The sequence below is a fragment of the Tripterygium wilfordii genome, chromosome 12 (genome assembly GCF_013401445.1).
Source record: "Tripterygium wilfordii isolate XIE 37 chromosome 12, ASM1340144v1, whole genome shotgun sequence".
Classification (NCBI taxonomy): Eukaryota; Viridiplantae; Streptophyta; class Magnoliopsida; order Celastrales; family Celastraceae; genus Tripterygium; species Tripterygium wilfordii.
In genome coordinates this window covers 11,186,822-11,305,280 of record NC_052243.1, presented here as the reverse complement: position 1 = coordinate 11,305,280, position 118,459 = coordinate 11,186,822, and the positions used below count along the sequence as shown (strand labels likewise).

At 36.8% G+C, this 118,459-nt stretch overlaps 16 protein-coding genes, 1 long non-coding RNA gene and 1 pseudogene across 22 annotated transcripts; 9 read left to right on the top strand and 9 right to left on the bottom strand.

Annotated features, from left to right (window-relative positions):
- Nucleotides 1-705: 705 nt before the first annotated feature.
- LOC120010773 lies at nt 706-2,531 on the bottom strand. The gene has a single exon (XM_038861627.1). It carries the CDS (start codon nt 2,210-2,212, stop codon nt 1,196-1,198), a length of 1,017 nt encoding a protein of 338 aa, XP_038717555.1. The 5' UTR covers nt 2,213-2,531; the 3' UTR covers nt 706-1,195.
- Nucleotides 2,532-12,158: 9,627 nt separating this feature from the next.
- LOC120010771 (inactive TPR repeat-containing thioredoxin TTL3-like) lies at nt 12,159-14,959 on the top strand. Its single transcript, XM_038861625.1, has 4 exons — nt 12,159-13,342; nt 13,437-13,632; nt 14,051-14,226; nt 14,309-14,959. Exons 1-4 carry the CDS (start codon nt 12,420-12,422, stop codon nt 14,772-14,774), a joined length of 1,761 nt encoding a protein of 586 aa, XP_038717553.1. The 5' UTR covers nt 12,159-12,419; the 3' UTR covers nt 14,775-14,959.
- Nucleotides 14,960-15,075: 116 nt separating this feature from the next.
- LOC120010772 lies at nt 15,076-16,459 on the bottom strand. Its single transcript, XM_038861626.1, has one exon. It carries the CDS (start codon nt 16,364-16,366, stop codon nt 15,305-15,307), a length of 1,062 nt encoding a protein of 353 aa, XP_038717554.1. The 5' UTR covers nt 16,367-16,459; the 3' UTR covers nt 15,076-15,304.
- Nucleotides 16,460-20,726: 4,267 nt separating this feature from the next.
- Nucleotides 20,727-22,074, bottom strand: LOC120010116 (F-box protein At1g22220-like). Its single transcript, XM_038860820.1, has one exon. The coding sequence runs from the start codon at nt 21,961-21,963 to the stop codon at nt 20,791-20,793; it is 1,173 nt and encodes a 390-aa protein (XP_038716748.1). The 5' UTR covers nt 21,964-22,074; the 3' UTR covers nt 20,727-20,790.
- Nucleotides 22,075-23,911: 1,837 nt separating this feature from the next.
- Nucleotides 23,912-33,027, top strand: LOC120011319 (endoplasmic reticulum-Golgi intermediate compartment protein 3-like). The gene is made up of 13 exons (XM_038862405.1): nt 23,912-24,331; nt 25,922-25,995; nt 26,332-26,415; nt 26,607-26,687; nt 29,310-29,390; nt 29,879-29,971; nt 30,577-30,756; nt 30,893-30,960; nt 31,263-31,314; nt 31,654-31,707; nt 31,785-31,883; nt 32,057-32,123; nt 32,659-33,027. The coding sequence occupies exons 1-13, from the start codon at nt 24,190-24,192 to the stop codon at nt 32,748-32,750; spliced, it is 1,167 nt and encodes a 388-aa protein (XP_038718333.1). The 5' UTR covers nt 23,912-24,189; the 3' UTR covers nt 32,751-33,027.
- A 2,434-nt stretch (nt 33,028-35,461) lies between these two features.
- Nucleotides 35,462-37,331, bottom strand: LOC120010980 (ethylene-responsive transcription factor RAP2-4-like). The gene has a single exon (XM_038861965.1). The coding sequence runs from the start codon at nt 36,815-36,817 to the stop codon at nt 35,750-35,752; it is 1,068 nt and encodes a 355-aa protein (XP_038717893.1). The 5' UTR covers nt 36,818-37,331; the 3' UTR covers nt 35,462-35,749.
- A 7,951-nt stretch (nt 37,332-45,282) lies between these two features.
- Nucleotides 45,283-50,214, bottom strand: LOC120010755 (uncharacterized WD repeat-containing protein C2A9.03-like). Of its 2 annotated transcripts, XM_038861592.1 has the most exons (6): nt 49,947-50,214; nt 49,391-49,538; nt 49,091-49,258; nt 48,410-48,496; nt 46,515-46,649; nt 45,283-46,426 (listed from the first exon to the last, which is right to left on the bottom strand). In XM_038861592.1, exons 2-6 carry the CDS (start codon nt 49,532-49,534, stop codon nt 45,611-45,613), a joined length of 1,350 nt encoding a protein of 449 aa, XP_038717520.1. In that variant the 5' UTR covers nt 49,535-49,538; nt 49,947-50,214; the 3' UTR covers nt 45,283-45,610. The 2 variants fall into 2 exon arrangements, with proteins under 2 accessions (XP_038717520.1, XP_038717521.1); XM_038861593.1 differs by lacking the exons at nt 49,391-49,538; nt 49,947-50,214 and having other exon boundaries at nt 45,354-46,426; nt 47,706-48,496; nt 49,091-49,152.
- Nucleotides 50,215-59,176: 8,962 nt separating this feature from the next.
- Nucleotides 59,177-59,736, bottom strand: LOC120010568 (E3 ubiquitin-protein ligase RZF1-like). The gene has a single exon (XM_038861350.1). It carries the CDS (start codon nt 59,734-59,736, stop codon nt 59,185-59,187), a length of 552 nt encoding a protein of 183 aa, XP_038717278.1. The 3' UTR covers nt 59,177-59,184.
- Nucleotides 59,737-60,489: 753 nt separating this feature from the next.
- Nucleotides 60,490-61,721, bottom strand: LOC120011401 (2,3-bisphosphoglycerate-dependent phosphoglycerate mutase 2-like). Its single transcript, XM_038862508.1, has 5 exons — nt 61,673-61,721; nt 61,403-61,504; nt 61,180-61,299; nt 60,871-60,924; nt 60,490-60,755 (listed from the first exon to the last, which is right to left on the bottom strand). The coding sequence occupies exons 1-4, from the start codon at nt 61,709-61,711 to the stop codon at nt 60,880-60,882; spliced, it is 306 nt and encodes a 101-aa protein (XP_038718436.1). The 5' UTR covers nt 61,712-61,721; the 3' UTR covers nt 60,490-60,755; nt 60,871-60,879.
- Nucleotides 61,722-65,177: 3,456 nt separating this feature from the next.
- On the bottom strand, nt 65,178-67,096 carry LOC120011539 (protein DOWNSTREAM OF FLC-like). The gene is made up of 2 exons (XM_038862674.1): nt 66,872-67,096; nt 65,178-65,698 (listed from the first exon to the last, which is right to left on the bottom strand). The coding sequence occupies exons 1-2, from the start codon at nt 67,023-67,025 to the stop codon at nt 65,373-65,375; spliced, it is 480 nt and encodes a 159-aa protein (XP_038718602.1). The 5' UTR covers nt 67,026-67,096; the 3' UTR covers nt 65,178-65,372.
- A 3,596-nt stretch (nt 67,097-70,692) lies between these two features.
- Nucleotides 70,693-71,867, top strand: LOC120011433 (FCS-Like Zinc finger 5-like). Of its 2 annotated transcripts, none has more exons than XM_038862542.1 (2): nt 70,693-71,119; nt 71,470-71,867. In XM_038862542.1, exons 1-2 carry the CDS (start codon nt 70,851-70,853, stop codon nt 71,597-71,599), a joined length of 399 nt encoding a protein of 132 aa, XP_038718470.1. In that variant the 5' UTR covers nt 70,693-70,850; the 3' UTR covers nt 71,600-71,867. The 2 variants fall into 2 exon arrangements, with proteins under 2 accessions (XP_038718470.1, XP_038718469.1); XM_038862541.1 differs by having other exon boundaries at nt 71,449-71,867.
- A 4,644-nt stretch (nt 71,868-76,511) lies between these two features.
- LOC120011579 lies at nt 76,512-79,163 on the top strand (annotated as a pseudogene).
- Nucleotides 78,928-80,544, top strand: LOC120010567 (non-specific lipid transfer protein GPI-anchored 31-like). The gene is made up of 2 exons (XM_038861348.1): nt 78,928-78,951; nt 79,945-80,544. The coding sequence occupies exons 1-2, from the start codon at nt 78,928-78,930 to the stop codon at nt 80,491-80,493; spliced, it is 573 nt and encodes a 190-aa protein (XP_038717276.1). The 3' UTR covers nt 80,494-80,544.
- LOC120010566 (vegetative cell wall protein gp1-like) lies at nt 80,518-81,317 on the top strand. Its single transcript, XM_038861347.1, has 2 exons — nt 80,518-80,629; nt 80,702-81,317. Exons 1-2 carry the CDS (start codon nt 80,518-80,520, stop codon nt 81,202-81,204), a joined length of 615 nt encoding a protein of 204 aa, XP_038717275.1. The 3' UTR covers nt 81,205-81,317.
- A 4,089-nt stretch (nt 81,318-85,406) lies between these two features.
- Nucleotides 85,407-99,833, top strand: LOC120011583 (acetyl-CoA carboxylase 1-like). Its single transcript, XM_038862735.1, has 32 exons — nt 85,407-85,987; nt 86,613-86,988; nt 87,375-87,581; nt 87,663-87,824; nt 88,044-88,136; nt 88,245-88,340; nt 88,467-88,640; nt 89,036-89,129; nt 89,220-89,407; nt 89,491-89,541; nt 89,624-89,663; nt 89,938-90,062; nt 90,142-90,258; nt 90,335-90,409; nt 90,507-90,563; nt 90,680-90,784; nt 91,439-91,525; nt 91,607-91,798; nt 91,872-92,060; nt 92,197-92,307; nt 92,411-92,497; nt 92,610-92,786; nt 93,380-93,457; nt 93,564-93,686; nt 93,914-94,183; nt 94,270-94,610; nt 94,934-95,171; nt 95,266-95,618; nt 95,747-95,960; nt 96,925-97,101; nt 97,185-99,338; nt 99,424-99,833. The coding sequence occupies exons 2-32, from the start codon at nt 86,614-86,616 to the stop codon at nt 99,478-99,480; spliced, it is 6,807 nt and encodes a 2,268-aa protein (XP_038718663.1). The 5' UTR covers nt 85,407-85,987; nt 86,613; the 3' UTR covers nt 99,481-99,833.
- A 654-nt stretch (nt 99,834-100,487) lies between these two features.
- Nucleotides 100,488-101,238, top strand: LOC120010626. The gene is made up of 3 exons (XR_005470888.1): nt 100,488-100,620; nt 100,832-100,977; nt 101,091-101,238. It is a non-coding gene; the product is annotated as an uncharacterized LOC120010626 (long non-coding RNA).
- LOC120010625 (sulfate transporter 1.3-like) lies at nt 100,519-106,831 on the bottom strand. 4 transcript variants are annotated; one of them, XM_038861407.1, is made up of 15 exons: nt 106,459-106,831; nt 106,288-106,344; nt 104,378-104,739; nt 104,229-104,277; nt 103,896-104,103; nt 103,562-103,736; nt 103,352-103,417; nt 103,152-103,265; nt 102,930-103,046; nt 102,710-102,836; nt 102,026-102,312; nt 101,637-101,827; nt 101,245-101,330; nt 101,070-101,146; nt 100,520-100,952 (listed from the first exon to the last, which is right to left on the bottom strand). In XM_038861407.1, exons 3-15 carry the CDS (start codon nt 104,726-104,728, stop codon nt 100,809-100,811), a joined length of 1,992 nt encoding a protein of 663 aa, XP_038717335.1. In that variant the 5' UTR covers nt 104,729-104,739; nt 106,288-106,344; nt 106,459-106,831; the 3' UTR covers nt 100,520-100,808. The 4 variants fall into 4 exon arrangements, with proteins under 4 accessions (XP_038717338.1, XP_038717337.1, XP_038717336.1 ...); XM_038861410.1 differs by lacking the exons at nt 106,288-106,344; nt 106,459-106,831 and adding an exon at nt 105,520-105,538 and having other exon boundaries at nt 100,519-100,952; XM_038861409.1 differs by lacking the exons at nt 106,288-106,344; nt 106,459-106,831 and adding an exon at nt 105,106-105,195 and having other exon boundaries at nt 100,519-100,952.
- A 3,552-nt stretch (nt 106,832-110,383) lies between these two features.
- Nucleotides 110,384-114,083, top strand: LOC120010400 (low affinity sulfate transporter 3-like). Its single transcript, XM_038861188.1, has 12 exons — nt 110,384-110,831; nt 110,934-110,982; nt 111,074-111,281; nt 111,370-111,547; nt 111,648-111,713; nt 111,815-112,045; nt 112,134-112,260; nt 112,352-112,638; nt 112,725-112,918; nt 112,994-113,079; nt 113,507-113,583; nt 113,680-114,083. The coding sequence occupies exons 1-12, from the start codon at nt 110,499-110,501 to the stop codon at nt 113,833-113,835; spliced, it is 1,992 nt and encodes a 663-aa protein (XP_038717116.1). The 5' UTR covers nt 110,384-110,498; the 3' UTR covers nt 113,836-114,083.
- Nucleotides 114,084-118,459: the final 4,376 nt, after the last annotated feature.

Here is a 118,459-nt window from a genome sequence, read left to right as displayed (position 1 = left end):
TAGTCATTCTCACTATTTTGTCGAGTTTGACTATTCTTTCATAAGGGAGAATAGAGGGTGGAATGAGTTTGAGATTCCACCCTCCAAAATTCAATCAAACAAGAGATTAATATACTAATCTTACCCTCATTCCCCTCAAAACACTAACCAAATGCCCCGTAAGAGTATTGATAACGTGTGCCCTAAAAACACTTTTTAAAGATTCACTACAGCATACCACATTATGTCATGAACACTCTCTCACTTATTTTTTTTAAACTTAAAATACATTTTTTTCATATTCTAATATACCTTTTTCATCTTTTAACTAGTGTCCTAACGGCATAAATTATCATTTTCCAAACCGTAAATAATTATTTTGCATGTTTTATACAATACTCAATACAAAATTCAGGAATCTCAACTTGAAGAGTTATAAATGAACCGCATGGGCATCAAATCAAAGTACCAAGAGGACCACCGTAGAAAATCTCTCCCAAGAGAGACAAGGTCTTTTAATGAGTTGGCACCGACCTGTTTATATATATATATATATATATATATATGTTCTCTCTCCAGATAAGGTACGAGGAAGAAAATGTTGCTTATTATAATAGGGTTCTATGTTGCATATTTGGTTTGTAGCAGAAGCTGGACCTTCTAAGTTCTAACGCCATTCACAAATAAGATTGACAAAAAACAAACAAACAAATAAACAAGCAAATTAAAGGAGAGAACAGTACATATAGTAATTATAAAAATGAAGAACTTATATATACATGGAAATTAAACATAGTGTATGAAGCCTCATATCATTAATTTACTAAACTATATAAATAATCTCTTATTTTCCAGCAAATTAAAATTAAAACTACAAATAGAAAGAAAGGGAAGATAACGTTCCTGCAATAACTTATAGTGAACGCAAATGGAGATGAAAGATGTTATCATGAGACAATCTCTACCTCATCATCACCACTATCATCATCATCATGTCCACATAAAACTCTCCGTCTTAATTAATTGGGCCTCTCATTAACAGTAATGGTAGGGATCTCGATAGTTAATATCCCAATTATCCTAACTGCTCAGTTGTATATATGGATTTCATGTGCATCATATGGGATATGTGAATCCCACGGATTCACTTGAATTATGCAACTCAACCGTTGAGATAATTGGGATATCAACTCCTGATGTTTATCATTTAGTCTCCCTAATCTGAAGAACAAAACCATGAATCAACTGTACCTTCATGAGCAGCACCCCTTGTAGTAACAACATTGTCTACCAAACCCTTCTCATTAAGAAAATCAGATGTCGAAGAAGCTGAGAAGTTTAACTTGCACCCGTTAAGACTACCATAATTCCCATCAAAATTAGCACTACTCCTTACCTGATCTTGATTTGTTAGTCCTCCACTGAAGCTTCCATTACCCATTCCATCTAGAGAAGCTAAACCAGACTCATGAATGGGAGAAGGATTCTGATGAAGAAGTGATTGGAAGGAGAGAATGTTCTGGTTTTGCATGTTTGACATATTACTATTCAACATAAGCGATGATGGAGAAGATAAGAGTGGAGATTGTTGAACCTTATGAGCAGACGGACGGAGAGGGTATAGAGGTGCATCCAAATGACCGGACCGCAAGGCCGAACCAACTGAGCCAAACAGATCGAGCCGGCGTGAATAGGACGTGCCGGTAAACGGCGGCGCAGGAATACCAGTGAACTCTTGCACCATTGCTCTAAAATTGGAGGTGTCCGTCGTCAAAACAGTCGTAGGCGCTCTCCTTGACGCTCTTGCTCTCTTCTTGGGGTTTCTTGGAACTGGGTTGTGGTTGCTTTGATCGGACGGTGCGGATGACCTTACATTACTATCATGGACTGACCTTAACTGCATCGATGATAACGGATCTTCACAGTGGGATAATCCGTCAGATCTTAGGGGTTGAGAGTGAATCACATCAAGATGTAATAACGGGTTCGGATTTGGTTGTAGAGATTGAGAGAAAGCGTGGAAGGAAGAGGGGTCAATGAAATTGGGTTGTTGTTGGTGTTGGTGGTGGTGGTGCAGTAAAAAAGACGGTGGTTGTTGGTGTTGTACGGTTGATGATGTGGAGCCTAAATGAGTCAGCGGGTTGAAGAAAGGCCGTGAATCGTCCTCTTGATCACTACCACCACCGCCGCCGCCGCTTGAGGATTGCAAACTACCACTATTACCAGAATCCATGGCTTGATCTGCAAAGGGAGCCAAAAAGTAGTTTCTCGGAAAAGAAACAGAAACAGAGATCTTCAATGATTATACAAATCAGGGGTTCATCTTTTGAGGTATTCTTTCTTCTCTGTATGTGGGGAATTAGGGTTTTGGGGAGAAAAGAGAAGATAAAGAAGGGGAAAGGCTATTTTAAGCTTTTTGAGAGAGTTCTAAAAGATAGGGAAAGTGAAAAAAAAAATGTGTCTCCACTAAAGAAGATCAGTGCAGGGTGGTGTGTTTGTGGGGTAGAGAAGCAAGTGCCGGTGGCTGGCAACGGGTCAAACTCCAACTGAGTGTTGAAAGAGAGGGAGCTGGTTAAATAGATACCATGAATGTGAAAGGAAGAAAATGATGGATGTGGAGCTAGCTAATAAAGTTTAAATCTTTTGAAATACGTACAATGTAAAAAAAGGAATATTATTATTATCTTTAGTATATATAAAGGTGGACAAATTGGCTAACAAATACATTGGGAGTGAACAAATTCAATGCCACTGCCCGCCATACAAATATCACTGTTAAAAATTCCCTATCACGTTCACATTAATAACGAGTAAAACTCGTATTTGTACATATAAACATGTGGTATAGGATGCGTGGCAAGACTCTGTCTAATTCGAATAACCAAATTTGTTCGACTCATATTAAATCAAATTTAAACATAAGTTATATATTTAAAATTTATATTCAAACACAAAAATTTTATTCGGTTTAAAACCAGTCTGAGTCCAAACATATAAATCTTGTCTGATTTGCTTCTTTGGATCCTAACCCGAATTAGATTATTATCCGATTTACTTATCTAAATTTAAATTAATCTGTATTTAATCAATTAAGTACGTCCGAAATCCAATCCAGATTAGGATCCTGATATGTAAATATCTTGTAAACACGTGTTATTCGAAGTTTATCATACATGGAAGAATGGAGTCTTGGCTAAAACATATTAGACGTATGTGATGGCCACTGTAGTTAATTTGGTAAAACATAATGTGACATGTATTGAAACATACTAATGTCTTCGGAGTTTATCATACATAGACGAATGGAGTTATGGATGTGTTCTACATCACCAAAAATAAATAAATAAATAAAAATAAAAATCAATAGGTACTATAGCAAAAACTTCTGCCTTTGACCTGGTCAAAACTCAGGAAAAAAAATCTAAATAATAATAGCTGGCAGCAGAGAATCTTTTCCCCATCGTCGTCCTTTCGAAATTAGGCCTAAGAGCATTATTTGATCTGCTTCAATCAGTCTTTCACCTTGATCTGTTGATCCCTTTTTCAAATATAAAATATAAAACAACAAATTATATTCATAAATGTAAATAATTTTTTATAATTTGATGGTTCGGCTACCACAGCAATCTTTAGAAAGTATGTGATCCCTTTAATATTCTCTTTTTCTTGCGGCTTTTGCTCTAGTGGAAGCACTGGTTGATATTCATATTCTTGAAAGAAAACTAATGAAAACATACAGTAGCTCTAGCTAGAGAGATAGATCGGTTCAACCACAATGGAAAAAGCGAAGAAGAATGTACTACAACTTACTAATTTAACACAAATCCTTCCATCCACGACAACGTTTTATATGTAGATCTTTATCTCTTAAGTACGTGTAATGTTTTTCTTTATGTGGATTACTGGCCTTCCCGACATAATTAATTAACCAAATCCTACCAAACCCTAATACCATTTCTATGCGGTTGGCCTCGTGATTTGCACCAATATTGGATTGTGTTTGCTCGCTCTGGTTCAGCTAATTAGGTGTGCACGATCTTGTTCCTAAATTGCACGTCTTTGAAGGATTATGTTATCTTCTCTTGCGTTTTGAATTTTCTATTAATTTCTCTTTTGACCAAATGGACCTAATCAATGGGATTTGTTTTCGTAATGCTTTCAAGAGACTAGACCATGGCCTTTGGTTGCAGTCTAACCGATCCGTTTGGGTGTCTTGTATTTTGATATATTGAGGTGAGGCGAGACACGGTGTAAAATTACAAATGAGGTGAGGTAATTATTAATTAGAATTATATATGAATCAATTTATAAAACAATTATAATTTTTTCTCTGCTCCACGCTACTTCATCGCGGATCCACCCTATTGAGACACGATATAACAAACAAAATGCTAGACATCCCAACAACTAGGATCTTAGTTGCTGAGGTGTATGGATGAAAATTAAAATACATGTGATGAGCTTCATATGTATTTTAAATATTATCCATACACCTGAGATGTTAAATCTTTTTTGAAACAAAAATCCATAGCTTATGGGGTGAGGACCACCGCGGGACTGTGGAAGCCAGCAGGTGTCCAATTGGGTTGCCAAACGGGCCCGTGGCGGAACCTCAAACCCTGTTGCCGCTATTGGTAATGCCGTAATGGTACCGTTTTGCAAAATGGGCCTGAAATATGTCGCAAAAAGTTGAAAAGCCCAGAAACAGGTTATTTATTAAGTCGAAAAGCATTGTCGAGTTTCCCTCCATTCCAAGAATAATCCACTACATCTCACTTACCAAGCACAGTCGCTCTGCGATCTCTTCCTGACTCCAACTTTCGACACCGACGAGCATCAACTCTGGCGGCTGGACCTCCCTGACCCGCGCGGTGGTCGTCGGTGGAGCTCTCCGTTTGAGGTTGTGAAGCGGGAAGGCCTGGTTCGTTCTTCTCTTTCTTACTTCTAAAACCTATATTTTCGGATGCAGATGTGTGTATCACTGGACTATTGAGACAAATCAGGTGTATTAACCTTTGTTAGTATAAATATTTCGCCGGAACGATTTATTTACTTAATTAGACCTGATTGGGAGGTTTAAAGACCTAATGAAAGTTTCAATTGATATGAAGTTAAGTTTATGAGAAATTTTGAACAAGCGTGCAAGGTAGATAGGCTTTGATGTTAAAAGTAGTTATAAAGCTATATATAATGTACTTATGTTTCAATCATGCTCTCTCCAAGATGAAAAGCAAGCTATAAGTATGAGTGTGGTCTGCAGTGAGAGATTGGAAAATATGTACTGAATGTGGATGGAGGAACGGAATCAAGATTGTGAGCATTCTGAAACTAGAGAAATTTGAGATCGCACGCTGAAAATGACTAGAGTTCATGCCCTGGCAATTGTGTTGGCAGGTAATTGGAGGATTCACTGCGGCACATGATTGAATGAGTAGGGAAACAACTGGTGAGTATGTTATGGAAGATTATAAAACTCACCTATCATCAAGAAGAGAAAAATACATGGTTTGTAGTGAGCGCAGAAGTACTTTCAGGTACTTTGATCGATGCAAATTCAAGAATCCATTATCTTATCATTATGTGAACAGTTTGATAATGAGTGGGCTATTCACTAACATATTTCAGGTTGATGTTTGAGTTGTTGTTGATTGCATAGATTTTGTAGAAGTACTAAGCTTTATCCATGTGTAGCACTGATGAGGAGTTGAGGCCCTATGCATATTGTCAAGATCTGGTCAGTTAGATGGCTTTGAGGCTGAATTGATATGAGAAGGAATGTGAAGTTATTTAATTATGTGGTTTTTTGAAGCTTTTTTTATAGGCATACTGGAACGCAAAGCCTCAATGTAATGGCTGTGCATTGTGTTTGGTAAGTTCTAGCAAAGCACATGAAAGGTTTGAACTGTAGGTCTAGTAATCCTCCATAGGAATTTGTTATGATCTAGGCAAAATAAGAGACATGGATTCTGTGCTGTTCAAATTGTGGAGTTTAGGCACACTGGGACGTAAAGCCTCAAAGAAATGGTCGTGCACTGTGTTTGGCAAGTTCTAGCAGAGCACATGCAAGGTTTGAACTGTAGGTCCAGTGATCATCCATAGGAATTTGTTATAATCTAGGCAAAATAAGAGGCATGGAGTCTATGCTGTTCAAACTGGAGCAATTGTTCATCAGATATCTGTTTGAAGGCCTATACTTAGCATGGCACATTGCTTTTGAGAAGTCTCTGCCACAAAAAAACTTATATGTTTATAAAAATGCTACTTATTCTTTTAGCAAAGTAGTAGTATTGGATTTGATCTTTCCTTCTAGTTATACTCTTCGAGTCTTATTAAGGTTAAATATATGTTCTTACTGCTCTCTTATCGTGTAATAGTTTTGGGGTTGATTGTCAGGATTTAATTAATGATGCTGTTTCTGATTGGTTAAGTTGTGATAATCTCAGTAAAGTTGCCAGTCAGAAAGAAAAACAAAGAAAAAGTAATTAATTGTGCTTGTGAGTAGTTGTGATGTTATTCCCTTGACTTAATCCTCTTTGTCTGGGAGCTTGTGATGACTGCTCAAGTGCTTCTTTTTTTTCATAAAAGGAACTTATGCAAACTCCGAGTCTGCTCAATTTCATCTTAGAGACAAGCTTGATTCTACTGGGAGCAAGTAGAATAAAGCTGAATTTATAGGAACTCTGAGATTTGATTTAACTCTGGGAGAAAGGTGTGATGATTTTGAGTTACTTGCACTGGTATTTTTTCCCTGTGAAAGTGGAATGGTTGAACATTTCCTCTAGGATTATTTTTTTGAAATGAAGATGAAGAAAAATGAAGAAATTACTCATGTCAACTTCTTTCTCCTCTCTCTACACGATATTCGTATATGCTAATTATTTATTTGATTTGGACAAAAGTGTTTGGATGATGAGTGACTTGTTGTAATTGTTTTGTAATTTGGGCACTTGTACTGGCTCTCTAATTATCAAACGAGGTTGGAAATTAATAAGCGTACAATACTGGCTACTATTATCCATGTTGCCCCTGCCAAGTGCTTAGGCTTTATGACATGAGTCTAGCGCAAGCAGAGTGCAATACAAGTGATTCCAAGTCAGAGTTTGAGATGTCTCCTTGCCTTTCTTGACTCAAAATAAAATCTATTGAGCACTGACTTGGCAAACTTGTAATGTTATGGAAGCTAGGAATAGCACTGCCAACGTGCATCTGTTGGAAAAACCCATGAAAGGGTAAGAAATCCATGCTTATAGCCTTATTCTAAATCTTCAAATTTGGATTGGTTTCAAGTTCTCAGGTAGTTGGTTAGTATTCAGAAGAAGGAACCGTGAATGAGTATATACACCCATTTTTTTGAAATTCTGGTAAAGTTTTATGACTTTGGCATGCCTTCTCGTATTGGCATGACTGAATTTAAGCAATTTTCTAGTTGACTGCAGTTTTTTCTGGTCGCTTTCTTGGAAGTTGGAATGGTTGGTAAGGGAGTTACTTTTTACTGGGGATTTTTCAAACACCCATATAATCTGTGAACTGCTTGTTCCTTGAAGTGGCTGTGAAGTCCAGGTTTGGTAGTTTACATGGGGACCTAGCTAAAGACTGCTGCTTGCATGTATGTGAGTCGTACGTCAGTTACTTTTGTGTGACAAAAAAGTTACAAATTTCATTTAGAATGGAATATTCTCTTTTTAATTAGATTTCTGTGGTCATAATATATGTCACAACAAAGAGCATCACGATTTTTCATTGGGTTAGTGGAGGTCCTTGGTTCAGATTTTATTTAATATTATTACTTTAGGTTTTGTTTTCTTATTTTTTAAGTAATTTTAAGTTGATGTGATGGGACGATTTTAGTTGCTATTTTCTTTTGAATTCAGAACTTATAGACTGGTTTAAACTTTGGAACACTATTTATTCTTTTATGTGCTTCTGTTCCCCACGCCTCTCTCCTGATCAATTTCAAGTTTCAAGAGTAATTGTGAAGAGAAGTTTAATGGTTCTGGAGCCGGGAGGTGAAAATTTGGATAGTGTTCTTTGCTATCGAACTTTTTCATTTTACTGAAATTTTGCAGGAAATAATTTCTGTAAAGCGAAAACATTGTATGTCTTGTGATTATCTTCAATCATGTCCTTGTATATGTTTTCTCTCACTTGATTCCGAAATGAATGTCTTATTCTCCACGTTAAACTTGCACCTCATTAGCTTTGACCTGAAAACTTGGAAACTTGTTATTGAGAATGTTAGCATGTTGTAGAGAAGAAACTTTTTCCATCATAGATTATTCTTCTGTTTTTGATTGATTTGTGGCCAACGCCGCACGCCTCTGCTAAATTGTTGAGTGTTTCCAGTTTCCCTTGTTGACTAATGAAATGACTTATTGATATGTAACTTGATATCCTAGTTACAACCAGGGACTGGAAGCAGCTGAACCATGTGATGATCTCTTCATTATTTAAACAAATTATTGAAGATCCATGCAGATTTTCCGGTATACTGGGAGTCAAGGTAAGGCTTATCTGTAAAACTTTGTTTGTCTAGATTAATTGTATATTGTTTTTTTTTTTTTGACTGCTTTAGTTTGTGCATAGAAGCCGAGGCCCTGGAATGTCTTGTTGAGGTTGATCCCAATGTAGAGCAAACCCAATGATGCCCCCCTTTATCCTTGTAACTAAAGTTTTGTTGATTGGTAGCGTTCCGAGTGCTTTTGATCACGTGACTGTCTATTCTCCTTTGCGTAAGATGCACGTGCGGACCCTTTCTGCTACGTTAGATGCATCTCTCTTTTGTTATATAGCCTCAAATCATCCCAAGCCTTGGCCTACCCAGTAGCCTGTGCCCCTTTGTCCACACCCTCGACCTTTGGTGCTAAGCCTGCCAAGTAGAGAATAAGTTCCTTGAGATAATTCTTGGTATTTCAGTGAAGAAATTAAAGATTTTCCTTTTGATTTCTCTTGCAGACTAGGAGTACGTTGGGTCGTTGTGATCATTTTTTGTCTAATAAAATATTATAAACCACTTGGCAATAACTGGTTACCTCTACGGACTTGGAGTGTAAAGAATTTCACTCAAGGTCGATAGTTTGATTCTGAGCTAACGCCACTATTTCTAAGTCGTTTGTGATGCGCTTCGACCTAACTAATCTGTCGGACTGTTTTGTGCATGCCTAGCTCAACCCAAGCTTGGACATAATGGGCCGTTCAAATGACAAATAGTTGTTTTCGATTGAAAAAAATAATATTCAATTACATAGTTTATTGGCTAAGTTTCACGTGTCAATGGGGAGTTGTATATATTAGATTGTACCTTGCACTATTGGGAAGTTGAGTGTCAAGGAAGCTAATTTGTAGTTTAATTATAAAGCTCTCTCAGGGTGCGCTTGCTTTTATATATTTTTAAATACTCAAATGATCATATTGTCTTCTTTAAGTTTCCAGGGACATTGACTTTGTCGTTATAAAATAATATTGACCATCTTACTCATTTTATTTTATTTTTTTTAAAACCATCTTAGTCAGTTGGTTTTGAGGAAATTAGTAATTGAAGTGACCTGGCTTATCTGAATTTTGACAAGGCTAGAGCTTAGCTGGTTTAAACAATTGTTGAAGCAGGAGTAACAATTAAGACACGCAGATTGGAATTGACATTAGCTGAAACAATCCCAGCTCATCTTTACTAGGGTAATCATTGGTGAGTCCGGATTTCTGAATCAGCAAACAGTGAGAATTCTTGGACAAAAAGGCATACATTTAAGTTCCAGTTGACCTAAAATTGTTTTGGTTCCGCTGCAGAGAGGACAGAGAAATCATTGTATGATTACACTAGCTTAAAGATGGGATGGGGGCTGTCATTACTCTACCTGTAATTACCCTCAAATCAACCTTAAATCATTTATTATTATTTTTTTTTTTGGTGTTATTGAGTATTTTGATCATTCTAATGTTGAATATATATGGTTTTCAAAAAAAAATCTTAACCCCTAAATCCTAAATACTAAACCTTAAACCTCAAATCCTAAACTCTAAATCCTAAATATTACACTAAACCCTAACTCTAAATTCTAAACATTAGCACGGTTATGTGTCTCATTTTTTTTTTTTTACAGTTGTGTCCTTTTTTTTTCAAATATAAGTTCTGTCAACTTTAAAAGTCTGTTTTCTTATTTTTGACAGCGTATAAACTAATTTAATTTGATAATTTAAAAACTAGTTTATTTTTTCGAAATATAAGTTTTACTAAATGGAGCTAGGGAGATTGGAAGTATGATGGAATCTGTACTTTTCTTTTCCCCTCTCCCCTTGTGGAGAAGTTGCAAATTTTGACTACTTTTTAAGCTTTTAGCTTGAACAGAAATGATTCTCTGGGGATTTTATTTGCCTCTTTCACTTGGTACCTTTTGTTGGTTTAAATTCTAAAAGCAAAGAGGGAACGAGAGAAATTGGTCTTGTCGGCATATGAAAGGGAATGAGAAATGCATGATATGAGCAGGAATTTCTAAGAGTTGATAATTATGGCCAGAAATTGTTAAATTTGTTGTTTCCCAAGTGAAACTCTGATAGGCATATGGCAAACCCATTGCAAGATTTGGAAGCTGTGTGTTTGCTGCATGAACTTGTTGGTCAAAGTGGAAATAGTAACATGTTTTTTATGGGCATCAAGATGTTAAATGGTGCCTTGCCGTCCAGGGCTATGGCCTTTTGGGGTACTTGTGAAAAGCAATAAGCCGGCACCGACTGGTACAAAGTAGCTAGATATGATTGTATGTCAATCCACAGACAAATAGTCCTACTTCTTGTGTCCTCTTCGCACGATACAAAAGAAAGACATGAAATAACAACTGCTACCAACCCTGGACGAGCTGCCCTGCAGTTTTAATCATAGACATTCAATCTGTTTACCAGTGTGGGTCCTGTGGGATTAGTACACTTTTTTTTGAATTTAATAGACAAACTAGACGTATACGATTTAAAACTGTATGGCAATGCTGGGAATTCTACCGCAGATCCTTAATGCTAGCAACCCTTGTCACCAAAATATGAAAGAAAATAAAATGAAAAAGAGGAAGAGAAGGTCAGAGTGAAGAAGCTGGCCCAATAAAGACACACAGCTGAGGGCTGGTCATTCCATTCTTGGGGGGTCCATGCAAAAGCCATCTAAATTAATTCTCAAGTCTTGATGGGTATGTGTAGTGAGATTTATGCAAAGTAGACCATCACCTAATCGCCAAAACTAGACAAATGCCCTTCTTTTTGGGGCTCAAGCAATCCCCAAGAAGGCAATTGTTACCAGCTCATACAAGACGTGCTTATCAATATTTTTCCCTAATTGAGCACTTGGTGGGATGTATTATGAATTTGGTTTCGGCCAAGTAGGCTTAATAAAGAAATGACAAGTACCAAAATACTCAATTACATGAATATGATTATGCCTAACCCCTCTATGAAAATATGTATTAGCTATGCAAAATCTTACCTCAAATGGTGAAACGGCTACATCTTCTTCTTTTTTCCGTTACTCTAATGTTTATTCTTCTTTAAGATGCTTCATCTCTTGCCAAAATATCCAAACCTATGAGTGAATTAGTTTGGGTAATCGTACTCGGGATCTTCCAAGCGCATATGGTTTGAATTCATCACTAAACTATCACCCAAGTGATTCATTATCTCACCGTAAAGCATAGTTGAGCTTCCCTCACTTTCTCTTACGTTATCTTATACAATACGGATAGTTATCCATGTAATTTTTATGCTCATTGAGAACAAAATTAATAAGAACACAGAAGAAGATGGATTAGATTTTTGAATATGAAAATTGTTCTTTGAATGCCACATGCGAAACATGGTAATCCTGTATAGTCAACAATATCAGACGCTAAATAATATGAGAGATGGAATAGGTAGCTAATACCACATGATGCACAAATAGAACAGAACCAAAAGAAATCATTGCGATTTTTCTAACATATACAAACATGTTTGTTGGTCTCCAAATGGGGTCGAGAGGTTTCCTGTTCCCAAATACTAACTATAAGCTGCAAATTTTGAATCTACTCTACCCTTCTGTACTTAGGTTCTGTTCCATACATACATATATATATATATATATATAGGTGTAGCTTCCTTATGAGTATAGTCCTCCCCCACCTCCACTGCCTAAAAAGAGATGAACTTGTTTCTTGTAAGCCACTCTAGGAGCTCCTGGGTTGAAATAAATACGCATTAGAGGGACTTTCTGTTACATCATTTTCTTCTCAGCCAAGCCATCTCTTGACCTTTCTATTCTTTTCTTGCTTTTTTTTTTATTTATTTATGATAAATCATGATTTTGAACCAATTATTTGATTAAAATTTTCCTCCTTATACATACACCCTGTTTACAATTAACTGCATTACTCTGCAAATAGTATCCGCTTCAAGAATCCACAGAAAGCTAGAGAGAGTGATCACTCATGGCGGAAACTAAACAGTATTCGATGGAGCATGAACAGGGTTGTGGCTTTTTTGGTGGAATTTTTCAGCGGCGGATCATTGGGTGGCCGAAAAAGAAAGCATCAATATATTCATTGCCGTCCTCAGATAGTTCTGAAAAGCCAGAGAGAAATAGTTTCAAGAAACAGAGAAGCCACCCTCATACTTCAATTCTGTATTGCTCCAGTCCACAAAAACCACACCAAAAGCACACCAGGAAGCGCAGTGAGTTTCCTCCAAAACCCTCAATTCCATATCAGAAAACTCAATCTATAAGAAACTCTGATGCTGCCAGAATCTCATCATCATCCTCTTCCAGTTCTGGTCGATTAAAAGTGTCCAGAAGCATCGAAACAAAGCCGAGGAAAGACCCTTCTCGTAATTCCAAGGAGCTTAACAAGATTGTGTCAAAACAAACAAATAGTGAAGGCAAAGCTCTCATTCGAGCTGCGTCGAGTAATGTCATGCTTTTAGGCCAATTGGGTAACTTAAGGCAGGCCGGGAACGGGAACTCTTCGCTAGGGAACAACAGTCTTAATGCCACCATCAAGACTGTGGATTACCTTTACAGGGATCTTCAGGAAGTGAAATCTCAAAAAGGGTGTAGTAGACTTGGTGGAAATGGCGTTATGGGAAACATTGTGAGGCAATCTAGATTGGATCCTGAGGTGTTGAAATTGTTGGGAAATGAGAAGTACAAGCAGGGTAGATTTGAAGAGGCTTTGGATTTGTATGATAAGGCAATTTCTCTTGATCCAAGCAAGGCAACGTATAGAAGTAATAGAAGTGCTGCTTTGATTGGTTTAGGCCGTCTTTTGGAGGCTGCCATGGAATGTAAAGAAGCCATTCTGCTTCAGCCTTCCTATCAGAGAGCGCATCGCCGGTTGGCAGCTCTTTATCTCAGGTTAGACCATTGTAGAATAAGTGCAATAAAGTTTTGGACTTCTTTCTTCTATGATTTCTTGTGTTGATCATATGTGCTATTTGTGCCAATTAAGACTGGGAGAAGCAGAGAAATCATTGCATCATTTCGAACTGTCGGGCAGCGATCGTGACTCTGAAGTTATTGTTCAAGCTCGGATTCTTCAAAAGCACCTAACTAATTCTATCCAAGCTCGGAAACTAAAAGATTGGACTACTTTGCTTAAGGAGACACAGTGTGCAATTTCCTCTGGTGCAGACTCAGCTCCAAATGTTAGCTATCCAGCTCTTTTTTGTTATGTATTTTTGACTTGAATTTCTAACATGGTATCGGAGCAAAGATCGTCCATTTGGGCAATACTTCTATCCGTATTCACCTGTTGGGCATCGCATAACCGAACCATAATTGCGGGGAGTGTTAGGACTTGTTATCCCACATCGGATTGACATAACCCAACCGAGTGATATATATAAACAAAGGCCAAGCACCTCTCACAGTCTCACACAACAAATGCGTTTTCTAAGTCTAAGTCTAAGTCCTACGGAGAAGACCCATGAAAACAAATCCTTGTTGATGTGTTTGAGCATGGATTTCTAACAGCTCTAACATTTCCTTTTTTGTATATTCATGAAAAAAAAACCAGTAACTTTTTAATCATATATATTTGCTAATTCTACTTAATTTTGCTAGATATATGCTTTGCAAGCAGAGGCCTTATTGAGGCTCCAGAGACATGAAGAGGCCTATTCTACTACCCAAGAGAAGGGACCAAAATTCTCAATTGATTCTTGTACAAAATTCTTTGGTCCTCTTACCAGTGGACTTCTCTTAACAATTAAGGCACTGGTTTATATGGCAGCCGGCAGGTTAGCACTCATGTTCTTTTAATCCTGCATAAAAATGTAGTAATGAAGATCAAGTAAATCCAGATGGGTTAATGTCAAACAGGTTTGAAGACTCAGTGAGAGCAGCTGAAGAAGCCGCTCGCCTCGATCCAACGGAGGTGGTTGGTGTCCTAAAGAGGGCTAAATCCGTGGCATCAGCAAGATTGAGTGGTAACTTGCTTTTCAAGGCATCTAAATTTTCTGAGGCTTGTCTTGTGTATAGTCAAGGACTAGAACATGATCAACAGAACTCGGTTCTTTTATGTAACCGAGCGGCTTGTCGATCCAAGCTCGGAAAATTTGAAAAAGCTGTGGAGGATTGCACTGCAGCTCTTAATGTCTGGCCTTCGTATATCAAGGCCAGGCTGCGAAGGGCTGATTGCAATGTCAAGTTAGAAAGATTTGAAGCTGCAATTCAAGACTATGAGGTGGTGTTGAGTGCAACTCCGGCAAATGAATATGTGGGGCGAGCTTTGGTTGAGGCCCAAGTTCAGCTGAAGAAACAACACGAAAGCCCATTAAGGATATGACTTTGGGTTCAAATTTTGGTATTCATGTCTGACAGTCAGCGTTTTGGATCCTCAAAGCAAGAAGTGAGCCCAATACTTGTATGGGCCTGGTCCTCTAGTCAATACAAGTTTTTCCTTTAAACATTTTGTACGAGTCTAAAGTCAGACCGTCAAAGTATTATTGAAAATAAAATTCGAATTTAGGACTTTCGAGTTTATACGGTTTGGCTAGAATGAAAGATTCAAACTATCATCAAAAACACAACAGACATCACTGATCTCACCCTATTGTGTATCTGCATTTATATAAAATCAACATAACATTTATACAAATGGAATGGTACACTGTAAAATGTAAAATGGCAGGAAAATCTTTTCCAAGAAAAACAGTTATACATGTACCTCAAATCGTATCAAAAAAAGGTAAAAATGTAAGCTAGTGTTTAATGTTTATTGGGATCCTATCCGATTTCCTCACAAGAACGACATTTTAAAAAAAATCTGACAAACAGGAAAAATATACAAGTAATGAAAAACAGAGATTTAAATCATCATCTCTTCCAACTTCGACTTCGTGACAATAGATCTCTCATTCCACCAACAACCCATGTTTCCTTTGCAATATCAGATGAAAGTTTGTAGAAATCAGTGTTGTATCTCATCACTGCCAAGTTCTGTTTGTTGTTTATCTTCTCTTCTTCCATTAATGACCTTAAATTCCTGCTTTTCTTCTCCTCTTTCACTTTTTCTTTTTCTTCTTCTTGTTTTTCATTTTCTTTATCTTCAGTTTCCTCGTCTACTCCTTGTTCTTGCTCTTCTTTCTCTTCTAGCCAACTCTTAGCAGGAGCAGACCTACACCTCATAAGCAACAGAGCATTTGGAGGAGGAACAGAACTTGCACCTTCGACAGACTCCGCAGATTCATCAAAACAGGAATTCCTCTGTTTTCTCTCTTCTCTGCAAAACCCATTTCCCTGATTTTCTTGTAGAACCATGTACCATTTAGAAAATACTGTTCCTGAATTCTCATCAGTTCCCACAACATTTTCGTTGCTTTCATGATGTACTTCATCTACTTCTTCTTCTTCATCATCATCACTTGTGATTTCTGCTCGAGGAAAATTACCGAAACAGCTAAGGTCGAATCGAATGCTTCTCAAGCAAGTCAAGAATTGCATAATCTCCTTCTTGAATCCAAGTGACTCAACCCAATTTGATCTCTTCTTGCGATTCCTGTTGCTGTGAATTCTCTCAATTTCTTCCATTACAGATTGCCAGCTCTTGCATGCACTGGACTTGGGCCTCACTTTGATCTGCCCTGCACATGTGACTTTGGGAGATGTGGGCTCGGAGATCTCCGACCCAATTTGCTTGTTCTTGGACCATAACAGAGGACTCGCTTGACCGGCACCGCCTCCTCTGGTTCCTGATTTCCTCAATTGGTGATTGTGGTGGCGGTGGTGGTGGTTGTGCTGGCGCTTGTTGGGCTCTGACGGCCTTGCTGGACTGCAAACGCGCTTCGGCGTCATCAATGATAAATGGGATCGTGAAGGAAAACATACCAGTAGATCAGCTGGTGGAGCAGCTCCTTTGGCTTGATCTCTTCCTTTCATATCTCCTCTGTTTCTCTTCTTCACTTTATGTCAACTTGTTTTGCTTCTTCAATACCTTTCAAGTTTGATGAAGTGCAATGTGTCGGGTATTTTTAAATAGCTTGTGGCCACGTATTGAATTATTGCTACTCTGTCGTTATATGAGAAATTTGTATACACATGGATTTGACAATTTGAATTTAAACCCATATCGGATATGAAAAGAATTTTATAGTGCTGTTTCGGTTATTTTAAAAAATGGTATTTTTAAAGTACATGACAACTTTGAGATAGTATTAATTTTGGGTTAATCTTAATCTTTTTTTAATTATTAAAAGCTTTAAAAAATACAACAAAAAAAATTAATTCTATCCCAAAAATCTCTCTATCTCACCTTGGCAAGAAGAAATATTAGTGTTGGAATTGGAAATGATTTTCTGAATTGACAGGAGCTTCAGTGATCCCATAGAAAAATTGGGGAAGAATGGCTGGTGTCATAGAAGAGAGGCCGATTGAGGAAGTAGTAAAGAAACAAGAAAGATTAGGGGATCGTCAGATCTTGAGAGATCTGACGGTTCACAAGTGAACAGCGCTCTCCTCTATCTCCATTTTCAATGGTGTCACACACCTCTCAAGTGACTTTATTCAAAAGAAAGAAAGTATGGGAAAGTTCAAAAGAAAAGCCCACGAGCCTTGCTTTATGATCCAATCATGTCATCAACTTGTGAGGCCCATGCCAGATAGTAGTACAGTTTACACTCATTGCTAGTCACACCAACACAAATATTCTAAAAAAACCACCGAAGTCTACTCATGAGTCATGACAAGCTTATGTTAAAACTAAATTAAAGTGACACCGAAAGTTCTGATGAGGGAAAAAAAATTGGGATTAATTTGTAAAATGAGGTTGCTACAATGAGAGGATAAGCGGTTGGGGGCTACAATTCTTTTTAATTGGAATTGATTACAATTCTCCCCTAAAATCATGTTAAATCGTTGGTTTAAAATGCATTATTGAGTGTTTTGATATTTATAATGTTAAAAATATAATTTCAATTAAAATCCAACGGTTTAACACCCTAAACCCTAAATCATTAAAAAATTTTGGAAAAATAATTAGTGTATATATAAGAAGACATGTATGTCCCATTAAATTTCAATTTTAACCCCATTGAATTTTTTAAAATTACAACTAAGGTTAAAACTCACTTACCTCTCTCATGTGATTGGTGTCTTTCTATTTTATACCCAAATTTTATATTTAATTGTTTACTCTTTCACTCACACTGGAATTTGTAAACCAATGTGAGTATGTAGCCATACAATTCTTATAAATAAGTTATTGCAGTGGAATCTCTAATAAATCTATATATTGGACCTAATTTCTTTTGTAATAGAGTTTATAGTTTTAGTTACAAAGGCCCTCAACCAAAACATTTCAGGCCGTGTAGCTTGTAGAGAATAATTGTAATAAATAAAAAATGTAATATTTTATTGCTTGAAACTATTATTAATGGTTATATTCGTGTCATATAAACAGTCCAAAAAAAAATTCGGAGGCATTGCCACTTACTCTGATACTTAGTTGTACCCCTAGTGAGTTCGAATCCTCAATCCACCGCAGACTTGAGAATATGGAGGGAATATAAACCATCCTCCATCGTCGTAACTGGTGTGAGGATTAAATCTCCTTTGTCTTTATTTAGGGACCTTCTATAGTCTACCATCTTGATTGATCATCTTGATTGATTTATAGTAATTATTGTAGTGATGTGAAAGAGCATTTAAAAATTGTCCCAATTTGAAGTTTGTGCCAAACTAATTAGCTAGGGTACTTCTTAATTGTATTGTTAATTAATTTCATCATGCCTTTTTCAGGTACTTGCTTAGGGCAAATGCAATGGTGAAATGGTATTGGGCCAACAAAGATGTTGTCTTTTGCTGATGTGGCTGTATTGTAAAATGTGTTTTGCTTATGTGGCTGTATTGGGATAAGTGTTTTGCTGATGTGGATGTATTGATATTTGATATTTTGGTGTAGTTTTGTTGTGGATAATATGGAGGAATGGAATGTTGTTGGGTTGGATGGAAAGATAAAGTGTGTGGGAAGAAAAAGTGTATAGAAATTTGTGTTTTGCTAATGTGGCTGTATTAGAATACGTGTTTGACTTGACTTTTTGTGTAATAGAGGTGAGACCGGGCCAACAAAAATGTTGGCCCAACAACCTAAATCCCATTGCATTTGCCCTAGAATACACTATTCTTCCGTTAGTGCCAATCAGGATGGAGACCTTATTCATGCCATCGTATACATTGTGGTTCAAGGAGGATGGTTTGCATTGTTTAATTAGGAGGGTATTTGTTTTCACTGATGTATCTTTTATGGGGGTAAATCGTATGAACTCTATGAGAGTCTGAATTCGAATCTCACTAAGAGAAATACTCTTGTGACCATACACTGGGCTTTGCCCCAACTTACCTTGTCATCGAGTGAGAAATTTATATGCGTGCGGACCTAATGGTATGAATTTAGGCTCAGAGTGATTGTCCAAATGATAAATTTGTATGATATTGTTCTCAATTAATAAAATTTTGCTTATCTTTCATCTTTCATCTTTTTCTTTTTTCCTTTTTATGATCATATAATTTCCGAAAAGATGCACAAAAAAGAAAAAAAAGAAAGGTAGGGCGATGGACATGATAAAGTATGACATTTCAAATGAAGAAAAATGGTGTTGCATGTCCTATTCTTAAAACTCTGTTCATTATTGGGACATGTAGGGTTGGGAGAAGATGGCAAGAAAGCTTGAGCTTGAAATACAATTTCTTGAGCTATTATAGTTGAGCATGTGATATGTAGACACAAGTGGAGTGAGTGGAAGCATCCCTATCTTCAAATAGTATTCTCTTTTCTTTGATTATCAATAGAAGCTTTGGTATAACTATTATATATTCAAACGAGAAGCGATAGTTAAAAAAGACACAGAGATGGGGAAGGAGAGGAGATTGCACCTTAAATCTATGAAACGACTTAGAGACATGAATCTAAGATGAGGATAGATCTTTGTCCAAAGAAGCTTCGCGATAAGCTTTGCAAAAAGGCATATGCATGAATTTAAGATGGAGGATAGATTTTTGTCTTATTCATTCGCTAGCACACCTGTACGAACCAAGGGAGATCGACGCGATAATCCAACGGCCAGGATGAAATGAGAGTGATAGTACTCCAACGGTTCGTATGAAGATAGATACATCCACACGCGAGAGTACAGAATTGCAACGCCTACTGGCCACGAAATCACGCCTAGGCTTACAATTTTAGAGATAGTAATAGATGGCCTTCACAAGTTGTAACAATATGGCCTAATTTGAATTGTTTAAAAACTTCAATACGTCATGAGTTATTACTTATGTGAGAGCATTGCTTGATATCGCAGAACCAACTATTGTAGAGGGCATTTCTAAGTACAAAACTGAGTGGGTCTAAAGCGGATAAGATCTCTATAAGTTGTTTGGGTTGAATTTTGTTATAGTTTCATCAATAAAATGGAATGAACCAAATTAACTTTATTCCATACAAATAAAATGATTATGAAATATAAGTATTTTATGCTAGAAATGACAAAAAAGAAAAAAAGACAATGGATGGCCCAGGCTTCATAATGAGCTTCCATTGTTAAGTCAAACTTGATTCAAAGAGTGATTAAGATTGCGAAACTCGGATCTTGAATGATTTCTTTGACGGTGCGACCAAATTTTATGAATCATATAAATCTTGTGCATTTAACTCAATAATTGTCAGTTTGGATAACAGTGATACTAAATGTTAGGATCTTTACCATTTTGGGTTTATCCAATTATGTTACTATGGGCTGGGCCTTTGTATATGGTGTTCTAATGGGTTGGGCTTGCATTAAACTGTTTGAGTTGCCCAACAGGAAAGTTTTCTAGCCGAGTCTATATATATATTCAGTGGTGGTCCTGTGATTAAAGACCTACTCTGCTACTCAAAAGGAATCACCTGTTTTATCATTGGTGATTGGTGGCTCCTGCCCTTGGTACTTCTCCATTATGGTAAGCAAAACGTGATTGGCCTGACACACAGACCGCAATGGCAATATGCTGCTCTCCCTTTCCATTCCTGATCACTCGAGAATTTATCTGGGTTGGTTGCCTTGTCATCATAACCATTTATAGTACCAAAAAGAAGTATTATGAATACAACATAATAATGAGTGAAATGTATATACAATATTACAATCCAATCTCAGATTAACTAGAAACAGATAGAACCACGAGTAACTCAAATTACACTTATGTGTGTGATATAAAGGTCTCGAGTTCTAACATCTCATCCCATTCTCATGTAATTAATTTAAAAAAAAAAAAAAAAAAAAAAAAACCCTAGAGGCTAGAAACAGAGGGCAAAACCACACAATTAATTATCAAAACGAGTTCATTTCCAGCAGATAACTCCGACTCTTCAGCAACGCCTGCACAGTTTCCGAATGTACCCCACCAAAGGCTCCAAATGCCAACTCAGCATCGTCCACCTCAGCACCATCCTTAACGTTGACTGAAGCCCTTATCACAACCAGGGTCGCACCCTCCACCACGACCCCGCCACTCAGCTCGAGCCTGGGTTCGTGTCTCATTCGCATACTCACGCTTGGCACCACTGTCCGGCTCATCTCCCACGCTCGATCATCAGTCACGTGCTCCGCCTCCTCCCGGCATTCCCTCAGCCCCTCCTTATCCATCACCACCGTCCCTTCCCCTTCTCTGTCCCTCAACACCACCTCTTCCATCTCTCCATGCTCCTTCACCACTTCTTTCAACAGAAAATGCCTCGCCGAGGCTGCAATCAACGCGCTTATCGACCACACCACCCTCACCTTCAAACCTCCGGCCACGTCCTCTTCACCTCCACCTCCTCTTCTCGCCGCTGCATTTTCAGGCGAACGAAATCCAAGGATCACGCAGCTCTTCAAGGTCTTCCCGAAGTCGGCTCTCCACTTCACGGTCACGCCTTTCTCCAATTTCAGGTCACCGGAGGGTAATTCGATGGCAAGCGATCGGATCCGGTGGAATTGAGTCAAGATTTGGGTGGGGGAGTTGTTTGGCCGGGTTTTGGCCAGGAACTGGTGTGAAGGCTTCGGGTGGAAGATCTCGTGCAGGGATTTGAGGAGGGACTTGAGGATGGTGAGGAAGATCGAGCCAGATTCGGATTCGCTGGAGATGACACAGTCGACCTTTAAGACGAGTGACTCAGTCTCCGGCACAAGCGAGTTGAACCGTTTCGAAACTGATCGACACCGTATCAGAGTCTTGATGTCGGTGACGGAATTGAAGATGAGAAGGATCAAGGAGTCGGGGAGCCGATCAAAGCCGTCCATTTCCATCTGATCATCAAACTGATACATTGTGATTGGTACTGAAAGTCTTCGTCGACTGTTTTTTTGCTCTGATGGAAAGTATAAGAAAAAAAAGAAAGGGTGGGTTTTTGAGGATGATGAAGAGTCGGGATAAGCGAAGGGAAAGGTCTGACCGTTGACGAAGGATGTCGGTGGACCCTCACTTGGCTCCTCCTTTGTTGTTGTTGACGCCGGCAACGGCATCTATTGGACGGTTTTTGAAACACTAATTTCCGGATTCCATATTTTTTTGTTGGAGCTTATTCTAATGTTACAGTTGGTGTATGTTATAGTGTCACAAACATTTCAGGGTCACGCTCAGGTTTTTAACATTATTATATTATTCTGGTTATGATAATTTTTTTTTATGTAAATGATAATAATAGTATACAAATTTGTCGTGTGAATATTCGATATGAGATTAAATTCAGGTTATCAAATCCGTATGCACTAAATTTTTCACTTAACGACAAATTAAATTGGGTCAAACCCGTACGTACTAAGTATACACCACTTCGATTTCTGTAAATTGAAAAACAAGTTTTGGTTTTGTGGTATAAACATTAGAGTAGGAGGTTTCACAATGATTAATGGGAATTAAAATGTTGTAATTGGCGGAACATGATAGAGGAAGGTATGCAGGATTAAAAATTTGTAATTAGGTCTCAAGATATTCTCAATAATACAGATTAGTGTAGACCTAATGGATACACCATCTCTGGCATTTCAATAACTATAAGGTTATACTGTGTGTTTTATATTTTGGCCAACGGCTTGGACTTGGGGTTGCAAATATTGACTCTTTCAAAAATTAGAGCATCCACAGTGATGCTTGAAATATCAAGCACTTCAAAATTATTCTCTCTCTCCTCCTTTATCCTACGTGGCACAATTTAATTGGATGATTAAATCTCACAATATACACTATTCATCAACACTTCATACATTCCAACACTTCATACTCACTTTCTCTATTTTCTCTCTCTTCCTTTTTATCATCTCTTTCTTCCTTTTCATATCTCTCTCTTCCTTTTCATCTTCTCTTTCTTCCTTTTTATCATCTCTCTCTTCCTTTTCATCACCTCTTTCTTCCTTTTTATCATCTCTCTTCACTATTCATCAACTATATACATACTCCAACTCTCAAGTATCATTTTTCCACAACTAAATTTTCAAGCGTCATTTTTCACCCATTGTGTGCATGTAGCGCTATACTTATCAAAAAAGTAACATTTCAAGTACTTAAAATACACTCCATTATATCCATTGTGAACATCTAGCACTTAACTTATCAAGAAAGTATCATATCAAGTACTTCAAAATCATCCCATTGTGGATGCTCTTATGCACACAACCTTCTGGTGAGACCGAGGCGAATCACATCACATCACATGTCCGAGATGAGAAGAAGGATCTTTGCATTGATTAGAGCCCAAACTAGCATTAATAATTGTGGGCCCACTGGTCCAGGCCCAAAACTTTGAATGAAATTATGACTGGGCGGTTTGGACGGCGTTGAAGAAAAAGCAAGCCTTTTCTTCAACAAAAAAGTTTTTGACTTTTGACTTTTTTGCGCATTAAATGAAAAGAGAGAATTTCACATATTGCACACATTTTCGTTTTAATTTGGCACCCAAAAGTCATGTATGTGTGCTTCAGCCATGGTTGACCAGGCAAAAGGAGCTCTAATAATAGTCAGTCATTGTGAACCGATCCCATCTTCCAATGGTGGAGCTCTTAAAAACAATTAGTCCAAGCATAACAAATTATTGGGTTCATTTTGAGTCAAAAACTCATACAATTTTGTTCTTCTTAGATCGTCGTCATTCTCTAGCGTCTTGAACTGGACTGATCGCATGATTGAAATTGGCTCAGAGCCTGTATCTAGAATGGAAATTGGGCCTCTCCGATCCAATAGACGGATTTGGTGGTCTATTTGTTATTTTGTTACGTAACGTTATCTCTAGTCTTAAGACACCAGTCACACCACTCAAAGCCTGGCCATATTGGGCTTGGGCTTATGCTTGCGTTTGGACTTGGGCTTGGGCTTGGGATTAGGCTAGGAGATCTTTTCTTCCTAAATGTGTAAATGACTCAATGGGCCGCTTTACCGTCGTAGGTTGTAACACCGAGTAGCGGGATGAAGGCGTAGGACTGCAGAAGACGCCTTTTCTTTCCCAGTTGGGAAATAAGAAAAGAGAAGAAAAAAAAACAAAAACAAAAACTCTCCCAAACCTGAACGCCTCGTCGAAAGACTGGATTGTTATCATCAATTTCACGGCGGGGTGTTTGAATCTATCCGTTATCTATGTTCGTCAAATCTGATAAGTTTTAAAAATATTTTTGATTAGATTGGGGAATTACTTGTTAACGTCAATCGTTGGTCCATCATCCGTCAGATCGGAGAATTTTCATTTTTCAGACGCGGCCATGGACGGACTTGTGAACAGGCTACGAAGCTTGGACGCCTACCCTAAAATCAACGAGGATTTCTACAGCCGTACTCTATCCGGTGGCGTTATCACCATCGCCTCCTCCATTGTTATGCTCTTGCTCTTCGTCTCCGAGCTAAGTACGTGTTAGCTTTTCCCTAATTCCTTTTTTTTTTTACAGTTTTATGTTTTGGCGATTCTTCTTCAAATGCAAAATTCGGCGTGTGTGTAGCATTGATCTAGTCTTGGTGAGCTAGTCTATCATAGTCTGAAGGTAAAACGGACAACGCCTGCATGGTGAAATGGATATAACGGGATGTCTATCATTTGAAGGGAAAAAAAAGAACAAGAAAAAAGAAGAGAGAGCATTCCGAATTAAAATTCGTGTGTTATTTTCTGTTGAAAGTTGAGTTAGAATTAGAGTATTAGGACTTTAATTATATCATGACTGTGTTTGGCATATTGAAAGAGGGAATTGAGATGCATTGAAATCTTCTTGATATTATGCTCAAGACAATTATATGACTAATGTACGGGAGATGGTTCTGATGAGCAGTAGCACGACAAGTTCGAGAATGAATGTGTGACAGATGGTTTGCAAATGCGGTTACCCTGTTTTACTCTGGTAATGTCTGGGGTTGATCTAAATTAGTGACAAGAGAAGGGGAAAGAGAAAGAAGTGTCGTTTCCATTGACTTGCTAGTTGCAGGTTCAAATCCTCCTTCCCATTCAAAAATAAAATCCCATTCACTTTGTGTTATTTTTAGTTTCGTGAAGGCCTTGTAAATCACAGTTTCTAGTGAGGGAATGCTGTGGGTATATGAGTTTGCTGACTTGTAAATGCTTTAGTAAACCAGTTAGGATTTATGGCAGACATGGGCCTCGAAAGTTGTTCTATTAGCTGGATTGGCAAATATGCTTTCAAGTATCTAATCAAAATTCATATTTTTGTTCCTTAGGCAGCACCCTTTATTGGGATAAAGCCTTTGATGATGATGAGTGTACCCAAACCTAAACTTATTTAACGTTGCTTGTGTTATATGATTATAATTTACAAGTTGTTTAACACCACTAGGAAAATAAATGTTTTATATTTCGTGGTAGAGTTTGAAACAAGAGTTTTTAAGTCCACTTTAGATTGTAAATGCTTTATTAAACCAGTTAGGATTTATGGCAGACATAGAAGGCCTCAAAAGTAGTTTTATTTGCTGGATTGGCAAATATGCTTTTTAGTATCTAATCAAAATTCATATTTTTCTGCCTTAGCCGGCACCCTTTATTTGGGATAAAGCCTATGTGATTATTACTGTACCCCACTTTAGATTGTGGATGTTTGATTCGGGTGGAAAATTTGATATATTTGTGGGCAGACATAAATTTGTTCTTCTCATTTTTGGTACTTTGTAGGTAGATTTATGAATATGTGAAATGACACACCTATTGGATCATTTCTATTGGTAAGTTGATTGATTCTTTCCGTTGTTGTAAAAGTCAACTAACCTGTACAAGCCCAGTCTCATGATCCACGGTTATCTCATTGAAAGGTATTCAATGCACATTTTACAGGCACAATTAGATAGCATGTGCATATTAAAAGATGACGTAATATACTTAGTGATTGTAATTCGTGACATTGTTAATAAATGTTATTTGGTGATTTTGCTTGTTAAATGATTTTCATTCTTTTGTTTTTATTTTATTAATTTTTTTTCTTTAAACAATTATCTCAGGATTATATCTTCATGCTGTTACTGAAACGAAGCTCGTGGTTGATACTTCAAGAGGGGAAACTCTACACATCAATGTATTGTCTTTATTGAGAAAGAATTGATATAGCTTCTCAATTGTTGGATATTGCTCTGCTGTTTCAAGATTCCCTTTTCTCTCTGGCGCCTTAATTCTTGTTTTTGAAAATTTTGAATAATCTATTGCTGTACTTGAAAAGATAGAGACTTTTTTTCCCTTTAAAATGCCTGATTTTATATATATTGACTTCTGTGTTTTTTTTTCATACATAATTTATAAGCCTCTTGAAATATGATATATTTTAAACTGCTGTTAAGCATGGCTTTGTTTTCATGAAGCCTCAACAACTGCGTCATGAACTTCAATTGACCATTTAAGATGCTTGAAACTGCAGTTTGATGTCACTTTTCCTGCCCTTCCATGTTCTATCCTTAGTCTTGACGCCATGGACATAAGTGGAGAGCAACACCTTGATGTGGTATGTTGCAAAACTACTTGCAAGTTTCCACTTAATTTGTAAACGATTTATTTCAGTATTCTTTAGCTTTTACTACTTCAGGTTCTACCTGCGCTGTCGTCACTGCATTTAAGTGTATAAAAAATTTTATATGCCTGTCAATTATCAAATCATTGGTCAACGTTAAATTGTTGCTCTTTTATTACATGCAGAAACATGACATAATCAAGAAAAGGTTAGATGTTCATGGCAATGTAATAGAATCAAGGCAAGAAGGAATTGGCGCCCCCAAGGTTAGGAACATTATGTTGTTTGAAGCTTCTAAGGATGATTAATTGATTATGAACATTGTTTTGCATAATTGTGTATTCAATCGAGTTCTTCTTCCATGTCAAATAGAAGGTTTTTAAACACTGATGATGTATTAGCAAGCTCTGCTTTCTTGTCAAGTTTGGCCTTTATCATAGTGAGATAATATTTCATGAATCTTAGTGTTTTCTTTCAATAACGAGTTGAAATACAAAATTTGCTTAAGGGGTTCCTGATTGTAGCTGCAGTATGGGATTTTTTTATTAGGAAAAAGACTTTATTGAAAGATGACACTTCTTGGGGTGCCCCCAGTCCATAAGTTGCGCAATGAAATTTAGATCAATGGTTTATCTGCCACTCTATATTTCATGAAGTCTGGTTTGTTGATGCCAGTGTTGTCACGAGGTGGCCGGGCGCGCGCCTGGGCGCTCCAGGCGAGGTGCACCCTGGGCTTCAGCCAGGCATGGCCTAGGCGCACGCCTTGGAGAAATAGGGTTAAGTGTGTTGTTTTTTCGGTTGTCGATGGTGAAGGGAAGGCTTGTAAGTAACGTTTGGTTTGTTCTCGAGGTTGAAGATTAAGTGAAGAAGACATACTCTTTTTTTTCCTTCTAAAATTTGTATTTTTTTTTTTATGTGGATGTTGACTTTTCGTACAAAAGTAGACATGACACATATCAGAGCATAATTACTCTATTAATCTATTTATATTATAATTTACACTTACTAGTATATGTATGGTAATCCATTTATAATATAAATAAAGTTTTTTATATTACAATGAGCTGGATACCTTGTGCAGTCCAGGAATTTTAAGCTTTATCATATATTAATCATTTTTTTTTAAAAATTGCGCCTTGCGCCTCGGGTGTTTGATAGGTGGTGCACCTTTGTGCATCAACTTGATGCTCCAGGTTCCTGGTAGTCACTACAAACAATCTTCCGGGCACCTCTTCTCAATTATTGCCATCTATGTTGCACTACGGTTTTCAGCTAGTAGTTGGCCAAGAATTGCCAATTGGATGACTGGATACCACAGCTACAAACCAACTTCACCAAAATGGGAATTATTGCTTGGCTAGTAACTTTGTTTTAAAAATATATACAGTTAGAGGAAAACAGAAAACTGACAAATGAAGCCAAAGATAGAACTAGGAAAAACAAAGATCTTTTTTTTTTCTTTTTTCTTTTTTTGAATGGGAAGAAAGATGAATTTTCATCACGATATACTCACATAAAACTTTTGGAATATGTGTTTCAATATGTATTGTGATATGTTTCATGTAGTCATTCTTGCTCCTCTAGATTGATAGACTGATGCTCCCTCTTCTACTCCCATTTGAAGAATCGGTCTAGTTTAGGAGATGGGTGTAGGGATAATCCACCTGATGGTGAAGGTTCATGAATCACAATGAATTATTAAATATAACTGGAATAATATCTATCTACTGGGACAAGAAACTTTAAAGTTGCTTTGATCTATCTTCAACTAACTAATAGAATTTCCTTTTCCTTGAAAGGCTCTGAGATTAGTTTCTTTCAAGCAGCCTGTATGATGACTGAAGGGATTGTTAAGAGTAGAATCTTGTCTTGTGTAGAGATTCTGAACTCACTCCAGGCTAGAATTTATTCTTTGAAAAGCTTGCAGTGCAACCATCAAGAGTAGACCCTTGTCATCAATTAATCATCTATCTTTAGCTGCATGGCTTGCCTTACGTTTCGGAAGACAATCACCATTCAATAGGAGTTGATAAAAGTATGATTTAGATAGAAATGAATGGCGGAAATGAATACATGTAGTGGATTCCTGTTAATTTTCTGATAAACTCATGTAGCCGATCCCAAACTTTTGGGATAAAGGCTCGGATGATGTTGATGTGACAATCACCATATTCATCATTGGAGCCCTTATACTTCAAACAATTTAGACCAGTCGCATGAATCTACGAGAGAAATTAGTTAGAATTCATCATGCGGATTCTACTATGCTGTTCATTTGGATCTATAAGAAAAGCAGTTAGCATATCAAACATGGTGAACCTGGGGATGTTGTAAAGACTTAAATGCATTTAAGAAAAGAATACTTGGTGTAGTGATAAAACTAAGATTACTGAACAACTTGAGTAGAGGTGTACAGATTCTGTCCTGTTTACTTTCAAACTGATTTATAATGTCTTGCTAAGTTTTGCTGATTATGAAGATGGGCTCAAATAAAAAGGGATTTGCATAAGGTAATTCCTGAGATGACTCTATTGCCGGAGGTGGGAAACATGCATGCAAGTAATATATCCATGTAGCACCTTTGATTCCAATTTGAATTTGAAGAGCAGAAAATCAGATATGTTAAGATTCAGTTGTTTGGGTGGTCTGATACTTTTCATTCATCATTTTCCATGGTATACTGACATTTTTTTTAATATATCAGTTTAACACATGCAGGGTTTTTTTTCTTGCCATGCTCGTGTGCTTGGACATCTCTTTGCCTTCTTTCTGCTGTTGGTCAAATGACAAGATTTTTGTTTAAATTTGCATTGAAGTAAACTTATATTTTTTTATTGCCTTTAACTTCCTATATTTTTTTGCACTCATTCATTCTTCTTGTGATACAGATTGAAAAGCCTTTACAGAGACATGGCGGCCGGCTTGAGCACAATGAAACATACTGTGGTTCTTGCTATGGTGCAGAATCGGTAAGCTTGTAGCTCTGGTATCTTCACCACATTGAAGACCTATTCAATGCTCAACAGGAAAAATAAAATGGAAAAGAACAGGAGAAAAGGAGTGTGTATAAAGTATCACACCATGTCAAGTATGAAGTATTTCACTGGATATGTCTGCAAATTCATACATGGTTTAAGTGTGTTCATCCTTTTTTGTTATGTTTTATCGTCAATACTGCTTCAGAACAGTATATTTGTAATGGTATATCGAATTTGTGGTCAATATTTTGGGATGAGTGCATTTCATTTTTTATTATGGGTGACCTGTTTCTTTTTCTGCATGAACTTTCCTCTAAATTTAATTGATGTTTGTCTATGTTATTAGACTAGATTTCAATAGCCCTGAATTTGTTTGGTCATAAATGCTAGTATTTATACAGCAAAGATGATTTCTCATTTGAGCTACCCTCTCACTGTTTTTTATTTTTATTTTTTATTCATTTCAATTTTACTCGCAGGCAGATGATGATTGTTGTAATTCCTGTGAAGACGTTCGGGAAGCATATACGAAAAAAGGTTGGGGACTTTCAAATCCAGATTTGATTGATCAGGTATGTCTGCGCAAGAGCTTTCTTTGAGCTTCATCATTGGATTTAATTTTTAGAATAAGATTTGAAGATGAATGTAGAGAACTTCTGTTTTTCTTGTACTAGAAGTGAAATCGCATCATCAATTTTGTTAATTTGGAAGGTAATTATGTTGGCTGCATATTTCTTTTGTCCTAAATCTTTATTGTTGAATCCATCCTATGCATACTGACATTTTTTATGATATTAGTCTTGACCGCCTTTCTCTTAATTCCGAAGAAGGTGAAATTTGGTACATTGTCCTTTACTACTTTGCTGGGAATTGGAGGGATGAAAATAGACAATTTGAAGTGGCCAATAATTTAGAAAGTTTTGTTTCCATCAAAGAATGATGATAAGTAGGTGAAAATGAATTGCATATATAATCATACACTGACCTACTGGTTTATTGGGCATTTATTATTATTGTTTTCTTTCTGAGAAACTATTGTTGTTGTTCCTTTTACATTTGTTAGAATTGAAAATTCTTTTAGTATGTCTTTCAGAACTCATAATTTAAACACAGGTGCAACTTCCATTTTTTTCGTGCTTCAAACCTTTTTTTTTATGTTTTGTTTTTTGGCACTCAGTGTAAAAGAGAAGGTTTTGTACAAAGGATCAAGGATGAAGAAGGAGAAGGATGTAACATTTACGGATTCCTGGAAGTTAATAAGGTGGCTGGAAATTTTCATTTTGCACCTGGGAAAAGTTTCCATCAAGCAGGTTTTCATGTACATGATCTGTTGGCATTTCAGAAGGATAGTTATAATGTAAGACATGAATCTACTCTTTATTGTCATCAATTACATAGAACATTGTTATTTTCAATAACTTACAATTTCTAATAGTTTATTTGTTATGATTTATTAAACTAATTTCCGGAATAATTACAAATGTATGATGCAGATAAGTCACAAAATCAATAGATTAGCTTTTGGAGAATATTTCCCGGGTGTTGTGAATCCTCTTGATGGGTAACTTCTTTGTCATTCATGCACTGCTTGATTTTGCAAAAAATTTAAAAAGATTAAACGATTCTTGCACAAGGCTCCCACGGTGGAGGCCAATTGGGAAAGGGCAGATGTGTGCAGCTTTATGCCAGTATGGTAAAGTGGCTGTTTCTATTATTTGAACATGTGACCCAAAGTAGTTGTGATTACTTGTGAAACAACATTATCACTAGGCCACAGGTTTTGCCTTAGTTGTAAAGTTGTCATTGTTTAAATGTTGTCCTTTATATATATATTATATATCTCATTTTTCTGTTAAATTTCAGGGTGCATTGGACACTTGAAATGCCAAACGGGATGTATCAATATTTTATCAAGGTTCATGTGTCTTGATTCCTCCTTTTAGTTTCCCTCGTCTTTTCAATGAACAATCGTCAATGGCATTGTAGTATCTTTAGATTGGATTCTTTTTTTTAAAAAAAGAGACACAAAAAGAGTTGCGTTGAAGACACCAAGGAAGTGCACCCCAAATGCGAGCATTATATGCTGTACATAAGTCTATTACATCAAGAATAGTATTTTTTAACATTATTTGCTTTTATAAATTTATGGTGGTTTGATCTCCTAAAAGGATCTTGATAACCGTCGTGCGTGTTGAACTGATAGAACTGCCAGTCATCATGATCATTTTACTCAAAGTTTCTTCTCTCTTTGCAGGTCGTACCTACAGTGTACACAGACGTCAGTGGGCATACCATCCAGTCAAATCAGGTGGAATTAAATTCAAGAAGTTTCAGTTCTACTTATTTGTCTATAAGAGAAATTATATTGATGTTTTGTTATTGCAGTTTTCAGTAACTGAACATTTTAGGAGCGCAGAAGTGGGTGGTCGCATTCAGTCCCTACCACCAGGTGTTTTCTTCTTTTATGACCTTTCTCCAATCAAGGTGAGTTATCTGCTTGGCAAACTGGTTTCAATTTTGAGTAATTGTTTTCCCTTCAGGGTGGAAAATGGAGTCAGTGTTATGTTTAGTAGTAGTCTAACTTTTGGAATTTTAACATATGAGGCGTGTTTTTCTATTATTTGGCTGATTTATTGCATCCTGTTTGCTTGTTGCAGGTGACTTTCGCAGAGGAGCATGTATCATTCCTGCACTTCCTGACTAATGTTTGTGCTATTGTTGGAGGTAAACCACTAACATTTTGGCCCATCGTGACTCAAAACTAAATTACGGATCATTTGGGGGTTGACACCCTAGTTGAGTGGTAGCCACCCAACCCAATGCACAAGGTCAAGGGTTCAAACTTCAAACCCCAAATAAATGCGGATTTTGTGTACTTCCCTTTCTTCTCATTTTAGTTCTTTTGATATATTAGGGATGGCCACATTAATTATTCTTTTTTTTCTCTCTTTCTTTCATGTCCTTGAGAACCTTTTTAGTTACTGCAATTCGGTCATTTGTTCTTGTTGGTAGATGATTAATGATTGTCACTCGTTTCATCTATTGTTATCGTAATCTTTTTCTATGTTGTTTTCAGTGATTTATTTTTTTCATATATGTTCTTCTATTTCATATTGTACGCTAGGATGAAACTGGTAGACCCTGCACGAGCATTAAAAAAGAAACTATGGCTTGTGTCATTGTGTCTTGCTCCGTAATCTTCTTCATAAATGTTTTTGATTGGTTTCCCCTATGAACTCTGTATGGTTTTTGTGATCAGGTCTTTTCACTGTTTCGGGGATACTAGATTCATTCGTATACCATGGTCAAAGGGCAATCAAGAAGAAGATGGAACTAGGTAAATTCAGTTGATCTCTCTGTCCAGTTGGCTTGGTCAAACTTACTTTGCGGGTTGTTCCCAGTTTATAGCTTCTGGAAGAGTCATATTGATAAAGGAATCATCAGATGGGCTCGTCCGATTAGGTTGGCTAGTTTCATTTGGGTCAAACGCCAGGGTTTTATCTGGATCATTAGATTTATCTGATCATGTTCAATTGTATTCAATGATAACCCTTTTATGCCTGTTTTCATTGGGGTTTTCTCGCTTAACAGATTACACCAATGCCAATCAGAAAGATAGATTGGGTCACTTTAAAATATTACTAACTCCTGACAATTGCTTAAAATGAGTATTAACAAATTGCTTTGATGCTTAAGTGATAAACTTGGGTTACTAATGACTAGAGGAGAAATATAGATAGAAGGAAAAGAAAAGATAATAGGTGAATAAATTATACTGCTATTCCATTCACGAAATTTTTTATTTTGGAAGGATTCTTTTGGTAGAGCATTAGATATAGGGAACCTAGTATATTTAGTTATTCATAAGGAAATAGGGTGTCAAATGGTTATTTCGATTATTGATGGTTTGATTGATTTTTTTGTGTTTTTGATTAGTCGTCACTAACATATATTTTATAATAACTAATCAATCTGGTTGATTCGGTTTACACGATTTTTTTTGACAGTCCTGCAAAGGATGATTTCTAGAAGGAAACTAAGTTCTCCCACAGCTTTGAAAAAATTGGTTTACCTAATCATCTACCCTAAGGCTCTTGACCACAAGGCACTTTTTAGATTAGATGCCTATTTCTTCTTGGTACTGCCAGTGTGAACACGTCTCTGCGTTGTAGGAAGAAAGAACAAGAATCAACGACCAAATAGTGGCGCCCACATGTTTGCCATTTACTTAACGGATACGTCTTTCAATGCCCAATGATCAATTGGGAAATATCAACAGAAATTCAATTTTTTAAAAAAAAAGGTTATAGATCTCATTATATTCATTTATCTAATAAATTTGATAAGAGAAATTGAGATCAATAAGTACTCGAGTCACCATAAAAATAGATTATAATAAAAGATAATGTTAAAAACCCTTAAAATTCGACCTCTAAAAGTTCTTCAAATAATCATTGATTAAAAATATAAATGTAGGACTCACTTCACATCCAACACTCCACATTAAATGGAGGTCTTTTGGGGATCATTTTTTGTAGGTCTCAAGAATTATCCTATAAAAAAAATCTAAAACAGAAAAACACAAATATAAAATTGATTATAACTGGATACTCTTGGACGACGTCACGGTAGCATATATTGTGATAGTATATATGGTGTCTAAAATGTTGATAGTGTTTGGTTACAATTATGGTGGTAGCATAAAACTGTAGAAAATGTAGTGTCAAATTACTTGTAATAGTATTATGCATTTAAGTTATAACATATGTAAATAAATATTGAAATAAATAAAAAATAATTTAAAACATATAGATAAATAATTTAAAATTATAATTAAAAGAATTATTTAAATAATCATTAAATTATTAAATTATTATCTAATAATTTTATAATAAATAATTAAATTCATTGTAAATAATTTAATAATGAATAATTAAGAGAGATGTGAAGAGAGGAGAGGAAAAAAAAAAGTGTAATTTAGGTAGTTCAATAAATAATGGAAGGTAGTTTAGGGAAGAAAACTCATATTGTTTCAAAATGGTCCTCCAAGAGACAATTTCATAATTGTCTCGAAATGCTATATTTATTGTACTTGAAATTATGGGTGCAAAATAATTGTTTAGTAAGGTAGAGTAGCATATAAGCTACTAAGGACAATATATGCTACTATAAATTGCTTGCCAAACATACCCATTGTCTTACACCTAACTTTACCGGATTTCCAGAATTCACCTTCGTAATTGTGTTTTTACCTCAAACTTAAAAACGAGCAATTTCAGTGATTGCCAATAAAATTCCTAGGTTGTGGTTGGTCTCCATTCGCTTTATCTACAATTGATAATACAAATAAATCTCATCCAGTATGAAAGAAATCTAAAAAGTTTGTCGCTTTTGATATATCTGAACAGCTTTCCGCGTGCCTACAGTAACCCACTTTTATAAGTATTAGTCATATGGCATTGTTTGAATATGCATCTTTCGAGAAAGTGATGCTGTGAACAAGACAAATTGCTAAACACAATTTGTGTTCCTGCTCCTGGACATATTCATTGAACAAACTTCTCTGTACTACGTTCTAATCATTCATTCATACTTTTACCCAATTCTGGATCGCTCTAAAATCCCTCCTTCTCCCCTAGATTATAAATCAACTGTTCGAGTAAAAAAATATTAGCACAGAAAATCCAATCTGTCATTGATACTGTTTTGTCAACAAATACCAAGCTACATTCTGCCATGGAAACCACCTATTATTCCTGAGAGCAACTCTAATAGGCTCATGGATAACAGTTTTTGAAGTACCATATATATGAGCTTGTTATGATCAGAGAAACTCTTGAAACTCTTTTGAGACTTTGTATATTGAGTTTCATACTTCGACCTATATAACCAATAAAACACAAAATATATAACAAACTCTCCCCTTTCACTCGAAGCACAAACAGCATTGATAATGCTGTGATAATTTATAATATCTTCAGCTTGATGATAATTTTAAGCCTTCCCATATATTTGATTTTTACTTTCAAAGGCTAAATAAACAATATAACTAATCTCAACAATAAATCAGAAGAAAAACATAGGATTTTTACAAACAATAAACATGGAATTAAACTACATCATGATTACACTAACACATTAGGTATAATCAACATACATAAGCATCCCTTCACGGTCCAGCAAGAGAAAAAGGCCTTTAACCGACCATGGTTGAGATTTACATTAAAAAAAACCACAGATCTCAAGCCCTGCAACTGCCAAAAACTCCGTTGCAGTGGGCTCCTAAAATCCCTACTATGCATAATCGACACTAACAAAGAAGACGAATTACAGTAACTATTACAACAACTTCAATTCAAGATGGAGGACCAATCGATCTCGTATGAAGGGTACTTCTCCAGATTGAAATTCTCCGGAGAAATACCCCATGGCGCCTCCTCCACATCCGGAAAGGTCAGATCTGACAGGGGCGATGATGACCCGCCGGACCCATCACTCTCCGTCAATACCAGAGACCCGGAGCTCTCAACCTTGTTCATATCCGACACGTCCGAAACAAGAACTGTGGACTGCGACTCAGCCTCCGGCTTCGCCACTTTGGAACCCACCAGCCCTCGCTTCTTGGCGGAGCCAACTCGCTTCCCTCCTTTCCCCTGTTTCTGCGTCTCAGCCAGAGTTTTACAAATGGCTTGTAGTTTCGCATCAACAGAGGAATGGAGAGGCTTGTACTCGCCGAATTCGCCGCCGATGTGGGATCCGTTGTGGCGGAGGTTAGGGAAGTTGAGTCTCGCAAAGTCACCGCGGAGCTTGTAGGCTGCCTTGTCGTAGGCTAAAGCTGCCTCCTCTGCTGTGTCGAAGGTACCAAGCCAGAGCCGGGTTCGGTTCTTAGGGAGCCGGATCTCAGCGACCCATTTTCCCCAATGCCTCTGCCTGACTCCACGGTAGAGCTTGGTGGGTTTTGGCGGAGTACCAACTTGCTTCATCGGGATCGGCTTCGGACGGAGAAAGCTGAGACTGTTATGACAAGTCTGGTGGTTCTGGAAGGTCAAGCTTTGGTTTTGGAGGTCAATTTGAATCTGGATCTGGTGGATCTGGGAGGGGGTTAGGTGGTTGAGACCAATAGAGAAAGGTTGCTGTAGATCCGATTGGTCAAAGATCGAGAACCCATTCGAAAACGGGTTGGTCATCGAAGTTGAGCAACCATCAGGATACAGAGAAGATGATTCTGAAGAAGATAAAGGAGAGAAATTGAAGGAAGAAGGAGAAGAAGGAAAAGGAGAAGCATATTGGGTTGTTGAATCGGTGGTTGAAGAAGCACTTTTGTGCATAAAAGGTTCAAGTGCTTCCATTAACTCACCACCAAATGGACCTGCTCGAAGAGGATGTCTGCTACTGTAAAACTCCATTGCAGCTGCCATACCTTAAAACACTATATATAAACACAAAATATTTCACAAGAAGAAAATCAAAACTAAGAAAACCAACCTGCTTCTTGTCAAAAGTAAAGAACAGGGTTTCGTTACAAAGAAAAATTAAGGCAAAAGAGGTTTAAAATAGCCAACCCCTTCCACTGAAATAGACTAAAAAAACCGAACTTTCAGGGACTAAAAATCACCCTCCAAGCTGCAAGAAAATCGAAAAGAAAAAAACTTCCTGGATCTCGATTCTGAAAACACCTGGCTTTCAAAAAATACCTTCCTAAGTTTAGTTTTGATTCAATGTTTTTTGTTTTCAAAACAAACCCAAAAATTGTTGCTTGAAAGACAGATGATTAACAGAAAGGGATTCAAGAGAAGCGGGGTGCATCAGAGGGGGGAGAACAAATCAAGACGAAGAAGAGAATCAACAGTACCACACACACACAGAAACTTTACTTTTTTTCTCTCAATTTTTGGTGAATCTCTCTCTCACAGCCACTCACTATGCCCTTCAGCCCCTTGTGTGCCCTGCATTATATAATCTCCAAGGTCCCTAATTAAGTAATTATCTCTTCTAATCACTTTTTTAATTTAAATTATCACACTCTCTGTGGGTCCCTCTCATAAACCAAAGCCAGCTGTACTGATGACCTAAGTACCCAATAGGACCACGACAAGTGTCCAGTGTACCTGTAGTTTTCATGTTTGTTTGTTGACTTTATATTAACGCGTTCACATTCATATCTTTTTTTTGGAGGGTTTAATGTGATGATGTCCCTTTTGGCCAACTGGCCTGCCTTTAATTCTCTTTTTTGACAAATGCAACATTTTTTACACCATATAAATTGGTCTAAACTCGAGTTATCAGGTGCGTTACACAAAAATTTCTTAATTGACGATAATATAAGTTGAATCAAAATATGTCATTTGATCAAAAGATATTGTCTGACAATAATATAAATTGAGTCAAAATACGTCATTTGATCACAAAGATATTATTCTCAATGACAATCGAATTCAAATTCTCTCAAGTTCATACAATTTAATTCTAGAAGGATTGGGCAAGTAAACTATCATGGGAGTGATTTCCAAACGTCCGGTCCTACATCAAAATAAATATAATTTTAATCTTTTTATTGACCCAGTTGTTAACAGTTGTGATCCATTAATGGGTTCACTTCACCCAACTTGTGTTGCTTTTGTTGTTTGAATAAATTAAAAATATTTAAAAAATATGGGATAGCGTGTGATAACAGGGTTATCCATATTAGATTACACTAATTATTGTGATTAGGGTTTGGTAACTTTGGTTATGGATTGATTTTGATTGCCACTAAACGTAGTTTTAGTCAACCTTACCTAAATGGTTTTTACAGTCAGTAATCCAAACTGAAACACGTGAAATCCGACTAATAAAAAACGTATCTTTAGTCAAATTTACCTAAACTCGTTACGTGTCTTAACACCTGACATAAACGGTGAACATCAAAAGACGAACACCCTAGAGTGAGCATCCAAGAAGGCGAGGAGGAAAGCTCCTCGGCAAGATTTAAGAGTCACCCTTGGTGTGTCATCCGATCACACATGCTCAATATACCAAAAATCAAGAGTCTCCAAGAGCATTGAAGTAGGATGAGTAGGATGAGGAGGAGAGCTCTTAAGCATGACTAAAGAGCCACCCTCGATACCCCGCAGAGCATACATGCTCGGTTTAATGAAGATGCCATGCCCCGGTGTGAAGGGCCCCACAAGAATATCAGTCACAAATGAATCAATAAATCATGGATCCACTCACCCACAATCTTAGTATTAATGATGAGAGACTCACGATCTTCCGTAACTCACTCTCTTTTAACCCCTATAAAAGGGGACTCTCACCTTAGGTAAACATTATATTCTAAGATCCCAACTCATGCACTCTAACATACTTAATAGCAAATTAAGATAAGAGAGCATCAACATCAAATACCGAGCACTCACCATTTTTTGACTATTTATTGACTTGAACGTCAGAGAGATCTCCCCGAGCATACCCTCGAGGCCCCCATAACTCACGTGCTTCCTTGTGCAAATCATCTTTTAGAGAGACCAGTACGATCTTGACTTTGACCCTACCATTGATGCCCTTAGAAGCTGAAGACAAGTTCAAACGTCATTATACTCTAAATAGATTCACCAATTAGACTATCACTCAGATAATTGACAATGTACGCTTCCACGTCAAAATAAATCTAATTTTAATTTTTTTTAGGAATGTCACGAGAGTGATAAGGTTTGTGAAACAATTGTTAAAGGTTGTGATCCATTAATGGGTTCACTTCACCCCACTTGTGTTGCTTTTATTGTTTGACTAAATTAAAAATATTTTAAAAATATGGGATAGCGTGTGATTACGGGGATATCATATTATATTACATTAATTATTATGATTAGGGTTTGGTTATAGATTGATTTTGATGGCCACTAAAGGTAACTTTAGTCAACTTTACCTAAATGGGTTTACAGTCAATAATCCAAACAGAAATCACGTTAAATCCAACTAATAAAGTGTAAAATAAATTTTGTATTTATGGAAGTGAGTCATTGGTTAAATGATAATCACATTATATGTAAAGAATCATTCATTCATTAAGACGTGGGTTCGAATCCTACCCCCTCTCCAAACCCTTGTTATTACACAAATTATTGTGATTAGGGTTTGGTTATGGATTGAATTTTATGGCCACTAAATGTATCTTGTCAACTTTACCTAAATGAGTTTACAGTCCAAACTGAATCACCTTAAATCCGACTAATAAAGTGTAAAATAAGTTTTATATTTATGCAATAGAAAATAACTTATAATATTATTTGAATTAAAAAATTATAATGTCCGATAAGTTATTCCCAACAATTTTTGTGGATGAATTATTTTTTTGGTGTTTGGTTGGGAATCTACGTTTTTGTAAACAATGCTATAGAAAACGTTGATACAAGACGCACTTAGAAATAATAAAATTTATTGACAAACATTAATGGTTTATATTATCCACAGGTTATGATAAGGTTAATTAAAAATGGGTCACTATAGTTGGTGATCATTAAATAGCGATTAGGGCACACAAATTAGCATCTTTAAGATTAGATTTTGCGACTCTAATGTGACTGCCTTGTAAATACTTAATAGATCACTGATCCTCCAACCGGTGCACCATTTGGTGCAACAAAAAAATTTAATATTTCTTGGAAAAAATCATAATTGTGTAATATTTTATATGACAAATTTAAAAATATATTTTTTTATTGAAAGCATATTCGTCATACTAAATATTACACATTTATGATTTTTTCCAATAAATATTTTCCATTAAAATGGTGCACTAGGCCTCCCTCAATCCAAGACTTAATATAGGAAGCTTATATCATTTAAAAAAACAGATGTGGCAAGTGAATTTGGAGGAAGCTACAGGGAAGAGTTGTGACGTCATTTATATATTATCCATCGGTTGTGGTTGCCACATCTCAGATCAGTGATGTCAGTTGAATGCCGCAATATAGAATTTGGGACGTGGCACGACGTGAGGCTATTTAACAAAAGTAAAACCATAGTTTGGTTATGTGGACCGTGGTCAAGTTAGGACTCGGCGTGGAAAGTGGGGGAAGAAGCGTGGGATACATGTGACGTTCACGATCTACAATTGCGGCGCCAGAGAAATTGTTTGGTAATGACCCACGCGCACCTGACGATTCTCTGTAATCCCGTTCGCAATTCACAATAGTGGGATAGCATGTGTTGAGAACGTTTCACTGTGGCGCGTCAGTGGCTGAATATCTTTTGAGGGAAATAGGAGTTACTGAAGAAGCGTCGGTTACGTTAGTTGACCAGAATCAGGCACTGAATCTTGGGCCATGTCGGAAGGAACCCATATCCAAGCCCAGCTACTTTTGAGGCTAATAATAATATGCAAACCATTGATTATTGGTAGTATAGGCGCTAACATTATTTAACAATGCATAATCAACAAGTCAACCAAAATTTTAATATTTACTCTCCCTCTGTTCCATTTTGTTCGTTTATCTTTTCTATTTTGAGTTATTTAAAATTAATATCATTTTTCTTCATTAATTAACAATTTTATTTTTTAGTTTAAATAATCCTCTGTGAAGGGGTACGTGTCTATTAGTTATTGGAAGCTTTTGGTTCAAGTTACCGTTAGGCTTAGCTTAGAGATGTGGACAATGTGAGAGTAAGTTTCGTATGTTAGAAGTAAGAACTCTGACGCAACGAATTTTACAAAGAAATGTTTGGGGTAAAAGCTTCTTCGTACGTTCTGGAAGACGATGAGTTCGAGTATCAAGATTGCTTTTAAGGAAATACGGATGATATGAGTATCGGGTTTAATCTGAGAATACCGATGATGAGACCTATGGTTGAAGTAGTGCAGGAGCTATAGGTTTGGCGTCGACTCTTCGAGGATGTCGACGTTGGCGTTATGAGAATGTCGACATTCATACGATTGTATAAGTTGCGGTCGAAAAGGGTAGGGCAGAAGAATTCTGGCCATTACAGTATGAATAAAATATAGTAACTTAAGAGTTAAGTGTTAAGAGTCGCATTATAGATACACCTAATTTCGAGCCTAGGTCATTCATTGTGACATGTTATTGAAATAGAATTTTTCAAAATATTGACTGAAGAAAAAATGTTTTCTTTGTATGATTTAAAAGCCAGGTGTGGTGCCCAGTTGAGCTGCCACTACTGACTTTAAACATTTGAGGGCAAGAACTGTTGGTAGAAGAGCAGCTACATGCATGGGGAGAGAGAGACACTGAGAGACTCGGTCAGTTATGTGGGACTCCACCCAAAATATGAGACTACAAATATAGTCACGCGGCCGTCTTTTTATTTTTGTTACCGACCCATCAGATGGTGCCACGCGTCAATATATTCCCATGATCACCCCCACCACCACGACCTTTCTTATATGTTCTGAAAAAGAAGATACATTATTCTAATGTACTTGATACCCGGTGTATCACTAATTGTGGTATCTTTGTAATCATATAAATTACCTTTAGAGAGAGAGTATATAACATAAGTCTTCTGTCCAAACTTTTAACAGATTGAAGTCATTGGGATAGAGTCCCAAATGAAGAAATATGATTTTAAGACAGGTAGGTGTGGTGCCAGCTGAGCTGCCACTGCTGACTTTGAACATTATAGTGAGGATGGCAGGCTCATCAGGACAGGAGAAAACGGTTGGTCTTGAACATTTATAATCGTCTGCTTGCGACCCATAATCATCATCGCGACATCATGAGGGTAGCTTTAGCTTTACGTTTTACGAGGGAAGCATGCGGAGAGAGACCGAGACTCGGTCGTTTATGTGGGACCCTAAATATGAGGGGTGGTTGGGTTTTGTTGTAAGTTTTTTTACAAGAAGTCTCGTTGTAATGGCTCTAAAAGCCATCATAAATTTATTTTTTAAAAACTTATAAATATATTTTGATCGGGATTATGAGTCCAACTGTATATTTCTTATCCCAAACAAAAATCGAATTGAACATGAAAAATATATAAAAATTATAAACCGTTGAATAGAAACCCGAAACATCCTATGTCTATCTTGTGATGAATTTGATTTTTGTTGGAGACCAAAAAATACTGTTAGACTAATAAACACGATCAAAACTCATCTATAATTTTATTTTATTTTTTAAAATTTTTTAAATGGTTTATATTTATTAAAGTGGGGTCTCCTATGAAACAAATTACAGCAGATTCTCGGCACCCAATACGAGACTACAGAATATTTACGCGGCCGTATTTTTTCTTTTTGTCACGGAACCTCCAGAAGGTGCCAGGAGTCACATATATTTCCATGATCATTGTCCACTCCCTATTTTTTTAATTTTTAAAAAGAGCATACATTCTTGTGGTTTATAGTTATTTAGAATCAAAGATGATGGCCTAATCGTGGATTATAGTGCGATATTAGAATCTCTAATTTATCTTATCTTGATCCAACAACATCCTAGAAGAACCATTACCTCATTTGATCAACAAACTCCATACATACATATATAATACTATATATTCCCATGATCACTATTTTTATTTTTAAAAAAATAACATACATTCTAGTGGTTTATAGTTAATTTATAGAAAAGATGATGGCCTAATTGTGGATTATAGTACCATTGGGCATTTGGGTTTCTGATTTTTTCTTCTGTAGGAGACATTTGTTCAAGAAAAGAAACACAGAGAAGCATATCATTTTATTTTTTTTTATCAGGCGAGAAGCATATCATTTGTTTTCCAAATGCATATGATATAACCACAGCATATGGCAAGCCATATACTGTGGTGTGGAAATTTTGAAGAATGGCGCAGTTTCACTTATGAGCATATCATTTGTTTTCCAAGACTTGATTGAGCTTGAACTTTCAAAGGTCAATGGTTGTAGTGGCAAAAAAAATAAATCGTATAGGCCTTTTTGGCGAAGCTTACAATGGCCCAATTCAATTAGTAACAACATTGGGGCTCAAAGGCCCACTATCTATATATTATACTAGGTGCACAAATCAACGCAGAAATGTCTACTCAAGATCTTATCCAAATCTCCTCTATCATTATAGCATATATGTGTAATCCCTCTGCCCAACGCAATGAATCCCTCATAACACTTACCTGTTTATGGAGTCATGTCAAGTATCTTCCGCTCGACCACATCCTCTCTACAAGAGAATACGACTAATCTTCCTCAAGGAAGGCGTCCGTCCGACCGATCGCCTTATACCAAATAGTCTCTAGGAATGTCATTAAGACATGTCTTCGCAAAAGCTTCGAGACCCACACCAGTCTCATCGTTGAAATCTGACACACGTTTTGTCACTGTATCTCTAATTGAGATTTACTCTTGAAGAACACGCTATTGACTTTGATGAGCAAGATCAACAGAAAAGGAAGATCCACGTCACGACCTTCCTTGCACAAGTGAGACTATAAATAAGAAGCCTCCTCCTTCAATGGTTGAAGTGGACAAAAAAATAAAATAAAAGGAAGATCCACGTCATGACCTTCCTTGCACAAGTGAGACTATAAATAAAAAGCCTCCTCCTTCAATGGTTGAAGTGGACAAAAAAATAGAGCCCTATACTCATAAACTGGTAACCCTTTTTGAATGTCTTTTACCTTAAAAAATATTCATAAAATTCATCAAACTTGATTGTCGGAGACCTTTCGGTCGACACCCCAACCGACCTTAAAGTTCTCTTATTTTACTCCGTCAAACTTTGTAGAACTCTTGATGGCCCATCAACAAATTCTTGATTGTAATTTGTAATTCATTCCCCCTACAATGGTCAAGTAGAAATATGCCCTAAAAGAAGGTATATTTCTATGATAAACCTCACCAAGGCCCACCAAATCTTTGATTGAGCTTCTCAACAAAATGCTAGGAAGCTTGGGCTTTATCAGAGCGGTCGTTGGGCTGATGAGTGGGCTTGATAAAGGTTGATTTGACAAAGGTTTTGTTCTTCTTTTATATAAGGATGAAGATCTATAAAAGGTGGAAGAATGAAGATCTATAAAATGATGGATGATAAACTTTCTGACCAAAAAAAAAATACTAAAATAGTTAAATGAACGTCGGCACGGCTTTCCTAAACTAGATAGATACATGCATCTACCGTCCTTAAATAGAGTCAAAAACATTAAAGAACGCCAGATCCACCGCCACGTATCAGCTACAGATGTTGTCGTGGGCCCTATCAACGACCTTTTTATTATCTGTTAATTTGGTGTAGTCCAGAAGAAATCGCGACTCAACCACCCTCTCTCGACTCGACCCACTTATATGGAGACAAATGTGGTTTGATTTCCTTTATCCAGATCCAGTGGCACGTTATTGTGGAGAAACTTGTGGTAATGGCAAAGCAAAGGAAGAAGGAACATAACATAAAGGGCATTGGAAAACAACGTTATTTTTTGCGCGAAAGGACATTTCTCCGTGAAGTGTAACGTTTCATCGCCGACAGGTGATTGCGTATGTGGACAGGACTGAAATTGGAACACCTGCCGCCACCATATTGAATTTTTGTCCGATAATGTTCAAAAGCAGTTAGAAACAACAACTAACTACCCACCGTGTATGCCAGCAAAAGCAGTGCTCGTCTTTTTCATGTTAATTTAATAAGACCACCCAATCTATAAACGACGATGATAATAGCTTTTGAACGACATGCCAAAACATACATATAGATATGCTTTGAAGAGCCGTGTTTCACTACTGGATGGAATTCCTCGGAAAACGACTCAATGGTCTGCGCATAATGAAAGAAATGAATATCTGGTAAGCAATCGAAATGTTGCATGGTGTGACCTTCCCAAGCTCAAGCTTCATTTTGTTCGAGAATCCATCTACAAAGGCCGTTACCAATGGTAACTTACCATTGCACAAGCTCTGAATTAATGAAAAATTAAATTCAAAAAAGTAACTTCAGCAATGTATGAATAATTACATTCAAAAAACAAACCAAATATATTTACAAGGAATTTTTTTTTTTTATCTATTTCAGCTTTGCCAAAACCAAAACCAGAAAAAAGAAAAGAAGGAAAATAGTTCATTTCTCTACACATCTAAAAACCCAGACGCATCAATTAGGCTTGCCTCTAAAATTTCCGCAACCTAACAACCGGGGTATCAACTTTGAGTTTAAAACTTAGGCGAATTCATGCGAACTAAAAAACCAACCCTTTGCTTATACTATGCACATCCAACCATCTTCACTGATGGATTATTACCCCATATACTAAAACATAGAGTCTAAATACCGGTTATGGTGCTTCCTGTTAAACTCTAACAAACTACCATAAGTGCGGTCAGCAACTCCGACAAATAGAGCCTCCGTATCAGGGCTGAATGATATCCCAGCAATCTCCCCAAACAGATCAATCTCCTGGGACTTGACATACCCAGCTTCTGTATCAAAGACATGAACAAAGTCGGCAGGCTCAGCCATGGCCAAAAATCTGCCATCCGAAGTGAACTTCAATGCTCTAATTGCCCCCATGTTACCCTTCAACACAGCTAATGATTTGGACAAATTCCTTATGTCCCACAATCTGCATGTTGTGTCTTGGTTTCCAGTGGCCAAAGTTCTGCCATCTGGGTGCCAAGCTGAAGAGAAAGAATAGTCCAAGTGCCCCTTAAGGTTCCCAGTAACTTTTCCAGACTGGGCATCAACAATCAAGCAGTCTGCACTGTCACCAAGTACTGCAAGCAGTTTACCGTCGGGGCTAGCAGAAGCATTGTTCACTGACCATTCAAATGAGAAACGATTTGCACAAACAAAATTCTCAGTATCAAAAATCCTGACCTGAGCATCGTTATTCCCAGTCATAACAGTTAATGCACCATTAGGGTTGCGGTAGACATCTACAGCATTCGTTATGGCATTGTCATCTGTAGTTACCTTACTACAGAATGCAACTCCTGGCTCATTCACATACTTGCAGATAAGCTCTCCCTGGAAACCACCAGCCACCATTAGATTCTCTTTGACAGCCATGGTGCTTATCTGTACTCTGGAAAGTGACGGGGGCTGGGACAACAAACCAGGCCGTTTCTGCACAAAATACAGAAAGCCATTAATATATCCTCATAGGTGATGGCAAACAAGTCCATCTAAATCATGTTTCCAAGAAGGTAATTACCAGCGTGGGAACGATTGGTTTTGCCACGTTCAGTACTTCTTCGCCTCTCCTAAGCATGGAGGACCAATGCATCACAGAGTAGTTTTGCATCAGGTAGACATCATGCTTTGATGTAGCCCATAAAAGATTCCGTAGCTGCAGAGAGAATGACAATGCAAATTATAGGCCTATCAAAAACAGCATTCAACAATTGAAAAGAGGCACTGTATAAATGCTGCTCACCTCACAGAAAATGATAAAATTAATGCCCTATGTAACAATCTTTAAATGCAGATGCAATTTCCAATACACATAAGAACATTACAACATGAAAATCTATAATGCGTTCTGTTCTTCCAAACATAAAAATGACACCTTAAAAAATGTCTATTCCCAAATTGAAAAATGCTTACATATTAAGCATTTGGATAGGAAGACTACCATTGCCACAATGTGTAGGAAATTCAGAACAAGATTCCATAACACTTTTATTTCAAAACCGACTGAAATTGTAGTGTAGTGTGCACACATCATAAATAAAATACCAATAAAAATCGTAGAGTTAAGAGCAGATAATTTGATTCATTTTTAAATTCGATGATACAAGTAGGACATCATTTGTGGAACTTGTTAACTGATTCATGTCCCGCATTACTGCAAGGAATGCTACAACCACCGACGAGCTACAAAGTCTGACCATTGGTGACACCAAAAAATGTGTTAAACTTATCAGGGGTAAGATAAACCTAAATTCTACTGCAGAAATGTGTGTGACAGACCTTAGAAACTACAAGTACAGTCACCAACTAAAGTTTCTATAACTTGAAAGAGCGATTAAAAATACACCTCATGGCTTCCACAGGATTAAAATGAAGAGAAGGAAAAGCAAAATACAATCTCAAAACACAATAAGCAGAAGATGAAATACACTTTCGATGGCCTACTAAAAAATGTATAAATACAGGGACAACTTAAAAATACACAAATGCAGAGCACAGATGCAATGGCCAAGAATTAGAAATGGAATCCAGATAATATAAATGTGTGAATATCAAAAGCCACAAAACGGCAGTATTGTAATCATCTTATAGATGTGCTTGTAAGTTGTATCCAACCATGCAGAGATGTAAATTTCTATATAAACTAGGCCTCTGTTAGCAACAGGAACTGCAACAGAGGACTCTAAAATGTTCAAATATCTTCCTATCATACCATATTAAACGTCGCGCCAGCAGCTCAGACAACTTCCACCTGCTTAAGACTGAAATAAAAATAAATGGCACTCCTAAATGCCACAGAGGGTTAAAGCAAGAATATCAAATATCTGACAATCGCCACACCAACAATCACACTAGCAAATGACAAAAGCAAATTTTCACATGCTCACTGTGACAATTAAAAAAAAGATATCCGGTTCACTAAGCACTAATACACTTTTATGGTAAAATATGAAGAAATACTTATGCGGATAGCCCTAAATTTAATCTAACTTCTCTGGCTCATCCGACATCCTAATGATCAAATGATACATGTGCATGCCACATTGAAGTAACACAAAACATAGAGCTCTACACAGAAGAACCATACGGCTATAGGAAGAGTTTGTATGCAGAATTTAACATGCAACTCCTACTACATAGGAAGATGGTATGCAGCACAAATCTTAGAAATTGAAAAATACATTCTACAGAGTTTGTTCATTCTAAACAGTATATAACATGCAACTTTAGTCTTACGAAGCAGAAAATATGTAATCAAAGTATCAAACAAATGAGATCGTACAGTATGACTCAAGAAAATACAAAGAGCTTGTTAATATACATAATCATTTGTTGCTGTTTAAAATAGATTTCTATGGTTCAAAAACGTGAAAAACAAATATCAGAAAACAAAAGAGAATCCTGCAAGGTCTCTACCTGGAAATGAACAATTGTTGATTTCACAATCCTTGTGTTGAACTGGAAGTCATAGAAGGTCTTCCCCTTCTCTACTTGCAAACACTCCTGTTATCGGCAAATACTTAGCATTCACTGTTGAAAATAACATCTCACAAAGAAGACAGAAATATTCCAGTATTCCACTTGTAAACATGATAGTCCATAGAAAATTTGGCAACAAAAAGTCTATAACCAATCAAATACTCATGTGTTATTAATTTCACTAGACCCTTACAATAGGAGGAGAAAATTTTTTCTTGCCTTAAATTCTTTATGCAACAATAAAAGGACGTTCGTCAATGGAAAATCGTGTCATTTTGGGATGGAAATCTCATGGCTAAATTCAAAGGCTAAGTGAAAAATACCCAGAACTGAGGACAGAGACATCTACCACCCTTTGTTATTCCCTGGAGTATAGATACTAAGAAGTTCATTTAAAAATATAAGATATCTTGTATCAAGAAGAGTCTTCTTCCCTTATTAATATTTACGAGCAGTAAAAAACTAAAAATCAATTATATAAATAAGTGAAATATGCAGGGAATACCAAATCCAGATTTGGTTGCCCTTAAATTCCATGAGCGAACCCTTAGATCTTTGACAGTAAAAAGGCAGGATAACAGAAGTTAGTGAAACCACCTTGGGTAATAATAAACTAACCTTATCCAGCTCCGAACGAGAGTGGGAAAGGCTCTCGTAGTTCTTGTACTGCTTCAATCTTGTCTCGCGGTACTTATCTCTGGAAAAATTAAGCCTCTCCCAAGGAATTCCCTGTATATCCTTTCCATTTCTAGCCTCTAGAGCAGATGTATCAGACTTTTGCTTACTCTGTAAAGGCCAGACAACACAGGGCGAATTTCAGCAATAACAGGAAACTTCAGGCATAACATGCTGAGGTAAACTCCAAAGAAAAGGAAAACAATACAATTCCTATGATTTAAGGAAAAAAAAGTACGTTACCTGTTCAAAATCATCTTCAAAGTCAGAGTCTAAACCGCCGTCCCTTTGAATTTCAGTATCCCCAACGGGTTCATCATCAAAATCGACCATATCATAATAATCATCAACAACGTACTCAAGATCATCGTTATAGAAATGAGCCATTATCCTGCAATTTAAACTCAATTTCAGTCTCACAAAAGTCTATTATACGAAGAAATAAGTCCCAAATTAGTTGAAAAATGACGAAATCGCATTTGATTACTAAACCAACAGATTACAGTTAACAAAAGCATAACCAAAATAAGAAGGAAGAAAACCAGTAAACACTACATAAACAGCCAAACAGAATCAAAGTGGACGAACAGAACTCCCTATATGGAAAATAGTAGCTACAAAACATACATACATGGCGACTGAAAACTTTATACATATTCTTTCACTGTCAACACGCAAAGAATATTCAATTGAGACCAGAAAAAAAAGACCAATCTAGAACAATACACAACCTGCTCTGACACTAGGCCTAACACATGATGATGAAGGAAACGACATCAAAATCAAAATCGAAAATTACCTCCGAATTTTGAGATGCGAAGACGGTAATCACAAATGAATCAAGAAAGTATGGAGCAAAAGATCAGGCCAAAATGTCTCTACAGCGGCAGAGAACAATGATTTTCCAACGTTTTCTCGGGAAACAAATGGAAAGCGAGAACAATATCGCTTCTCTGCGGGCGGGGAAGGTTTGAGAATTTTCCGGTTTAAAGTATTCGAAAAAGTAACTGACAGGAAATACAAAACGGAAGAGAAGTATCTGGAGCGCGGTTTTTGCTAACATAGCAAGGAAGGTGTAGCCCCCGGGGTGCTACTTATTGCGTAGTTGTGGGCCAGAGCGTGAGTGTGGGGCCTACACATGGGCTGGGGGCTCCACTCGAACCGCCCCCGGTTTCATCGGTGGTGCACGTATCAGGACCCATTTTCACTGCCTTAAATGCCCCGTGCTTTGATTGGTAGATCTTGTCATTGTCAGGTAATTAGATTCTATAACACGCCGTTAATCCTGCCTCTAATTGACCTGCGATTGCCGAAATGTCGCGTGGTTTTGAAGTAATTACAGTTTTGATTGGTACTTCTCATAAATCAGATACTCGTAAGAACACCGCATGATTTTGTCTTTAAAATAGTTTTATTTGGTCGAGAGAAATTGAATATTTACTTATAGTAAATCACATCGGTGGCTTAAACCTAACCTATGTGAGATATAAATCACTTATGTATTTGGTTATGCGAGACAAACAAAATGGTTACAGGTAGAGGTCTTTTTGGATCAAGACTATGCTCCGAGATACCATGTCATAAATTGGAGACTCAAGAGCACATCATAAATCAAACTCAAACAACCCAAAGAGGCATTATCTGCTGTAGGCCTATGATCCGTATGATTTTGTCCTTAAAAAGACCCTATTGGTTGAGAATGATTTGATCTTTACTTATATAAACTAGGGATGGTAAAAAAAAAAAACCCGATCCGAGTACTACCAATAGCGTACTCGATTCATTTAAAACCCGAAAACTGATCCTATAAGGTTTGAAATCGATTTTGGTTTTGATTTTCAAACTTGTCACGGTTTAGAGTCAGGTTTGATTTTTGGTGTCGGATTTAGGGTACCCGAACCATTTAATAAAGAAGTCAGTTATAGTAACAATATTATATCATCTATGTAAATGTATATTATTAAGATACTAAATTATAGCATGATAAAACATATTAAAACATATACATTTATAGAATCATACAAATAAAACTATAAAATACACTAATTGAATTGCCCTAATGATATAGCATTGCAAGATAAATCATACTTAGTATTAATATAATCCTAATTAATTATTGTTTTGTTATTTTATTCTATTTTTAATGCATGATTTGGATTTCGCGTTTGAGTTTCGGGTGGGATAAGTTTGGATTTGCGGTTCAAAAATGGGTTATCCAACCATTAATGAAAATTTTTAAAAAATTTAAAGTTAAATGGTAAACAATAAACAGGCACTCGGTGGTAAATGGTTACGAAACGGTTCAGGTTTTAGAAATTAAAAGGTTTTTTAAACGGTTTTGTTGTAGAGTACCTTACAGGGAAATGGTTTTGGTATTCCCTAATTTGAAGAATACCCAATCCGTTGTCATCCCTAATATAAACCAAATCGATGGCTTACACATGACATATATACGTCATAATGGTACTCCTTTAATTGTGTTATAAATTAGGAAATTAAGAATATTTTCATCGTTTTGGAATAATATCATGATTACCATACTTATAATAGTGTTATCAAAAGTTTATGGTGTCACTATTGCAAAAGGAGAATCCAATACCACCACCTTTACATGAAACAAAGGTCAATAGTGCTAGGTAGCTTATATAGTGATAGTCCATAGGAGCCCAAGTATTTTAAATGAAATTTTAAAATGTTTTAATTCTTAAATACATGTTAGATTTTTTTAAAAATTACATATTCAAAATCAGTGCATAAAACTCTTTCTAAAATGATCAATTATCGATGAGTTTTATTAGGTAAATCTTAATTCCATTGTTTTTTTTCAATGAAATTTCTTAATTCCATTATTTTTTTTCAATGGAACTTTCAAAAACAATGAATTCAAAACTAAAACAATGATCTATAGACTGTGCTTAAAAAAACAATAAAATCTATATTAAAACAATACATTTTGGATAATGAATTATGAGATAAAAGAGTGAAAAAAAAACTATTACATTGATTAAACCAATGAAATAAACCTGATATACTCTCATGGACTATCAAACTGATGGGATACATGTCATTTTAGAACAAAAGTAGCAAGAATTCCAAATGATAATAATAACAAAACAAAGTATTCTTCTTTATTTTGAGGGTGATATGCCTTTTGTGAGTGGCATCGATGCATCCATTGAAAAAGTAATACATTAAAGAATTATTCTCTCTTTTATCTCCGACATTTTATAGACATTCTAATTATTTTTAAGCCAACATTTCACACATGTTATAGAAAATATTAAAGGTTTATAAGTTTATTTTATCTTTTATTTCACTCATGGTACACTTTGATGATTTTCTACATCTTATATATCCTTTCTTTTAAAAAAATATTCTTGGTTCAAAAGTATTTATGGATCTTTCTCTTATTTTAGGCATGCTACCTTTTTATGATTCTCTAAAAGATTTACTTCAATAATTATATATTCTTGTTGATTCTACTACTACTGAAATAGACATGCTAAAAAAATTTATGGATTATTTCAGGCTCTCTTTTATGATTATTTTCTATAGATTTAGTCAATCAAATTTGCTAAATCTACATAATTATTAAAATATTGAGGGGATCTACATATGAAGAGGAAAGGGAAAAAAAAAAAACAATTATGCTTATGCAAACTAATTGCAAGTTAGTCGTTGTTTATAGGGAGAAGAATCGAAATGATCCATGAAATTTGATGACTCAGTCGAGTCAGCCCCTGAACTTTATTTTGAATAAAATAAGCCCTTGAGTGTGTTGGGGGTGGAGGGCTTAACGAAGGGTATTTATCAAAGTTCAGGGATTTGTTTGATAAGAAATGAAATTCAGGGGCTGATTCGATTGAGTCATCAAAGTTCATGGGTCATTTCTATTCTTCTCCTTGTTTATATGCTTATTCATTACACCCGAATCATTACTTAGAGTGGCAAGACCGCAAAAATGACATGTATAACTCTGATGATTAGGATTCAAATTTCCCTCCCCTTGCAAAAAAATAAAAAGATGGGCAATTATGCTAAATAGTCAAATTAGTTAATAGGCTTATGATCCCATTGACTCCGGTCAAACTGGTTTTGGGTATAATTGTAATATTGAAGACGAAACCTCGCGTAATTTCATTGACTTTTGGCAGGACGAGGTTTGACTACCGTTACTCTAAGTAGACTTGACAGCTGTCAGTTACAAACACTTGATATATACAATTAAATAAATTATAAAACAAACCGGTGAATATTCAACATTTCAACTTCAATTTTTTCCCCCCTTTTTACATCAACTTCAATATTCAGAACGAAGAACGGAAGACGGGTATATAAACTAAGAGAAGGGTTGACCAAAACAAAAAAAAAAGTGTTCATCCCGGTATAGTACTTTCGGTGTTCATTTGTATCGGAAATATTTAGTCACTTGTGTATTTGTGTGTTTGTTTTGTAATTATCATATTTTATAGATTGTATTCCATTGTTTTTAGTGTTTCCAGTATCATTTGGTCTCATATTTTAAAAAAACAATAAAAATATTGGTCCCCAAAAAGTTAATGCACAGTTATCTCCACCAGCTATAATATGAAAGTTAAGGGGTTTTTTTTTTTTTTTTTTTCCAATCTAACATTCTGACAGTAAATATGTCCCAATATGACAATAAAATTATCGTGGCATGGGTAAGAGTATCCACAATGGGATGATTTTGAAGTACTTGATATGATACTTTCTTGATAAGTTAAGTGCTAGATGTTCACAATGGATATAATGGAGTGTATTTTAAGTACTTGAAATGTTACTTTTTTGATAAGTATAGCGCTACATGCACACAATGGGTGAAAAATGACGCTTGAAAATTTAGTTGTGGAAAAATGATACTTGAGAGTTGGAGTATGTATATAGTTGATGAATAGTGAAGAGAGATGATAAAAAAGAAGAAAGAGGTGATGAAAAGGAAGAGATAGATGATAAAAAGGAAGAAAGAGAAGATGAAAAGGAAGAGAGAGATATGAAAAGGAAGAAAGAGATGATAAAAAGGAAGAGAGAGAAAATAGAGAAAGTGAGTATGAAGTGTTGGAATGTATGAAGTGTTGATGAATAGTGTATATTGTGAGATTTAATCATCCAATTAAATTGTGCCACGTAGGATAAAAGAGGAAAGAAAGAATAATTTTGAAGTGCTTGATATTTCAAGCATCACTGTGGATGCTCTAAACCTGGTGCTCAAAAACTTAACTTGGCTGCTTTAGGCAATATGGTTCTTATTCAATATGGTTCAGTCTCTTAAGAGACCAACGTTCACTTTTTTAGTGGTGGAGGGATCATTTCATTCCCATCTAATAAATCAATAAATTTAATTTTAATCTCTTAGAAGCTGTTTTCGGGAATAGAATGTACTCCTGTAACTCTACCACACCACTGAGATCATATATATGTTCACCTATTATACTATATATATATATATTACTGGCCACTCTATTACATGGTGGGATGTTGCCCTTGTTACTAATTCTTTGTCTTTATAATTACTAATTATTGCCTTTAAAAAAGAGAATAAGAAAGAAAAAATTGTTTGGTGTGGCCCGATTTTGGATTCTATCGCTGAAACTTCTTTTAATTACTTTTTAGATTATATAAAGCTTGAAAAGTTCATATATATATTAGATTCCAAACTCTTCCATTTGCACTTTGAATTTTATATTCAACATTACTTCATCTTTAGTTAGTTTAATCATCAAAGAATTGATATCCCTCCAAACATAATTTAAACAAATAAAAAATCTCTAAATGTAATGTCATCTACTATTAAATTAACAAGAGCACCAACTCTATCTTGATTTCTTTCACCTTTGGGAAAACTTGAAAATATTGTACCTCTTCTTAATTAATTCATTATTTAAACACGTAGATAAAGACACTGTTATAATTTGAAAAAAATTGAGAGCGATCAAAAAAAGGAGGTGATAAAGGTTTGCGCCCAATCCATTTTAAGTATTGTTCACATTTTGGGTCCGGAGCTTGCATTGCTATGAAGGCGGAAAAAATGTAGACAATTTTTGTTCTATACTTACAACTTGCAAATTAGAATTATAAGAAATGATAATGAGCCCACCCACTAACACACACATATGTATATATTGTGGATGCAAAAATCTGACGATCCATATATATGTCAGCTGCTCAGATGACTGACGCAGCGGCCAACCTCATGAACAAAGGGAGAGGACGGTCCTGCATGACTTGAGAATACTCGGATGCTCAAGTCAGTGTCAAACTCAATGAGTTCTAATAATCTTAGTGATTGGAAATTGTAATTCGTACCTTAAGTTGACCTTTGCCTCATTTATATAGGGGTCGACTGATGATAAAGATGAAGTCTTTCCTTGATTGCTTGATATTATCGTTCCTGCAATGTCATGATAGGATCAAATGCCTTGATCCTAATCTCCTGACATCCTTGGACATTAGCTTGAGCGTGATTGGAATTTCCAATAGGGATGGATTGTGACTGAAAACACAATTAATTCAATATTAAATATCACAATCCCTGAAACAGTTCAAGTATTGCTGTCATGGCATATATTTTCAATGTTCTTCCAGTTAGATTCCAATTAATAAACAAGATATTTATGCAATATGATGGTCCATGCAAACTTTGTTGGAAAATATATATATACATATTATCAAATCCACAGATAACGTTAAAATTATCAATTCCTGGCATTTTCAGAGCTTTTAATTTGAGCAATCATACCCGGCTAGAATAGGATGCTTGTGCCCCATAATATATATATATATATCATCAGCTTTCATTTCATAGTTGATAGTGAAGATGTGATTAAAGTATATACTCGATTTGGTGTTATTCAACTTCAAATCTTCACCGGAGTGCTTGAAAAATAGTGACAATGTGATGGTAAAATACATTGAGGCTGATTTGATCCGATAGGACCAACTCCATTAACTAAAAAGCCTAGTGGATATTTTATGATGGAGGATTATAATCTTTTAGCTAGGTCACAGCCAACTTTCATGGAATCTAATTTGTTCGTCTGTCTAATTTTGGTGGACCATACTATATATTAATGTGTGTATAAAAACAGTATCATTTTTCAGTGCATATATATATATATACACATATATATATATATATATAAGTGCATGGGACCCTTAATTGGGTAATATATATAGTCGTAATACTTTTCATTAGAGATCGATGCATGTCTATGTGGTCCTTCAGTTTTCATTGTTTTAATTTATATATATTATTTCTTTTTTTGAAACAGAGGTCTGGAGAGGGAGATGACTCGAATTCATGTCTTAATGGGTGATTCGGTCCCTTACATATAACATAATTGTCGTTCAACCAACAATTTACTTACTAATTTATATATATTCATAAACACACTGCATGCATATGTATATAAGCGTGTGTGTGTTTCATTTTTCCCCTTATGGGACCGACTTACCAAATCAATTCCTTAATCTGAAAGTCTGTTACCAACTCAACTTTTTGGATAAAATATATAAGAGAGAGCACTTTCAAATAAATAAATGGATTTTTTTTAAAATAAATATTACAAAAGAAAAGGTGGTGAAACCTGTCATCAATTTCACGAAAGTAATATAGCACTTTTTTTTAGGTAAACGGGAGTCGAGATTCGAATTTGAGTGTCACTCAGTTTGAGTATATGTCTTAAGTACCTTTGGTTAAATACAAAAAATAATTTGAATAATAGGACAAATACTTTTATGGAGAATAAACCGACGGTTTATATTAAGAATAATGTTTGAGAACTTAAAATATGTTCCTCATTGTACCCTTAATCAATGTAGAGCGTCGAATGTCAAGTGGACATTACATATGTGTTTATAATCAAATATTATTTCACATATCACATAGATTTCGGGGGTTTAAATGGTGATCATATTTTGGGGGTCCGTATCATTACTCTTATATAAATACTTAGTCTTTGCGGTCCAATTGGTCGCAAGACTATTCATCATCATTCTTTCCATGTTAGAAATGTCTCTTCCTTGACTGCAATTCTGTTTTGTGCATAGTCAAAACATCAATTCCTCCATTAATATGTTGTTGAAGCTCTTTTGAATCTTCATATATGAAATGGTCAATGTGAGTTAAATTCATGTGGACAACACAAATCCCCAATTTAAGGAGCTCTTTAATTAAATATATAAAACAATGGAAAAATAGAAAAGAAAAAAAAAAAGATTGCACTTCACCTCGTCCCTATCAAAAAACCATTATAATCATCTTCTTAGAAAATACATGGATAAATTATAAATCCATATGATTTGTTCTAGAGAAGAAGAAAAAAAAAAACCAAAGCAAACAAGAAGAGATATATACATATATATACATGTTGGTGTTCAAGTACGGGATCTATCTTACACCATACACGCTGGTGTAAGTGCGGGCTCACACGTGATGGGATCGCGCGTGTATGGTGTTAGATCGATCCCACACTAGAGCACTGCATATATATATATATATTGATTGTGAAATGCCGTGTGAAAAACGGAAAACTGGTCCAATATTAAATGATTACGATCAAAACACTAGTTTTGAATGATCTCATATAAAAACAAAATACCCCTCCTGACTAAATTGGAAATAAATCAAACACTAATGTAATTAAGCTTTATTTCTTATAATATATTCGTAAATTAATTCAGCCAAAGACCATCACAATCACACAAAATTCAAATCCAATCAGTTTCCAATTTAATTAGAAACTCAAGACACGTAATCGCGAAGGAAAAAAATTCAAGACTGAAAATTTGAATATTCAGAACAAATATTGAGTTTTTTTTAAATTTTTTGAAATACCTCTAAATAATATATTTTTGATTAGAATTGAACTTTGGGCACACATACGTCTAACTCAATCGATTGTCAGGTAGGTTTAAAACAGTCATATAATCACGAACAAAGAAACATTCAACGACAGTTAAACAAGGCAGTTGTTAGGTTTAAACAGTTACAATCACGAAGAAGAAACAATGTACGCCAACTGCAAGTCAAACTGAAAACTCGTTTGGATGTTATTGGTTAGACGTTAAGATGGGGAGTGAAGATTTAGTTTGATCAACTACCACCACGTACGTGTCGCATTATAAGTTCATAGCATGACTAACGGTTGTATTACAAAATTACAATATTCAAAAACGCGTAACCGACTGACTACTTACACGTTAACATAGTATGAAAGAGATCACCTAATATCGCTTTTCAATTGTTAATTGCCGACATCAAACTATGTAGGAAAGTCAGGCGACAAAACAGATAAGATAAGATAATTTAGAGAGAAGGAATCAATGTGAAAATATACATACAGGTAGCTCGTGAGGACTGGTTAGGGTTAAACTAGTGATGGGACTGTTTGAAGATAATTTTGTAAATTCAAATTACTTCACCATATCATATGATTTTATAGGATTTTTTTATATTACAAAGGAAGGGGATAGGGAAGCTCAAACTCAAGATATCTATGAGATATAACACACATAAGTGCCATCTGAGCTACTCCATTACTCGTGATTCTTGCATCTTATAAGGTTTTCTTGCTATTAACGCAATTTAACTTGGGCCATATTAATTTAGCAGCCCAAAAGAGTTCGAGGTGTTGGACTGGGGCCCAAAGGATAAAAATTTTAGTAGGAAGCCCAAGATTGAATACAATGGGCCGAGCCGGGATTCACATGTTGTAACAATCTTTTGATTTTCAGAGCCCAATAAATAAATGGGCGGGCCTATTCTTCTAGCAGGTCTTGTTTACAAGCTCCTAAGTCGGCCCACTGACAACATAGTTATGGGCTCATAACTTGGGCCTGAGGGCAATAAACCATAAGAGGAAAAGAGAAAAATACCACACACTTTGAGGGAAATACATGTATTATTTCATCTTTGCAAATCAATTAATGAATTTTTTTAAAACAAAATAGATCTCCATACCCTCCTAATTTACAAAAAAAAAAATTACAAATTAGGAAATATTCCTAGTTTTCCTAAATCATGATTGGGGCATCTTGTATCGGCACAATGGACACACATTACTCTTCTCTAACCACATCTCAATGCAATTCGAATGAAAGAAATGGTTGCATGGCATCTTTGTTGCTTCCGACCAAATCTCGAACTCATCCAAACATATTGGACAAGAATTCTCCAAACCCATTAATCCTTTTTCCACCCTCACCTTCTCCAACCCTTCAATCGATTCGACACTAGCACCGCAAACACCATCTTCCTCCTCCTCCTCCTCATCTTCCTCGTCTTCTTCTTCCATGTCTTCATCTTCCATATACTCGTCCACCGAAATCCCGTTGCGTTGCAAAACCTCTTCTTCCACTTGATTAGACCGATCGAGCGATGCAAGAGCTGCCGATGGAGAAGACAGTAAGGCAGCGCGAGTCACCCGATACCACGAAGGGAGTACTTCTTCTTGTCCCCGTGCGTTCAAACCATGAATACATACAGGAATTGTTTCGTTGTTGCCGGTGTTCGTGGGTGTAAGAACGACCGGCTCCCATAAACCTCTAGTTCCATCTTCGTGACTTGACATATTGAAATTGCAATACAACAACTTCTTTTGTGTTTGTGTTTGAAGTAGTGTACTTGCGAAAGTGAGTTGTATTTATAGGAGGAAGGAAAGCTAGTATTCCAATATTGATTCGGATTAGGGAAAGAGTTTTGATTGGACAAATCGGGCAAATTTTAAAAAAGAAATACAGGTTTTTATTGGTTGCCTTGCTTGTTTCCTTTTTCTCCAAGTAACAGGATCCTTCAAGTTGTTTTTTTTTTTTTTTTTGGTAAATATGGTTTTAATAACTAGATACTTTTGGCACCAATGAGAGTTGACAATTGATTGGGTTAGGCATATGTGTGTCCAAGATTTGATTCTAACCACAAATGTAATTCTCTAAACATTTTAAAAACCCAAATCTAGGCCTTGTCGAAAGGGCTGTCCAAAAAAAAGGTAAGCAAATTTTTAAAAATTATTATTTTGTAATTCGTTATTTACTATTCTAATCCCATGGGGAAAGGTGAAAAAAATAGTGAAGGCATAAAAAAAAAAGTTTCGTTTAAATATACAATTTCATGTTTAGCAAATATCAGATATGACAATTGTTAAATAAAGAGAAATTTTTTTTTTATATAATGATTTTCAGAAGTTCCAAATAATCAGACCAGTGATGGCCCAAAGGGCCCGGACTGCTTTTTAGTGCGGGCTTAGACACTTATTTAAGGCCCATTAACGGGGATTGGGCTTAGATTGTGGGGAGGGGGGGGGGGGGGGTGGGAGTCAAAAGGCACATATTCAAGACAAAGAAAACTGGAAGGGTCTTAGTTTAGTTTAACTCTATTACAGATTGTAATCACACTATCATAAGCGCATACGCCTATTCTTAGAGACCAGAGATTCAGATACAACTCTGATCAGCGAGTATAAAATGGACATGAATAGAAGCTTGCTTTTATGGTTTCTTGGCTGACTGATGTACAAATGTTTCTCACAAGTGAATTTCTTCCTACTTTACAAACCGAGCACCGGAGTTTCGACTACAAAAGATAAACCCCCCTCTGAAAATCCACAAGAAGAGTTTGTTAGCTTACTTAAGGTGATTGATTGAACAACAGCAGCAGTTGTAACACAGAATAAAGCAGCAGTTACACAAGTGATTGGAGTTACCAGCACCTTAGCATATTACTTCAACATTTCATCCAACTTCTCCCTGTATAGAGCCAAATCCTACAACAAGTTTTAGATAGCATAAGCTGTTTGTTAAGTATTTGAGATTGCAATTTACGCCGTTCAAACCAACAAAATGAAAAATGTAAGATGGCAATAATTGGCGAGGAAAATATGCGCTTGAAATGTCTCAAAAAGGTAATTTATGTTCTGGCAGCCTTAAGATTCTAACTATGCTGCAGGTTTTCATGTTTGCACCATTAAAAATTAAAAAACAAAAAAAATCAAGAATGGAGATATCTACCAGTTGCATACCTTAGTATAAGCATATACCCCAGCCTCAGTTGGTGCTACAGGACTTCCCCTCCTAATGAACTTTCCTTCTTTGAATATGTATAGCATAGGAATTCCAGTTGATAGTTCCAAACTGATAACCTATCAAATTTTTCTTTAAATTAACCACACGAGAGATCGAGAGATTGAGAGAGAGAGAAGAGAGCATATGGTGCAATCTTCCTATTTTTATCTGGTTTATTACCTCCTTAGAAGTTAACTTGTCAAGATACATAATGATGGATCTTAATGAATTCCCATGGGCAGCAATCATTACATTCTTTCCACTTTGAAGCTGGGGTTCAATCTGCAGCATAAGAATATAAGAGTCAGCTGCAAATAAATGATCCTATCATCATATATACACCACGAAACATCTAAGATCCTTACATATTGACAGCTGACATAAAATATCGATCGAATTGAATGCAAATAAACTACGAACACCTAATATGAAAGGGCTTAGCATGCATACGTATTCTGTAAAATAAGCGACAGCTCTTTCCGCACACATTTCCAAACTCTCGCCAAAAAAAGCATGAAGAGAATTGGGAGCCGGAGCCTGTTACGATACCGAATATTCAAAATATAAGCTGTTACGATACCGTCAACAAAGTTTCTTAGTTTATGAGACTCTAGACGAACTCTAGAAAAAGGGTCTTGGGGAATTGGGGTTGTTTGGGCTAACATTATATAGAAGAAGTAGTTTTTGAAAAATATGGAGCCATGATGAATTGGGAGCCGGAGCCTGCGGGCAGTCTAGGTCGTCCCACCACAAGACCGTCCGACTATCATTCTCGATTAAAAATATATATATATATATATATATATATATATATATATATATATATATATATGAAAGAAAGGACATGGAATTTGTGATCATCTTTTTTTAGTTGGACCGTATAAGCAAGCGCTTTAATGGGCCATGAACTGCACTAAAAGCCTCAAAAGGGGAAACAGAAAAAGCCCATAGTAGGCCCATTACTAAAATGAACTCCACGGTATCGTCAGAACCATCTCACTTCATACATTCCAACACTCCATACTCACTTTCTCTATTTTCTCTCTCTTCCTTTTTATCATCTCTTTCTTCCTTTTCATATCTCTCTCTTCCTTTTCATCTTCTCTTTCTTCCTTTTTATCATCTCTCGCTTCCTTTTCATCACCTCTTTCTTCCTTTTTATCATCTCTCTTCACTATTCATCAACTATATACATACTCCAACTCTCAAGTATCATTTTTCCACAACTAAATTTTCAAGCGTCATTTTTCACCCATTGTGTGCATATAGCGCTATACTTATCAAAAAAGTAACATTTCAAGTACTTAAAATACACTCCATTATATCCATTGTGAACATCTAGCACTTAACTTATCAAGAAAGTATCATATCAAGTACTTCAAAATCATCCCATTGTGGATGCTCTTATTTAGGCTTTAGGCTTTAGCAGATATCAAATGGACCCACTACAACAACTATTAACAATATTGTCAAATTCATATAACCCATCACTAAAAAAACGCAAAGGAAATCCAATGTTTGACCATATGCCGCAATCTATTGCAACAACAACGTGGATGGAAACGCCCAACGACCCAATTTTAAATTCTCTTCATGCATTGTTGACAACGGCAGACTACCAGAGCTTGTTGTCAACACTAACGAGTACCCACATGAACAGGGAGAGTACTATTGCTTTTTTTGGGGTGTATCGTGTAACCGACAGGGCCTTTTTAGTTGAAGGAGTAAGACATCATATTCAAACCAATGTAGTCAGGTCAAAAGGCCAAAAAAGAAGAAGGAACAAACTAAGGTCATTCAACAAACTCAGATTTTGGATCATCAAAGGGTATTAGGGTTTGATACTCATTCTGAAAGCAATGTATGCAAATTTAATTAGGCAAATTAATGCTTCAAAAGTAAAAAAAGAAACACCATTTACACCAACATACTGGAGAACACTGTATCCAAGAAGCCAAGAAAGAATTCAAGAAAATATCTTTCCATCCTCTCCAGAATCACAAAAGCATAAGCAGTAATATCCACCAAAAACCAATGCTGAGACTGAGAGAGGAAATTTATTAGTTCTTTCTTTTTGGGATTAAAGAACTGAAAAAAGATAAGGCTGCCGTAATCAATTTAGCCCTCAATTTCTAGCACATTAGCAGATCTAAATTTTAAGTTATTCTATGAATCAAAAAAATAAATAACAAAAGCAAACGAATTCAAAGCTCAGACCCAAGAACAACCTCAAATTACTAAATGAATTCACGCCCATACAATGTTTTTGCAAAAAAACAACAAGTTCAATGCCCACAAATGGAATCAAAACACAGCAATGGCCCTTATTCGAAAGAAAGGAAGTAGAAAAGAGAGCATTAACCAAAATACAAACTAACAAACAGATGGAAAGCAAAGCATTCATACACGAAAACAGAAGCGAAGAAGAACCCAAGAAACCCAGAAAGCAGAATGAGAAATGGGTTTGAGAGTTACCTGGTTATAAAGACCAGAAGAGCAAAGAAAACGACGCAAAGAACGAAGAGTTGAAAAATGGAATTTCGGGGGGCAGAGTTTATTACGAGAAAGAGTGACGGAGAAGATGATGGAGGGGGAGGCTACGCCTTTCACTTGTCGATTTCAACAACTCAGAAAGAAACAAAGTCGTTTGCCAGCAGTTTGTTTGCAGTTGAGAACAATGTGATGACAAGATTTTCCGTCTACGCTGGCACGTTTTACATCCATAAAACCTGACTAAACAGCATATCTGCGGGCGATTTATGAATTTGGATTTTTGCTTTCTCCTTTTTTTTTTATTGAAGTGAATACATTTGTGTATCCAATTGGAAGAATTTTCACCCTACCCAAATCAATTTTTATATTTTTGTAATTATTACAAAAAATCCTCTAGAACCAAACCGTATGAAGCCTGACGGTCTTGAGTTCGATTTTGAACTTTCGATGGGATAGCAATACACTTGTAATCATGTGTTGTATTTTGACCAAACTAACCCTATAGTTAGATGTGAAATTTTTATGTGCTTAGGCTTGAGTGTTGACGACCCAAGATTAGGCTCATAACAGATGTTCAAACGATAAACTTATATGCTGGCGTTATTGGTTATTAAAAAAAAATGTTACATTTTTAACGACATTATACTCAATGAAAAAAAAGCCACATAGTCTCTATAGAGGTAAAAATAAAATCAACTTGTCATCATCTCTAATACTTTTTTTTTGAAACTATTTGGGAAGTGTTTTTTTCCAATCTAATTTGTGCAAGGTTGTGGTTGGTTGAGGGCTCTCACAAGTGTTTTTTTTTTTTTTCTCAACAACCCTTCATATACGCTTAGAGACCAAACTTTCATAACATGTCCAACTCTAAAATTAAAAATAGAAATAGAACACCAAACAAAGCAACTCTTCAAAGTGTCCAATTAACACCACCTAACCTTAACTCCACCTCCTCTCCTTTGTGGCCTCTAGGGTTTTGATACGACACGTGCTAATGTCATGCGATTTGGTAGACCCCTCAAAATTCACATCACCTAACTCCCTCCTCTCTCTACCTCTAAAACTATACACACACACACACACACATATATATATATATAACTACATATATATAGTGTCTATTCTTCAGGAGGAGAATAAGAGAATATACTCCTCTATTCTTCTTCATTTGTTTCTTGTGGGAGTTCAAAGCATTTAGGTAGTATTTTCCATATGTTGTTTGAAGATGGATTAAGATGCTCAAGTTATCATGATGTGATGTCCCATAGAAGAAACAGCTTTTTCTTTTTCTTGGTTAGTGCTTCAAAACGTTTGAATGGGCCACAAGGCCCACGATCGCACACTAATGACTAAACCCATTAAACTGGGCTGACTCATTGTCCTCATACAATGACTCTTCAAGCCCTGCCTTAGTCTCCAAACTTTTCCTCATCCGAGCCAATAGTAGTTGAAGACATAAATATGAAAGTATTGTTACCATAACTCTAAGCAAGAGTTAGTTTTTCGCTCAACACGGTTTAGATTAGCAAATTACACTGATGGGTCTCTATAAAGAACATAAAACAAAACAATTCAGGCATTAACACATATATAATAATGAATATCAAAGGCAATTCTTCATATATTAGGCACCATATAAAAGGACTTGCACAATGATCTAATTGTCAAACTCCTGGTATTGTTGGAGAAGCTCAGTGCAGCCGGACACGGCCTCGTCCTTCACAAACCCCATTGCATTGGCAAATCGATTGTCCGAGGCAATCCCGTTGTTGCGAGTTAGGACAACGCGGGCACGGTCACGGCCAGCAGCAGGTGTTTTGCAGTCATGTTGGGGGCTGTGAACAACCATAGCATCACAAATCTGATCCGCATGGTCCTCGGTGACAAAGATTTTGTATGTTCCGGTTGAGTCTGTTTTCCCCTGTTTGCTGTAGACAAGATCGAGACTTTTCCTGTCCTTGCATTCCACACGGACAGTAGCACCTACACAACACAACACAAGCACAGTAACAACTTAAATATGGGTCAACAATTGGATGTCTAAAACAATTGAGCTACCGAAAGACAACATTTTCCATAGATGCAGGTGTAATCTTCGTTGAAATTAATTAAATCTAGGGACATAAAAACAACACAAATGTCATTAAGGCCTAGGCTGCTATCGAATCTAGCTATCCGGAAGTGTCTGACATAAAATAGCATTCTCTTGCCCTAACTCGGTTCTACGCATTCTGTTAAGCGATATTTGAGAATCACCGCCGATGCCTCGGTGTAGGTAATGATTTATAAGGAAGCAAATCCAAAAGTGCAGGGCTCATATTGAGACAGAGCTAGTTTCCACCTTCATACACACTTTGCACGTCCACGAAATAATATCACTCCGCATTTGTAGATACCATTGCTTCTCGATTATGTTGGATTACAATTAATTATCTGAACTGAAATCTCAATTACAGACTATTAAAAAGCATAATTGAGAAGAAATCCACTTCCCAGAAGAATATGTACGAACGTTATCACACCCCCAAAAATGTCAAGTGGAAGTGTGATCTAAATCCCTAAATCCCCTTCCAAAGAACTGTACCAATCAACAAAGTTAATGACAGGTTCTTTAAGATGGGTTATCAGCTAATTAGCAACTAAAGCGACAAAAAAAAGATCTTCTTCTCAATTGATGGTTGAAATAGACAAGCAGATCTAAGCAAATTCAAACAAAATCCTAATGATAATATTCCCTAAATACTAATAAATACATAAAGAACCATAATATGTCAAATTTAAGCATTTTAGTTCAAGAACAAAATAAACAGCAACGACTAAATTTACCAATTACCAAATTCCCAGAGATAAAAACAAGGTCTACTAATCTAGGGTCTAATAAATCCATTCTTGAACTCCCAGAACAACAAAAAGAGACACATTCAAGAAAAGAACTGCAATCTCGTTAATCAAGCGAACCCACCGACGTAACCTTAGTCCACATAATCAATATATATATGCAGAACCCTAGATCTAGCAACAGATCTACATTTTCCCACTCCCAAATACTGTGCTTACGATACGAACGACTTTGATGAGTAAGCCATTGAACCTAAACAACCAATGTCACTGCAAAAGTTAAGAAGAGTAAAAACGCGTAGGGATAGATAATTGTACCAGCAATGTAAGTGGTTTTGGGGGTCTCGAAACCGGCGCGGCATGTGTCGCAGTATACGCACCCTTCCACCGCGAAAGGGTTCCTAGTAGGACGGGCAGCAGTAACAAGCGCCGGGAGCACGAAGAGTGCAAAAAGAAGTAGTGCTCTTGCCATCACTTCTAGTGTCTTCGTGAAGATTTTGCGAGAGAAGAAATGAAGGAGAATCAAATGGAACTGAATCTAATAAGTAGAGAAGAGAGATGCTGCACTGTAACCAACCATTATGAGTACAGAGAGACGGATCGGCTGTGATTGCGCGTTCGAGGTTTTGATTTCCTGTGCCCGCATTAAATTATAGAGTTGACCAAATCCCTGTAAACGTCACTTGATTGGCTGGATTTTGTATACAGAATGACTACAATACCCTTAAATTTGTCATGTGGAAGCGAAAGGATATGCGGGTGCAGGAAGTGAAAGAGAAGGGTGGTGGGAGAGGAGCACACATGGGTATTATTGTGATGAGCTGGCGGTGTCGGTGCTCACATGGGATATCGTGGACTCTCCACTCGGTTTTCCATTTCCATCAGCAATCTCGCGCTTATAGCGGATCGGATTCGGATCCGGATCCATTCCCGCCCAGTTTCAGTAAAACTTGAGAGGCTTATTGGGCCTATGGGCTAAGAGTGGAAGATCTCAAGACCCAAGTACAACTGTATGGAGTTGGACTGCGCTAATGGGTCGATGAATCCCAAAAATTTAACTAGGCCCAATATCCTCCCAAAAATAAGTCTATGGGCGTGCGGCTTTGGATGGGCTTATTGGACTCTCAAGAATGTAGAGAACCAGTGGAGTTTCAAGAAAAGTATTTTGGCAGGTGTTTCCAATTAGGGGTGGCAAAAAAATATCGCTTCTGGGTCGGATAACATTACGTGTTTATGAAATATTTACATCTCTGGACTCTAACCCGTATTGAATTTCGGACGTACTTAATTGACCATACCCATATTAATTTAAATCTAGACTAGTCAATAGGAAAAAACCTAATTTCAGTTAGGGTCTGGACAAATAAATCAAACAATATTTTCATGTTTAGACTTGGACCCAGTTTTAAACTAGACAAAATTTTTGTGTTTGGGCCCAAATTTTGTACGTATAATTTATGTCCAAACTTAATTTAATCCAGGCCAAACAAATTCGATCATCTGGACCGGAAGGAGTCTTACCACCCCTAGTTACACTTCCGCAATCCATCGTACTGTACCAAATCTCTAAAAGAAAAAAAACTAATAAGTGAACTAACTAAAAGAAACAACACTAATAATTGAACTGTACTTTTAACCATAAAATTAAAATCAATCAACATCTAATAGGATTTTACTATAGACTAATTGATTCCTACCAATATATCTTCATAAACACGCGCATGCTTATTCACGCACTCTTCTCTTTATGGATCACTCGATCTTTACATTTGTGTACTTTGAGGTAAAAAATGATTCCTTTATATGGTGAAACTATATGTAGTATATAGGAATTTGCCTTTTATTTCTGTACTAGTTTAATTTATTTACATAATCTATTCCTTTATATGTCTGAGGCAGGTAGTACATACATACATAAATACACACACACATATATGATTTCTCACATAAAGATCAATATAAGGGTGTAAAATAAAGGTCTATGTTTACATAATTGATTTGAAACATTTAAGACCCAAACACAGTGATCCCCACTTGTCATCTCATTCATCTACACCATTAAAATGTAACTCTTATTTTACACATTTAGAGAGAAATCCTCATATATATATATAGACAAATTATATATTTTTTTTAAAAAATGGAGACCGGCAGATATATTGTGAATTCATGTACCTTTTATATGAATATGTAAAAAATTGAAAATGTTCATGTACCAAACATAGATATTAAGGGTTAGTTTGGTATAACTTTTTGGATAACATTTATACTATTTTCTAGTATAAATGCTTTGGGCTTGCCAAACAACCATTTTCGGACATCAATTCCAAGGCAATTTCTCTAGCATTTTAAAGTCTTTTCAAAATGTTCTCTCTTGGGACAATTTCACTAGCATTTTCACATTTATCCCCATATTATTCTCACCAAATTAATGGAATTATGAAAAATACCCTGCAAGCTATCCCACTGCAATCTGGTTGAGCAACCAGTCACCACTACCGATCCTACTCCCACCGCCATCTGGATGAGCAACCAGTCACCACCGCCGGTCCTACTCCCATCGCCATCTGGATGAGCAACCAGTCACCACCGCCTATTCCCACCGCTGCATCACCCCGGCTTCTTGCACTTCCTCCTAATGCAACCAGGCCTAACTAAGCCCAAAAGCCATGACTAATGGGTTAGGATTGCCCAACACATATAAGACACTTCATTTGAGCCTAACTATCCGATGTGGGACAAGAGAATTGTACAGTATCCTCACTGCATCAATTCCCTCCCTCTCACAAGACACGCGTCTCGCGTGTCACACGCATATGGTCACCTTCCACAAGAGGACCGCCCTGGCACCTCACGTGCACGCGTGCGCCCACACGGATAGCAGACTTGGGCTCTGATACCAAATGATGCAACCATGCCTAACTAAGCCCAAAAACCATGACTAGTGGGTTAGGATTGCCCAACACATATAAGACACTTCACTTGTGCCTAACTATCCGATGTGGGACAAGAGAATTGTATAGTATCCTCACTGCATCACCTCCTCGACACGAAATGGCAAATGACACCAAATTGTAATGGGATGTGGGTCGGTTTTTGCGAACCAGCTGGTGAAATGAGACAAGCAAGTCGAAGAGAACATTGAGAAGATTGTCCACAAGGCCCGATGAAATGGGACAATTTAGTCGAAACCAGTTGGTGAAATGGGTCTCCTCTTTGCTCTTTTTTTGTTTGGGTTTATCTTCTTCTCTTTTTTTTCTCTTATATATGATATTTTAAATAATAATCTTTAATATTTATGGACATTAAAATGTTTATGATAATTATTATAAATGGAGTAAATTTATTTGTAAATAATAATCTTTATTTAACTTTATTTTATAAATTTTTTTTTTACATTTATATGTGCATGTTACAATTAAAATGCATAATACCCCTACATATAATTTATCCAATATGAAATACAGCACAAATGTTAACAGTAAAAATTCAACCAAACACCTACCCAGCATTCAAGCAACATATCTGTTACTAAAATTGTCCAGTATTTCTACTAGCATATCTACTACTTTACAAATACTCTATCAAACTAGCTCTAAGGCTTAATGTTTAGTGACAATATATATATATATATATAACCTTTTTTATGGTACTTCATTAGCTGGTATGGAAAAAATATCTGAGTGGGGTAGTGATAAAACCTGGTGAAATCAACTACTGAGCAGTCACTTGGAGAATTATATATATCCCCTTTTTTATGGTACTTCATTAGGTGGTATGGTAAAAATATCTGAGTGGGGTAGCGATAAAACCTGGTGAAATCAACTAGTGAGCTGTCACTTGGAGAATTTGAAGAATCCAAAAAAAGCAGAGTTTACAAAAACTTGCATAAAATAATAATGGAAGTAATTCAGATCCATAATTTTGATGTTCATAATTGTTTATAATTTAAATAGCATGAGTAGCAGTATGGGGACCTAAATGATCCCTCATACTTCTCGTGTCATGTAGATTATGGACATCAAAATTATTAACACATATCTGAAAATAATAATAATTAATAGGAAAGGTGATATGGAAAAGTCCATGTATTTTTAAGAAAAAAGAAAGAATCACCAGATTTAACGGATCAGATTCACTCCTCAGTTTCTGGCTCCCTCCCTCTTCTGTTTTATCTTCCAGAATCCCATGACTCCACCTTCACTTCTCCTCCCCCCAACACACCACACCAGACCACACCCTCTCTAAGATTTCTCTCCTTCTCTTAGACTTGTACACCACACAAACATACAAGAACATGTCGTTGGGTAAGCGACCGAGACACCCAATGAATCGAACAACTAGCATGTCAGAGATCACTTTCGATCTGAGCACCAGCAGCACTGGTACTGAATCTGGAACCCAAGAACAGGCAGATGGGCCGGACCAACTGTTCTCACCCAGAAGTACCCAAACCCATCATAGGAAGACCGCCTCTTCAAGTGGGTTCTTGGAGACTCCTTTCTTGCGGTCTTGCTCTCTCTGCAGGCGCCGCCTCGTCCCTGGTCGCGATATTTATATGTACAGGTACATCTCTAATTTATTTCAACAATCTTTTTGTTTACATGTCATGTTGAAATTCTCAATCCAAACATATTGAAGATAATATTGTTCGCTCCGGCCACGAACCGCACTGATATGTTGTTCATGTCGTTGTTATTGTTATTTACTACTTAAGCTCATGAAAACACCTTTAATGTGAGAGGAGCTGGAACATATTGTCGTTGTTCTTCGATCGGTTGGTTTATGTCATACCGATGTTATATTTTTATTTTTGACATGGGCAATTGAGTTGAATTGATGGAACATATTGTTGATTTGGATTTTTTTTTCTTTACATTTTTGTGTGATTGTAGGGGTGATAATGCATTTTGCAGCCTAGAGTGCAGACAACAACAAATGAATCAGGACGAGAGGATAGAGAAGTGTTCATTGGCTTCTAAGAAGGAAGTTGTTTCCACCATAGGAGCTTCACAAGTCTCCACCGAGGCTGCCGTTCAACTTTAGATTGAACAAAATACCAACTCAGATCTATTGCGCTGCTTAATTTGAACCAATCATACCAAACCAGAGAAAAAAAGAGAGGGTATAATTATTAGTGTATTATATGGGTAGGGGTTGCTTTTATCTTACGTGGGTTTGAGTAATTAAGATCTTAATACCATATCATGTTCAAGTCTTCTCTCTCAGGTTTGGTTTCTACCTTTCTACCTAGTAATGGAAAAAAAAATGTATCTCTTCATTACTAATTGCTGTTTGTGTTGATTAAAGGAGATATATCCGTCCCATTTTCTTAATGTGCAAGTGTACAACTTGCCCGCTATTAATGTATGATTGATATTATTCAACTCTGTTTGACGGATGAGGGAACTCTAGAATTTACTAGTCTCCAATTCACATCCAATGACTAAAAATAAGTGCATTTGGTGAAAGAAAATACAAAAATACGATTTGACATACCTTGCAAATCATTAGATGATAATTGTACACTCTGGAAATTCCAGAGCCTCCGGATACATATTTGGTTGGCACAAATGTTTGTGGACGTTTGGAGGGTTTTGCTTGTTTCATCATGAGATTGACATATATTGACCTTGTAAGTTTTAACACGTCTCCAACGAAAATGCTAAGAATCTCAATTTTTTTTTTGTTTCAATTATTTCAAATACTGGCATAGACGTATATGATCTATGTGAAATTGCAAATTCCACATGATTCATACGAAACAATCAAATCCATGACACTGAAATTGTCCAAACATGAGATAGACATTTTTTTAATAGGTTATTCTCTTGTTCTTTAGCCTGACTCCCTCCTGGCTTGGCGCCTTCGCCCCTGCTTATGACACAATAATACAAAGCAAATTAAGGAAGGGATCTATGGCTTAGTCAGCATTTCATATGATGGGAACCCATAGATATTGACACAGATATTGAATTGGTGTGGGACCTCCCTTAAATGAATGGCAAGTGACCCCACCTTTTTTTTTTGTCAATATGGGCCGGGCCCCTAACCTCCCACCATGCATAATTTATGATTTAATCATTTCCATGTGAATTGGAGAGAAATCAACACCTTCCCTGTTGTTTTCCCTGAATTTTCAGGAAATCTGGTAAATAATAATGGCTGTGTGCGAGTGTGAGTAGGTGACGAAATTGTTTCAAACCTGGGGCCAGAGACTTCACTGCCAGACGGGCCACAGCTATGACAAAAAATAAAAATTAAAAAAATTGAATTTATTGACAAGAAAAATCACTTTCTCAATCACCTCTCTCCATCCTTTTTGTTGTCCCATAACTTAATAATCTAAATATATTAAATGAATAATTTGCAGAATACAAGAATTGGCATATATTCTTAATATATATATATTATGCTGCGTGTGAGAGACCTTTTTTTCTCGAAAAACTAAACTTTAACGAATTTTTTGATAATCGAGAATGACACTCACTACAAGAACTGGATGTTGTTACGACGCTTGTTTATTATGACAGTGCTTTTATTTATAGGCACCATAAGATTATTAAACAAATACGATGCTTAGGTAAAATATCGATATATCGGCGCTTATTTAAAGAGTTTCGTCATATGAAAAATAATTCGCGCCAAACCATTGGCGCGAATTATAGTGCGGCACTTCGTAATAAAGCGTCATGTTAGTTCCATATCCAAGGTATTTTGCAAAAGCGTCGCGAAAGTATTTACGAGACTACCTATTTACGACGCTTTGTGTATTTGTTAGAAGCGCCGAAGCTGAACTTGTTGTTGTAGTGACTATACAAGTTTTTTATTTCGACATCCGATATGAACCTAAACTTGGGCAATTAACTCCACTTTATGATAGGGTAAATTAGATAAAAACCCAACACACAACTAAACTTCATGATGCGAAGCAATAGAGTGTATACAGTATCTTGAATACAGGGATTTTCAGATCTAATTTATGTCACAAAGTCCTCAAAAAGTCCACAAAACTGTAAAATGTTCCATTTTTTTTCAAACAGCTAGCATAAACAGAGAAACAGAACCCTAAATCAATCCACGTCTCAGTCACTCAATGCCTCCAAAACCCACTCAATATTTTTTAGTTGTCAAATTCTATCTTCAACACCTATATACGGATATATATTGTTAATTTCTTTCTCAATTGATTGTCATGCACAGTATAAGATGAAATAATTTAAATAAATCTATTAATTAATTAATAGACAAAGGAAAAATAATAAAAATCTTAGAAGTTGATCTCCCAGTTATTCCATGCTTCCGGCAACTGAGTTGGTCACATAGAATACAAGAGAATTCGTGAGCTCCACATATCTCGTATGTTGCACGTAAAATCATGAACGTAAAGCTTAACAGTTATGATAACTGAGATTCTAACTGTTGGGATTCTACATCATTATTGAATCCTTCAAATGAGTGTTAAAAATTAAAATAATCTAGTGTTACTTCCAATGGCATTGTCTGGGGTTTGGGGGTGAGTGGGTGACACCAAGTTGCATCTTCAGTCCTGCCAAGAATAATTGGCAACACCACAGGCACAACAAATTAATTACTTAAAATTAAAATTGTTTTCAGGTGAAAGTTACTGATCCACTTTTTTTTTTTTTTTTGGGTGGGATCGGCATTCATTATCTTTTGGGTGCGCATTTGGTAAAATCATCGAGAGTCTGTATATTAATACATAAACTACGCATGCAAAACAAACCATGAAAAATTCACCTTCGAAGAAGATTGAACACAGTAGATGGACATGACTATCATACACCTTTCACATTATTATCAAGCCAACACCATCATGCACTGGTCCACATTTTGGTTACATCAAACAGAACTCAATCTTTTGTACTATATACTTAAAACCAATCAAATTTTAAAAGAGTAAATAATTCAAAAACCACTTGCACAAGTGGGCATGTGTCTCTATCAAACTTTACTAATTAATTAGTACCAAGTCATGTACTATATTTAATTGTGTTCAAACAATATTTATTGTCAATTTTATTTTATTATTTTAAAAAAAAAAAAGGTGTGCCGTGTCGTTTTGACTCGAGTGATTCCTAATTTGCACTAGTAGAGAGCTGTCAGTAGCCAGGCCCAGGAGTCCATGCACTTGATTTTTCCAATATATTGCCATTATTAGTGTCATTAAGCTTATAAAATAGTCTCTCGTTTGGTCACACTTCTCTATTCTAGGTAAAAAGTAATATCACATGTATAACTATAACCCACTTTGGGGATGCACGATCTAATGTCTTTTGTTTGGATCACCTACAATGGATGTATTTCTATTGTGCGTAGCTCATAATTTTCATAACTGTGTCTTATCGTGTCGCCGGTGAAATCGGGAAAATTGCGTACTAGCGACAATGACAAAATATCGTATAAGTTTTGAAATGCGATATCAAGATGAATCAACCTATTTCAACCTCTTTTTGTTTCTGTTTTTTCGAGCTCTTTATGTTTCTCCATGCCCTCTCTATTCTTGGATCCCTGTAGACTCTAACTAAATAACGATATGTTTGATAAAGTGTATACGCTAGCTTATAACTCTAACGTAGACCGCTTTACCAAATGCATCATATATGTCTACGGTAAAAAAATATAAATTTTCCCAATGCTTTTATTTTTAAAATACGCTAGCGTATTATAAGATTATTAAGTATAAGTTAGTGTCAACTTTAAAAGTATCACCGAATACCCGTTAACTTATTTGACAAATTAGCTTATTTTTTCCAAATCTCTAAACTCTACATGACATACCAAATTGTTGTAAATAGGTGGTCAAGATTTTAAGACATTAATATCTATGCATGTTTAATTAGGTGTATTTGCATTTTTTTTTTCTTCCCACCCATAACGAAAACGTTACGTCATGGTTACTCGTTATTAAAAACATCGAGTTGACCGGGAATAAGTTTCCATATTCGAAAGACTCAACTTGGACTCTATAATCTAACACCCCACAACTTGTCAAATTATATCAAGAGCCATCTCCCCCTCAAGCTCTCACTGTCACAAAATGGTCCAGCCCAAGCGAAGGGTCCAACCACCTCTGTGCCATAGTCGTGGCCACATTATTCAGGTAATATACCAACCTTGTTTATATATCAAGTTTGGTGATGTTAATAAGAGTCTATTTGGTATCACTTTTGTTTCCTTTTTTTGTTTTAATTTTCAAAAAATAAAAAACAAAAACAAAAAATATTGTTTCCAAAACTTTTAAAAACTTTTTTTTTTGTTTTCAAAAGTTTTGAAAACATATTTTTGGTCATAAAACCAAAACAGAAAATACAAGTAAACAATATTTTTTTGTTTTTGTTTTCTATTTTTTGAAAACTAAAACAAAAAACAAGAAACAAAAATGATACCAAACAGACCCTTGTTGCAGCTGTAGAAAGAAAATCAACGTTTGTTTTTTTCTTCCCCCCTGGTTATGCTTTATATTTTAGAATGAGAAGAACCTCAAATACCCTAGGCTTGGAAAGCCGGGCGGTTCCTTACGGGCCGATGGGCCCGGCCTCTTTTTAATAAAATTTAAAAGAATTGTGTTGTTGTGAAGGTTGAAACCTCTAATGTGTAAAACCAGGCCGGCCGTGAAGGCCCGGTACGAGCAGTCATTCCTCCGGAGTCAAAAACCCTAACCCAGCCCGTAGGAGGTGCCGGGCCTACTGATCACCGGCCCATTTGACACATCCATGAAAACTTGGACATAAATCATATTGGGCCCAAGTTGGGCCACAAATGATAATTATAGATTTACACTTAAGCAGGAAAAGAAGAAAAGAACAATGGGCCCAAGTTGACAAATCAACTACTAGTTTTGTTAATGGGCTCCAACTTGCTTTATGTGAAAGGTCCAAACACAGCTCGGTCCAACATGAGAAATAGCATAATTTCGGCCCAATGGTGCCCTAAATCCACGAAGCTCCCAGAGGAGTCGCGATGGAAGCCATGCGAAGAAGACGATGAACTGATCTGCACTTCTCATCTCTCTATTCTTTACATCGGATTCAACCGAATAAAACCCCCACCTTCTCTTCCCACACTCCTCCAACGCCATATCCACCTCAGCCGTATCCAGAAGAATTTCACTGGATCGGACACAGATCTCGTACCAGCACCAGAGTAAATGACGAGTCCGGGTAACGTAGGTTAAGACAATTGCGTGTATGAAAGTTGTTGTTGTGTGACGAGGGAATAGTGAAAATTAATTTTTGTGTATGCGTACGCGAATTATTGTGAAATCCTTCCAAGTAACTTTCAAAGGAAAACCATTGTTGATTGCTATCAAGATTAATTCTGAAAGGTTCCGCCGTTTTATCCATCCATTGTTCTCCCTGACTGGATTTTGCCCTGCCAAACTAAACAACCATGTCCTGCCTGGCTCTCTCCCTGCAACCTGCCAATGGCTCCGACATCCTCCTTCAGACCCGGGAGTGGTTTCCTCCAGCCCGTGCGCTTGCAGCTCTCACCGCCTTCCGTCAAACGCAGCTTGCTTTTGCCACCACAAAGTATCGACAGCACCAACACAACCATCCAAACCGACGATTCTGCTGCCTCCAGTGCCACTGCTGATTCAATCGCCTCCCTCGGTGATGACCCACCTGCAGCTTCCAGCGGCCAGGTCATAGTTGGTGTAGAAAGCCGTTACCGTGTGGTGTACCGTCTCGTCAACGGCATCTATGTGCTCGGCATCACCACTGCAGACCACGACAACTCCATCAATGTGTTTGAATGTATCAACATCGTTAACCAGGCTGTTAGTGTCATTGTCACTGCCTGCCGCGGAGTTGATGTTACTCCTGAGAAGCTCAACCGCAAGTATGCCGAGATGTACATGGCATTGGACATTGTGTTACGTGGTGTTAGTAGCATTCGTCTCGCGGCAATGCTTGCTTCAATGCATGGTGGGGGGATTGCCAAGATGGTGCATTCTGGGCTTGACTCGGAGACCAAGATCCGTGGAGCTGATAGCTGGCCTGCGATGGAAGTCCATTCTGTTGAACATCAAGCAAGCATTGAAGCATTTTCAAATGCTCGGTTTGAATTACCACCGGAGACGCTCGCTGCTGGTGATGAGGTGGCGGTAAGTATTGCTCCAGTGGTGCAGAATGAGCAGCTGGAGCAACAGCAAGAAAAACAGGAGGAATCCATAGCAGAGAAGGATCCATTTGCAGCGAGTGAGGCTATAAATAAGCGGGAGGAACTTGTGGGTGGGTTTAAGAAGAATAAGGATAACTCAGCCTCGGATTTGACAGTGGCATTGGCAGCGCTAGAAGTCACCACATTGTCACCCGCAGCTGCTACGGAGTCAACACATATTGGTGTTGAAGGATTTGAAGGGGATTATGGTGGAATTGAGTTCAGCAATGAGCAAGCTTCTCTGGGGGAGACTTTTGAATCATTAGTGATGCATGGGGGGGGGGATTGGATGCATCAGAGTTTGTCGGTACCAAGAAAGCTCCGAAACAGCAAGGCCTTGGTGGGCTTGAGCTGTTACAAACGGGGTCGGATGGTGAAGCAGCAGCAACAACTGCTGCGACTGGAGCTGAAGGCACTCCACTGGAGAATCTTTTGGTGAAGAAAACTGAAATGAAGGGTCCTGAGATGTACATTTCCGAGGAGATAAGTGCAGAGTTTAGGGAATCTTTACTTGCTAGGGTTGGATTGATGGGCGTCGTTTATTTGAGAACATTGGCTCCGAAAACCGCTGGTGATCAAGAAACAGAGTTTTCATTTCAGGTTGACGGGACAAGTGCAGTTAAGAGATTTGTTATGCGGAGTTCTCGTGTTAGTAGCCTTGGAAATGGGATGTTTCATGTTAGAACTGCGCCTTCTGAGGATCCTATACCAATTTTGAAGTATAGCTCACTTCCTAAGTTAACGCCATTGCCTTTGAGGGTTCGTCTTATAAAACGTCGCACAGGGACTTTACTTTCTGTAATGATACAGTATGTCTCAAATCCAGATTTGCTGATGCCATTGAATGACGTGACATTTATTTTGAAGCTGCCAGTTGATCCTACACTGTTGAAGGTTTCTCCCAAAGCTGTATTGAATAGAGCTGAGAGAGAATTGAGATGGCACATGCAAGAGATTCCGGTGAAGGGTTCTCCTGTTCGGTTACGGGCTAGGATGCCTGTGGATTTTAGTGAAGAAGATGGCAGCGAAGAGATTGATGAGGTTGTTGCTTATATAAAATTTTCTGTTCAAGGAGCTGAATCCTTGTCCAAGGTTTCTTTACGCCCTGCATCTGAGGGTAAGACAGATTTCTACGAGGGTAGTCACAGGTATGAGACTGGGGTTTATATGTGCAATTAAACCATGCGACTATGGCTGCTTGTTCACAGAGATTGGTGTGTTTTCTTTCTTATTTTTGATAGAGGGGTTGGTGTTTCTTTTCCTATCTCATGTCTGAGGTTTGTATCTGAGATTTCTCAAGATTCAAACAGTCCACTTTTCAACCATTTTTGCTGGTGCAGTGGTGCCGGCTCCGCTGGGTGCCCCCAGAAATTCTTTTATTTCTTGCTCCAACAATAAATATAACTGAAATTGAAAATATTTTTGATATGCTCCAACAATAAATTCAAACAAGATTCTGATCCTGGAATGTATAATGCAGAAATGGTCATGACCTCGAGCATGGAAATTAAATGATTGAACATGTTTTATTTTACTTCATTTTTTTAACATTACATTTGATACCATTAAGAAATATCGACCGATAAATTGCATATTTAAGAAAATAATTGGATGATGAGTAACCTATATTTGAGAAAAATAAGCTATATGATAAAATATAAAAAAGTAAGCTATTTTTTTATGATACTTTTAAAGTTGACACTAATTTATACTTGATAATAAAATTATGATCACTTTTATCAGGAACAGGAGTGAAAATGATCGGTTTTTTCGATTTTTTGACATAAATTTAATCTAGCAGTTGGTTTGTTATTGTCGGTTTTTTCGATTTTTCGTCGGTTTTTCGGTTAGTACTTTAAAGAAATATGTATTTTTTTGACATAAATTTAATTGATCAGTCTGTGAATTATTGTCGGTTTTTGGGATTGCTACTTTAAAGAAATATGTGTATTTTTTTGATTCTGTTTTATGGGTAAATTTTTCCTAATTAGGGATGTGTCAAAGTTTGCACGTACGTATACATATGTAAATTGGCCCATCTTGTAGGAAAAAAAATGCATTTTGGCCCAAAACAAATAAGATTAAAGTGAAGCCGCTGTTTAACATTTTCCCCTCAGCATGGTTTCAAGGGTAAATGGGCCTTTTACTTATCAATGGTGGTTGTTCATGGATACGGATAAAAAAATATATATATAGAATCTTAACAGGAATTCAACTTAAACGAGAGATACGAGGGATTTGAGACTCAAATCACAAGCTTATCTTACAAATCCATTCCTTTAAATTTACAACAACAAAATACACTCTACTACTACTTTGTTTCTTCTCCTCTCCTCTCTGTTCCATTCTGTGAATCTAAACAGGAAGATCAAGAAAGAATGTCGAAATTGTGGGTGGTTTGGTTGATTTCGACTACATGGGTTGTAATGCTAGGGAATGCTGCACCTTCACCATCAAGCCCCTCTGTTGATTGTTCCACTGTCATCTTTGACATGCTTGATTGCGTTCCGTTCTTGAGCGATGGCAGCACACAGACGAAGCCTACACCTGGCTGTTGTTCTGGATATCAGTCAGTCATTTCTGTTGATCCAGAATGCATTTGTTTTGCTATTAAGAGTAGTGGCGATATGGGTATTAAACTTAATATCACCAAAGCCATGACTCTGCCTTCTGCTTGCGGATTGCCTGCTCCTCCTGTTGATTGTGGCAGTAAGCTGTCATCTTCATCTTCATCTTCATTTGGGTTTTTCTCTTGAATTTGTTTAAGTGATTGACCATATATGTATTTGAATGCAGCGGCCCTTCCTCCTTCAGGTTCTGCCCCAGCCCCAGCCACACCTCCACCTCCATCTCCATCTCCACCATCTCCGCCATCCCCATCTCCATCTCCAGGTACATTGATTTTGAGATTTTCTTCTGGAATTTTGATGTTGATTTAATTGTTTTTTTTATGACATTTTGTAGCCAACCCTCCATCATCACCGAACCCTTCACCACCAAATGAGTCTCCATCGCAGCCGCCATCGAATGATAAGCCAGCGCCACCACCATCTAATAATGAACCAGCACCTTCACCACCGAAAGAGTCTCCACCGCCGCCATCGAATGATAAGCCAGCACCACCACCATCTAATGATAAACCAGCACCTCCACCATCTAATGATAAACCAGCACCTCCACCACCAAAAGAGTCTCCATCGCCTCCATCGGATGATAAGCCAGCACCACCATCCAATGATGAACCTCCAGCAACTCCACCACCAAAAGAGTCTCCGTCGCCGCCATCGAATGATGAGCCAGCAGCACCATCCAATGATGAACCAGCACCGCCATCAGATGGTGGAAGTAGTGAAGCTCCAGCACCATCAGCACCAACAACAAAAAGTGATGGAATATATTCTACCTCTGTCTCTTTAGTTGCGGTTATCAGCATGATTGTGGCTTCAGTGTCTTATATTTTCATGTAGGAACCTGAGTTTCATTGGTTTGGTTCGTTTTCTAATTGGTGATTTGGTTGTAGTATTTGTTAGCTTTTGATCTAGCTAGCTAGTATGGATTGGGTAGAGTTTTCTTTCAAGCAGCTAGGTTCCAATAACATTTTGCAAGTCAAATAATTGATATTGATTTCCATGTTATTTTTCCATTGTTTACAGAATTTACAAGATCAATGTTTGTTCATATTCTTAACTAATGACCGCTAATTAATCTTAAGATTAGGGGCCATACCCAGTTCATTCCAATGCGTAATTGTGGATTTTTTTTTCCCCATTGAATCGGAGAGAAATTTTGAATGAATGAGAACGAGAATGAGAACAAGAACAGAGAAGTTGAAATTATGCAGATTTATATGATGGTGGAATATTTGACAATTAAATTAAAGAGAAAATTCAAATTTCATAAAGGAAAGGGGACAGAGATGTCGTTTGCACGAGTAATTACTACTAAAACATTGGGATAATGTCATGCATTTTATGTTGAATTTCACCAATGAAAATAGCATGAATATATTATTAATATGTATGTTTATTTTGAAGGTTTGTCTTGTAAATGCTATATGCTATGAATTCAATATTGTATGTTTGTGAAATAGTTAAGGTATTGGATCAAATTAAAAATAATCTAAAATAGATTTACCCTATGCATATTGACTTACTTTAAAAGAAACCACTAAATTGGGTGTTTTTCTTTTCCCTTCTTTTCTTCTTTTCCCTGCCATTGAATGGATTCAAAATCCACAAATGATTTTTAAAATATTCAAACTCAAACCACAGATCGAGGGAAGAAAGTTGAGATTCAAATAAGATTTTAAGTTTATCATATAAACACATTTTTTGAATTTACCATATGAGCAACTAAATACAATCTATTATAACTTGGCAATGTTTTTTCTCTCCTCTATTACAAGATCGAGAAAAATGTCAAAATTGTGGTTTGTTTTTGTTGATTATGACTACATGGGCTTTTTTCCCGTACTAATGATCCCTAATCTTAAGATTAGGAGCCCATACTCAATCCATAATTCACGCTAATAATGAGTGTAATTTTGTTTTCAATGAAATTAAATTCTGAATGTGAATGAGAATGGAATGGAAAAGTTGTGATCATGCAGATTCATATGATCGTGGAATATTTGACAAAATAAGTTAAATTTTTAATTGAAGATAAGGTTATAGAGATTTCATTTGCAAAATAACTAGTAAAACATTCTGTTAATGTCATCTCTTTTATGTGGAATTTGACCAATGAAAATAGCATGAAAATATTATCGTTTTTATGTTTATTTTAAAGGTTTGTCTTATAAATGTTATATGCTATTTTGAATTAACATTTCATGTTCATTAATGTGAAATAGTTCAGGTATTGGATGAAATTAAAAATAATGTAAAATATATTTACCCCATGCATATCAACTTTAAAACAAGGTTTAAAGGATTCTTAGCATCAGTAAATCAGTATTCTTCGCCTCCATAGGGACCGATTCAAACTCATGCACCATTAAATAATTCCTCAAAGCCCAGAGTTCATCTCGCGGATGATCAATTGAATTTGAGGCCCCACACATGATGCACAAATCAACATTAAATAATTCCTCAAAGCCCAGAGTTCATCTCGCGGATGATCAATTGAATTTGAGGCCCCACACAGGATGCACAAATCAAGCCCACGCAGGGACGGACTAAGTTCACACACCTCCTTGTAAATATTCGGAGGAGGTGAGACTAGAACCCATGACCTCAGTCAGGGACATGCAAAGTCATTGCCACTCAACCAATGACTCATTTGCTAGTTATGGTTAGGTTAGGCTATGCTACATTAGAATTTAGAGCCCTAGCAAAAGAGTTTACCTACTCATACTAAAAAGGAACACAAAAAAAACTAAATAATAAGAATCCATAAAACTAAGAACACAAGAAAAGCTAGAGAGAATTGTGGCTCTCTAACTCTCCCCTATTGTAGCCGTGCCTCTCCTTTACATATTAACAAAAGTTTCCTTCAACATTGATGCACTTCAAATCATACTCTGATTCTCCTTGTCCAAATTGAATTGCTTGTTTTCAATAGTTAAGACTCCACTTTCCTTGTAAGCTTTGTGACGTGAAACTTGGAATTGGATTCCTAATACGACTTGAATTGTGCAAATCTCCCTTTGACTTTTCTTTCTCTTCTATTTATTCTTGCATGTCTTTCTTTTCTATTTCTTTCATGACTCATCTTCTCTTATTAGACTCAGGTTGCCCACTTATCTCAAACACAAGACATGGCTCTCTCTCTTCTTAAGTAGAAGAGAATCTTCAGTGGCAAATCTCCGGCCATGCTTCCGTATCCAAATTGACATGTCTTTCGCTTCTGTCCATAAACCTAAAAATCAAGAATCAACAATATTTGAGTAGCATACATCATTAAATCGAAAGAGGCAGCAAAAACAAGTGTAAATATGAATATAAAAATATGCAATATATTATATCAACAATAGCCCCTCCTTCCAAAACCGAACACACCCCATCAAAGCGGGCTGATCACGTCCATGGAGCAAGTTCTTCTATCTGTAATGATTTGGGAGGATTTGACGAATTACCCTTATGTTTTTTTAAAAAAACCCATCCTTTACATATATACATATATATATATATATATATATATATAAATTCTCAAAAGGGAGGGATCCCTCACTTTATTTAAAATGAGGGATCCATCTAACACCATTCACTATGTGTAAGTGTAGCCCTCACACGTGATGAGACCAGCTCGTGAATGGTATTAGATGAATCCCACACTTTAAATAAAGTGTGGGATCCCATACTTGAGAAGCCCCATATATATATATTAGAAACATGAGAATTCGTGGGCATCAACCATTATGTGCACCAAGTAAAATGAAATTATTAATGCTCCTCTATAACTTTGATAGTTACTCGTGAATTTTGATTTATTTAGGATTTTCTGATGTGGTTACTTTTTTTTTGCTTTGAACACAAAATAATCTATCATAAGTTATCTTTAAGCACAAAAATTTATTCAATATTCTACATGAAGAACATTATGACATTTCAATTATTGCATGCATAAAAGCATCTCATAAGTACATGAATCTCGTCACAGTGGAACCATGATTAGAATCGTAGGAGGTGAATTAGTGGTGAGGTTCGAATGCAGTGGTCTTGGACATTTTTTTGAGTTATTTATATGTTACTTGTTAAAAAATACGAATTAAAATGAAAATGTTGCATCATAAACATCATATTCATAAATTTAAGAGGGACACGTAAGTGGATGTGCTAATAAAAACAAAATTTTATATATAATTTAGTACTAATTTTTTTTGAAGGACGTTAGCCACCCTTGGATGTGGGTGGGTCCGCCCTTGAATCTCATTGTTCTTATACAATGGTTATTAAAACTAAAATTATGGTTTACCATAAATTTAACTTTTAAAATAATTAAGTTTAAATTTATTAAATTTTTATGATTGGAATCAATTTAATTTCATTATGATCATCCACTTTTTGGGCATCAATAATCAAGTGTTTCTATGACAATAGTTGTATGAGACATCACATTAATGAAACAAAATGGCAAGTATTCCATGACCACATAAGAGATAAAGAGTGGTAAGTATATCAAGGATGGACCTAACTCCCAACAATAACCCACCCACCCATACTAAATTAATACCCTCAATCAAACACTTCACCTACGCATCTTATCCCCACTTCACCTCATCTCAATAAAAACAATTCATCAAAAACACAATAAATTAAAAAAATTAGGGCGTGTTTGTTTTCTATTTTTAGTTTTCTCTAAACAATTAGACATGTTTTTTTTTTTTTTAAAATCATTTTTAGAAATACAATCAAAAGTTTATATTCAAAATTTTAAATGTTCAACTTTACGCACATCATCACTTCTGGCAAAATTATGAAAGGTTAGTAATTGCCAGCATAAAATTGATCGGAATTAGATCGGAATGACTCAATTGTTGAAATTCAAAATATTTTATTAACCCAATTTAAAATGTTTTTCTTTTCGGTGACTGACCTGTCTTATAGTGACCTATTTGAATTTAATTCCGGACTTTGATTTTGGAGACGGTAGACAAACACAGCCTTAGCGTAGTGTAACATTAATTTCATGTGTCAACACAAAAAAGTTAGTTATCTGCCAAGAAAGGAATAGTTGGTGGACAGCACCACCCAACACACAGTCAAGCACCTTCCTTCCATGCCAAATCTAGACAAACAAACTCAAGGATTTCAATGAAATTTCGACAATCCGACGAAGATTGATCTACTCCTTTTCGTGATTGATCACGAATTGAAGATAAAATTGCGAAGGGAAACGAATTTGAGTCCTCAATCGCTATTCGCATTTGAAGAAGAGAGGGGTAGCTGGTAACTAAAATACTTGAGAGGGACAGAGATTGGTGTGGCTGTGGCAGGTACCACGTGCTGGGTCTCATTAAAAGCCGTTGAAGGTTGAAGACCCACCGTCGCAAACCCAAACCTACTTCTCTGCAATTCCCTCATTATGACATAAACGCTTAGATAGAGGGAAAGGGAGAGAAAAAAATAAATAAATTCAAGCTTGTGTTGTGTGTATGTACAATTATTCCTTGCACTTCCCACCACAGGCACGCACGTTTTGTTTGCCTTTCCCTGTAACTCTCTTTGTGTGAGAATTGATTCACACAATTCATTGATACCCGTCAGCCAAATTCAACCCAATTGTCCAGGATTGACGCACTTGTTCCAGGTCTGTTAATTTTTCGTTTGGATTGTCTTTTTTGGTTTGGGTATTCTTTCTTTGGCGTTCTTATTCGTGTTTGAAGTGAATAGACTGGGTGGGTCTGGAAGTTAATTGGTTTTAGAGAGGTTTACGTATTATCTTACAATTTGATTTCTTTTAGTTTAGTTTTGATTGAGGTATCTGAGAATACACTTTTGTTGTCGTTTATGGGGATTTTAAAGGAGTAGATTATCTTTTCAAGTAGTGCTTTTCTTTTTTTGGTTGTAAACAATGCTGGAGCATCTTGCTTCTAAGAAACTTTACTCCTTGCTTGTGTTTGATCGCGGATAACTGGAATTGTAGTTTATTAAAATATATCATGGTTAAATTTTGGCCATGGAAACTTAAATTAAGTCGTAATTGATGTTACTTGAACTCTCTTTTGCTGTTGCTCTCGCTTGGTCAAATCTAATACTACCAAGTGAACACTAGCAATTAAGAGAGGCCAAAATAATTTCTGATTAAAAGGCACCTCTCTCTCTCTCTGCTCCCCTTTTTGTTTGTAATGAACACTGTAAACGAAAGCAATTTAGATTTGTGTTAAACTTATATTCACCACTACTGTTGACTATGTGAATTTCTGGTGGTGCAGTATGTCGGAAGCACAAAGGAGACCATTGTCAATTGGTGCGGGGCGTGGGAATGGTTTCATAAATGGGGTAGTTTCACTTAGAAGTCCTGCTACAATATCTGAAGTTGATGACTTCTGCTGTGCCCTTGGTGGGAAGAAGTCAATCCATAGTATTTTAATTGCAAACAATGGAATGGCAGCTGTCAAATTTATTCGTAGTATTAGGACTTGGGCTTATGAAACATTTGGCACAGAGAAGGCAATTTTGTTGGTTGCCATGGCGACTCCAGAGGACATGAGAATCAATGCGGAGCATATACGAATTGCTGATCAGTTTGTGGAAGTTCCTGGTGGGACAAACAATAATAACTATGCCAATGTGCAGCTAATTGTAGAGGTGTGTATACAAATGATGCTGCTCTTACTTGCTTTCAAATTTGTCTTCATTGAGTCTTCCAAAACACATGAACTGAAGCAGTAAAGATAAATAATTGCTTTCTGGTTCAAAGAATTCGTTGCAGTGGCTTCTGTATCATGCAATATTTATGATTTGGATAGTGTAGTGTAGAAGCTGTAAAAGTCAATTCACTGTTAAGGTATCTCTGAACAAATAAGGATTGCAGATAATGGGGGGTCTGGTCTGATCTGTGATGTATTATTTGAGCCGTTTGTTATAGTTCATTGTGCTTAATTCTTGATATTTTGACAATGTTAATGAATTGAATCAAACTTCGAACTTCCATTATCTTTTATTTTGACAGTTTTTAATTTGTGGTTACCTAGATGGCAGAGATTACACATGTAGATGCTGTTTGGCCTGGCTGGGGCCACGCATCTGAGAACCCTGAGCTGCCGGATGCACTGAATGCAAAGGGAATTGTATTTCTTGGGCCTCCAGCTGTGTCTATGGCAGCATTGGGAGATAAGATCGGTTCATCTTTAATTGCTCAGGCTGCAGATGTCCCCACCCTTCCATGGAGTGGGTCTCATGTAACTATCTTACTCTTTAAGAATTTTGCTATGATTTTGACTTGTGTTTTCCATATCTAGATATTAAATTTTATCTTGCAGGTGGAAATTTCTCAAGAAAGTTGTTTAGTCTCGATCCCAGAAGAAATTTATAGAAAAGCTTGTGTATATACAACAGAGGAAGCAATTGCAAGTTGTCAAGTTGTTGGTTACCCTGCAATGATTAAGGCATCTTGGGGTGGAGGGGGTAAAGGCATCAGGAAGGTTGGTTTAATTAATTGAAATATCCTTCTGAGAATTTGATATATTTGCTTGCTCAGTGTTGTTAACTCGCTTGAAGTTGATGACGCAAATTTGTTGGCCCCTTGGTGGCGAAAGGTGATATGGAAAAAACTAATTACCACGTCGTACTATTGTTTTGGACGCGATCTGTGCCCTATTTACTAAGTTGGACTAATTAAAGCCTCTTTTTGAATTTTGAAGGTTCATAATGATGATGAAGTTAGAGCATTGTTCAAACAAGTGCAGGGGGAAGTTCCAGGCTCGCCCATATTCATAATGAAGGTTGCTTCTCAGGTCAGTAGCTAGCCTTTTCTTGTTTCTTTTTCTTTTTTGGAATGAATTTGCATGTGATATTTGGGTTTCAGATTTTTTCTGATGATGCATTTTAAATTTTTGTATTAGAGCCGACATTTAGAAGTCCAGCTACTGTGTGATCAGAATGGAAATGTTGCAGCCCTACACAGCCGTGATTGCAGTGTACAGAGGCGCCATCAGAAGGTAGATAATAAATTTGAGTTTATTCTGCAACTAACCATTTTCTTTTCGGCATGACCACTGCGTTTAGCATCATCTCCAAGATTAAAATCCTCATAGGATCTTACTCTCTTATTCTGTGCCAAGTAGATTATTGAGGAGGGTCCAATTACTGTGGCCCCGCTGGAGACAGTCAAAAAGCTGGAGCAGGCAGCTCGAAGGTTAGCAAAATGTGTGAATTATGTAGGAGCTGCCACTGTTGAGTATCTGTATAGTATGGAGACTGGCGAGTACTTCTTTTTAGAGCTCAACCCTCGGTTACAGGTAGGTCTCTTGTTTCAATCCTATTTTCTGGACCATATCATTCTCATGAAGCTTTCATTTTTGTTTCACGTTCTCTTTGAATTTCTCTCTCACATTTAGTGATATTGAGTAGTGGTTTAGTTTAATGCTGCGTTAATGGTGCATATAGACATGTTAGGTTAGCTGGTGGTTACGAAATGATTAAAAATTCTTCCATTCTCCGATCAAGGTTGATATTACCTCTTTGAGAAGGTTTTATATCTCGCAACAAAGAACCATTTGGGTGCTTTCATTATTTGCTTTGGGGTATAGGCGAAAGTGTTAGCAAGTGGTTTCTCATTCAGTCCCTCTATTTTTCATTGTTTCTAGTGCAACTTTATCTTTATCTCATGAGTAGTATGGCATACTCTATCTAGGTAGAGCACCCTGTAACTGAGTGGATTGCTGAAATAAATCTACCAGCAGCCCAAGTTGCTGTAGGAATGGGTATTCCTCTTTGGCAAATTCCTGGTATGAGGCTAACAAATTTGTATCTTCTCCATTTCCTTTCTCATCAAATGTACATTTAACATTTTATGTGTATATTCCTCACTCATTCAGAAATCAGACGATTTTATGGAATGGAACATGGTGGAGGGTATGACGCTTGGAGGAAAACTTCGGTGCTTTCAACCCCTTTTGATTTTGACAGGGCTGAGTCTACAAGGCCAAAAGGTCATTGTGTAGCTGTTCGCGTTACGAGTGAGGACCCGGATGATGGTTTTAAGCCTACTAGTGGAAAAGTCCAGGCAAGGCTACCGATTTTCGTGACTCATGCAATCGTATTTTATAGTTTCACTTCAAGTCCCCTGAGTTTCTTGAATTGTTACAGGAGTTGAGTTTTAAAAGCAAGCCAAATGTGTGGGCTTATTTCTCTGTAAAGGTATTTTGATTCTTTCTTTGGGCAGATTATTTGGTGAGAGAACCTCTATTTTCAAATCATGTAATTGAATTTTTCCTTGCAGTCTGGCGGAGGGATTCATGAGTTCTCAGATTCTCAATTTGGTAAGCCTTAGCTACCACATGTAACCTTATAAAGTAACAAACATGGTCTTTGACTTGTCATCTTAACTTAATATTATGAATTTTACTGGAAACATCCAAGGCATTGAGGAAAAGCTGCTGCAATTTTTTTCTTGAGTACAGATTCAGTTTCTGATTTAATTTTACTTGAGATTATGGGTATTGGCTATCCTTAATGTTTCTTGAACATTTGGCTTATGCATATGCTTGTTCTAAGAGTATTTGCTGCTAAAGTTAACAAAAAATCTCCTCTCAGGGCACGTTTTTGCATTTGGAGAGTCCAGGGCACTAGCTATAGCCAACATGGTCCTTGGGCTGAAAGAAATTCAGATACGGGGAGAAATTCGTACCAATGTTGATTATACAATTGACCTATTACATGTAAATTTCATGACGAACCTTTCTTAGTTACATTAGTTCTATAGAAATAAGAAGTAACAAAAGTTAAATTGCTATATAGGCGTCGGATTACCGGGAAAATAAGATCCACACGGGGTGGTTGGATAGTAGAATTGCTATGCGGGTTAGAGCAGAAAGGCCACCTTGGTATCTATCTGTTGTTGGAGGGGCTCTCTATGTAAGTACCCTTATTGATATCGTTGCTTCTTGTTATGAAGATGTAGCACTGACGTTTCCATATTTGTTTGTCTTAGAAAGCATCTGCCAGTAGTGCAGCTGTGGTTTCGGATTATATTGGTTATCTTGAAAAGGGGCAAATCCCTCCCAAGGTATTATGATAAAGAAACCCCCATGTAGGCACCTGCTATTGAATCTCTTTTGAAATCAATCTTACAATTAATTTGATGTTGGTGGTCCTACTTGCAGCACATATCACTTGTGAACTCTCAAGTATCTTTAAATATAGAGGGAAGCAAATATACGGTATGGTTTCTTATTATGAAAGATTCTGTTCCTTTCTTTTCTGTTAAGAATTCTGTTGATTTTTTCTTATGGGACTAATCTATATGCATTGTAAACAATTTGGAAATCATTTCTAGATTAACATGGTTAGAGGGGGACCGGGAAGCTACCGACTGAAGATGAATGAGTCAGAGATCGAAGCAGAAATACACACTTTACGTGATGGCGGTCTATTAATGCAGGCAAGGGTTCCTGTCTCTGTAAATTTATAATTAGTGCTCCATGAATGATTGTGTACTCGTTTTCATAGTTTTTGTTTTTGTTTTTTAAAATTACAGCGTACTTGTAAGCAGATATAGACATATAGTTGGATTGACAAGCAATGCCTTAAACTCAGCATAGAAACCGATGCTGATTTTTTATGGTACTTGTTGTTCCTCAGAGCATCTACATGTTTTAGGGACATGATTCTTGTGTGAAAACCCGACTCTGTTATTTGCTAAGCATGTGCTTCTGCATATCCAACATGCCTGGCTTGTCAAATCGTGGAAGAGGAAGTGGGATATTCTTATGTTGGTAGTTCGGAATATATATCTATAATTTCTCTTTATTGAAGAGAAATGCTCTGACTAGAAATTGCATGTGAAGTTGCAACAACCATTCTTACATCTAGGAAGCTATTACAAAATACTAAAATCTAGTTCACTCACTAGTGACAAATTTTTTTATGAGAACTTTTGTTTTGGAAATGTTTTTTTAAAAGTGATTTAATATGGTGGTTGCTGGCTTCACAGATGTTTGTCTTGGAAAATCTTGTTTTAAGTAACGGGCCTAATGGCTTATTTTAAATTTCTTTCCTTAATATGGTGCTTTCTGGCTTCACGTTTTTATTACAGTTGGATGGAAACAGTCATGTTATATATGCAGAGGAAGAAGCAGCTGGAACTCGCCTTCTGATTGATGGAAGGACATGCTTGCTACAGGTGCCACCTATTACTTCCTCTCCCATCTGTCTCTTCCTTTCAACCCTGGTGAAATTAATAATTTTATCTTGTTATATTCAGAATGACCATGACCCATCGAAGTTGGTAGCAGAGACTCCATGCAAGCTGCTGAGGTATTTAGTTTCAGACTGTAGTCATATTGATGCTGATGCTCCATATGCAGAAGTTGAGGTTATGAAGATGTGTATGCCTCTTCTTTCGCCTGCTTCTGGGGTTATTCAGTTTAAAATGTCTGAAGGTCAGGCAATGCAGGTAATGTGTATTCCAAATAGATGATACTAAATTTGTACTATTTTTGCATCTCTAAACTTAAGTTTTCATATAGGCTGGTGAGCTCATAGCAAGGCTTGAACTGGATGATCCTTCGGCAGTGAGAAAAGCTGAACCTTTCCGTGGAAGCTTCCCAGTATTGGGGCCTCCAACAGCAATTTCTGGTAAAGTTCATCAGAAATGCGCTGCCAGTTTAAATGCAGCCCGCATGATCCTCGCTGGTTATGAGCACAATATCGATGAGGTAAGCACTTTCCTCCCTCGCTGACCTTTGAATGCATACTTCTAGACAAAGCAGTATTTGAAACTGGTAATTCGCTTTGATGTACATTTTAATTTTAGTTAGACTTAGCTTATCAACAAGTTCCACTGTATTTCAGGTAGTGCAAAACTTGCTTAATTGTCTTGACAGTCCTGAACTTCCTTTTCTTCAATGGCAAGAGTGCTTGTCTGTCCTAGCAACCCGCCTTCCAAAAGATCTGAGAAATGAGGTACTTCTTTATTCCTTTGCTTTGATCTCTATTTTCATTCTCATGTTGTTGCACGACATTTTGATTTGATCTGATGTTGCATTTATCCATGCAATTTTATCAGCTGGAATCAAAATTTAAGGGTTTTGAGGGGATATCAAGCTCCCAAAATGTTGATTTTCCTGCCAGATCATTGAGGGCTGTTCTTGAAGTGAGTTATCTAATCTTTCTCATCTCAGGGTCTATTATGATTTTGTAGCTATGCTCCTTTTTTTTTTTTTTTAAAATTGAATTTACTCTGGATTTTTTTTCTCTGTTTGCAGGCCCATCTGTCCTCCTGTCCTGATAAAGAGAAAGGAGCTCAGGAAAGACTTGTTGAACCTTTGCTGTCTCTTGTGAAGTCCTATGAAGGTGGAAGAGAGAGTCATGCCCGTGTCATCGTTCAGTCCCTTTTTGAAGAGTATCTATCGGTTGAAGAATTGTTTAGTGACAACATACAGGTACTCTTGCTCCCAGAAACACAAATTCTTCTATGACGATTATATATGATACATATATAACAGTGATAATTCTGAAGTTTTAGGACTAACTGCCTTGTTTATTTTGTAGCATCCAATTATTGCTTTTCCTGTATTAAGCTGATCATCTTTATTTTTGTTTCTACTTCTATTGATTTTCTACGATGTGTGAATGCACGACGTAGTGACTCTGGCCTTCTTCTTGAATGTCAAAGCATCCCAATAACAGCTTCTAACATTTGTTTTGCATTTAATCTTATTATTACTAAGAACAAAATGTTGATTTGACTTTTTATTTCAATATGTATTGCCCACACTGAGTTTATTAGCATGTGTTTGAATGCACAAATATTCCTTTTTCTTGTTCCAAGACATGGGGCTTAGTGGATTGCTGTATATCAATGATTTGTCAATATACTCCAAGCTTGTTTGCCATTTTGAAATTTATACTAATATTGTTCTTACTAAAGCTTGCAAACTAAATTATCTAGAGCTTGTGGGTTATTCTACGATCTCTTTACTGTAATACTATTTTGAGGAAATATCTCATTTTTGTCTATTGTAATCTTCTTTAGGCTGATGTAATTGAACGTCTGCGACTTCAATACAAGAAAGATCTATTGAGGGTTGTGGACATTGTGCTATCTCATCAGGTTCCAAAATCATAACATGCTTGGCTGAAGACCATTTTGATTTTTGTCTTTTTGGTCCAGTTTGGAATCTGTTTGAACATATTTTATTTGCATTCATGCTATGCAGGGGGTCAAGAGTAAAAATAAGCTGATACTACAACTCATGGAACAACTTGTTTACCCTAACCCTGCAGCATACAGAGATAAACTAATTCGTTTCTCTGCACTTAACCATACAAATTATTCTGAGGTTAGCCACTGCTTTTTCCCCCCTTTTAGAGCACGAGTAGTTAATTTTAATATGTGCTGCTTCGTTTTTCTTCATCCTAGGTTGTGAAGTTTAACACCACACTATTGGAGAGGATTGCACTGTTTACTTATACTTTAATATTCTAAGGAGATTGGTTTTTTGTATCTTCTCATAATCACCATTAGTAATGTTTTGATTGGGATCTGATACCCAACTTGTCTATGCAGTTGGCACTTAAGGCTAGTCAGTTACTGGAACAAACAAAACTGAGTGAACTTCGTTCCACCATTGCCAGAAGCCTTTCTGAGTTGGAGATGTTTACTGAGGATGGTGAAAATATGGATACTCCTAAAAGGAAAAGTGCCATTAATGAACGTATGGAGGCTGTTGTTCGCGCTCCATTAGCCGTTGAAGATGCACTTGTAGGTCTTTTCGATCACAGTGACCACACTCTCCAAAGGAGGGTTGTGGAGACTTATGTTCGTAGATTATACCAGGTATTACGGTTCAAAATCTCACAATATGGTGCTAGTTTTATGTCTGATAACCATTTCCTTATTTTGCTATTGGCATATATTGTCAGCCGTATCTAGCGAAGGGGAGTGTTAGGATGCAGTGGCACAGATCTGGTCTTATTGCATCCTGGGAGTTTGTGGAAGAGCATATAGAGAGAAAGAATGGGTCTGACGATCAAGTGCTAGATGAGCCATTGACTGAAGAAAAAAGTGAAAGGAAATGGGGAGCCATGGTTATAATAAAGTCTCTTCAATTTTTGCCAGCAATTATCAGTGCTGCATTGCGGGAAACAACTCATAATACTGATCAAGCAGTAGCTAATGGATTCATGGAACCAAATACCTACGGTAATATGATGCATATAACATTGGTGGGCATCAACAATCCAATGAGTTTACTTCAGGACAGGTATACACAGTTTTCTGCTTTTCTTGCATTGGATTCTGCAAGCAGCTGCTATTTTATGTTGCAAAGCCATATACCATATTTTACATTCTGAGCCAAGTACCAGTTGAGATAATTGAATATCTTATCACATTTGGTGTTTAAATTTATTTGTGCACATAACTTAAGAAATTGACTTTCGTTAGGAGGATGCATATTTTTCGTAGGGTCTCCCCTTTTCATCAAAACACAAACCATATAAACTTATTTTCCAAGTCAATCCTGTAATATCACCTGATGTCATGGCTGTGCTCACTCTAACCCAAGTTTTACTTTGATGTGTTCAGTGGTGATGAGGATCAGGCTCAAGAGAGAATTAACAAGTTGGCCAAAATACTGAAAGAGCAAGAAGTAAGCTCATCCCTACGTGCTGCTGGGATTGGGGTTATTAGCTGTATTATACAGAGGGATGAAGGGCGATCCCCTATGAGACACTCCTTTCACTGGTCATCAGAAAAGTTGTATTATGAGGAAGAGCCTCTACTGCGTCATCTAGAACCTCCTCTTTCCATTTTCCTCGAATTGGTTTGTTATCATAATCTCTTTTCTATGTGAAATAAATTTGATTTACTTCCTCATATGTAATAGCATTAATATCTGTTCTGTACTTCTGTTCCAGGAAAAACTAAAAGGCTATGAGAGTATACGCTATATACCTTCTCGTGACCGTCAATGGCACCTGTATACTGTCATAGACAAAACATTACCATTCCAGAGGATGTTTCTTAGAACTCTTGTGAGGCAGCCCATTACAAATGAAAGGCTAATTGCGAGCCAAGGGCTGGACATGGAAACCATGTATAACCAATGGGCTACTTCTTTTACTTCTAGGAGCATTTTGAGGTCTTTGATGACTGCCATGGAGGAGCTTGAACTTAATGTTCACAATGCTGCTGTCAAATCCGATCACGCTCATATGTACCTTTGCATCCTATGTGAGCAACAAATGGATGATCTTTTGCCTTACTCTAGGTAATTATGTCTTTATCCTTTTCCCTCGCCTTCTTTGATTAAAATAAGTTTGTGAGCTTCCTTTATGTATGATTTTTTAAAAAAATATATATAGTTATGTATGCTTATGTTTGAATAATTGTGCCCAGGAGAGTTGACGTAGATGATGGTCAAGAAGAAGCTGCAGTTATGGTGATCTTGGAGGAACAGGCAAGGGAAATCTTTAGGTGTGTTGGTGTGAGAATGCATAAATTAGGTGTCTGTGAGTGGGAAGTGAAGCTCCGGATGACATGTTCTGGACGGGCAAATGGTGCTTGGAGGATTGTGGTAACAAATGTGACCGGTCACACCTGCACTATACATGTAAGTCGATATTACACACAATTATTGAAACAAGAACTTGAACCAAATGGGGTCATACTCAGACTATAAACCATAATTTTTATTTGACCATCCCATTTACATAATTTTGTGACTTAATATAACGGTTTTTATCCTGGAAAGGATTATATTTGTTTGTCAGTCTATCTGATGAGTGAACTATATATGCCGCCCAAAGATCACCATCTGAATGGTGCAGTCTGATGCTGCTACACACTATTTGTTTGTCTTTCGGGCAGTTGTTGAACAGCCTTTGGCCTACAACACTTTTGTTTCAGCCTAATCCCTATTCCCTGAAAAACTGAAAAACTTTCCTGAGCCCTTCATTCTGCACAACCAACTTCCATATGAACCGTACCTCAATTGGCTTGGGATAAAAGTTAAAACGATAATGATGATGATGCAGTTCCAGATGGACCAGCTAGTGGCTTGCTTAACCATATTATCTATGCTCACGTATTATTAGAAAATAAAATGGAGATATTAAGTAATTGGAATGACATGGATAAATTTATTCGATGATTAGCTTAAATGTTTTTTTTTGGTGCTTCTACTTATTCTTGCCGAAAAAGTTTGGTAAATTTTTTTGAAATTGCTTATGAAAAGTTACTTCTCCTTATCGTTTAGGAGCTTTCAGAAGCAGATAGGCATTTGCTTTTGGAAGCTATCTTCTTTATAGTAACATTTGCTTTTGGAAGCTATCTTCTTTTTAGTAACTATTATGGTTTGCAATAAGCTATCTTTAAAATTTGTAGAACCTTGCAATAGCTATTTTTAAAATTTATAGAACTAACTTGTATGCATACAAATTTATATCATGCATATAACTGAACATTACACTATCTCATGCATTTGTGGCCCACACGCATGCGAACAAAAAAAATTGTTGCATTCTTATGTATCACCTAATCTATGGATATAAACTTGTACGAATTTCTTATTTCAGATATATCGAGAACTTGAAGATACCAGCAAACACAAAGTGGTGTACCATTCAGTATCTGTGCAGGGTCCTCTGCATGGTATAGCTGTGAATGCACAGTATCAGCCATTGGGAGTTCTTGATAGGAAACGCCTAGTGGCGAGGAAAAGCAACACTACATACTGTTATGATTTCCCCCTGGTGAGTGAAGTGTAATATATCGGCAAATTAGTGACTTGTTATTCTAGGTTGTATTCTCTAAATGGTAAAAAAATTTATTTCAGGCATTTGAAACAGCATTGGAGCAAATATGGGCATCCCAATTCCCTGATAGCAGGAAACCAGATGATAAGATTATTCTCAAGGTTGTAGAGCTCATATTTGCTGACAAAAAGGGTACTTGGGGTACCCCTCTTGTTTCAGTGGAGCGTGCGCCTGGGCTCAATGATGTTGGCATGGTAGCTTGGTGTGTGGAAATATCTACTCCTGAATTCCCTTCTGGAAGGAAACTTTTGATAGTTGCAAATGATGTTACATTCAAAGCTGGGTCTTTTGGGCCCAGAGAGGATGCTTTTTTTCTTGAAGTAACTAATCTTGCATGCTCAAAGAAACTGCCTCTAATTTATTTGGCAGCAAATTCTGGTGCGCGTATAGGGGTTGCAGATGAAGTCAAAGCCTGCTTTAAAGTTGGTTGGTCGGATGAATCATGTCCCGAGCGTGGTTTTCAGTATGTATACTTGAGTCCTGAGGATTATTCTCGGGTTGGATCATCTGTGATAGCACATGAGATGAAGATGGAAAATGGAGAATCCAGATGGGTGATAGATACCATTGTTGGGAAAGAAGATGGACTGGGAGTTGAGAATCTAACTGGAAGTGGGGCCATTGCTGGTGCATATTCTAGAGCATACAAGGAAACCTTCACCTTAACATATGTGACTGGTAGAACTGTGGGGATCGGTGCTTATCTTGCTCGGCTAGGCATGCGATGCATTCAGAGGCTCGATCAGCCTATCATATTGACTGGGTTCTCTGCATTGAACAAGCTTCTTGGGCGGGAGGTATACAGCTCCCACATGCAACTTGGAGGTCCTAAAATTATGGGAACTAATGGCGTTGTTCACCTAACTGTTTCTGATGATCTTGAAGGGGTATCGGCTATTTTGAATTGGTTAAGCTGTATTCCTCTGCGTGTAGGCGGTGCACTACCCATTCTAAGCCCCATGGATCCTCCAGAAAGGTCTGTGGAGTACTTCCCTGAAAACTCATGTGATCCCCGTGCTGCTATTTCTGGTGCTCTAAATGATAGTGGAAAGTGGTTGGGGGGTATTTTTGACAAGGATAGCTTTGTTGAGACTTTGGAGGGCTGGGCAAGGACAGTTGTAACCGGAAGGGCAAAGCTTGGAGGGATTCCTGTAGGAGTCATTGCTGTTGAGACACAGACTGTGATGCAAGTTATCCCTGCTGACCCAGGACAACTTGATTCCCATGAGAGGGTTGTCCCTCAAGCTGGGCAAGTATGGTTTCCTGATTCTGCCACCAAGACTGCCCAAGCGATATTAGATTTCAACAGAGAAGAGCTTCCACTTTTCATTCTTGCCAATTGGAGAGGCTTTTCTGGTGGCCAAAGAGACCTTTTTGAAGGTATTCTTCAGGCTGGTTCAACCATTGTCGAGAACCTTAGAACATACAGACAGCCCGTTTTTGTGTACATCCCAATGATGGGTGAGCTCCGTGGTGGGGCATGGGTTGTCGTGGACAGTCGGATCAATTCAGATCATATTGAAATGTATGCTGACCGAACAGCAAAGGGCAATGTCCTTGAGCCAGAGGGGATGATCGAGATTAAGTTTCGGACAAAAGAGCTATTGGAGTGCATGGGTAGGCTTGATCACCCACTGATCAAACTAAAAACAGAGCTTCAGGATGCTAAGAGATGTGGGTCTCATGGAATGGTTGAATCTTTACAACAGCAGATAAAAATACGTGAAAAGCAGCTTTTACCATTGTACACTCAGATAGCCACCAGATTCGCAGAACTTCATGATACTTCCCTGAGGATGCAAGCAAAAGGGGTAATTAGAGACGTCGTGGACTGGGGAATATCCCGGTTTTATTTCTACAGAAGATTACGTCGGAGAATTGCTGAAGGCTCCCTTATTAAGATTGTGAGAGATGCAGCTGGTGAGCAGCTGTCGCATAGCTCTGCGATGGACTTGATAAAAAAATGGTTCCTGGATGCTAACATTGCTGGAGGCAGAGAAGATACTTGGGTGGACGATGACGCTTTTTTCACATGGAAGGATGATCCTAAAAATTATGAAGAGAAACTACAGGAGTTGCGTGTTCAGAAGATACTGCTTCAATTAACCGATATCGGCCAATCTACGTCAGATTTGAAAGCTCTGCCTCAAGGCCTTGCTGCCCTTCTAAGCCAGGTATCCCATCAATCTTCGCTTTGCTTTCACTATATTCTGGTTATGTCATTGGTGTTACAGGCTTGACATTCTGCAATTTGCATAGGTGGACCCATCAAGCCGAGGGGAATTGGTGGATGAACTACGGAAGGTTCTGAGCTAATCAGCAATTAATCAGTTTCATTTCGATAGCTAAATCGGCCTTCCCCAAATGTTGGAATGCAATGGCTTCTTACCCATCACATTGGGCGATGACTTCACCATCCAACCTGAACCTATGTGAACTTAAAGCTAGTGCAGAAGCTCCTAGGACCTGTTTTATAGCCTCTGTAAATTTTGTAGTCTTTGGTTAGGAAATAGTAGTATGCATTATTGCCTGTATTGATTATATTTCTGTACTGTCATGATCAGTAAGATGCAATAATATGATGTCAGCTGTCAATGCAAATTCTTCCGGCTTATATTATATGCCTGCAATTGGTATTTCCTGAAGTGATGTAGCTAGCTGTTAAGTGTTATTGTTCATGCATGCTATTTATCAAGAGTCATTCAAGACGTTCCTAATTATTTAAAATTCATGTACAAAATGAGAGATTATCTTTCTCTTCCACGCATGTTGACATCATGCAACATGCAACAACTTTTTTTACAATATGCCATCTGGTTGGTCACTACTGGAACGCAAAGGCAAAACAGCTGCTCCAACAGTCAACAAAACGACACCGTTAATCATGATTGTAAGGAAGTCAAAAAAAAAAGAAGAGAACAACTTAAAGGGAATGAAACTTAAGTTTGTCTATGATTTTTATTTAGAATAAAAAAAATATCGTTTTTATCTACGTCTTTGACATAAACACTTGCATAAAAATATAAGTTCCATTGACAGCTGCTTCTGATGTGGAGAATGAATAAGCAGTGTTAAGAACCAAATCCCACATCGGTTAGACTAAGTCTACCGTGTGGTTTATATGGACAAAGTCCTCCCTCAATCATCAATTAGGCTTCTTCCTGGGCTTGGTTTAGTTGGGTTTCGGCTCCCCTTATGGGCTTTAATTGGAACAAACCTGTGCAAATCCGATGTTTTTGAGGAACAAATCCGATGGGCGTGGATTTTTAATAAACAGAGAGCTTTATCTGCAAAAAGAGTTGGATCAGATTTGGATAAGTCATATTGAATCTGGCCTTGTTCGCGGCAATGTTCATCTTCAGCATCTCAATAGAGAATTCACAGCAACAGCAGGATTATATCTTCATTATTTTATAATTAATGGAGCAAACAACATAGAGAAAAGCCAAGTTACAGGTAGGTTGGGTGGATGTGTATGTCTGTATAACTTCAAGCCCGGAAACTTATCACTTGCTTGAGACCACTTCTTTGTGCACATTATTAACCCCACCACCTCCACTCAATTCCTCTGTCATTGGCATTCTATGCAACATTTCATGATATCTTATCTTTCATACACCCACTTCCATTCTGATTAATTTTTCTCAAACATCTTCTGCTAGTTTAGGAGAGCAAGAGGAGACAGCATCTGCAACTGTGAGGAAGATACGGTCTTCGCCGATCAAATTTTGGAAGTTGGAAGCATGAAGCTTGTCAATCACTACTGGACCAGGATTTGCCAGAACAAGCTGTGAAACATTGCAGGAACTTCAAGTAAGTTAACTATAATGATTTCAGCTCCCTCATTTACATAATGCTAATTGCTTATGCTTATGCATAATTGTCTTGTAGATGTTTTTAGTTACCTGAATGCCTCTCTTTTGAAGGCTTTTGTACAAATCTTCCAAGGCATGGATGCCGCTAGTGTCGATATCAGTAACAGCTGAAGCAAACATAATACATGAAAAAGAAAATAAGTTTCGAGAAAACAAGCTTGATGATATAGAGGAAAGTAGCATATATTGAACTGCTTGAGCTTACGCGACATTTCCACAATCAAAAACTGGATTGTTGTCTGATAGTTTGCTTTTAGTTGTTCATCCTCATCTGTTACCCATCTCAAGATCCTGCAAGAAAGAAATTTTTGAGGTTTGGAAACACTAAAACACATTCAACCTTTTAGCCAGACTATACATAGTACATGGGGGGTTTGGCCTGGAATGGACAAGCATGTATGCATATGTATAGATGCCTTGAAATTTTTTGTCTAAAAGTAAGCAGGAGCCAAATGGTTCTCAGAAGCATAGTAATAATATTCACAAGATGCCTAGAGTGTGATTTAGAGTCATAGATTTCTCCAAGATTGCAAAGGTAAAGAGAGAGAACTGATTGAAGTGAGTGACTGTAAAGAAAAGGCAAAGAAGCATCTATACCTGTCTTTAATGTAACTGGAATTGGAAAAGTAAATTGCAGAATCAACCCTCACAATCAGAAGACCAGAGACTTTAGTTGCTTCTGGATATTGCTGGATGTTTCTATACACAGTAGTCCTAGGGATCTTCCCAAGAATTGCAGTCCTTGGTCTGGTAACTTGTAAGAGGATTTTAGCAAACGATATACAAACCTGCCACAAACCCAGTGAAAAAAAAACGTTTTCAATTAGTTAGATCAATAGCATTCATTTCAAATTCAGAAAATTTTCAGATGGCAGACACTATTAGCCAGATGGTAACGAGTTGGTTTTGCTTTTGGAATTTGAGGTAGGCCATGACTCAAATTTTCCCAAAGAAATAATAATCATAGCTGAAATCTTTATCCTTACCGCAATTAAGAGCCCTATCTCGACGGAGGCAAAGACTACACCAAAGAAGGCTCCCATGCAAGCAATAAAATCAAATTTATCAATCTTCCAAATCAAAACTGCCGCCTGGAAGTCAATAAGGCCAATCACAGCAGATATAATGATAGCGGCAAGAATAGCATTTGGTGTGTACTTGAAGAGAGGAGTTATGAATTGCAAGGTTAGGAATACAACAAAAGACATAACAATGTTGGAGACTGCAGTTTGGCAACCAGCCATGTAGTTTACTGCAGACCGCGAGAAAGAACCTGCAAATCATAAAGAAAAAAAAATCAACTACTAATTGTTCTTTCTTCCATACTTCTCTCGTAAGAATCCATAATTTTTTAAGGGGTTTCAAATGCTATATTCAGCCAGACTAAGTAACCATAAACTGCCAAGTTGCTGACAATCTTTTTGGGAGCATATTAATGTATTCACCTCTTCAATATGATCCATGCCTCAACGAATTGCAATAAGCAACATTGAGTTCAAGTTAAACCATCTGTTTAAATCTTCTTCAGTAGCTGGCACCTAGTTGGCTATTATTGTAAAGTACAAGGGAGAAAACAAAAGATTCTATGGTTGATTTGTTGTTTTTCTTAATCATTAAAAATTGTTAAATGAATCATTCCTCGAAGGTTGTTAGTGGCAAAATCTTCTTACCTGTTGCCACATAGCAGGAAGTCATTGAACCAACAACATTCATTGCACCTAGTGCTACCATTTCTTTGTTTCCATCTAGTTGATAGTCCTTCATCGCAGCAAATGTTCTTCCAATTGCGACAGCCTCCTGAAATAAAAGGGGGGAAGTGAGTAAGGTGACAGAACATATGATCCAATCCTCTTGATAAGAACATATTGGTTGCAAAGCTGTCTCACTCACCGTCAATGCTATCATTCCCGCCACCACACCAATCCTGAATCCTTTTAGAAGATAATCGCCACTGAAATATATTTGGTCCACAGATGAAGGGTTAAGTCCTTTCTCTATGTGTTTCACCTTCATACATCAACAAAATAAATAGTATAATTTCTGCATCGATAATCATTATCATCAAATTATTATAATTTCCAAGCAAATTGTCGAGACAAGGGCAATACTTACAATCTGAACACCTTGCTTGTCTGCCCTGGTTATGAACACAAAAAAGGTTGATATAATGACAGATATCATTGGGGCAATAGCAGGAACCCAAAATAATTTCTTATTCTTCTTTCCCTGTGTAGGAAATCATGTAAGGATTAAGAAAGTGTACAGTAAAAAGACGAATTAGATTGTGAAAACTAAGAAGTGAAGATCCTTACAATGTACTTGGCACCAAGAAGGAAAGATAAGAAGCTCGCGCCAATGATTATTGTTTGCCAGTTCCACTGCAATATAAATAGGTTAGTAATAGGAGTTATGATTAACTTATCTCAGATCATTGATTTCAGATTGTAGGTTTCATCTCCCGTACAAAACATAAGAAAGGGCATACTTGAAATCATCGGAAAATAGGTGGACAGAGAACTTACTCCATGATGGGCTGTGCTAAATACTGAATGCATTACAGAAATGAGATCAGTTTTCTTAGTAAATTTCTTGATGCCTAGAAAACCTTTGAGCTGTTGGAGGGCAATAGTAATAGCAGCACCACCCATAAAGCCAACGATGGCCGCATGAGATAGGAAGTCAATCAAGAAACCCAACCTGATGACAGGACCCAAAATCATCATAATGTAACAGTAGACGAAAAGATATATGTTTCAAAGAAGCTTGAACAAGGACATGAATAATGTCTAAAAGTTTATAGGCGTCGTACATATTTTTTGAGCTTCAAAAGAAGATAGAGTGCATGTAGGCTAGTACCTGAAAACCCCAAGGGTTGCTTGAGTAATTCCTGCAAAAAATGTAGCTGTGAACGCTAACCTCCGGTACTCTGTTGCATTCTTAATGGGATCGATCTCACTCTGAAGCAGAGTTCCCAGTAGAAGGGACACAACAGCCACTGGTCCTATTGCTATATCTCTTGAACTACCCATGAACGCATAAATCAATGGTGGAACAAAGCTGGAATCTGAAAACAGTTTGAACAAAACACAGAAATGCCACTTCAAAACTATAAAGAAAAAAAAGAAAAAAAATATGGCTAGATACAAAGCAATACAATATGTTGAGGAGCGTGAGATAGTAGACACTCACACAGTCCATACTGGCCTTCTAAATTTGCAAGCTTAGCGTATCCAATGTCCTGTGTCACCAATAAGTGCATTGTCAAAATAGTTCAAACTGGTCCAAGGCATGAAAAGTCTCTGAATTTCGTTAATGCACCATGTAAGTGGCTTATCTACCTGAGGAATACAGAGACTTGCAATGGTGAGTCCCGCTATAATATCACCCCTAAGTTTGGTGAGATTGTACTTTCTTCCCCATTCAAAGATAGGGAAAACAGCTTGGATGCCTAGGATGAATTTTTGAGACTTAGGCTGGTCCTTGAAATGGCGTAGAGGGTCATCTGAAAAGAAGGTTTCCTTCAGAGTAGTTGTCAATTCCTTTAAGAGATTTTTCTTGGGGGGGACTCCCACCTTGTGAATGTAAGGTGCATTCTGGGTCTGGCGACCCGAGGATGAAAAGCTCTTGATGTCCATTTCCATCTCATTCTTCTCAGACTCCTCATCAGCTGAATGACCTACTGCTGCCATGGTTTAATCACCTATATGGCAGAAGAAAAAAGAGAGTGGGAAAGATAATCATGGTCAGAGAGATCAGAATACCAATTTTGAAGTGACATTTAAAGTGTTGAGGAAACAAAGTAACAGCTATGAAGTACGTATAAACTGTAAGCCTGTAACTATTACAGCATTCAGTTAGTTTTGATCATAGTTTATATATATCAACCATAGAGATTTAGAACACTAATCTAACTGCAGTATAACTAACTTGAAGTGTCTCTAAGAACCTAGAAAAACTTCCATAACGATTTATAACTTATAAGCAGAAAGTGTTTATTCAAGCTAACCCCAAAAGAAAGCTGGAATTAGCAGAAGGATCAGAGATTATTGCTTTCAAGGTGTACAACCTTCTTCAACTTGGAATTGAAGTTAAGAGGCTCTTTCTTATATAAGCTTTGAAAGGATTACAAGTCAAACTTTTGATGTTGAGTTGGGAGTTAGGAATGAATCTGGATCTCATACAAGTGATATACATCCTGAACAACATTTTAAATTAGGACCGATAGAATTGGATTAGTCAATACTCAATAGCAACTGTTAGTTGTAAGCAGGAGCCATCTTTTTCCATTATTCTGGTTTTTAATATTGTAAAATATGCAGTCTGAGGTGTTGACTTGGTATGGCAGGTGGCAGCACGTAGGAAAATAGAACAGTAGCTAGCTTTCTAATTGCTGTCCTTATTTGAGTTTTCCCTCTCATAATCACCATCAAAGACTATGAAAGTATAAGCAACATAGAAGCATAAAGAAATTCAAACTTACAGGCTTCTGATGCTTATGGAACTTGGAGTCAGAAAAGTGAGAAAGTAAAAGATGCATCTTCTCTCCACCGCATATCACCGACAATACAGTTTTCAATTTTAGTTTAAGTCTTTCTAGGCCCCATAAAACATAAAACAATAAAACAACAACAATGCTTCTACAGGCACAGAATAGCAGTGTTTCATTGTTTGAACACTTTTTTATTTTTATTTTTTTTTTATAACGTGGAACCCACCCAATGCGATATTTGAACAAGGACCCATCTCACAAATTGCGATATTTGAAATACCCATGGGACTTGAACTCACGAGCTCCCGTTTGCGTTAAGAATTATCGTGATCAAGTTCACTATGTCAGCAAATGATCCATTGTTTGAATGCTTTGTTTAAAATAAAGACAGAAAAACCACTTTAGCTTATTAACTATTGTCTATTGGAACCATTATTTCTAAACAATGAGGAGGAAAACAGCATCCGACATTCAACTTTGAGACATCTAAACATGCAGTACAAGATAATTAAATTTTTTAAAATGCCACAAAGATTAATAATCAACCACCCGTCTTTTGAAATCCCAAGAAGCCAAATTGGACTTCATCAAACCCAGATCATCTTTATCAGTTGTTTCATGATACAATCACAATAATCTCTTGCATCTTAAGTTAGCAGCCATACATTTCATCACCCAGAATTCAAATATGCTTCGTAGTAAAAATCAAAACAAATGAATATGCTTTCTAGAGAATAAAGGACCAGAGTGGGGCCTCACCTTCTTGAACCGTTGATAGTGGAAAGCTAGATTACCCCTCAAAATTCCACTCACTCCCTGTGTGGGTAGGAGAAAGAAAGAAAGAAAAATAGAAGATCAAAACCATACGAAATCAACAAAAAGAAGCCAAATAAAAATGGGAATCAAACAATTCAACTCAATATGCCTCACCCAAAATCAGTAATCACCCGCACAATACTTTCCGCCAAACTTGATGGTTCTCAACTCTCCAATTATATAATTACCTTTCATTGGCAATTTGGAATCGACCAAATGGATGAACCCTCATAAAAGAGGTTAATGGGGAGAAAATCAAAACTCCGTCCAGGTTCAATGGATTTCTCTTTCATGAGGTTTCCTAATTAAACCCAAAAAAAAAATCGCGGAGAAACTAATACAACGCATTGTACTCTATCTAGGAAAGCAAACGGAGCGACCCAGAAGGAAAAAACCGAATCCAGAGCCACACCCATCCACACACACAGGATTTCTGTGCAAACAATTACAGTAATAAATCCTATAACCGGACGAAGATCTTCGATAATAATGTGTAAAACTAAAATTAGGACTTGTGTTTGTTTTGTTATGGTTTTCTTGGACGAGTAACTAGAATCACGTCATTGCCACGTCGGAGTGCCAACGTGGCAGATGCCACGTGACAATGAAAAGTCTTCCCATATCTGAATAGAACGACTGCGTTTTCAAAGCCAATAGCTTTCTGTGTCAGGGTCAAATGGTCACTAACTTTTCTTCTTCGTGCGTTGACTTCCATGTTAAAGTCAAAATTGCACAATTGTTTAATTGAAATTGGTTGGTTGCCTTGCCGCCACATAATTGCTTCCGTTTGGGAAGCACTTTAGACTTTAGAGTTGCCAAACGCAAATTTAAAATAGCATTTGAAAGTGGCATAAATGTACCATTTTAAAGTAGCATTTTCTAAATTGTTTCAATCATTTGAGTAGCATTTAAGCTTTTTAACCATAAATTATTTGAAATACTCAACCTTTATCAGTCATATTCCAAATATACTCAACTACAAGGGTAGAGCTAGGAAATGATGTTAGGGTTGACTAATATTAAAACAATCACTTTGAATCATCAAAAAAATTTTGGTAGAAGTCTGAGGGCAATTGTCCCTATAAATTTATTTTAGGGTTATTTCGTTTGACAGATAATATTGACAGTAACAGATATGCTAGCATATAGGATGGTAGTAAAAATATTGGAGAATAATGGTAGTAGATATGTTGTTTGAATTGAGATTCAGTTACTGTAATCTATCGATATACGCCGTTGGTTGGCTTTATCGTGTAAGGATTTCACATCATAGTAGTAGTACTGTAGTAGTGGCTTGGCTTCCTAAACTACACAAGGTAAGAACAATTGCAATAGTGTTAGTTTAAGGGGGCATGGTTAGGGAAAAAGTGAATTTTGATGGGCCACGAAAAAAAAATGACGTTACAACAATAACATTTTACTAACATCTTTTTTTTGGGCCAAGCATGAGGACAAGGATTGGGTTGGATTAATAGAGTAAATAGTACTGGGTTGGGTTCCACCAACGAAAATTTAAAAGGCCGATTCAACAACAAATAATGAACTTTTAAAGCAGGGGAGGTCTAGAAAGGCAGACGAGTCAATTTTTTGTGTCTCAATGGGCCAGGGACTGCTTTAGATGTCTTTCCTAACCGTTGTTGGAGTACTCAAGCTAACAGGCCCAAATAATATTAGGCAAAAGCCCAAAGCCACAATGTTGTTCTACAACAAAGTGCCAACCTAATATTGGGGAATCCTGAGAATAAGATATATGTATATATATCCTCAACCTTTTGTTTTATCTGCAATGCATAATTTTTATGCATGTTAGATAAATTATGTATTAATTTATTATGTAGATAAATTATATATTCTGTAGATGAATAAAATTTATACACTGCAGTTAATTAATTTACTATGCAGATAAGTTGTATACTATGCAGATTATATGCAGTGCAGATAAATTATATGTAGTGTAAATAAATTATTCTGCACTGTAGATAAATTCATTTGCACTAAATTTGTATGCAAGAATTTTTTGCATCTCAGAATATATCGATAAGTAATATTCTTTGAAATAGTTTTTCAAATTGAATTAGAATATATAATTTTTTTTTCAAGATCCGTCATGTATTTTTGAAAGAAATCATTTTGAAGTTTCATATATGAAAAAGAAAAAAGTAAAAACTTATGATCTCATTGACGTGTGGAGGAGCTAAAATGGGAAGAGAAAATGAATCGGTCCTTTTTTTATAGTAATTTTTTAAAATCAGATGGGCATATAGGTAATTTAAAACTTTGTAACATTATTCTTAAAATTTTTTTAAACTATCCTTATTAGATCGAATTTCCTAGTTGTGGACCTATTAGTAATTGCCCCAAGAATTTGGATTAGGCTACTACCCACTGTAGCTCAGCCCTCTCTCCGCCATTGATTCGTCTGAAAAATACAAATCCAACCCTAAAACTAATACAAGGTTAATTATACTTCACAGTACCGAAAGATAGTGATTGTTACAATTTTCGCACCTAAAATTTTTTAGTTACAATGTCATCACCTACCCATTGTTTTAAAATGATACCTTTTAGGGACTCCGACATATTTGATATAGTAACACGCCGGGTCAATGTTGACGTGTAGCATCTAATCAACCCTAAAAATACATCATGGACTACCCCATCAATCGTGCCAAGAATTGAATTATATACGTGGCACTTGTTATGTCATATAATCACATCGGGTGTGTAGTGGATCCACCATTCGTAATGAAAAGTTTGAAAACGGATGGACAAACACAGTTACTTTGTTAGGCCGATCTTTTCATTACAACGAACAGCGACGACGAGGCATTTAGTCTTGGCTGGCCAAATCAAATAGGGTAGGGAGGTCAGAAGAGAAGCGCATGATAATGATATTGGAATCAAAAGATGTTAAAGTGGGTCGGTTCGCAAGATTTTTGCAGAGAAGACCCACTACGATGTGAAAGAAAGTTGATAGAAGAAAGAAGCCAAGGCAAGGGGACCATAATAACACCATACAAAAGTATATATATATATATTTATATTCTCCTACCACAAGTGGTGGTTCTGCTTATCCGAACCTGATCACTGTGTAATCATGAGACAAGGCTTTCCTTCAATACAATCCGAACACAATGTGATGGGACGGGAGAGTGAAGACCCAATACATATCTTCCAGAATCAAGTAGTAGGGGTAGGGGAGAACATTATCAAAGATCAATATTCATGATATAGTATAGTGTATACGTGCGAGCTTCGTATGCGTTTACTTGTGCCTTTTGATCATTTCCAAGCATACTTTTTGTGTGTTGTTAGTGTTTCTTCCCAAACTCTTCTAGCTAGGAATCTCATGTAGACGTCGTCAATTGACAGGCGAAGGACCCTGCAGGAGAAGACATTGCAGTTTTAATCACAACATCCAGTTTGCCGTCTGCGTACAAATGTGGGGTCCACATAGGTAAACAAATTGGACAATCAATATCTAGTATGCCGTCTGCGTACCAGTGTGGGGTTCACAACTAGACGTATGTAATTAGAACTACAGTGATTTCTAGTCCGGACGACCCAGACACGCAGTATGCGCATGCACCAACATGATCAATGATTCAATGTATAAACCCTCCTATACTCTCTCTTTGAGAAAGTTTGTGGGGGTGTACATAAACAAAATTAACCCATACTTGCACTTACCTTCAAAATAAGTACTTAAATAAAGCAAACAAATACTACCAACCATTATGGCAACATGATTGGTTGTGATATAGCTGGCTTGGTTTGGTTTCTTAAATGAATATTGCAATTTGAATTCAACAACTTTTCATTTAAGTCCAAAACATGAGATCAATGATCAGTCTCACGGACTGAGGGTATCATTATTCATACTGTTTTTGCCATTTATCAGATAATGCCAAACTTAATTATATTTTGGCAGGTAAAAAAGTGCATATCCTTTCCATCATTACAATATTAGGAACTGAATTAAGAGCATTAATGCTACGGTATATGTATAGTATTTGTATCCTTTATGACACACCTAACCTATATATCAAAATCCAATTCTGGTCACTTTCTAATTTCCTTAATATAAGAGTTTCCATCACTAGCTAGTCGAAACCATCTTTGAAACACCAAGGTCATTTCCATTTTTCACAACCATGGGTACACTTCACAGTGAGAACTTCAGCGCCTTCAATGTGGAGCAGCGGCAACAGCTTGACACCGATTATACTAATCGGCTAGAGAGGGCTCAATGGTTGCTCAATTCTCCTGAGCCACCACACCTATGGCAGAAGGTCATTGGTTCAGTAAAACAAACCATCTTCCCCCACAAGAACAGGACTACTGCTAAGCAAAGCAGACGAAAGAGCGTTGTTTCGTTCTTGAAAGGTTTTTTCCCTGTACTTATCTGGGGCAGGAATTACAATGCTTCAAAGTTCAAAAATGATCTCATGGCAGGACTAACTCTAGCAAGCCTTAGCATTCCGCAGGTGCACTGAAGATTCTTTTTGTTCTCTATGTTTTCATCAATACCTTAATAAGTATGGATTGGTGATAAATGTCTGCTTGTTCTGTTTGATTTATATATGCAGAGCATTGGATATGCTAATTTAGCTAAACTAGATCCTCAATATGGCCTATGTGAGTTTCTGGGTTCATTTGGGTTTGCCGCATTTTGATTAATTGAAAGGAAGAATTCTGTTTTTTGATTTGGGTTTTGCTGCATTTTCAGACACAAGTGTTGTTCCTCCTCTAATTTATTCTCTAATGGGGAGTTCAAGAGAGATAGCCATTGGACCTGTAGCAGTAGTATCATTGCTGCTATCTTCCACTATACAGAAAATACAAGATCCTTTTGTTGATCCTGTTGCCTACAGAAAGCTTGTGTTCACTGTCACTTTCTTTGCTGGGATCTTCCAAGCAATGTTTGGATTGTTCAGGTAATTTTATCAGCAAATGAAAATTTTCCAGTAAACTGATTTTTTCTCCTCCTGATCAGTACTACTTCTCTTCCACTTAAATCTCTAGGTTGGGGTTTCTTGTGGAATTCCTTTCTCATGCTGCCATTGTTGGATTCATGGGTGGTGCAGCCATCATCATTGGTCTTCAACAACTCAAGGGGCTACTGGCAATCAGTCACTTCAGTACCAAAACCGATGTGATATCCGTTCTGGAGTCTGTTTTTAGATCAATCAAACACGATACAGTAAGTAATGGAGCCCAGAACGGTTGAATTACACATATGATTGAGGTCTCTCACACTGGTTCTAATAGTTCTACATCTTCCTTGTGCATTTCATTAACAGTGGTATCCTCTGAATTTCGCCCTCGGATGTTCGTTCCTTATCTTCCTCCTCATCGCTAGATTTGTCGTAAGTAACCAGATGATACCATAACCATTTTCCCATAAGTGAAAAAAAAAATCTCCTTTCAGAGCTCAACCCATTATAAAGCTTTTTTTACATAATTGCAGGGCAAAAGAAACAAAAAGTTGTTCTGGATTCCAGCTATTGCTCCTCTTATTTCAGTCATATTATCCACTGCGATAGTGTTCTTGACAAAAGCTGAACAGCATGGAGTAGTAATAGTAAAACACCTAAAAGGAGGCCTGAATCCAAGTTCAGTCCATCAATTACAGTTCAAAGGTGCACACGTCGGATTTGCTGCCAAAACAGGACTAATTGCTGCCATTGTTGCTCTTGCTGTGAGTGATCACGCTTTATTTACCTCCAAAATTCTTGTTTATAAACTAGACTCTCACCTTTTAATGGTAATTCAAATGTTTTCTCCAGGAAGCCATTGCTGTCGGTCGATCTTTCGCTTCCATAAAAGGCTATCAGATCAATGGGAACAATGAAATGGTAGCTATGGGCTTCATGAACATTGCGGGATCATTGAGTTCATGCTATGTTGCCACTGGTGAGCTCCTAATTTTCTCGTCAATCGAACAGTTGCAGGAGCTTCTGTCCGGACACCTGGAATTTATAATCCTTTAAACATAACTCTGCAGGTTCATTCTCAAGGACTGCTGTGAACTTCAGTGCAGGATGTGAGACAGTAGTATCAAATATAGTGATGGCCATTACGGTGCTTTTGTCGCTGGAATTGTTTACTAGGCTATTGTACTATACTCCCATGGCGATCCTTGCTTCGATCATCTTATCTGCTCTTCCTGGACTTATAGACATCAATGAAGCTTATCATATCTGGAAGGTTGACAAACTAGACTTCCTTGCTTGCATTGGTGCCTTTTTCGGGGTTTTGTTTAAATCGGTGGAGATTGGCCTTCTGGTCGCGGTAATATCTTTTGATTCTGCATCCAAAACGTACATAAACTAGCACAACATTCAAATCCTTATTCGAATTCACAAAGATAATTGCAGGTAATCATATCATTTGCAAAAATATTGCTCAATGCCATTCGACCTGGTGTTGAAGCAATAGGAAGACTTCCAAGAACAGACATCTTTTGTGACACAGAGCAATATCCCAATGCCATTGAAACTCCAGGAATCTTAATCTTCCGTGTCAACTCTTCCTTAATCTGCTTTGCTAATGCCAACTTTGTCAGAGAAAGGTAGATGTCTGTAAAACCCAATAGAAAAAGATTTAGCTTTTGCGGTTCTAATCGATGGATGTTTCACTTTTTCAGGATAATGAGTTTGGCGACCGAAGACGAGGATGACCACAAAGAAAATGGCAAGGGAAAGACTGGAGCAGTGATTCTTGACATGTCAAGTAAGTTTCATTGGCTTTATAGACTCAAGATTACAAAATCCTATATCGGTCTGGAATAACCCAACCGAGTGTTTTATAAGTAAAGCTCACTTCATTTCATATTGAAGATGCGTTTTTTGGGCCTAAATACCCATGACGACAACCCACGAAGAACAAATCCATATGAGCTCATGAAGAAAGCAGATGTGACATCTACTTGTCCACTTGTTAGGTTTGATATAACCCAATCACAAGGTGCAGGAGAGCGTCAAGACTAAAAATCACTAATTGGAGACGCATTTTTTGGGCCTAAGTACCAGTGGCGACTGGCCATGGAAAACAAATCCATGCAAACCTATTATCCAGAGCGGACGGACGATATCTTCAATGTGTGTGTTTTTTGGACACTATACTTTTGAAACTGATGTGCATTTGTTTAATGTGACAGATATAATAAACATTGACACTTCAGGAATTATTGCACTTGAAGAACTTCACAAACAATTAACATCACAAGGCATACAAGTAAGACAGTCCACTGCATTCTCTCACATATGTGTTCATAATCAAAGATGATTTCAGGTCTTAAGTGTGGGAGTGTGTGTGTGTATTGATTTGCAGTTAGCATTGGCCAACCCAAGGAGGCAAGTGATTCACAAGCTGAAGTTAAGCAAATTCGTGGATAGAATTGGAGCGGGAATGATTTTCCTCACCGTGGGAGACGCAGTAGATGCATGCCTGGGTCTTGGTACCGGATCGGCCTCTTTTGCAGCATAATTTTTGTAGGATTTCAAATCATTTGATGAAATCTCAGTCACCCAATGTGGGGTTGGTTGGCTCTGTAAATTCTGAAGAGGACGCAAGACAGAAGGAGAACGGAAAGAAGACATGTACTCTGATTTGCCTGAATCATGTAAGGCAAAGTAGTTGCCTTGTAAAACAGGGGAAGAAAGAACCAGAGACATAAAACATGAACAATTTGGAAATCAGGATGAACCCATTGAAATCATTCAAACAATTTGGGACCTGGTTTCAATTCTTCGGTTATCGTTTGTGTTTCCGATTTCTCCGATTCGAGTTTGTTGCTTGTCCAGGGTTTATCGATGCAGTCCTATTGGGTGTTGGTTGATGGTCTGCTGTTAGGGTTTCTATTATTATCAGATTGGGTATATTGATTTGGGGCTGTTAACGGTAACTTTGGTAGATTGTTATGTTCGGCAATCTTGGAAAACACAAGGGCGTTTTTTGTCTAGGTGCCTGTTTGGTGCAGCGGATCCGCTGCACCAGCCGCTGTTAACTTTCACTGCGAAATCAGTGAATCCGTTGGCTAAGTCTCAACCGATCCACTGGAGGAAAAGGATCTCTCAAAGGGAGCTTCTTTCCACAGCGGGAGGCGTTTAGCCTCCTATTTCTTTTTCTTTTTTTTAATGATGTGGACCCCAAATCATTACATTTTATTATTTTTTAATATTATGGGTCCTACAAGTAATATTTATAACATTGATTTCTTTTAATATTTAAAACATTAATTTCAGTTTTGATATAAAAACAAATTATAACTAATTTTAATAATAAATTATATTTATTAGCTTAAATATAATTTTAATACTTAAAATTATTTTTAACAGTTTTAATACTATAAAAATATTTTAACAGTAATAATACTTAAAATAAAGAAATATTAATATTTTATTAATTAAAAATTAAAAATATTTATTAATTAATACTTAAAATAATTTTAATAAGAATTATATTTATTAGATTAATTTTAATATAAAAATAAAAATAATATTATAATACTTTATTTCAACAGCTTTTCCACTCAGGTCAGTTTTTAGTGCATCAAACACCTCACAGCATATTTCACAGCTTTAAGTTCAGCATATTTTTCACAGCATTTCCGCTAGCATTGAAAATTAAGATTTTCGCTCTGCCAAACAGAGCCTAAATAGAAAGGACAAGGGATCTAAGTTCAATTTTTTTTGTTGGGTGCCTGGGTATGCTGTAATTGTTTTTACGGTGGAGCAACTGAAGTTTGCTTTAATAAAAATGAGGGAAAAGACAACTTTTGATCACTGAAATATTTGACCAGGTTCAACTCAGTCATCCATTTTACAAACGTTTCAATTTGGGTATCCAAATTTCTAAACCGTTCCAAACTAGTCGCACATGCAATTTTCGCTCAATTCGGACAGTCAACTATCCCACGTGACACAATATAGTCAAAATCAACGGATGTGAGAATGATGTGGAATTTTATGAAAAAAATTAAATGTGCTAAGAATAATCTTTTTCGAAGAAAGTCAAACCTAAATTCTTAATTCCATCTTCCCCCACCTCTCCTTCTCTCCACCTCCACCTCCACCTTCGTCTTCGTCGGTAACCCCCCTCCCCCAATCTCATGGTGGAGTACTGAAGGTCTCTCTCTTAATCTCCCTCATCTTCCTCTCACTTCTCATCTCTCCTCAACTTTTGGGTCATTTTTTCCATGTGTAATTAATTTTTTTAAAAAAATATGGCAAATATCCAAGTCATCATGCCACATCAATTAAAATTTTAATTATTTTATTTTTTGATGCCACCTCAGCTAATTGCTGCCTGAACTCTCTAAAATTTGCCCGTGCGACTATTTTGGAACAATTTAGAAATTTGGATACCTAAATTGAAACGTTTGTAAAATGAGTGACTGAGTTGAACCTGATCAAATATTTCAATGATCAAAAGTTGTCTTTCCCCATAAAAATGAGCTTACGTAAAATTTAAAAATAAAATAAAATTATGAATGTGATTTGATTAAATTTATGTGTCCAACTGCATATACATTTTGTCCCAAATAAAAATCAAATTCATCACACCACCATTCCACCATTCGTGAATGGTGGTCTACAAAAGAATCTATAACATCATATATATATATAGATTTGAATCAGTGAATTAATAAGCGTTAATGGGTGAAAAGTTACAAAGTTTTATACTTTCATTTGAGAGGCAATAACACACCGCCTTAACGCTTTCACATTTGAAAAAAATAATGTCAACTACATGTTAAAAATCTTGGACAACATTACATATGAAAACAACGCAAAAAAAAAAAAACTAATCCTATGCCCACAACATGCAAGTAAGAAGAATTGATCAAAGAACAAGGAAAGCATCGCCCTAAACCATCAAAGCTGCCTCAAAAGAGTAATGCTAATTGAGACCCCCATTTTTACTTTTTATACCCCTAATAAAAAGACACAATAAGACGGGTAGTTTTTATATTTTTTTATTCTTTCTTAAGCATGGGTCTCATATGTTTTAGTCAACTTTTTTATTCATTTATTTTACGGCGTTACTTTTCACACCACTTGTCAGATTGTTAGTTTAATTGAAACGATGGGTGTTTTAAAGCTGACAATCTGACAAGGGGTGTGAGAAGTAAAAAATGAGGGTGTGAAAGGTAACGTCCGCCTAAAAATAACGCCTCTCAAAGGTACAAAAAGTCTCCCATTGACATCCATGCAAGGGCACAATCCTCAAACATTATCCTTTTGCATAATCCTAAACTATTTTTTTGTTAGTACTCCATGACAGCCTATCCTATAAAACTAATAGGCTAAATCCATTCACAAAACCCCATTATCTTGATGGGAGCACAAAACTCCCAATTGAAAATTTACACCCAAAAAAGAAAAGATTGAGTAGAGCGTGAAAAATTTTTCACTCACAAAATTTAAATTACATGATAAAATTTACCAGTTGAGAGAGCGATTTTGGGCGTTAATGGAGTTGTAATATCGAGAAAATCTACGAGTAGGTGGTTTCCTTGTCTGTTTCTTCTTAAGCAAACCGAAGATCTCTTGCACAAGAGGGACATGGACCAGGACAAGCTTCCACGCCAACAGACATCCTGCAATTTTATTCAACCAAAAGAACAAAACAAGTTAATTTGATCGATATTTATTTGAAATTTTCTCCAGCAATAACAAAAAATTACAGACAGAGGGAGAGGGGATTACCAACAAAAATAAATAAAGAACGCGAAAGAAATAGCGAGGATAGGGCGCAAGAGGAGCAGATCGTTACGAACCCCGTTCAAACCTTAACCTAGCAATGGTGGGAGAAGGTTTACAGAGAGAACACAAGAGAAACATTGTGAAGAAGAATTCTTCAATTTCATTATCATTCATAAACTGACTCCCACAAACAACTACAAGCAGTTCTTATAACCAAAACAAGCCACCGACTTAACTAACGGTCGTTTGCCAAGCTGGCAACTTAACAGAATATGTAACAGTAAGTAACACTAACACAAAGGTTCCTAACACAGATGGAGATAATCCCAAAACGAAGGGGTATACTGTGAAGCTGAAGAAGAGGATTGTAACTCCATTGACAAACTTAGAGAGCATCTCCTGTTGAAATAATTCCAACTGTAAAGATAATTTCAACTATGAAATGAGTTTACTTTAATTGTGATTTTGTAAAATGGATTAAAAGGTATGGCTATTGACAGGGACATAGCTAGGATTAATCATGAGAGGGGGCACCACGGCGGTTCGCTGCCCCCGAAATTTTTTTGAACTATTTATACGTCGTTTGTTAACATCCAGTCCAATAAATATAACTTGATTTCCAATACTATAGTCATTTTAATTGAATTATATACATTATCTATATTACTTTTTTTATTTACAGGGAAAGGAAATGGGGGAGACTCAAACCTGAGACCCCTATGAGATACCACACACATGAGTGTCATCTGAACTACTCGTGATTCTCACATTATTTATAGTACTAAAAATTGATAGATAACAAGTGAAATATAAAAAATTACAATTATGAGTTTTAATGAATGACCATGAAATAATAGAGTAATTAAAAGGTATGGCTATTGCCTATTGAGCCAATGTGGTAAGCCCAATTTAGAGTGATTCATAAAGTCAAGGGTTATAAACACACTTCATTGGTATTAAGTACTTAAGTATGGTTTTGGGCAAAATAAAGTGTATACCCAGTTGTGCCCCTTGATGGGGAGGCCTATTAAAGTTTCAACATATGGTCTATGTCCCCTCACCACTCTAGCACTTCCATTGAACCCATTGTGTCCAAGGTCTAGAGAATGTGAGGAAGACCAACCACTGTTTTGTGTTTGCTTTTCTGGCTTTGCAGGTTGTTCATCAAGACCAAATCCATGGCTGGAACTAGTATGTAATCTATTATAGCTTTTAAGTTTTGATCATGCTTCCAATTTGTAATTTAAGTTCTTGTATTTGATCTTGTTAAACGTTCCTACCTCCAATAGTAACAAAAAATGTAGTACTTGAAAGTAGTGTCAAAAGTAATATAAAGTGTGTATGCTACATAGGTAGTACATTTTTAAGCACTTCATAACACCAACTATCAATTACTTTTCCTT

What these genes read in the sequence shown, in the direction of transcription:
- LOC120010116 (XM_038860820.1), bottom strand. Translation starts at nt 21,963, where the DNA reads ATGCCGTTGCCGGCGTCAACAACAACAAAGGAGGAGCCAAGTGAGGGT.
- LOC120010755 (XM_038861592.1), bottom strand. Translation starts at nt 49,534, where the DNA reads ATGGCTCATTTCTATAACGATGATCTTGAGTACGTTGTTGATGATTAT. An exon ending in TTGAAGATGATTTTGAACAG is followed by an intron (nt 49,259 to 49,390) that starts GTAACGTACTTT and finishes TGGCCTTTACAG; the next exon opens with AGTAAGCAAAAGTCTGATAC. An exon ending in AACCAATCGTTCCCACGCTG is followed by an intron (nt 46,427 to 46,514) that starts GTAATTACCTTC and finishes TATTTTGTGCAG; the next exon opens with AAACGGCCTGGTTTGTTGTC.
- LOC120010568 (XM_038861350.1), bottom strand. Translation starts at nt 59,736, where the DNA reads ATGTCAAGTCACGAAGATGGAACTAGAGGTTTATGGGAGCCGGTCGTT.
- LOC120011319 (XM_038862405.1), top strand. Translation starts at nt 24,190, where the DNA reads ATGGACGGACTTGTGAACAGGCTACGAAGCTTGGACGCCTACCCTAAA. An exon ending in CTTGCTATGGTGCAGAATCG is followed by an intron (nt 29,391 to 29,878) that starts GTAAGCTTGTAG and finishes TTTTACTCGCAG; the next exon opens with GCAGATGATGATTGTTGTAA. An exon ending in TGTATCAATATTTTATCAAG is followed by an intron (nt 31,315 to 31,653) that starts GTTCATGTGTCT and finishes CTCTCTTTGCAG; the next exon opens with GTCGTACCTACAGTGTACAC.
- LOC120010567 (XM_038861348.1), top strand. Translation starts at nt 78,928, where the DNA reads ATGGCTGCTTGTTCACAGAGATTG. An exon ending in CTGCTTGTTCACAGAGATTG is followed by an intron (nt 78,952 to 79,944) that starts GTGTGTTTTCTT and finishes GAATCTTAACAG; the next exon opens with GAATTCAACTTAAACGAGAG.
- LOC120010772 (XM_038861626.1), bottom strand. Translation starts at nt 16,366, where the DNA reads ATGAAAGGAAGAGATCAAGCCAAAGGAGCTGCTCCACCAGCTGATCTA.
- LOC120011583 (XM_038862735.1), top strand. Translation starts at nt 86,614, where the DNA reads ATGTCGGAAGCACAAAGGAGACCATTGTCAATTGGTGCGGGGCGTGGG. An exon ending in GAAGGACATGCTTGCTACAG is followed by an intron (nt 91,526 to 91,606) that starts GTGCCACCTATT and finishes TGTTATATTCAG; the next exon opens with AATGACCATGACCCATCGAA. An exon ending in ACATTGTGCTATCTCATCAG is followed by an intron (nt 93,458 to 93,563) that starts GTTCCAAAATCA and finishes CATGCTATGCAG; the next exon opens with GGGGTCAAGAGTAAAAATAA.
- LOC120010771 (XM_038861625.1), top strand. Translation starts at nt 12,420, where the DNA reads ATGGCGGAAACTAAACAGTATTCGATGGAGCATGAACAGGGTTGTGGC. An exon ending in TTGGCAGCTCTTTATCTCAG is followed by an intron (nt 13,343 to 13,436) that starts GTTAGACCATTG and finishes GTGCCAATTAAG; the next exon opens with ACTGGGAGAAGCAGAGAAAT. An exon ending in GTTTATATGGCAGCCGGCAG is followed by an intron (nt 14,227 to 14,308) that starts GTTAGCACTCAT and finishes AATGTCAAACAG; the next exon opens with GTTTGAAGACTCAGTGAGAG.
- LOC120011433 (XM_038862541.1), top strand. Translation starts at nt 70,851, where the DNA reads ATGTCGTTGGGTAAGCGACCGAGACACCCAATGAATCGAACAACTAGC. An exon ending in CGCGATATTTATATGTACAG is followed by an intron (nt 71,120 to 71,448) that starts GTACATCTCTAA and finishes GTGTGATTGTAG; the next exon opens with GGGTGATAATGCATTTTGCA.
- LOC120010625 (XM_038861407.1), bottom strand. Translation starts at nt 104,728, where the DNA reads ATGGCAGCAGTAGGTCATTCAGCTGATGAGGAGTCTGAGAAGAATGAG. An exon ending in CGGGAATGATAGCATTGACG is followed by an intron (nt 102,837 to 102,929) that starts GTGAGTGAGACA and finishes CTTTTATTTCAG; the next exon opens with GAGGCTGTCGCAATTGGAAG. An exon ending in TCCAGTTACATTAAAGACAG is followed by an intron (nt 101,331 to 101,636) that starts GTATAGATGCTT and finishes TCTTTCTTGCAG; the next exon opens with GATCTTGAGATGGGTAACAG.
- LOC120011539 (XM_038862674.1), bottom strand. Translation starts at nt 67,025, where the DNA reads ATGGCAAGAGCACTACTTCTTTTTGCACTCTTCGTGCTCCCGGCGCTT. An exon ending in CAAAACCACTTACATTGCTG is followed by an intron (nt 65,699 to 66,871) that starts GTACAATTATCT and finishes TGTGTTGTGTAG; the next exon opens with GTGCTACTGTCCGTGTGGAA.
- LOC120010566 (XM_038861347.1), top strand. Translation starts at nt 80,518, where the DNA reads ATGTATTTGAATGCAGCGGCCCTTCCTCCTTCAGGTTCTGCCCCAGCC. An exon ending in ATCCCCATCTCCATCTCCAG is followed by an intron (nt 80,630 to 80,701) that starts GTACATTGATTT and finishes GACATTTTGTAG; the next exon opens with CCAACCCTCCATCATCACCG.
- LOC120010400 (XM_038861188.1), top strand. Translation starts at nt 110,499, where the DNA reads ATGGGTACACTTCACAGTGAGAACTTCAGCGCCTTCAATGTGGAGCAG. An exon ending in GATCAATCAAACACGATACA is followed by an intron (nt 111,548 to 111,647) that starts GTAAGTAATGGA and finishes TTTCATTAACAG; the next exon opens with TGGTATCCTCTGAATTTCGC. An exon ending in AGTGATTCTTGACATGTCAA is followed by an intron (nt 113,080 to 113,506) that starts GTAAGTTTCATT and finishes TTAATGTGACAG; the next exon opens with ATATAATAAACATTGACACT.
- LOC120010980 (XM_038861965.1), bottom strand. Translation starts at nt 36,817, where the DNA reads ATGGCAGCTGCAATGGAGTTTTACAGTAGCAGACATCCTCTTCGAGCA.
- LOC120011401 (XM_038862508.1), bottom strand. Translation starts at nt 61,711, where the DNA reads ATGTGTGCGGAAAGAGCTGTCGCTTATTTTACAGAATAC. An exon ending in ACAAGTTAACTTCTAAGGAG is followed by an intron (nt 61,300 to 61,402) that starts GTAATAAACCAG and finishes AAAATTTGATAG; the next exon opens with GTTATCAGTTTGGAACTATC. An exon ending in GGGTATATGCTTATACTAAG is followed by an intron (nt 60,925 to 61,179) that starts GTATGCAACTGG and finishes AACTTGTTGTAG; the next exon opens with GATTTGGCTCTATACAGGGA.
- LOC120010773 (XM_038861627.1), bottom strand. Translation starts at nt 2,212, where the DNA reads ATGGATTCTGGTAATAGTGGTAGTTTGCAATCCTCAAGCGGCGGCGGC.